This window comes from Suncus etruscus, chromosome 12 (assembly GCF_024139225.1).
Source record: "Suncus etruscus isolate mSunEtr1 chromosome 12, mSunEtr1.pri.cur, whole genome shotgun sequence".
Lineage (NCBI taxonomy): Eukaryota > Metazoa > Chordata > Mammalia > Eulipotyphla > Soricidae > Suncus > Suncus etruscus.
This window is the reverse complement of record NC_064859.1, coordinates 23833152-23973954: the sequence shown is the minus strand read 5'-3', so window position 1 is coordinate 23973954 and position 140803 is coordinate 23833152. Positions and strand designations below refer to the sequence as shown.

Below are 140803 nucleotides of genomic sequence, written 5' to 3'. Positions count from 1 at the left end.
GATGCCCGGGGCTTAATTCTGGAATTGGGGTGCTTACATCATCACCAAGAGGCGAAGCTCTGGGTTTGGGAACACACTGCCAAAGTGGCAGTCAGTGGACAGAAAGCCACTCTTCCTGCAGTTGCCAAACAACCTACCTGAGGCACTTTTCAGAGAACAGCCAACCCCACCCATGGTGCGGGGAAGATGAGCTCTGCCTCATTTCCACACTCACAATCTCACACTAGTGCTTCTGTTCAAGTCATTGCTGACTTCCAGACTTTTGAGTACAAAGATTCTGAGCTTTGGCCTTCCTTCTTCTCCATGGTGGAAAGACACCTGCGCGATGGAAAGGGAGGCAGAGGATTCGGAGATAATCTACAGCATCTTTCACCCCGAGACAGAGAAGCTGCCTCCACTCTGGTGCCGGAACAGGTTTGCTTAAGAAACCTTTCTCCACTCAGTCCCAGTGGCCCCGGGGAGATTAGTTCCTCCTCCCTCGACAGCCATCTTGTGTGCTGACTGACCTCACTATAGGGACCAGCCCATGCCCAGAGATACTTGTTACTCTCCTTAGTTCTGTTACTACAAAGAGCTGCTAAAAATGGTTTGAGTAAGAGAAGTTAAGGAATGGCTTTTTATAATGGAATTAAACTTTCGAAGAGACAAGACTGCCTTGCCCAGAATTTCTATAAATCCCAATCAACCAGTACATTTTAATATTTTGACTTATATTTTCAAAAACATATTTTTCTTCCGTACTATTTCTTGGAGGAGAGGTTGGGCCACACCTGGCAGTGGTAAGATCTTACTCTTAACTCTGTGTGAGGGATCACTCCTGTGCCTGAACCTGGGCCAGCCATGCACGAGGCAGGCGCTTTACTTACTTTGCTATCTCTCCTGCCCACTATTTCTTATTTTATCTCATTATATTCCTGGAAATTGGACTTCATTCCCATCAAAAGAAAAGTGGGGGCCCGGAGAGATAGCACAGCGGCGTTTGCCTTGCAAGCAGCCGATCCAGGACCAAAAGGTGGTTGGTTCGAATCCCGGTGTCCCATATGGTCCCCCGTGCCTGCCAGGAGCTATTTCTGAGCAGACAGCCAGGAGTAACCCCTGAGCATTGCCGGGTGTGGCCCAAAAACCAAAAAAAAAAAAAGAAAAGAAAGAAAAGTGGAGTGACTAAGTCAAGGCCACACTCTGGTCAGTGGCAAAGTCACATCTAGAACTCAGATTAGCTACATCCACTACAGTTCTCTTTCCTCTGATCTATATGCTCTCCTCTCCTTCCTCCCCTTTCTCTCTTCTCTCTATCCTCTCTCTTCTCTCCCTGTCTCTCTTTGTGTGTATATATCTCTCTCACCTAGCCCCCTGCTCCTATTGCCCTCCTAAGCCTCATACTCAGTTCCCTTAAGGTTTTCTCCTCCAAGCCCAGTGAGTTGGGGTTACTACCAGGCTATTCCATAGCAAGGTTACCAAGAGTCAGAAGTGCTTCTCCCCTCAAAGAAGAGAGAAGAGGAAACAACTCTTAACCCTTGGTCTTTATCCCCTAGAAATGACCTGGTAAAAGATTATTTCCTCACATCCTTCTTGTTTGTGTTGTTGTTTCTGCAGCTGTCAGAGTCCAAAACTCATCCAACATTGAACTTCCTCCAAGGAAGTTCAAGGTTTTGTGGACAAGGCCCCCCAAAAGAGTTGAGTCTCCTCAGTTTGAGTGGTAGGTCTTGAGAAAGTTTCTGCCACATAGTCTCAGAGGACCAGAGGAGGCAAGTCGTAAATTCCAGTCTTTTCTTTCCCTCTGAAAAGAGGAGACTACAGTAGAACATTCCTCAGAACTGTCCAGAATAGTCAAGCAGACTATTAGCAATAATAGCTACTGCTTGTCAGGTGGGCTGTGCTAAGCCCATCTTGTGTATTAACTTTTCTAACACATATAAAAGCCTCAAAAGGGCGAGGCCTAAAATTTTTCATAGAAAGAAAATTTAAGAAATTGAAGTTTAAAAACTAGCTTTGCCAGAAAGCTAGTACATGGGTTGCAAGTGGCACACCCCAGATTTAATCCCTGCAGTTCATATGCCCCCCCGACAAATGCCCTTTGAAGCTAGAAAGGAGCAAGGGTGGGCTGTAAGGCAGTCAAGTCACAGAGCTGAGGGATCTAACCATGGGTCTCTCCTTCCTCACAAAACTCTCTATTGCAGGTGAGGGCTCCAATAGCTGGCCTGATTCATGTACCAGACATGACACTTTGCTGTTACTGACAAATTCCAAGTAGAGGCCTGTTTTGAGAACCAACCACACTGAAGTTGCAGTCAGAATGAGAAGAAACTGAGACAGAAGATCTAATTCTGATGGCTCCAGAAAGGAGATGTCAGGAATGGCTTAAAGGGGAGTCTAGGAAGCTAGAATAAAGAATACTGATCAGTCCTTTTTTCCTTTTTTGGTTTTGGGGTCACATTTGGCAAGATTTGCTACTTACTTTGTGCTCAGGGGTTAGTCCTGGCTGTGCTCATAGAATCACAGTGGTACCAAGAATTGACCTTAGACTTGCTGCAAATGCCTGACCCACTGTTCTATCTCCCCAGTTAAGTGCTATTCAGTTCTAAGAAGGGCAGAATTGCAACATAAGCTGAGTTTCGGGAACATTTCAGGACCGAGGGGTAGAGACAGTTTTGAGGTCTACAGCTCCTCTATGAGCATCTACTATGCAAGAAGAACCAAGAACAGTCTTTTCCCCAAAGCCCCAAAAGTCAATCTCTCTGCTGGGCCAACTCACCTGGGCAGCCAGGACTCCTACTCCTCCCTCTTCCACAGTTCTCCCAGGCTCAGCAATTTTCTGTGACAGTAAATACCTGGCATTTACTGGGAAAGTGATATAGCAGGAACAGAACCCAGCCGGTAAGTAGGAGGAGTTCAGAGCTTTGTGTGCTGGGGCACCATTGGTAGCAGCCCCTCCATATTGCCAGTTATGACCTGTGCATCTTTTCCTATAAACTGCTGCTTTCCCCCCAAGTGCTCCTCCGGAAGGATGTCCCATCCTTGAATGAGTCCTTGAATCCTTCCCTGCCCCTAGGAGACCAGATAAGAGGTCATTTCATGTTAGAGTCACAAAGGCTTTACCAGCTGCCCCTTGGTCCCAGGTGAGACTCCAGCCTCTCGGGTTGGGTCCTCATCCCCAGAAAGAAGCACTGGCCCTGGGGAAAAGACAGTGAGCTACCAGCACACCACATGCAGTGGCAGTTTTCTGTCCCCATCCAAGTGACATCTGTTCAGGTCTCCAAGGGCAGAGCAGGCAGGCACTAGGTCACCCCACTGACCACTTCCTCAAAAAATAGCCGAGTTTCTCACTCTGCTGAAATGGCTCCATTCTGTCGGCCATGCTGACTCTCTCAAGGATGTTGCTGTTTCAGAGCCTTCTCTGGTAGAGAATAGGTTGAGCTCTGGCATTAGGGCCAACCCTCAGAGCGAGCTGGAGACAGTTTTCTTAGTGTTGGACCACACTGGTGATTGAACTGAGGATGAGGATAATCAAACCTACCCAAAATGTCAAGTCCCACAGGATTAAACCTCTCCCTATGACTGGGAAGGAGCTGTCACCCCCCACTTCCCTCTCCTCTTTACTTGACTGCCAGCTGCATGAGGATTTTCATCTGTTTGGTTCATTTTGTTGACTCTAAATTCCTAGAAGTTTTTTGTACTCTCTCACAGAGGCATAATAAATATTCCATAAATATGAATAAAAAGTAAAAGTCTTGGACAGTAGAAATAAATTTTAAAGGGCAAGATGTTTGCCTTGCATACAGCGGACCTGATTCAATCCCAGGCATCACATATGGTCCCCAAAACATCCTATGTTTAGGCCACCCCTAAACATAGAGCCAGGAATAAGTCCAAGCACTGCTGGGTATGGCCCCCAAACAGCACCAAAAGTAAAATTTTTCAAGTAGATTTTATAATCATGGATCTTTAGGCATTAAACATTTTAACACTGTTAAAAGATATTAAAAATGTGACAAAATGATCAGCATAGATAAATGAGAAACTTAACAACTTACTTAGAGAAGGTGATATATTAGATAGATAAAATATAAATGGGACTACAGAATATCTGAATAAGGAAATTTACCAGCCTAATTAAATAAGTATACATATAGAACATTTTTGTGTTTTTTAACTTTATTTAAAGAAAATGCATCATATAGTTGACACGGTTGGCCATAAGAAAACAAAGAGACGGGGCCGGCGCAGTGGCGCAAGAGGTAAGGTGTCTGCCTTGCAAGCGCTAGCCAAGGAAGGACCGCGGTTCGATCCCCGGCGTTCCATATGGTCCCCCCAAGCCATGGAGAGGAGGAGGAGGGGTGAGGGAGGAAGGGAGGGAGGGAGGAAGGGAGGGAGGGAGGGAGGGAGGAAGGGAGGGAGGGAGGGAGGGAGGGAGGGAGGGAGGGAGGGAGGAAGGAAGGAAGGAAGGAAGGAAGGAAGGAAGGAAGGAAGGAAGGAAGGAAGGAAGGAAGGAAGGAAGGAAGGAAGGAAGGAAGGAAGGAAGGAAGGAAGGAAGAAAGACAGACTGGGAATATGATTCAGGTGTAAAGCACGTGTTTTGCAAATATACGAATCTTTGGGGAAAAATTGACATAATTATATTCACAGATAAAAGAATGAAGGTGTTTATTGATATTTTGAGATATGCTAAAATGCATTTGATTAAAAACCTAGCATCATTTCCTAGTTTAAAAAATAGCCTCTAGTTATTTGGAATTGAAGGAGATTTTCTTCAATTGATGAAGAACTTATATCAGAAACCAATAGCAAATAAAACAATAAAAAATTGAGTCACATTAGTGTCAAGAACAAGGCATTCAAGCCAGTGTCATTGCTAATAGTTAATTTTGTTTGGGGGAATAACAAAAATAATTCCAAGAAAGTACAGTCACAAGATTGGGAATATGGCAGCCACTGGCACTTCAAAAGAAAATCACAGTGTAAAATCACATGTAAATATTTTTGTTTTTCAAGAAAATTTTATGCAATTAGGTAAAAGAGAATAAAAATTTCAAAAAATACTATAGGGCTGAGCTATAATACAGTTTGTAGGTCATTTGCCTTGTACATGGCTGACCCAACTTTGATCCCTGACACCATATACTGGTCTCAGAACCCTGCCAAGAATGACCCCTGAGTCAGAGCTAGAAATAATTCCTGAGCACTGCTGGATGTGGTCCCTCCCCCCAAAAAGTTATTATATATAACGTCCAGAGAGATAATAATATTTAAGGCATCTCACCTAGAATGCAACTGCATTCATGACCCTGATTCTAATCCTGGAACCACATAATAATCCCCCAAGTACTGTCAAGTGTGGCCCTGAGTACTACAGGATGTGGCCTCCCTTCCCCCAAAAGTTACACATGTAGTTAATAATTAGTAAATACAAAATTTTAAAAATTCAAATATTTTCTTAATATCATAAAACTCAGTCAATATAATAAAGTTCTAGGTAAAAATCTCAAAGCGCATATTCATGTCTGTTTTCTCCAAAATTTAGTATAGGGAATAAAAAATATAGAAAACCAGGGCTGGATTAATAGTACAGCAGGTAGGACATTTGTCTTGCAATCAGCTGACCCAAATTCAATCCCCAGCATCCCATATGGTCCCCAAGCCTGAAAGGAGTAATCTCTGAGCACAGTCAGGAGTAATACATGAACACTGCCGGGTATGGCCCCCAAACATATATATAACCTACAGTGACAAAGAAAATGGCAGATAAAACATCAGCAGAGCAGAAGTTTTAGCAATCTGGCAGTCAATGACAAGTGTCACAGCTAAACTGAGAAACTCGAACTCTACTATAGGAGTGGAGATTGGAGCAAATAAATTAGGACAACCCAGAAAGCTCAGAGCTCCAAAGAAGCAGGAGTACAGGGAGGTCTAAAAATGGGAGAAGTGGTGGGAAGTTATAGAAAGCCAATTCAGAGCTCACCCATCTCCTTATCTACTTTCGTTTTTTTTGGGTTTTTTTGGGGGGGCCACACCTGGCAGTGGTCAGGGGTCACTCCTGGCTGTCTGCTCAGAAATAGCTCCTGGCAGGCACGGGGGACCATATGGGACACTGAGATTGAACCAACCACCTTTGGTCCTGGATCTGCTGCTTGCAAGGCAAATGCCGCTATGCTATCTCTCCGGGTCCCTCCTTATCTACTTTCTATATTCAGGAACCATTCTTAGACACCTTCACAGCAGAGAAAAGTGGATTGCAAAGATCTGCACAGTCAGAATGAAAGCAAAAGAATCCTCTCTGCAACAAACTATGGCACCTAGCTCCTGGCACAGGGGACTATATGGGATGCCGGGATTCGAACCAACCACCTTAGGTCCTGGATCGGCTGCTTGCAAGGCAAATACCGCTGTGCTATCTCTCCGGCCCTGAGTTTCAGTCTTATAATACACCTATGAACATTTCTCCCTACCAGCTTTCCCAGTTTACTTCCCTCCATGCACCCGTGTCTGCCTCTGAGGAAGGCATTTTACTCTTCTCTCTCCCCACCTTTTTTTTTTTTCCTTTCAGACACTGTATTTTGCACTATTGTTAATGAAGAGGTACTGTGCATATCACTTTATCTCTGAACAAAACTATTTTTTTTTTTTGGTTTTTGGTCCACACCCAGGGATGCTCAGGGGTTACTTCTGGCTATGCACTCAGAAATCCTGGCTTGGAGGACCATATGGGACACCGTAGAATAGAACCGCAGTTTGTCCTAGGCTAGCGCACTCAAGGCAGACACCCTACCACTTGTGCCACCGCTCCGGCCCCTGAAGAACGAAACTTTTAAATAAAAATAAACTGTTCTTTTCATCTTGGTTCAGATGAATAGTTTTTAAATGACAAGTTAAATAGTTGGAGAAAAGGTCAAAGAAATATACAACAGGAATAAAAAGATACTTTTATTCAGTCAAAGTTATTCTAAAAACAGAATAGATTTCTATTTTTTAACTTAGTTGAGCTATGTGGTTTAAAATGCTATTAATAATTTTTCATGCACATAAGTCTAACACCAAACCCATTACTAGTCTTCCTACCTCCCTCTCCCAAGGACTCAACACTCATCCATCCCAACTCCAATGCCCACTTAGTTGTGTGGGTCAATTCTCCCATTATGTTGCCTTTGGACCTTTGTTGCTACTTACTGGTATCTTTAAGACCCACATATAACAGAGAAATTCTGTATCAACCCCTTTCCTTTTAACTGGCTTCACTCAGATTTATATGAACACATTTCTATTCTGTGTCTGGCCCTGATAGTCATGAGACCATCCCTTGTACACAAGCAAGCAACCAGAAAACTGAAGTATGTGAAACAATTGTTCCCAGATATTGGACAACAGACTGAGAAAAATTAGGAACCAAGTTCCTGAAAACCAAGTAACTGAGCCCATGACCTCGTAAGTTTCTTCTTGGAGGGAAGAAACACCACAGACAGCACCTCACTATGGCGGGCAGAGAAGCGTAGAAATCAAGTACAGAAAGCGCTAGAGTTTGGGGTAGAATCTGAAGGGGAAGAAATTCTATAAAAAAATGAAGGAGGCTATAAGAAGTCAAAGGCAAGGGCCGGAGAGATAGCATGGAGGTAAGGCGTTTGCCTTTCATGCAGGAGGTCATTGGTTCAAATCCCAGCATTCCATATGGTCCCCCGTTTTTGCCAGGAGCGATTTCTGAGCATGGAGCCAGGAGGAGTAACCCCTGAACTCTGCCGGGTGTGACACCCCCCCAAAAAAAAAGAAGTCAAAGGCATAGATACAGCTGTAAGAATTAATAGACTGGGGGCCGGAGAGATAGCATGGAGGTAAGGCGTTTGCCTCTCATGCAGGAGGTCATCGGTTCGAATCCCGGCGTCCCATATATGGTCCTCCCGTGCCTGCCAGGAGCAATTTCTGAGCCTGGAGCCAGGAATAACCCCTGAGCACTGCCGGGTGTGACCCAAAAACCACAAAAAAAAAAAAAAAAAAAGAATTAATAGACTGAAAAGAACATGAGGGCAGCCTGGAAAGAAACTTATGTGACTAAAAAAAATCCTATCTTCAGTCCCATCTGCAGCTCAGGAAATTGGGGATCACATGGGCTGGCTGTGACTTCCTGGGAGTTTGTATTTCTATTAAGTCACCAAAGTTGGTGTCACAATTCCCCTGCGACAAACCAAGGATTCCTAGATGTTAAGCTCTTCAACAAAGGTGTGTGGGGGCAGAAGGGACATTGAGGAAGGCGAGCCAATCCAGGGAGAAGTGAGCATTAGCATGAAGGACATGCACAAAGAGCCATGCGGTCGATAGGTCTTTATTGATACCCCAGATCTAATAGGTCTGTTGGGGGGCTGAGAGGTTACAGAGGTACAGTGAATCTTGTCTTGAGGAGCCATTGTTAATGCTGGGTTGTGTGAAAGAAACATCTTGCAAGGATTAAACAAAAAGATTTGGGCAGGGAATGCAAAAGGCCCAATAGAAGATCCTGTGAACAAGCTGAGTTAGTCCACAAGTTGACAAAGACCACTTAGGGCCACAGCAAGTGGGCTGTGCCTCTCAGCTGGGGCTTGGCAAAGCAGCTCCAACGGACTTCTTACACACCCACTGGTGGGGCTCGCCACAGTAAAAGTCATTCCATTTCTGTTGCATAGTCACACAGTCTTCAGACCCTCCTTTCCCGTCCTTCCAGTTGTCCGGCTGACCGCTGGCCCAAAACCTGCAGGCCAGAGAACTTTATTCTACAGACGAAGGGAAGACCCTCCCCACACTGAGTGTCCCATCCTCGAATATTGAGCAAGGGACACATCGAACCAGAATAGGTCCAGCCAGATCTGCACCAACACCACCAGGACTCACTTTTTGCTCTGAGCACTACTAAACGAGCTTCCATCTGTCCAGCGCCAGCGGCCCTCTGTGCCCTGGTCCGTGAGCCCAATCCAGTAGACAGAGTTCTCTGTGAACCTGATCAGAAATGCCTGTAGAAAAAAAATGTTGTGTGTTGTATATGAAAGTATTTCCATAAGATTATTCTTTACCTGTGTACCACCTTGACCGTCCAGGTGGGGGCGCTGTTGAGAGCCAAATAAATAGTTTGGGAGCGAGGTGTTGGGGGTCTTTTGCCAGAGTTGGCTGGCTGGCTGGAGGTGTGCTGTGGAGCTAGCAGCAGACTGACAAAGGACTTTCTTCGCCCAACCTTTTACCCCTTAACCCTCCTGTCTGTGTGGATTATTTGCTGCGGATAAATATTACCAAGATCTCCCCCCAAAAGGGGTCATAGGGATGGGAATCAATTTCTCATTGGCCTCCTGCTGAGGGGCACTTGGATAATGGAAGTTAAAATCAAGACCAATAGCTGGAGCAGAGGGTGAAGAAGAGAGGCAAGGAAGGTGTGATGCCAGCACTTGAAGGGTGGTTCTCACTCCTCACCCCAATGCTGACATTAAAGGACCTCTGGTCTGAAGTCTACAACAGGGTTTCTTCCTCTGGGTCAAGATACTCATCAGATCTCAAGAAATATTGGCTCTTTCAGACAGAGGAGGAGACAGAAGTTCTCTGCTACTCTCTTGCTAGGAGAAGACCCACACATCAAATTCCTGAACCCTCCATCACCCTCTCAGCACCATCCATAGCCCAAAGCTCTAACCTGCTCCTCCTGAGAAGTCACTGAAGCCAGGTGAGCTCCCTGGGACACACAGAAATTCTCGGCTTCCTGCCAAGTTTTCTTGTTTTGAGAAAAGTAATACAAGTTCCCATTGAAGGCCTTCCAGTCCTGCAGGAGCAGCCAGAGAACTTGATCTGGAACAAAGGGGAGAGAAAAGTGAGGATGGGGGCTAGCTGTGCATGCCCCAGTGCTGCCTTTATTAAGAGCCCCCTACCCAGACGCTGCACAGTAAGAGTCATAAGTCTATTTAATACTCACATTGCAGGGGCATGGCCTAGAGAGGCTGTCCCCCTCTAGCCCACAAACAAACACTCAGGAGGTAACAGTTCAGAACCCTTGGTCCTATGACTTGGGGGACATTGAACCAGTCATACCACTCAAAATACTCTATAAAGATGTCCTTCTTCCAGGCTACTCTAGCATCCTGCCGGCTCCTCACTCGCATCTGATGGTTCTCTATGCTTCTTTTCCTGTCATCTACCAGGGAGTAAAGCAAGCAGCTTGCACTAACACTATGGCCCAAGGTTCCTCATTTTCTGAAGAATAGCACCCAAGTCAGAGGCCTTCTGCATGTAGCTCAGGAATCTACAGATCTGTCTAACTGTCCAGTCTAGTGTTTTCAGGCTTCAGTCATTAATTCACTAGTAGGTGGATCAAATAACTTTTTTGGGTTTTTTTTTGTTGTTGTTGTTTTTGTTTTTGTTTTTGGTTTTGGTTTTTGGTTTTTGGGCCATACCCGGCGGTGCTCAGGGGTTACTCCTGGCTGTCTGCTCAGAAATAGCTCCTGGCAGGCACGGGGGACCATATGGGACACTGGGATTCGAACCAACCACCTTTGGTTCTGGATCGGCTGCTTGCAAGGCAAACGCCGTTGTGCTATCTCTTCAGGCCCTCAAATAACTTTTTAAGAATAGAAAAAAAAAAAAAGAATAGATCCTTAGGGGTCCAGAGACATAGCACAATGGTTGGGGCATTTGCCTTGCATGTAGCCTACCTGGGTTCAATCCCAGGCATCCATCTAGTCCCTCAAGCCTGCCAGGAGTGATTCCTGAGCACAGAGCCAGGAATAATCCCTAAGCACCACTTGGTGTGGCCCCAAAACCAAAAAAAAAAAAAATCAAAAGAATAGCTACATAGTCCAAGACTTAAGGCACTTGTCTTGCATGTGACTGACTCTGCTTCAATTCCTGTCATTATATATGTTCCCCTGAGCACCATCAGGAGTGGTCCCTAGGTTCAGAACTAGAAAAAACTCTGAGCACTGCTGGAGTTAACACAAAAACAGCAAAAATAAATTATAGGGGCCAGATGGGGTGTCAAGTACAAAGCCCTGATACAAACCCTGGCACCACATAAAGAGACAATAAAAAATGTTAAAAGGGAATAGATTGGGCAGGGCGGTGGCGCTAGAGGTAAGGTGCCTGCCTTGCCTGTGCTAGCCTTGGACGGACCGTGGTTCGATCCCCCGGTGTTCCATATGGTCCCCCAAGCCAGGAGCAACTTCTGAGCGCATAGCCAGGAGGAACCCCTGTGCGTTACTGGGTGTGGCCCAAAAACCAAAAAAAAAAAAAAAGGGAATAGATTCTAAAGGATTGGGAAGAAAGCTCAGAAGGAACTGGCATGGCTACCTGGCATAGAGAGCCCCAAGTACAATCCCAGCACTGAGTTCATGGTCCCCCCCAAGCATCAGTGGGGTGACCCTAATGAGCCCTAGTACTGCTGAACCTCAGAAGTACCAGGAGTGGTCTGTAGGGTCTGCTGAGCACTTAATTGAGAGATGTTTCCCCCCCCCCAATAAAAAGGAACAAAGTCTAAAATAAGAGTAGAGTCGAGAAAGAAAAGCTTTGTTTCTGAACCATGTATGTACACACAATTAAACCAAGTCACAAGTAAACCCAATTTCACTTACTATGGGTCATTTGTCGTGGTTGAAAGCCATCACCCTAGGCCATACCCAATATCCTTTCAGTTCAACAGCCCTCTTCACCCATCTGAAAAGAACAGCCTCTGGGTTTCACAGCTTCTGTTCCTTTGAACCTGCCACTCTTTCAGTATGCTTGGACATGCCTGTTAGCCCTTCAGAACACAGTTCAAAAAAGCCAGCTGTTGTGACTGCAAAACTGTTGTTGTTTGAGGCCCCAGGGGTCAAATCCTGAGCCTCATACACGCAAGGCAAGCACTTCACCGCTTAAGTACACTTCTAGTCACAAGGACCATCTTCTTAGCCAAATACCTTTTGATACCTTCTCAACCACCTTCAGTTTTCTTTCCCGACCCCTCCACCACCCAGCTCCATCAGAGGAGACTTTCTCTGCCCTGCTTTTTCCCCTTCCACAGCAATTCCTAGAGCCACTGCTCAGACAGCCCCTTAGACACTGCCCTCCATGCCATTCATACAAGGCTGCTACTCAGACCTTTGAGCTTCAAAGGATATGCCCTCATCTGCTCATTATTTATACCCCTGACACATACTGAATCTCAAACAATATTGTCTTGTGAATTTTGAGTACTGGGTGAAATGCTCTGTGTGTCCCCTGCAAGTTTCACGGGTTCTCTTTGCAGAAGTAAGTGAACTTAGAAGAAGGAGACTTGATTGAATCACAACACCTGTTTTTGAAATTCAGCTGGCTGGCCCCACGACACATGCTGTTCTCATTGTACACTTTCTCATACAGATGTTTTCAGGTGTCCCTTTTTGGCTTGACAAAGTGACACATGGAAATTGTCCCACTTCCTATACTTTCACCCCCACCTCCCATCACTGCATAATAATACGGAAACTGTTTGGTGGGTTTGGACACCCACAGCCCAATCCTTCCAACAAGAAGGAAGCTGAAGCCAGTGGAAGGTTGGTGGAACAAGAGATCCTGCTTTCTGAGAGCACCCTTCTTTCCCAGCCCTCTCTCTCACTTACTTTGTGTCCGTTGTAGTTGCTCCTGTGAAGATACAGATGTCTGGAGGGTTGCCAGGCTATGTTGCACCTCCTGAATTTTTCTAGATAAAGATTTGGTTTCCTCTAAATTATTTTTCAACCCCTTGATCTCAGCCTGGACCTTCTTTATATTATCCTCTAATACTTGAGTCTTGGCACTATAGGCTGCAGCTTTTTTCATTTCTTGTTTTAGGGTCTGTATCTCTACATTGGCAGTTCTCAACTGACCATTTAATTCCTGCATCTGGGAAGTTAAGGCATTTGTGGCTTGCAATTTTGTCTGCAACACTTGGATCTGAGCTTCTGCCTGCTCTAGATGGCTGGTTGTTCTATGAACCTGGGCAGAGACATTTTCCAACTCTCTCTTTAGCAGGTGTCTCACATCAGCAGTCCTGTCCAAATGACTCCTTAGTAACTGGAGAACAGCCCTGGTGTTAGCTGAGTTGTTTTTCATAGAGGTCTGGGTCTTGGAGTTTAAAGCAATTGTATTTTGTAGACTTTTCTCTACCCTCTGCAGGTCAGCACTGGCTCTTTCCATATGTCTTCTGAACTCCTGATTTTGAGCCCTTAGAACATTGACAACATCCAGATTGCCTTTGAGAACATGGATCCATGCAGTAGCATTCGCTAAACTACTGTTTGCCAACTGAGCCTGGATGTTTGCCATTTCCAGCCCAGCTTTCAACCCTTGAATTTCAGTGTTGGCATTGTCTAAGCCTCTGCCCAACACATGTAGCTCAATACTGGTGTTTTCTGAACTGCTTTGAAAGAAAAGTTGGGTCTGAGCATTCAAAGTATTAGCCTTTTTCAGATCCCCCTTTAGCTTTTGGATCTCAATGTTGGTCCCCTCCAAGGAACTCTTTAGCATCTGGGTCTGAGAATTCAAGGTATTGGTATCTCTTAGACAGCCTTTTACTGTCTGGACTTCAGCACTGGCATTTTCGAGGGAACTGCTGAGTGCCTGAGTTTGAGAAGTGACATTGTTTACTCTGTAAGTCAATACTTGGAGCTCTGCATCCCACATACTGTAATTCTTCATCTGGCCTTGAAGCTTTTGGATAGACTCTTGCAATTCTGCTAACCTGGCCATGCCAAACTGATAATCTGGAAGAAGGAAGTGAGAAAGGTAGGCACAGAAGCACATTATATAGGAAAGTATTCATTGTATAAATCAGCCACTGTGTTCTTCTAATTCAAATGGAAGTGTTTATAGCAAAACCTGAGGGCTCCAAAAATGACCTGTTGGTCACTAAAGCTAGCTAGGCCTTGAGGTGGGCCCCATGAGGAAAAAATACATGAATAAATATCTATTTAGCTATTCCATAAAAACAAAGAATTATAAGGAACCTAAAACACCAGGAGTCCTGCTAAATTTGTCATTATCTTTTAATCAGCACTTGAAAGTACTGATCATATCATTGAGAGACGCTGAGGTTTAATGCTATGAAGATGTCACTACCATAGAGGTCATGATAAAGAAAAAATAGGTATAAATGGTTCAATGCTGTATTTGCACACCAAACAAAGAAGAAACTGTGTTTCTTCACAGTTACGTCTCTAAAATTGTAGACCATACACACAGAAATTAAAAAATCCATAAAGAGAAATAAATAAAAAACAAAACCAGGGGCCGGGCGGTGGCGCTAAAGGTAAGGTGCCTGCCTTGCCTGCGCTAGCCTTGGATGGACCGCGGTTCAATCCCCCGGTGTCCCATATGGTCCCCCAAGCCAGGAGCAACTTCTGAGCGCATAGCCAGGAGAAACCCCTGAGCGTTACCGGGTGTGGCCCAAAAACAAAAAAAAAAACCCAAAACCAAATAGGGGCCTATTAGGAACAAAACCTTATTCGAAGAAGATGGGGCCCAGGGGCCAAATGGTCTCAGGTACATTGGTGGAGAATAAAAGGTCAGAACTAAAAACCCAAGCCAAAGTCAATGGCAATAGAATCAAGAGACCCAAATTATAACAATCTAAACTTAAAATAGATATTTTACACTGGCAGGCCAAGGAGCTAAAGGTGGAAGTATGGGATGCATGCTGGGAATTTTGGTGGAGGGAATGGCCATGATTCACAGTCAATGTATGCCTGAAATCCAACTAAGAAGGCCTTATAATTCGCAATGATCTCAGTAAAAAATAAAAACAAAACAAAACCTTACTCAGTGTAAAGGCTACATGGATGTTAGAGCTGAAATGGCCTTTTAAAGGGCTGATATCTGCCAGAAGGTCGGGTTTTCTATAGAGATGTTTGAGGATATGGGAAGCCTGAATGAAAGGCTTTCCAGCTGAACTCTGCAGTCTCCTTAAATGCATAGTCCTTTCCACCAATCCCACCTACTGCTGCCCCCAGTTTTACTAATACCCTATTGCTCATTGAATTCATTGTTCATGAGCTGGGACAAAATCACAGATTTCATGATCTAAAGACTCTAATTCCTGCTTCCCTTAGAGAATAAGAAGAAAAACCCACATAGGCAAAAAGGTTCTGGAAGAATCCTACTCCTCTCCCTGTCCTCCCCCCTAAGGCACTGTAGGGCTTTGGCAGTAATTGTGTGGAGGTAAGAGCTGGTGGTGACATTTGAGGGATAGGAAATCTATCCAATATTCCACCTTTAAAGATAAATAAGTGGATCAGTGAGATCGGCCAAAGAATTTAAATAGGCCCATGCATCTGTGGACAACTGATTATCAGCAAAGAAACAAAGGCAACTCATGGGGAATCATCTTTTCAACAAAGGATGCTGTAACAATTAGATATTTGTATACAAAAAATAAACTGACTCATCACTTTCACGTGTATACAAAAATTAACTTAAAAGAAACCCATAGACCCAAAAACTTCCAGAAAAAGAACTTTGCAATGTTGTCTGTAAAGTTTCCTCAGATATGAGGCCCAAAACACTCTCCATTAAAAATATCATGATAACCTAGATGTTATTATATGAAAATCTTATTGGGAGAATGACAAGACACACCTTATTGGGCTAAGAGAAAATACTTGCAAATCGTACAACCCTAAAGAACCCCCCAAAAGAGTAAATACTATATTTTTCATTTTGATATGACTCTAGGACTTGACAAACAATTCAGGGAGTAAGGCACTTACCTTGCACATAGCCGACCCTAGTTCTGACCATGGCTCCATCTTCAGTACCACATGGTCATCAAGCACTGCTGGGAATGATTCCTAAGCACAGCCAAGTGTGCCCCACATCCCCAAATCCAAAAAATACCACATAATGCTCTAGAAAAGCCTGAGAATCTATGTTTTAGGCTGTAACTCAGGTTGGGTACAAAAGAATAGGAGGGATGATAGGAAAAGCACACAAGAACTTCAGGGAAAGGCTACTCAATATGTTCTATATCTTAATTGCGATGATGAAATCATAGGTATATACATATGTCAGAAAAGATCAGATTATACATTTGAAAAATGTCTGTTTTATTACAGACTCATACCTCAGTAGAGCAGTTTTTGTTTTGTTTTAATTGTTCCTTTCTATAAGGAGAAGAAACCCATTTCAGGGCTGGGGCTATCGAGGGAGAAGTTCTTTCTAGGTCTGTACATCTGGAAGCCCAACTCCCACCCATGCCCACACCCGACTGTGGCGACTCACTGTCCTCCCCTGTGCTGTTCCCTTCTTGAGAAACTTGCTGGAAGGCCTGGACCTCTGGGGCTTGTCTTCGGTTCTGAAAAGCTGACATCAAATTTCACAGTCAGCCCTGAGCCAGGAAATCAAGCTTTCCCCTACCATCCTTCCACCCTTCAATCAGAGTAGCAAAAGGAGGAAGATGAACCCAAGGACCCCCAGAGACCTTGGTTTAGGAAGCCTCCTGAAGCAGTGGCTTCCTCAGCTCTGAGAAATTTCTGGTTTGGGCTTGGGGCTGGAGGCCAAACCACTGTACCTGGGCCCTGACCCTTCATGCAGGGAGAAGGGGCACATGTCACTGGGTTTGGGGTCAACCTAGAAACTTACCCACAATGCAGAGAGCCACAAGAAAGGAAGCCAGAGCTGCAATCATAAGTACCACAGTGGCCTGAAGCAGCCTCGGGATTTTGAAGGTTCGGGATTCTCCTGGCATGGAGTCCATCCCTGTGTGGAAGAAGTAATATCCAGGAGGAAAAGGAGCCGGCGGGGAAACACCAGCTCCGGATGATGAACTACGGGACTCCGGCTCTGAACTACAGCCCTTGGTGCAAGATACCTTTGCCATGCTTGCTGTGGAGAAGGTTAAGGGAATTTTTTAAAATGTCTCCCACTCTTTGGCACGGAGGGAGGTGTAGGAACTGGCAGTGACCCAGTCATTAAGAAAAGACCAGAGCGGAGAACCTGAGAGCTGAGCTGAGGTCCTGCAGTTGGACCATGGGGCAGAATACAAAAGTATGACCTGGGGTCAGAGCCATAGTATAATAGGCAGTTGTTTTACATGGGGTCTACCCAGGTTCAATCCCTGCCATCCCATATAGTTTCCTATCTGAGTACAGAGCCAGGGATAACCTCTAAGCATTCCCAGCTGTAGCCCAAAAGCCAAAAACAAAGAAACAAAGTTTGTCCTGAATGAGAAGAGAGAAAGGGACAGAGCAGAAGCAGAACCTCAGAGTCTCCAAGCCGGACCTAGGCCCTTTGGCATTGCCTCCCAACCCACTGACATGATGCTATTTGGAAACCTTTTTACCACCATTTGGAAGTCCCTCTAGAGGAGCCAAAAGGGCTGTGTGTGGGAGTCTGGGGGCTTTGTTGGGAATAAAGAGACAATAGGGACATTTACACAAAGGAGAGATGTAGGTCAGAACTATGAGGTCTCAAGACTAGCCCAGTGTGCCATAGGACTTAAAAGCAGGATCCCTCAATCCAAAGGTGACCTCCTAGTCCTTTCAGCTTAACATGTCTACAGAAAAAGGTTTGGGAACACCCGGTGCTGAGATGGGATATGCCCTAAGCTCCCCAGGCCTGACCTGTGCTGTTGATTCTGAAGGCTGGTTTGGCCAGTAACTGAGCCCTGGTCTCAGCCTTAGGCTGCCAAGGAGAGGCTGAGAAAAATGGCAGGGAGGGACCGGAGAGATAGCATGGAGGTAAGGCATGCAGAAGGACGATGGTTCAAATTCCGGCATCCCATATGGTCCCCTGAGCCTGCCAGGAGCGATTTCTGAGCATAGAGCCAGGAGTAACCCCTGAGTGCTGCCGGGTGTGACCCGCCCCCCCCCAAAAAAAAACCAAAAAAAAAAACAAAACAAAAAATGGCAGGGGCTTGGGTACAATAGGACAGCCCCCGAGAATGTAATTTCTCACCATTGGGATGCAGGATGACCCTCTGGGCATCTGTACAGAAGAGGGCCTGCGTGCCCATGTTTTTCCTCCTTGATGTAGCTTCCAGCCACAGAGCCCTAGAAGGCCACCCAGCTTGCCTGGCCCCATCTCAAGAGAGATGCCCCAATTTTATATGCTAGGGATCAAGTTCCAACCCCCTAGAAATTTTGCTTCCCTCCTGCAGAGTGAGCAGAAGCATCCAGAGGGCCCCTCCTCCAGGGTGGGGCTCCCTGGTGTCAGTCAATTCATCTGCCCTGCAAGCCGGGCCCTCTCCTCTTCCTCCTTCTTTTTTTTTTTTTTATTTTTAATTATGAGAACAAGGGTGCAAAGAAAGAGGACAAGGTAAAGTTACAGTGGAAGGACAATCACCCATAACATAATTCTCAGAAGTCCCCTTGCTGATATCTTAACTTTGAAATTTCAGCCAAAGAACATTAAGATAAATAAGACAGAATCCATGTACAATTACTTTGTCCCTCAAGTCCCCAGATTGTAACACATTATAATATTTCTTAACAGTACACAAGGCAATCTAAAGCCATAAAACTTACGTAACTCCTTAAACATTACAGGCATAGTATTTTCTTACATTTCCATATACATGCATATTAGCTTAAGTTAACCTCAAATTTTAAGTGAGTTCTTTTTAAGGATTAGAGTCAAAGGAGCACAGTAAGAATGGTGTTAGAGTGGCAATTGTTGTTTGCATAGGCCCACCAAAATATGAGGGACATGGAAAGAAATAACCTTGGCCTAAGTACAAAGAGACCAGACCCCTGAAGTTTCCTGGCCCAGACCCCTGAAGTTTCCTGGCACAAGACCAAGTCTAGGCTCCAGGCAAGCTAGATCGTCCAATCCAATACATTGTCCGTAGTGCCAACACACTTTTATTTTTCACACAGTCTCTGTTGTTGGTATCATGTTTCTGTATTAAAGATCCTGGAATTTGCATATCTTACATTGAAGTCAGGACATGGAGCATCCTCTCCTTTCACCTCACAATCAAAGGGCAATGCAGGGAGCCCTGTCCTGTAAGTAGGTCGTTGTTGTTGTTAAGTCTTCTCAGTGTTAAGGGAAGTCTCTTTTGAGCAGGTTGAAGTCTGAGCAGTGTAGGTCTTCCGTGGTAGAGGATTGCTTCCAGGTGATGTTATAGACCAGCCTGGATGTTTCGTGGATGGCTTTCCTGGTTCAGGGGAGAATGGAATATGCCCTTTCTTCTGAGGTCTGTGCCAGGTCGTTATGTCAATGTTCAGGGTGTAAGGTCCCTTTGCACTACAAGATTTGTGTGTTCCAATCTCTATTAGATAGGATCTTATTTGTATTTATACTATTTTCCCATTTTAATGTGCCTATGCAAATAAGAAGCAATGCCACATGGTGTTATTGGCGCATATGGGGGCCATAAGAACAATTACAATGATTCCCATGACATGGTTCAATCATAAGCATTAAACTGGGGGACTCTTCCACCAAAATTCCTTGTTAAACAGCTCAAAAAGAGAAGATAAAAAGTGGTTATAATCATCACTGTATAAGACAACATTTAGTAAGAATTATAGCTGTCAGAGAAAAAACACAAAATATTCTAAAGAAATATGTGTCCATTTTATGTATCTTGAAACAGTTTGGGGTTGTCACACACAATGCACAGCTTTGGACTGTGATTACGATTATACACTACTGAAGTTAAAAAGAGTAAACTAGGTTAGTGATGTTTGAGAGGGGTTAGAGAGTTAAGGAGAAAAAAAGAGCTTTGTAGGGGTGTGGGAAAGGGAAGAATACAAAATAAACATTCTGTATACGGAAAACATAACATAAGAATAAGGAATATTCTGAATACATGAAGTACATGAAGTACGCGCAGGGGCATGAGCCCCCGCGTGGTTCTGTAGTTTTTGGATGCCTAGGGAGGAATTTCTCACCCCCTCCCCCCAGGGCCCGATTAACCAGGCGTGGCCCTGAAGACCCGCCTGGTGTGGGGGGAATCATGCTCGCCTGGACTAAGTGGTCAGCCCAGGGGTCCTATGGCTAGCTGTCCTGCCCAGAGCCCCCATCATACCAGTCAAAAGCCCACGAAATCCTGGCATGTGGAGTGTTCTGGGCCCAGCCGAGCCTCTGTAGTTTTAGGATGCCTAGGGAGGAATTTCTCACCCCCTCCCCCCAGGGCCCGATTAACCAGGCGTGGCCCTGAAGACCCGCCTGGTGTGGGGGGAATCTTGTTCCCCTGGACTAAGTGGTCAGCCCAGGGGTCCTATGGCTAGCTGTCCTGCCCAGAGCCCCCAACATACCAGGCAAACACACCAAGAAATCCTGGCATGTGGAGTGTTCTGGGCCCAGCCGAGCCTCTGTCCCTCTTCCTCCTTCTACCCTTCTCCTACCTCTTCCGCTCAGGCTCACACTCCAGCTGAGCCCCCCGCATCAGTCACCAGCTACTTGCTGCCCCTGTCACAAGCACCTTTCCCCCAGTCACAGGAAGAGGTCACACTTTCTTTGCTTTGTCCAGAAAACATCTGTATGACTGTGGTAACTTAATCCTGGCCTCAGGCCCTCTTACATCACAGAAGGCAGGCAAGGTATGGGGCTGGATCAGTGTGGCAGAGTCTGTAGGTCCCAGGAGGGATTTGGGTGACTCATTGACCTCTTTAGGACTTCACAACTGGCAGGACAGAAGTTCTGTGGTAAAATAATCCTACTGGGTCTCCCTTTGGGTTCCTGGCCCCAGCGCTCCGGCAAGCCCTTAGGATTTCCTGTGTGAAAGAACGGGAGTGTCTGCTCTTCAGAGAGGAGTCTGCAGGTGTTTATGTTCCTCTGTGCTGTCGTGAGAAAACTACAGCCATTTCTGCGTTTCTGAACTTCTTGGACTCCAAATGTCACAGGTTGGATCTTCCTGCCCCTCAAAAAAGGTACAGGCCACATTCCTAATCTGCTCCCCAGCCCTCCTTCCTGTTTCATGGCTGCATGCAGGGTAAGCACTTTACCCACTGACTATCTCTCCAGCATGGCAGTCTTCTTTCCTTAAATATCGAGAGAGAGAGACAGAGAGAGACAGAGACAGAGAGAGAGAGAGAGAGAGAGAGAGAGAGAGAGAGAGAGAGAGTGAGTGAGTGTCCAGGACCTTTGTAAAAATGGCTGCCTCTAGAAGTGGAGCAAGAAGTATGTAAGATAATCCTGGCAGACTGGGAACAGAGTTCAGTGGTAAAGCATTGCCTAACGTGTGTAATGCCCTGAGTTTGATCAACATTAATCCCCTCAAAAAAAACTGATAAGACTATTAGTACTTGTAGGAGCAGAAGGTACTGACTGAGGATTCCTCGTTGGTGGTTGTTGTTTTGTCAGTTGTCAGGAAACACTCCACCTTACACTGTCTTAAAAATTTCATCATTCAGCTACCTTCGCATCCCAGGTCTCTGAGCCACTAATAAAGCCTGTCCTTCTCAAATCTTCTTCGAAGATGCTAAGGGACCCTCATTTACTAATTTTGAATTTAATAAGAGAACAGAACACATTATTAGGCATATAACAGTGATACAAGCTAGTGCCATTCTGAAGAGAACCTATACAATCTCTGGGGACCGGAGAGATAGTGCAGCAGTAGGGCGTTTGCCTTTCACGAAGCTAATCCAGGACAGACCTTGGTTGGATCCCAGGCATCCCATATGGTCCCCCAAACCAGGAGCGATTTCTGACCACATAGCCAGGAGTAACCCCTGAGCGTCACAGTTGTGCGCCCTCCCCCCCAAAAAAAAGAACCTATACAATCTCTAGACAACAAGTGTCTGAGACCCTCTCTCTGACACTCCACCCATGCAGGAGTCCATCTTGTCTTTACTTTTGCCTCTTTGAACCTTAAACTTCCTAGTCCAGAAGTCAAGTTTCAGTGAGTTGTGACAAAATTGGACCATACACCACTATTAACACCACAGAGCCTTACGCCTACCCTTACCTTCTCAGCTAAGAGATGCTTTGAAATAAAAATGGAGGTGGGTCCAGAGAGATAGTCCAGTACTTTACATGTAATTGATCTGGGTTTAATCTCTGACACCCCCATATGATCTCCCAAGTCCCACCAGGAGTGATCCCTGAGCTCAGAACCAGGAGCAAAATGATGCAGGTATGTCAAAAGATAGGAGCCATGCTAAAGAGAACTCAACAGCCAAAGCTGGAGCCATTTGAGAAAGGAAACCAACATCAATTTAGATTATGACCCAAAGTATGAAACCATACTGATGCAAAGAAATTTTTGGATCAAAAGGCAGATAAATCCCTCATGCAGAAATTTTCAAATAATTTACGCAGCTCCTCCTGGCAGAGTATGAGGAACATTGGCAGCTTCGGGTGTGGAGCGAGGGATAGGAACAGAGTGGCCTGTGTACGAAACAAGCGCCCTCCTCTGTATAATCTCTCTGGCCCAGTCCTCACATCTTTGAACATCACAGGGTCCCAAAACCCAATTATGAGCTCCGTCCCCCAGCATGTTCTTTTATGGACTCCACCCAATTTTTGACCTAATATGTTCCACTAACTCCTCCAGTCTGGGAAACTATTCAAACAAGCAGGAACCAGAAGACCCTGTCCTCTCGTTACTCAAGCCGCTCCCACATCCTTTACTATTGAGGTGCAATGGCCCTTGTGCAAGCCTCCCAGAAGATGGCACTTTCCCTGAGGGAACAGAAAGTGATCAAGCCACCCTGCTCAGCTCAATTTGCACCACACAGCTCTTTGGGCTATCCCTCTTGCCTTTTCCTCCTGGTGAGACCTGCGCACAATTCTCAGCCGCTGAAGCAGGACTGGGGCCAGAGGTGGTGAGCCCCCTATGTGAAGAGCAGGGCATCTGGCTTATCTCCTTCACAGAAGGGAAGCCAGAGGAAAGCAAACTGGCCAGACAGCCTTCCTACAGAAAGGATCCCAGAGGTGAGGCCACCTGCTGAGTTGCATCTCAATGTAAGTGCCATGTCATTTCTAGGGCTGGAAATTCTCTATTCCATGTTCCTTTTGAACCCCTAACTGAGGATACCTCAAAACTTCCTGTGCACCAAAGCATGTGGCTTTTGGGGTCAGCTCAACTGTACATGAAGTATAAACGTGAACACAGATGGAAGCCTTTGCCCAAGTAGCATTTTATTTGTGCAAACCTGAATGTGAACTCTAAGGTCAAAGGCCACTCAGCCTTCACAGAGCCTAGGAAGAGGCAATGCAGGAGAATGAAGAGACAGGAAGCAGTACAGAGGAGTTGGGGGGAGGAAAGTGGACATAGCTGGGCTGGCAGAATGGGAGGCACACAGGAGCAGGTCAGCAGGAGACACTTAGAGATCAGTCCCAAAGTGGAACCACTGAGCCCAAACCAGTGCATTGATGAAGGACATGACTGAAGAAGGTGATGAGAACTTGGCATGAACATGATGACCAAAGCCCTTTCTGCTGTACTCCCAACACACCTGACAGCCACCAGCATCCAAGATGGCAACTCAAATTCAAGGTATCAACAGAAAAACTTGGAGGCTCTATATCAGAACTATTGCAGTGGCACAAAGCTGAGGCTTTTCTGGAGGGAACAGAAAGCCCAGGAGGTTTCTCTGGGTTTTCTTATGAAGCAGTCTAAACTTCCAGAAATTCTGTGTGCTCCTTTCCCATATTAATCCTGGTCTCCTTCCCATTCTGGCTTCCTTACTGGGTGCAATAATTCCCAGCCCAAGATGATGAACTCCTCTGTGTCTTTGGGATGTTGTAAAGCAAGGAAAACTTAAGATATAGTACACAGTTAGCCCAGGTTCAAGCCTGAGCAGTACATACGGTCTCCTGAGTAAACTCTGAGCATGGCTAGATCTGGTACAAAAATAAAGTAAGGCCAGAGTCCTCTGAAAGATGAAGGAGAGAATGGAATTTCCTGACTTGGACAAGATTTGAAGTCGGAAGTGCCAATTTGAGGCCAGTTCTATTAGGTATCAGATGGGATGTAGGGTCGTTTACAGATGAAACGAAATGGGAAGTCACAGGAGGCATCATTCCACGACCTGAGGGAAGTTGTCTTTAGAGTGACACAGTGTTCGTTGTTCCCCATATTGTTGGGTTCCCCTGGAACCCAGTATCTACCAAGAGAGAAAAAAAAAAGAAGAAATAAATAAGTGACTTCTATCCCACCCCTGGTCCTAAATGAGACTTAGCAGGACTCTCGGGCCTGAAGAGAAGGGGTTTGATAAATCAACAACCTCTAAGCCTGCAATTGTGCCCAATTTAATACCACAGCACTCTCAAGACCCTCAGGAAACCAGGCATGGGGCAGGTTGGAAGACCACACTCCAAACCGAGACTTCGTACAGGACCTGGACTTGCTCCCATTTATTTCCACAGTCAGTGGTGGAGGGGAACTGGACCTCAATTCAAGGGTTGGGCTTTGTAGTCATAGTAAAAACCCACTCCCCGTTGCCCATCCCCCCTGAATGTCAGGCTCAGCAGAGACCTTTGAGGGTTTACCTGGAACTCTGCACCTTGCTGAATGGTGTGTCATCCACCCAGGTCCAGAGTCCCTGAGCCCCCGCTTTGCTCAGGCCAATCCAGTGTGGCTCCCCACCTGCGGTCTTACACAGAAACTCCTGGAAAGGAGACAAATAAATGGCATTATTCCTGAAACTCAGGACAGGAGCATCTCGAGGTGCTCTTGACTCATCCTCATTGACAGACTTAGAACCCCAAGAACCTTTTTACCCACTGGCCTCAAGCCTCTTTTTATTTCACCCAGAGCTCTGAACCATCTTCCGGATGCCAGCTTGTCTTTGTCTGAAAACTGACACACTCAACATCCATGCTCTTTTGACCCTGGGGAAGCAGATGCTAAATTAGTCTGAGGAAGACTTAGCTACACTCCAGAGCAGGAGCCCTTGGGGAATGGTCCTGTTGACAGCAGCTAAATCTAGAAACAACAATGAGGTACCATCTCAAGCTACAGAGACTGGCACATATCACAAAGAATGAGATCAGTGCTGGTGGGGATGTAGGGAGAAAGAAACTCTCATTCATTGCTGGTAGGAATGCCATCTAGTCCAGCCTTTATGGAAACAATATGGAGATTTAAAAAAAAAAAAACTGGGGGCCCAGAGAGAGAGCACAGCGGTGCTTGCCTTGCAAGCAGTCTATCCAGAACCTAAGGTGGTTGGTTCGAATCCTGATGTTCCATATGGTCCCCTGTGCCTGCCAGGAGCTATTTCTGAGCAGACAGCCAGGAGTAACCCCTGAGCACCGCCGGGTGTGACCCAAAAACCTAAATAAATAAATAAATAAATAAATAAATAAATAAATAAATAAATAAATAAATAAATAAATAAATAAATAAATAAAATAAAAATTAATAAAAACTGGAAATGAGCCACTAATATCATTCCTAGGGATATACCCTAGGACCACAAAAACACAATACAATAATGCCCTTTGCATGTCTATGTTCATTGCAGCTCTATTTACAATAGCCAGAATCTGGAAACTACCCAGATGCTGGACAACAGATGTGTGGCTAAAGAAACTATGGTACATACTGTATACACAATGGAATACTATGCCGCTGTCAGGAAAAATTAAGTCATGAAATTTTTCTGTACATGGATAGACATGGAAACTATTATTCTGAGTGAGTCAGAGGGAGAGAGATAGATACAGAATAGTCTCACTTATCTGTGGGATTTAAAAGACAGTATGGCAATAATATGCAGAGACAATAAAGATGAGGTCTGGAAGGACCAGCCCATGATATGGAGCTTACCACAAAGATTGGTGAGTGCAGTTAGAGAAATAACTAACAATAATCATGACAATGGTAGTAAGTGAGAGAAATAGAATGCCTGCCTTGAAGATAGGCAGGGGGTGGGGAGAATAAAGATGGGGAAAATTGGTGGAGGGAAGGTTGCACTGGTAAAGAGAAGTATACTTGTTATATAACTGAAATCCAACTAAAACATGTTTGTAACCATTGTGTCTAAATAAAAATATTAAAATAGGGGCCGGAGAGATAGCACAGCAGTGTTTGCCTTGCAAGCAGCCGGTCCAGGACCTAAGGTGGTTAGTTCGAATCCCGGCGTCCCATATGGCCCCCCGTACCTGCCAGGAGCTATTTCTGAGCAGACAGCTAGGAGTAACCCCTGAGAGCCATCAGGTGTGGCCCAAAAACCAAAATAAATAAATAAATATAAATTAAAAAATTAAAAAACAAAACTAGAGAGTGCCCAATCTGCACAGAACACCAGGATATAAAAACTCTTTTTAAATATATACATATACACATATATACATATATATATATATATATATATTCTCTGAGGCAGGTATCATTAGCATTAAGTCCAACAGACTTAAATGAATTTATCATTGGGCCCGGACAGATAGCACAGTGGCATTTGCCTTGCAAGCAGCCGATCCAGGACCAAAGGTGATTGGTTCGAAACCCGGTGTCCCACATGGTCCCCCGTGCCTGCCAGGAGCTATTTCTGAGCAGACAGCCAGGAGCAACCCCTGAGCACCGCCGGGTGTGACCCAAAAACCAAAAAAAAAAGAATTTATCATTTTTTCAAGGATCAAAAATGAGGTAAACGGGGACCATGGACACTGATCAAAGAGTCTGTACTCTTAGCTGTGCCACTGCTCCACCTCCCAGATTGGAGGAGATGGTTCAACATTCTGCCTTACCAGATAGGACAATTTTTGGAATATTTGCAAATATGCTTGTTTTCTGGACACCAAGAGGGAATGCATCCTCACCTTCTTTGGAGCTGGGAGTACTATCTAATTTGCTTTGGTCAATCAAAGTGAGCAGAAGTGATACCTGTTATTTCTCAGCATAAGTTTTCAAAGCCAATACACAACTATCCATGTCCTTTTTTTCGACTCAGTTGTTGTAGGCATATATATTGAGATGGAAAGTTTGGCATAGGTTATTGTGTGGTCACAGTCACAGAACCAGAACCCCTACCAGCTCTTGTGAAATGTGTTGTGCTAATTAGTCACCCTCTAGACAACTAAGCTTTGGGGATTGTCATTACTGCAATGGAATCTTGTTCATCCTGCCTGACACACTCATGTGTCACACTCTCCTAGAATCCAGGGGTACAGCACTCACCTGTTCATCATCTGAGGTCACTGAAGTCAGTTTTGAATCCCTGGAAAGACAGAACTGCTCAGCACTATACCAGGTTTTGGAGATCCTTGAAAAATAATAGAAGTTCCCCTCAAAATACTTCCAGTCTTGAGAAACCATCTGTAGAATATCGTCTGAGAACATAGGTAAAGGAAAAACGTGAATGTTCCTATGTGTGCTGGATATTAGATCAATAAAAGGACTGGTGTGGAACCCCTAAGACCTCAACTGTCAGTGGGTGAGCTTTAAGATCACTGGATCCTTGTGGATGGGAGTAAAGAAACTCTCCAATCCTTTAAGTCTGAGTAAAATTGGCAGTCACAGATCTCATAGACTGGAGAATGAAGGAGGAGGATGAGAGTTCTTTACCATGAGAGAGGAGCAATTCTCTATTGATTTTTACAAGTGATTGTGCCCCTGGGCTTTGATAAAGACAAGATTGGGCACGTTCAGAGTGAGTATGGCTGTAGACTGGGCTCTGACTAAAGAATGTAATGAAAAGTGGTTTATTTGGGCTAGGACAGTCTCCTAATGTTTCTATATACTGTGCCTTGGTGCAGGAGGCTCTTCTCTCTTAATAGCTCTCAAGTCCTCCCCAACCCCAGTATTACATCTCTTCTTCTTAATCTTCCATTCTTGTCTATCCTTATTCTTTCCCCCTCCTTCCACACACACACCAGCCGTGACCCCACTGCCCAAGACTAAGTTCCATAACCTCTGATCTCCATTCTTTTCCAAGTTACTTACTTTGATGTTTGATCTTCTTGTCAATATTTTCCAGATTTTTCTGGAGTCCAAGAATCTTTACATTCAAAGCATTGGCTTTCTCCAGATTTTTTCTTAACTCTGGGATCTGGGAATTTAAAGTATTGACTTCCTCCCAACTGGCTGTTAACATCTGGACCGATGCACTTGCTTGCATCATTCTGATCTCCAATTTTTGGATCTTGGAAAGCACTTGATTCAAGCTGGTGTTTACTGTTCGAACCTGAAAGTCAGTTGTCTTCATACCACCTCTGTTTCTCTTAATTTCAGAATCCAAGGTGCTGATATTGCTCACCACATTATTCAGCAACTGAGTATTGGTCTTTACAGTTGATATTTTGCCCTGAAGCCAGGAATCTAAATTTGAAAAAAATCAGTGGGTCAACTGATTTTCATTTCCAGGGATAGATAGGAGAGAGGGTGTTCAGAGAATTAAAGGAAAGAAAGGAGTAGGAGTAGACTTTCTTTCTTTCTTTCTTTCTTTCTTTCTTTCTTTCTTTCTTTCTTTCTTTCTTTCTTTCTTTCTTTCTTTCTTTCTTTCTTTCTTTCTTTCTTTCTTTCTTTCTTTCTTTCTTTCTTTCTTTCTTTCTTTCTTTCTTTCTTTCTTTCTTTCTTTCTTTCTTTCTTTCTTTTTGTTTTTGAATTATACCCGGCAGCACTCAGGGGTTACTCCTGGTTTTATGCTCAGAAATCGCTCCTGGCAAACTCGGGGGACCATATGGGATGCCGGGATTTGAACCACCATCCTTCTGCATGCAAGGCAAATGCCCTACCTCCATGCTATCTTTCCAGCCCAGAATAGATTTTCTTTAAAGGGCTCAGCCCACCCTCCATTCATTCAGAATGTCTTAAGTCAACAAACATGCAGAGGGTACCAGCCATGTTCCAGGAACTCTGACAGATGCAAACACTACAATGACAGGTAAAGAAAATATAAGAAATTGCATACAACCCTGGCTAATTTTTCTTCAGATACCAAGGATATAGTTAGAAAAGACATAGCTTTAATACTGCCTACTTCCTCCCTACTTCTCTGTGGGCTCCATCATTCTAGCTCTTTCCTTTTAAAGAACTCACGTGAAAGGGAATTATGAAACCATTTCTCCCCTTCCTTGCCCCATTTGCTGTTACTCACTGCTCAGATCACAGTCTTGGATGCCAGGAAGGAAATCACAAATATACCTAAAGCACTCAAAGTAGAAAGAGCTCCAAATCTGGGTCCCAACACCTTGAAGAGAGAGGTGAGACCTTCCCTCCCTCTGCTTTCTGAAGCTCTGATATGAGAGAAGATTTCACTGGAAGCAGAGGCCAGGAGGTCTGGCAAAGGCAGGAAAGAATATTAAGTCACACATAGAAGGGGTCATCTCTATGGGAATGAGAATGAAGGATGCCCTGGGAAGGGATGAGCCACAGATACTGGTCAGTTCATAAGCCAGTTCTCTGTCCAGTCAGTTAAGACAAGAGATACAAGGCAAGAGACATGAGGAGGACTTCAATTATTGGGAGTCAAGATGGGGGAAAACAATTCTTTTTGGTTACTAAAGAGCTAAATCAGACCAGCATATACATGTGTCTCCAATCAGGAAAATGTACTCAGCATTCAGAAGAGCAAAGTTCATCTTACTAAGGGTGGGGGTTAGAAAGCATCATGCTTGGGGGCCAGAGCCATCCCAGAGCATGGAACCTGCACACTTACAGAGAGCGGCCTGCATAACCACCGAGGCAACCAGGACCAGCGCCAGGCAAATCACTGCAGCACACAATGTGGGGCGTCTACTCAGAACCAGAGATGGACTTGCCTTGGGAGGAGGCTCTGCAGAAAGAAGAGAGTTTGTTGAAGGACCTGCTAAGGATGAACTTGGTCACGGAGCACAAATTCTTTTCTGAGTGTGACTAGAACTTGCCTCGGGGCCAGAGAGAAATATTCTGCTTCTCTACAGAGAAGTGCACATCATGCACCTCACTCTCACCCGCCTTCATCGTGAATCTCCCCTTTAAACACAGTCTTCCAGCTCACCTTATATTCCCTAGGAGACTTTTATCTAGGAGAAACAAGAAGTAAATCCCACAGGTGGGCATTGTGTCACCACAAAGTTCCCTATTCCTAGTTACCACCTTGCCTAGACCTGGCTACAGTCCAGGCTCTCCTCAATGGCATGACGACTTCTCTGGTCAGTTACACAGATATGTTGGTCCAAGGCTAGCCTATCATTAGCCTTATAAAATCCCCCTCATCTATTCTCCAGCCATTCATCCCACAAATCCATACTGAGTGCCTTTGTGGTAACAGGCACTATCTTATGACTAAGCAAGAAAGAGCAAATAAGTCACAGGAGGAGACAAGAATGACTTGGGTGAGAAAATTACAATAAAGTTTATAAGCTATATTGGAAGAGTATGCACAGTTCATACACTGAAAACATATACCCATTTTAAAGGAACCAAAAAATTGAATAATGGTTTAAAAAAGTAAACAAATTATCATACTCAGAAACATGGGGTGATGGGACAGCATGGGGTGCAAGGCTACTGGTGGGGTTGAAGGGTAAAATATGTGACAGGAGTTGGGGGGCTGTTAAACAGGCATCCAGGATCAATGACAAAGTTCCTTTAGCTTGCGTGGAGCCAGTAAAGGACTTGAAGCAGAAAAGGATTAAGGATAGGACACTGAAAAAAGCATTCTGATCATAGTGGGCTGTAGTTTAGGGTGAGCATCTGGAAGCAGTAAGGATTATCATTGCAGTAAAATCTACGTTGCATCTTGGATAATTCCTTTATAAAAACAGGAATTGGAGGGGCCAAAGTGATAGCTCAGTGTTTGCTTTGCATGTGGCTGACCCAGGGTGTCCCATATGGTCCCCCGAGCCAGGAGCAATTTCTGAGCACATAGCCAGGAGTAACCCCTGAGCATTACTGGGTGTGGCCCAAAGACAAAAACAAAAACAAAACAAAACAAAGTAAAAAAAAAAAAACAGATTGGAGATTCAGAAGGTAAATTCAAGATCTTCATTCTCTCCCCTTGAATATATGTACTTCTCAAGGTGGGAAGAATCAGCAACATTAGACTAGAAACTCTGCTTTCATACTTGAGAGATGACCAGCAGATAGAAAAGCTAATTGGGAGTTTAGTGAAGCATTTTCTCTAGGCAGAACAGTATTTCAGGAAGAGACAGAAGATGAAGGGGAGAAAAAAATGAACAAAGAAGTTCAAATAAGAGGATGGAATAATGGAAGATAGATGGATGGGTGGATAGACGGATAAGTCTTTAGGTAGATAATGACTGGATTATAAAAAGATAGTTTAAAAATTAAAGGAATAATTGATGGCTGATCTACCAGAGCTATTATCTCTACCAGTTCCCATTCATTTCTTTTTTTTTTGGGGGGGGGGCACACCCGGCGATGCTCAAGGGTTACTCCTGGCTGTCTGCTCAGAAATAGCTCCTGGCAGGCACAGGGGACCATATGGGACACCGGGATTCGAACCAACCACCTTTGGTCCTGGATCGGCTGCTTGCAAGGCAAACGCCGCTGTGCTATCTCTCCGGGCCCTCCCATTTATTTCTATAGCAGAACATGAAAGAATGATTTATGGGGGTGGGGATAAAAAAAAAAGAAAGAAAGAACTATTTATTTCTATCCTAAACATTCACCTAAAAATCTTGATTATAGGACTAGACAGCTGGTTTAACCTCGTGTATCCAAGTCAGTGCTGGAAGAAAAACTGTCAGGACTAGAGAGGAGGCTAAGCAAGGAAGGCCAGCCCTATGCTTGCAGGAGCATTTTCTGTCTTTGTGATTCAGAATGACCCACCACCCTGCTTAGTCTCAGCCCTTTAGAATAATACAGTGCACTTGCAGATCTTTTACTGCTCTCTCCAGTGGGAGTTCCTTTGACTAGAAGTGATGCCAGTGCACACTTCCACAGTGCAGGGAAGGAAGCTAGGTCACAAGATGATGTCCATGAACCTGTGTATACCTCCCAGGCCTGTCATCTATTCTAACCTTTGACATCAGCTAGTCACAAAAACTGAAGGTCTCACTAAAGCCTGTCTCTGAATACTGGTGACTATTTCCACTCTGTTCATTTAATTACAGAGCATTGATTTCATCAAGGTCTCAGAAGGGATTAGAATGTTCTGTCCTGCTGGGCACAGTCCAACAGCAGGTCACCTGAGCCCTTCTCCTCTTTAATCCCAGCTTCAGATCTCTGTCATGGTCCAGGGTTCTCGTGGTGGGCAGGATGTGGGTTATGGAACTGTGATGATTTGGTTTCATGGCTGCTCAAGGGCCAACGAAGAGACATGAGGGCAGGTCAAGAAAGAGCTTCACTTGCTTTGAGCTGGTAGTTTGAAAGATGGTGGACTCATGTCCTCCTTGTAACCACATTGTTGATCTTTAAACAGGAAGAAAGTTTTATAGAGACAGAGAACTAGGAAGTTGTTAGAAAAGATGATGGTGGACTTATGTCCTCCTTGTAACCACTTTGTTGATCTTTAAACAAGAAGAAGTTTTATAGAGAAAGAGAACTAGGAAGTTGTTAGAAAGGATGGGTGGCAGAAAGAAACATAAAATCAGCTATTCTAGACTGTGGAAAAGGAATTCAGAAATCCTGGTCTCCTGGGGCATGTGGAAAGAGAAGCTGCCAGACACACAACTTCACACTGGCTTCATCCCTCTCTGTCTAAAGCTGACTTGCCCCAGCCTCTGCTGTTGTGTAGCATGAGTTACCGAAGCGGTGGCTGAAGCCAATGATCCCAGGAAAAGATCTGGAAATCTCACAAGCAGGGCCCACTGTGTAAGAACAGAAAAGTCTAGAGCATTTACTCCAAATGCGGGAGGTGGGAAGAGGCAGGAGATATTCTGCTGATAGCTGGACAAGTGATAATCTAACAGGCGGAAGCTGAGCAAGGAAAAACCAGATCTTGGGCTGTGGCCCTCTGGGTCAGAGTTGGCGGGTGTAAAAGTCCCAGTAAAGGGAGTTTCGTTTCTGACTTTGTAGGAAGGTACTGAGTCCTTCTCCTCCAACCACTTCCTGGAACCAGGATCCCCAGCAGGGATTCCCTGAGCACTTGTCTGCAGGATTTGTGGGCACCTCTAGAGGAGAAAAAGCAGAGTGGGGGAGCAGGCAATTGGGCCTCACTGTCCAGCCAAGAATGTGCTGACTTGTCTAGGACTCCAATTCTGGCACTGCTACATCAAAAGGAAACTGGGGCCTGAAGAGAGGCCTGAAATCACAGCTGTCCTGTGGAAAGGAGAGACCCAACATGTGTCTTCCTGTCCCCAAGTCCAGATGCTCCTGAACTTCTAGAACCTTCTGGCACTGGAGTGGCAGAAGGGCACTGTGGGGCAACCTTCCTCCCTAGTGTGCTGGGGACCATGTAATCTCTAAGGCAGACTGAGGACACCAATCTACGGGAGAGAAAATGATAGCGGTTATAAGAAATATCCCCCACTTTACCACGGGTCCTCCAAGAAGCAATCAGGATGCAAAGGAAATCAGACCTGCCTGCCTGAGGGGTTAGAAACATGGTGCCGGGACCGGAGAGAAAGGCGTTTGCTTTGCATGCGGAAGGAAGGTCGGTGGTTCGAATCCCGGCATCCCATATGGTCTCCCGAGCCTACCAGGAGCAACTTCTGAGTGTAGAGCCAAGAGTAACCCCTGAGTGCTGCAGGGTATGACCTCCCCAAAAAGAAAGAAACATGATGCCTAAGAAAGCCTCAACCAGCATGTGGACTTTATGCTTTATTTTTATATTTAAATCAACAAGGTTCACAATGGTTTTTTTTCTCCTTCTGTGCCTTCCTTTGCTCCTCTGTCTCTGCCTAGACTCTCTTCTAGTGGGGGCCCTTTTCAGCACAATTATCTCTTCCTTTCAATCAGTTATCAATAGCTTCCCTGTGAGGGAGAGCCCAAGCCTGACCTGTCAACATATACCCTTTCTCTAGGTTGTGGGGTGCCATAGATTGTACTCTTGCAGCACAGGGAATGCCAGGTAGTAGTCTCAGATTTAACTCAGAAGTGTGGGGCCAGGAGTTCAACTCAGAGTGGCAGGACTGCAAAGTGATAGGTTCTACCACTGAGCCATACCCCCAGGGCCCCAATTGTGCAGTTTTCCCCTGGGACCTCTAACTTTCATGACATAAATTTGCTCTTCTAAGGCCATAGCTCAGAGCCCAAGACTTGGATAGAATAGAGCACAGAGATCCACACCTGGTATCAGGGTTATAACTCATAGTTGTGGTACATTTCATACTGTGATGGTGCCAGAGGTCACAAAGAGCTAAGATCAATGGACATTCAGGATGTTGGTAGGGATCAAACTCATACCCTCATGTATGAAATGAAGGTATTCTACTGCTGAACCATATCCCTCTAGCCTTAAGTTTGCTGCCTAAAAAAAGTACAGCTCATTCAGTAAACTATCTTACAGGAGCCCCTTGAGCACTGGGACCAACCGTAAAGTCAACAAAAGATGAGGATCACAGTGTCTCTCCAACCTGCACATAGAGATTTTCTCAGGATCTCACAGAGCTTCAGATCCAACAGAGAACTGACCATGAAGAATGGCCTGATGCAGAGGAAAAGAATCAAGGTGAAAATAGCATAGCTTCGACCTCTACAGTGAAAAGACGCTGGGAAATCCCCCAGAAGATACCCAGAATTGAAATCTTCACCTTCCTGGTGGTCAGTGAGCATGAGCTGCTTACCAAGGAGGAAGTGAGTCACAAGAAGGCATAGTGTATGTTTATCATTCATTCATTCCCAGTCAGGGTTCCTTCCCCAAGAGGAGGAGATGAAATAAGAGCTGATCTTTCACTCCACAAAGGATGATTAAATAACTTGCATCTTGATCTTAGTCTTTGACCATCTTGCTTGCTGAGAAGTCAAACAGCCAGTGCCCAAGATAAGGAAAGTCAAGCCAGGGAATCCTTCTGACTTGGTAATTTTTTATGTAGCATATGCTGCCCAAACCTGTGCCCAAACATACAAAAGAGCAAGTTCTTTGAAAACACAAAGTCCCACAATAATATCTCCAAAAATCACAATAAATTACAAAACCCCAGCATACACCTACACTGGATTGAGTTGTTGGCTGTTGACTTCAGACACCAGGACTACAACTGGTTCTCTCCAACTTCCTTTTTATTGTTATTACATTTCTCTTTCCAAAAATTTCCATGTAGCCTTTTCTTAATATAATAAGGAAACTGCTTCAGCTGCACTTTCACACTTTAAGTTTCTTTTCTCATTTTTCTAAAGCCACAAACTTTCTTCCGCCACTGAGCTTTCACTATCTGATAGCTTTAGCTATCAGTCTCCCTAGACAGAAGCTTAGTCCTTTGCCTTTGTTGGCCTCCTGTCCCTGGAACTACTGAATCAATACAGAATCCTTAAAATAAATGTCCTCGGGAGTTGAAAGGATAGTACAGTGAATAAGGTGCTTGCCCTGCAAGCAGCCAGCCCAAGTTAAATCCCTGGAACCCCATATATTTACCTGAACTCTATCAGGAGTGGTCCCTGAATACAGAGCCAGGAGTAAGTTCTGGCTTGCTTACATACATACCTCATAAGGTATGTCTGTACATACATAACTTACTTACATACTTGGTGAGAACCATCAGGTTTGACTCAAAATGCAAGATAAATAAACAAGTGTCCTTCATATCTCTACAGAGACTATCCCTGCAGAAATAGATGATGCTGTTGCCCCCTCCCTGAACCTGTTGATTTATTCATGCAGCAGAATGATGTATCAAATGCACACCCTGTACCAAATTATTTGCTAGATGCTGAGGATTCAGCCTTGAGAAGAACAGCAGAATTCTATCCTGCAGTAAATAGAGTAGTTTTCTCTAGATAAACCATGGTCATTTTTGTCTTACAAGAAAATAAATTATCCATACTTTAGCAGGAGTCCTCAAACTTTTTAAACAGGGGGCCAGTTCACTGTCCCTCAGACCATTGGAGGGTCTGACTATAGTAAAAACAAAACTTATGAACGAATTCTTATGCACACTGCATATATCTTATTTTGCAATGAAGAAACAAAACAGATACAAATACAATATGTGGCCCGCGGGCCATAGTTTGAGGACCACTGCTTAGAGTAACCCTAAAGCGACAACAAAAATCTTGTATCTCAAAGTGGTGTAACAGAGACAGGAGATGGCCCAAACAGGACTGGAGTGCATGCTTTTGCATGTGGCAGCCTGGGATTTGAGACACATCATCTCTGTTATTCTCCAAGCACTGTCACCAGAGTAGCTCCCAAGCACAACCAGGTGAAGCCCATAGAGAGGTACCTCTAACATCTCACCTTTGTGATAATGGTGCTGGATTCGAGAACCACTGGGGGGAAAAAGTACATGTATTCCTACTTTTCCTTTACACATGCTCAAATGTCAGTTCCAGGGTGTCTTCCTATTGATAAAAACAGACTCGTACATGTGCTCTTCTATTGAGTAAATCCCCAGCATAAGAATCATTTTTTGGCAGAGAAAAAGTCATTCCTGCAAAAGTGAGGCTCTACAACTGGATGCTGAAAAGGAATAAAGTGAAATAAATAGTACCCCTTTATTAACAATAGTGTAAATAGTGTCAAAAAGAAAAAAGAAAAAAAAAAAAAAAAAAAAAAAAAGAGAGAGAGAAGTAAAATGCCAGTCCCAGAGGTAAGTGGGAGGTGAGTGGGAGGAAAGCTGGGGACACACTGGCAGGAAATGTGCACTGGTGAAAAGTAGTATACATTTTATGGCTAGAATTAAATCATGAACAATTTTGTACCAATGGTGCTTAAATAAAGTACTTGTTTTTTTTGTTTTTTTGGTTTTTTTTTTTTTTGGTTTTTGGGTCACACCCGGTGGTGCTCAGGGGTACTCCTGGCTGTCTGCTCAGAAATAGCTCCTGGCAGGCACGGGGGGACCATATGGGACACCGGGATTCGAACCAACCACCTTTGGTCCTGGATCGGCTGCTCACAAGGCAAATGCCACTGTGCTATCTCTCCGGGCCCTAAATAAAGTATTTGTAATAAAATAAATAAACACCCTGATACCAACTTGCTCCAGAGTGGGTTCATATGCCATCCTGATGACATGGAAACAGCAACAACTTGCTTTTAGGGCAGAGTTCTCTACATTGCAACCTAAAAGTGAGATGAAACCAGAAGACACTCTGTGACACCCTGACATAGGATCTGTGCAAAAACCAGGATCTCTAACTACAGAAACTTGACTATAACAACTGGGATTGAGAAGAACTTTCACTGAGATCACAAATTTCTTTTGGGGTTAGATAACTTAGTATGCCTGGAGCCTCTACTTGGTCATATGGCAAGATGCTTCATGGGTAGAGACTCCTTGTTCTTAGGCCAAAGGTTTTTTTTATTTATTTTCCCCAACTTTTGCTGCTGTGCCTATGCAAAAAAAAAAAATTGCCACACACACACCTTTTTTTAAATTTTTTTTTTTTTGGTTTTTGGGCCACACCCAGCAGTGCTCAGGGGTTACTCCTGGCTGTCTGCTCAGAAATAGCTCCTGGCAGGCACGGGGGACCATATGGGACACCGGGATTCGAACCAACCACGTTTTGGTCCTGGATCGGCTGCTTGCAAGGCAAACGCCGCTGTGCTATCTCTCCGGGCCCAAATTTTTTTTCTTTTAAATAGGGGCTCCCACCTTTTTCATAGAGCTTTGTTTTACCACATATTTCTGCATTTTCCTATAAAACTAAGAAGAAAGGGAAAAAGAAAGGCTGGGGGGCTAGGGGCTAGTGGTCTCAGATGCATTCATGGAGAAAAAAAATATAAACAGAACTAAATATTCAAGTCAAAGACAATGACAATAGTATCAAGAGCCCTAACCTTTAACAATCTAAACTTAAATGAGCCTGTTATACTGACAGACCAGGGGGCAAAGGGTAGTGGTATAGAATGCACTCTGGGTTCATTGGTGGAGGAAGGCCAACACTAGTGGTTGGAATGGCTCTGATTCACTGTATATCTGAAATTCAACTATGAATGACTTTGTAGATCACAATGGTTTCAAGAAAGAGAAAATAATAAACAACCAGTACTACTACACCCAAAAAACTCAGATCCCTTTCAAACAAAGATTGGAGTTTTATGGGGGAGTGGCACATTGGAAGAAAGAAGGAAGAAAGAGGGGGTACAGCATGGTACTTTAAAGCAAAGGTTCTGGAAGCCTGAAAACATGGTACAGTGAATAAGGTACTTCTCTGGCATGCTACCAACCTAATTCGATCCCTGGACCTGCATACGGCCCCATGAACACTGCCAAGAGTGATCTCTGAGCACAGAGCCAGGATTAAACCATGAGTACTGCCAAGTCATGGCCCCAAAACAGAACAACTTTTTAAAAAATGCTGAGTTATGTACATACCTTTCCTATTAAGTCTGATCCAGTTTTCCCAAAGTAAGTGGCATGGAACATCAGTCCAAAAATATTCTATCCAAAGTGAGCTCAAGATTAAACAAATTTTCTATACTATATGCCTTTCTTGAACATTCATAGTACATGAGCATAAGGTTCTGGTGGATGGAGACTGAGGGACAATGAATGACAATGAGACTAGCAGTGACATGAAGACAGTGGGGATGGGCTTTATACATCAATATCACAAGTGCTAACCTTATTGCAGCCATATTGCCTAAAGTATGATTTAATATTCCAAAAATAGAGAAGAGAATATTATTCACTGATACTTCCCAGGTAGTCCTGTTGGGGTTGATATCACTGTGGCATTCTCAGAAAGGAGGGGGAAGATTCCCTTTCTGCATGAATTAGAGAAGCCCAGTCCTGACCATCTGACAGAAAGGAGCCAGGTCTGCAACTTAACCTTATCAAACTTCCAAACCAACGAATTTGTTTTAGATCTATAAATCCTAGAACTGCGATAAATAAATCCATTGATGTGTTAATGTAAATATTCCCATTTTCCTTTAATGTCTACTTCAAGCAGGACACTGATGCTGAAGAGTGTTGACCTAACAACAAAAAAGGCAGATTCACAGAGGGATAGAGGCTGCCTCTGATTTTTCCAAGTTGCAATTGCACTGGTTTGGCACTTCCCTCCTGAGTCACACAAAGAATGGCACCCTTCCAAGACCCTCAGCGCCATCCTGTTGAGTAATCAATCTCCTCCTTCACTTCAATTGCTTCCTTCTACAATAATAGAGTGTGTTTTCCTGGCGTCTATTAAAGGTCATTATTTTGTTTCAGTTGTCTTAGAATTGTTTTCATATTACCAAACACAGCAGACAGAATGCTTACCTTGCACACAGCCAACTCGGATTCAGTTCCTGGCATCCCGAATGTCTCTCTAGCACTACCAGGAGCGATCCCTGTGCACTGATAGATACGACAAAAAATATACACACACAGGGGCCAGAGAGATAGCATGGAGGTAAGGCGTTTGCCTTTCATGCAGGAGGTCATCGGTTTGAATCCTGGCGTCCCATATGGTCCCCCGTGCCTGCCAGGAGCAATTTCTGAGCCTGGAGCCAGGAATAACCTCTGAGCACTGCCGGGTGTGACCCAAAAACCAAAAAAAAAAAAAAATATATATATATATATATATATATATATATACACACACACACACACAAAACCAAACTCAAACTTGCGGGCCTTCTACACAATGGAATATTATGCTGCTTTTAGGAAAAATGAAACCATAACATTTTCCTAGACATAGATGGACATGGAGACTATTAAGGCGAGTGAAATGAGCCAGGGGGAGAGAGATAAATATAGAATCATCTCACTCAGCTGCAGGATATAAGAAAAATAAAAGACAGTATGATACTGGGGATTCAAATAGGAGTCATCTGCATGCAAGACAAGTGTCTTACTTCTATATTCTTTCTCCAGCTCCTTTCCCCCATAGGCACTATAATACTGTGTCCCTAATTCTCAGAGCTTGGCTGTCACCAGGGCCATACCTTGTAATGTTCAGGTGGCCTAGCCTTGTAGATTGAATTTGGGATTGAACTTGGGCCTTGCACATGCAAAGCATATGCTCTACCACCTGAGCTATCTCCTCAACCCTAAAATAATTTAAAAAGAAATATAGGCTGGAGAGAAAGCTCAACAGGCTGAAGCACATGCTTAGCATGCTGGAGGTCTGAGGTTTCTTCCTTAGTACCACATGATCCTCTGAGTACTGCCAGATATGAGCCAAATTAAAACAAAAGTTGAGGGGAAACCAATTACTATTATAGAAATGTGCATTCATAATTGAGTTTCAGCCATAGAATGTACATTACCCTTCACCAGTATGATTTTCTTTTTCTGTTTTTGGGTCATACCCAGCAGCACTCAAGGGTTACTCCTGGGCTCTACACTCAGAAATCGTTCCTGGCAGGCTCGGGGGACCATATGGGATGCTGGGATTCGAACCACCGACCTTCTGCATGCAAGGCAAACACCTTACCTCCATGCTATCTCTCCGGCCCCAATCAGTGTGATTTTCTTGCGACCAATGTCTTCCATTTCCTTCCCTCACTCAACCCCTTGCCTCTCTCTCTCACTAACATTGTCATGGTAGTTGTTATTGCAGTTAGTGTTCTAACTACACTCACTACTTACCCTTTGTAGTAAGCTTCATATCTTGGATTGGTTCTCCTGGAGCTCATTTCTATGGTCTCTGTATAATATTTCCATACCGTCCTGGGTTGGCTGCATGCAAGGCAAATGCTCTACCACTGTGCTATCTCTCCGGCCTGTTAATCATTCTTTTTTTTCTTTTTTTTGTTTTGTTTTTTTTTTTTGGGGGGGTCACACCCAGCAGCGCTCAGGGGTTACTCCTGGCTCTACCCTCAGAAATCACTCCTGGTAGGCTCAGGGGACCGTATGGGATGCAGGATTCAAACCACCGACCTTCTGCATGCAAGGCAAATGCCTTATCTTCATGCTTACGTCCAGCCCCTTAATCATTCTTTTTAAATAACATTTTAATTCAATCACTTGTTGTTCAATCAGTTGTTATCATACAAAGTCCAAAACCCATCCCTTCACCAGTGCACATTTCCTGCCATCAACATCATCACTTTCCCTACCACCCCCAACCCCAGGCTTAACCATTTTTAACTTTTTCTTTCAATTTACCTATTGACAAATTACAAAGTTATATTGAGATTTAAAGAAAATTTTAATTATAGTCAATTTAGTAGTTTTGTAAAGTTATAAAATAATTAGGAAAATTTTATGTCCTTAAAGTAGTTTTTAAGTCTAATGTGTGTGGAGTCCTTTTCCCTGTCAGTCTCAATATTTTTTTTTAGATATCTTCATATAAGTTCCAACCTTTGTTTTTGAAAAGAATACAGAGAATGACACCCCTTTTTCTTTCTCTTTCCAGAACACTTTTTAGGCAAGTTGCTTTTATTTGCAATGTCAACATTTAATAGGTCACTGAAGCCAATTAGACATTTATTATTAATTGTAGGTGTAATTTTTACCTGTGAATCTGAAAAAAAAAGAAACATCCAGAATAGTCATTTAAATTTATAAGAGAGGGGCAAGAGAGATAGTACAGCAGGTCAAGCATTTGCCTTGCCTGTAGCCAATCCTCGGTCTCTCTCAGCACTCAATCTGGTCTCCAAGCCTGCCAGGAATGTTCCCTAAGCAGAGTCAAGAGTAAGCCCTGAGCCAGAGAGATAGCACAAGTAGAGAGCATTTGCCTTGCATGTGGCCAAACCTGGGACGGACCCTGGTTCCATCCCCAGCATCCCATATTGTCCGCTGAGCTTTCCTGGAGTGATTTCTGAGCACAGAGTCAAGAACCCCTGAGCATATCTGGGACTGGCCCCCAAACAATAAATAAGTAAGAGAGTTCCATAAATATAGGAATAAAACTATCATATAAACAATGCTTTAATATGCCAAAAACAAGCCATTAAAATTATGGGTGGGCAGAGAAATTAGAATTAGGCACATGATGAGCAGGACTTGGTAATGGGTTTGGAGCAGCAGGTAATGCTAGTGGTGGCTGTGTCGACAGCATTATTCAAAATTTGAGGTGGCCCTCTTTTGCTCCACTATCATGCTTTAAGAAAAGATCTGTGTTGAATAATGCAATCTCATTTTATTCTGGAGTCCAAATATTTGCCTCTAAATGATGTCTCAAAGTCCTTAGCCTATTGGTTTCAGTTCTGCTGCTATGGTTCTGCTAATTTGGTTTTCATTTCAATCAGACAGAAGTGGGTTTAATTAGCTCACTAGTACCTACCCCACAGTATTCTCAGAAATCTGCCTGTCAGGTTCTTTGTGACTAGTTTCCCCTTATCCTTTCCTGGTTGTTTGATGAACAAGGGAGACCAGGCACGGAAATGACAAAAAGCAGCTGCTGAAGTTCCACTGAAGAAATAAAAATATTAAAGAGATAGAATCATGTAGAAATGGAAAAGGAAACTTTCCAAAGACAAAAAAAGACACAGATAGGTGCCCTGACATATTCTATTGGCTTCAAAATTTTCAATGGTGCTCATTATTAAGTACCCCACCAGACACAGAGACACTGATGAAGAAAGTAGCGAACTGCCCTTTTCTATTCTTGTAAGTGAGGGCATCAGAAAACAACAGAAAAACGAAAATATTACCAGGATGTCAAATTATTGCATGACCACCAGTCAGAATTCTGAACTTTTATGAGTTTCATCTTACCCTTCACTGTAAACAGGGCACCAGAAGCCTCCTTATTTGTATGAAACAGAATAGGATTATACCCTTTCATTTTTTTGTTTTGTTTTTGTTTTGTTTTGTTTTTGGGTCACACCTGGCAGCGCTCAGGGGTTACTCCTGGCTCTATGCTCAAAAATCACTCCTGGCAGGCTCAGGGAACCATATGGGATGCGGGATTTGAACTACCGACCTTCTGTATGCAAGGCAAATGCTTTACCTCCATGCTATCTCTCTGGCCCTGGATTATACCCTTTCAGTGTTCCCACTAGGCCCTCTAGACATTATGCTCTCTGAGAAGATTCTCTATTCACTTTTCATCAGAACTCACTTTAATCAAGTTTTCTTTCCCATAGTTTGTAAGAGGGAATATTTTCTCCTTGTGCTTCCAAAGTCTTTTCTCTGAGCTCCAGATTCAGTGTTAAGCCTATTCTCAAAGTCCATTGATACAGGAGGAAAAAAATCCTGAGAAACTTCAATATATAAGGAGAAAAGAAAAGAAAAGAAAGGAATTTTAAATAGAAGCACTGGTATGTTCATAGATGTGTAACTACTGGCCCTCTCGTTTCAACAAGGAAACCCTGGTTTGTGATATTTGTCAATATGACTACATAAGTCTGCCCACGATGGCCAATTACCAACACAATACTTGATGCAGAGCTGAGATTTGCACAAATTACACTGCTCCAGCTGAGCCCACTATGGGGCAAGTAGTATTTTCTTCCCATGACCCCAATCTACCTACCTATGCTGTGTGGCTTTTTTTTTTTCCAACCATGTACTCAAGAAATCAGTAAAGGGGTGTTTGGGAGCTGGAGAGATAACTCAGCGGACTAGATTACATACTTTGTGTGCAAGAATCCCAGGTGTGACCCCCAATATTGTATGATCTCCTGAGCACCAAGTGCGGGGTGGCCCCTGAGCACTCCCTAAGCACACCAGTGTTCTAGCTATGGTGCAAAAGCCAAAATAAAAAATATGAGGAATCAGAGCAATAGTATACCAGGTAGGTAGATGCTTTATATACCACTGACCTGTTTAATCCCTGGTAACCCATATGGTCCTTCTAGTCTGGCAGGAGTAATTCCTGAGTACAGAGCCAGAAATAACTCCTGCACACTGACTAGTGTGGCCCAACACACACACACACACACACACACACACACACACACACACACACAAAGAGTGAGAAGAGAATTCAGCTGCAGGTTTGGAATAGCAGGACAGAGATACAGGGAGTATGACACTGCTAAGTGCTGTCAGGAAGGTCTGGAGACATAGTACAGTAGGTAAGGCCTTGCTAGTTCAACTGCTAGCATTACATATGGTCTCCCAAACTCTGTAAGGAGCCATCTCTGAGTACAGAGCCAAGAATAAGCCCTGAGTATAGGCAGGTGTGGTCTCAAACAATGTTTGTATTGGGGCCGGAGAGATAGCCTGGAGGTAAGGCATCTGACTTCCAGGCAGAAAGATGGTGGTTCGAATCTCGGCATCCCATATGGTCCACCATGCCTGCCAGGGGCGATTTCTGAGCGTAAAACCAGGAGTGACCCCTGAGAGCTGCCAGTGTGACCCAAAAAAAACAAACAAAAAATGTTTTTATTAAGTTCAAATGCTCTCAGAGAGTTCCAGAGTAAAGGATAAATGCACAAGCCAGATCAGACAGAAGAAATGAGCCCTGTCTTCTTACAGCATCTCTGTACTGAGAATGTATTTGTTCTTTCCACAAATGTCCACCAGCTATGTGCTGTTGCTTCCTTTTAGTACTCTCTGATGAATCCAGAATGCACCATCCTTGTCCCTAGTCACCGGAGGTGTGGCTGCACTGCCCACAGCCCCCTAACCCCAGTCACCACTTTCTGATGTAAGAATGCTCCACTGTTGTGGGTGTGACTGATAGTCACCTGCTTAGTGATGACTTGGCAGGAAATGCCCCAGTTCCTCAATACTTTCCCCAGAGCTAACACCATCAGGACCACAAAGATCTCATGTTTTCCACACACACAAAAAAAAAAAAAAAAAAAAAAAACCCTGCCCATGGGTGTGGTGACTCCAGAGGCCTGAGACACTTGCCTGGGTATATGAAAAAATAAGAAGCATAATAACTTCTTTTTTGTTTTTGGACCACACCCAGCAATGTTCAGGGCTTGCTTCTGACTCTGTACCCCAGGGATCACTTTTGGCAGAGCTTGGGGGACTGACTATACAGGGTCCCAGAGATTAAACCCAGGTTGTCTGCACACAAGGCAAGCTCCCTGCCCACTGTACTATCTCTCTGGTCCCATAATGTGATTTTAAAAGTTAAGTCTAGTCCTGCCAGTCCCTTCTTCAAAGGATTATCTTTGCCTTAAGATAAAATTTAAAACTATCATTTATCATTTTAACCAAATCCCCAATGTCTGCCACTTGTCTTGGCTCTTCACATATCTCATCCTCACTTACTCCACTTCTTTTTTTTTTTTTTTTTTTTTTTTTTTTGGTTTTTGGGTCACACCCGGTAGCAATCAGGCGTTACTCCTGGCTCTACACTCAGAAATCGCTCCTGGCAGACTCGGGGACCATGTGGACTGCCAGGATTCAAACCACCATCCTTCTGCATGCAAGGCAAACACCCTATCTCCATGCTATTTCTCTGGCCCCACCCCACTTCTTTTATGTTTGAAATATGTCAATTCTATTTCTTCTCCAGGCCCTATACACTCATAAAGGTATATATGTAAATATATTTTCCCTATTCTAGTTTGCATGTATATCTGTTACAGACTTATTTTTGCTAAACCAACAAAAATAAATGGCAGCATTGTAGCCTATATAATATGTAATCATTCACAATATGTATTATTTGATATTTCAACATCCATCCCCTACAAACAAGGACATTCTCTTTATAATCCTAATACCATCCTCACATCCAAGGAACTTGTTGACACAATGTCAAAATTTCCACAAATGTTTATACAAGGAAATTCCTTGTATATTCCTTGTAAATTCCTGTGTATTTCTGATTGAGATCTAGCTAAAGTGCTCGCTGCATTCTATCACTTCTGTCATCCCACCAGCCACCAACAGACTCCCACATACCATCCCTCACACACACCTCCTTTTCTCTTTCATGTCACTGATATTTTGGAGTGTTTTGAAATATTGTTTGACTGTCCCCAATCTCGAATTTGTATAATTGATTTCTCAGAATCATATTCAGAACACATTCCCTAAAAACCAACAATCAGCTGTCAAGGTAGCTAACAGTCCCACACAGTAATGGTGGGAAGTAGAACAGCAATGGGAACCTGAAAGTGTGCATGAGCTAGCCTGCCTGTAGGTATTCCCCCATCTCCCATCTTCAGAGCCCTGAGGTCACTCATATGCTAAGTAATTTCTGGTCTAAATTATAGAGAATTTTCTGGGCCTAGCAAGAACTGACTTGGAACCATGATCTCAGTGCTCTCTGATACTTGATCATCTGGAGCAAAGATGTCATCAAAAGGACATAGATAGGAGGATTATTATAGAGACACCTGAGACACTACTAATGCACCCTGCTAGGCAGAGAATTTCCTCCAGGAATGTCATTAGGTGCATGTCCTTGTTTCTACTGGGAAACCACAGGACCAGACTTCTCACCCTCACCTGTAATACCAACCACACTCAGGTGGGTAAGGAGCAATGCCTTTAGCAGTACACTATGAGAGCAGTGACTGGTTCAGGTCAGCCATAACACTATCCATGCCATGGCCTCTTCAAAGCCAGCCAGGAATCTTCCCTGGCCTAATTGAGAACTAAAGTGGTCAAAAGAGGACTTCTGGCCAAGATGGAGATACAGAGACACTATCACTTCATTTATTCATCATATTTATTCATGACTTGGGTGGGGATATTTGGAGGACAACATTTAGGAAACAGTGGACTTTAAGATTTCAATCCGGGCCTGGAGAGATAGCACAGCGGCGTTTGCCTTGCAAGCAGCCGACCCAGGACCAAAGGTGGTTGGTTCGAATCCCAGTGTCCCATATGGTCTCCCGTGCCTGCCAGGAGCTATTTCTGAGCAGATAGCCAGGAGTAACCCCTGAGCACCGCTGGGTGTGACCCAAAAACTAAAAAAAAAAAAAAAAAAAAAAAAAAAAAAAAGATTTCAATCCTTGGGCCCAGAGAGATAGCACAGCGGCGTTTGCCTTCTTGCAAGCAGCAGATCCAGGACCAAAGGTGGTTGGTTTGAATCCCGGTGTCCCATATGGTCCCCCGTGCCTGCCAGGAGCTATTTCAGAGCAGACAGCCAGGAGTAACCCCTGAGCACCGCCAGGTGTGGCCCAAAAACCAAAAAAAAAAAAAAAAAAAGATTTCAATCCTTGTCACCCCAGCACCCTTCCACCTCCTTCCTCCAGAACTCCAGGGCTACCCCTGGGCCACACACCCAGGGAGCCAGAGAGGTGGGTCCCAACAAGGAGCTTACAGGGTACCCCAGGCTTTCCCCATTTCCCACCAGGCTCTGGAGGGAGGGTTTGGGCGGGGACTTTGAACTTTCGGGCTTCCAGCTCTTGAAGGATCTCTTTCTTTCCTGGGAGCCAGGATTTTTTGCCAACGTGGGGAATGGCAGCACAAGAAGTGCTGGCTTCAGGAAGTCGCAGGCAACTTTCCTTACTACTCCTATCCATTGTGAAACTGCGTGGGGGCACTAGCCCCCGTGCAGAACATATAGACAAATATTTGGATATCATTGAGTTTAATCTGTTTGTCATATTCAGGACCCCACCCAGAAGCTCATTTTATTTCTTTACTCCCTCACTCCCACCTCCTATTACTCCACATTTTTTAACCATTTTTACCCTCAGTTCTTGGCTTCCCATAAAGCACATTTTTATCCCCACCCATGCTAGCTGCCAACCAGCTACCAAAATGAGAAAATAGAGTCTCAGGCTGAGAAGAAACCAGTACTCTGTTCCTACTTATTTACTCTCAGTAGCCTCCTGTCCTCCTTTCTTCATTGTGTAACTGTGGTTGCTACCATACTAGGTTTCTGATTAGTTCCCACTCAAAGGTATTTCCCGATATGGAACTGCTGGGAGTCATTTTGCAGACTTGAGAAGGCCAAATCACAGACCTAAGTGACGTCTAGGATTCAGCACCCTCCTCCCCACTATCTCTAATGACATAAAAAGGGACATGCATATCTCCTTTGAATATCCTAGATGTATTCTCTTACCGCTATAACTTTTATTGAATATCCCCTTAAACAGTGACAATTGTGCCCACTGTTTTATGTTTGTTTTTCTTTCTTTGTGATCTGTTCAACAAGTAATTCTGGTAGAAGAGTCTTTTGCTTTAGAATTCATGTTAGAACCAAGTTAAAGAGATTATTGGACTTGTTTCCTCACCCCCCCCAGAGGCACCAATAATACATTGTGCCACTGTTTCTCTTTTGCATAGGTGATTAAAGTAGGAAAATACAATATATGCAAACAAGTTATTATCTAATAGAGATAGGAACACAAATTTTGTAATGCAGTTAGGCCTTATACCCTGAACACTGGCATAATGAATTGGCTCAGACTTCTGAATGGGCATTGCCCATACACCCCTGAACCATTGACCAGCTACAGAAACAACCACAATTGTCTACAACATCACCAGGGGGCAAAGGTCTACCAGGGGAGACCCTGCCGCTACCCTGGCACTGACTTTACTCCAGGGAGTGTTCACTTGACACCCAGATGACTCAGTGACAGCAGCAACTTGCTTGCAGGGCAGGACGCTCCACATCTGATGGTGAAGTGAAACTGGAGGACACTCCACATCTTGACACCACACAGAAACCAGAATCCTTCTGGCACAGAAACCAGAATCTTCAACAACAGTAACCGGATAACAACAACAGCTAATATGTGAAAAAAAAATTTGCTGTGACCACAGAGAATGTATCAGGGGTTGGACAACCTAGTATGCCTGGAGCCCAGAGCCAGAGAACTTCCAGGATAAGGTCTCTTTGTATTTAAGACAAGGCTTTTTTTTTTTTTCATTTTACCCATATTTTGCTGGGCCTATGCAAACAACAACAATTGCCACTCTCACACTGTTATTGCTGTATTTTTTTTAACTCTTACACTTTTTTTAAAAATAGAGTTTACTAAACTTTCTGCTGGTGCTTCAATGAATTCATTGTGAGTCAATAGTTTTCAAAAATATTCTTTCCTTTCTCTTCCATCTCTTTAGTTTTTCTCTTTCAATTTTCTATTTTTTAAAAACAACATGTTGCTTTTGGTCTTCCTAAAAATGTATATTTATCAGTTATGTCAACTATGTAATGCTTTTTCTTTAAATAAATTAATTTAAAAAAAATTTCAGTCCTTGGGCCCAGAGAGATAGCATGGAGGGTGTTTGCCTTGCATGCAAAAGAACAGTGGTTCGAATCCTGGCATCCCATATGGTCCCTCAAGCCTGCCATTTCTGAGCGTAGAGCCAGGAGTAATCCCCGAGCGCTACTGGGTGTGACCCAAGTACCAAAAAAAAAAAAAAATTCAGTCCTCAAAGTTGTCCAATGAGTGAGGTGCTTGCTTTGCACACAGCCTACCCAGGTTTGATCCCTGGCACCCCATATGGCCCCCAAGCACTGCCAAAAGTGGTTCCTAAGTACAGAGCCATCATCAGGTGTGACCCCCTCACAAAAATTTCAGACCTCAGAGGATGTGTTCTCGGAAGTGCAGGGCTTGTCCTACTTTAGAGTTTGAGCATTTCCAGGGGGACAGGGAGAAAGAATAAGCGGACTCTGACTAGGGGAGACAAGAACTGAGAGTGGGAAGACTGAAGCATCTAGGGCAGAGCTCCCCAAGCACTGGACCAATACAATACACAAGGCGTCCAGCCAACTCACTAGCAAAAGAGAAACAAGTCCGATGCCAGAGACCTAAGTTCAACTCTTGGCTTCAATAATGCCTGCCTCCCAAGGTTGTAAAAATCAAACAGTCTTTAAATGACTAGCAGTATCTGTCACAATAAAAAGTCACTGAATCTTCGGCCGGAGAGATAGCACAACGATAGGGCGTTTACCTTGCGTGTGGCAGACCCAGAACAGACGTGGGTTCGATTCCTGACGTCCCATATGGTCCCCCCCAACCTGCCAGGAGCGATTTCTGAGCATAGAGTCAGAAGTAATCCCTGAGCACCGTTGGGTGTGGCCCCCCCAAAAAAAAGTCACCAAATGTTGATTAAAAAGCTCTAAAGTACACATATGGTAGACGATGGTGCAGTGTCCAGGGCACTGATGCTGACCTGGATTCAATTCCCAACACTAGACGGTCCCCCAAGCAATGCTGGATGCAGCCCTGGAAACCCCAGTCACTTGGATAGGTCAGATAATGCGAAGCACCAAATCCTCCGGTCCTCACAAGGACCACCTGTTGGGCCCCTGAGCACCCTGAGCACCGATTGGAATTAAAAAAAAAAAAAAAATAGGGCCGGGACCAGAGCGATAGTACAGCGGTAACGTTTGCCTTGCATGCGGCCAACACAGGAGAGAGCCCGGTTCGAATCCTAGCATTCATTATGGTCCCCTGAGCCTGCCAGGAGCGACTTCTGAGCGCAGAGCCAGGAGTAAATCTTGAGCACCCGGTGTGACACAAAAACAAAAACAAAAAAAGTGGGGAGGGGGGTGCGGAGAGCTGGCGCAGTCATTAGGGCGTTTGCTAAGACTGACCACGGTTCGATCCCCGGATTGGTTCCCAAGCCAGGAGCGATTTCTGTGCGCATAGCCAGAAATAACCCCTAAGGGTATGACCGCCCCCCCAAAAAAGAAAAACAGGACCGGAGTGATAACGCAGCGGTAAGGTGTTTGCTTTGCACGTGGCTGACCCAGGACAGACTCGGTTCAATCCCCAGCATCCTATATGGTCCCCCGAGCCAGGAGCAATTTCTGAGCACGTAGCCAGGAGTAACCCCTGAGTGTCACCGTTACTGAGTGTGGCCCAAAATCCTAAAAAATGGGGGAAACATGGGGCCCAGGAAATGGCTCAATGAATTAAAGTGCAGGCTTTACAAGCAGAAATCTGGGGTTCAAATCCCAACCACTACTGGAAGCAGTGGCCAAGCTGGGAGTAGCCTCTAAGCACTTCTAGGTGTGTCCCAAAAACAAAGAGACAGAGAATGAACATGGGAACCAGTGGAGGAGGCCCCCCAGACACCTCTTCTCTCCTGGGAGTTCTGGTCTTCATAGTTCCTGAGTTTTCAAACCCTGGGGCTCCCCAAGCCTCCTTCTCCTGTGATGCTCCCAGGGAAGAAGGGAGGTAGGGGAGGGGGGCAGACACCAGAATGTCTCCCTGCTCCTCCTCGTCTCATATTACACTCTTAGGTTTCCATCTGCATTTGATGGCATCCAACCCTAAATTATGGCCCCATCTCTCCCCACTCCCTTTTTCATAGGTGGAAAGGAAGTGCTAGCATCCCTCTGTGAAGCAGATGGACCTTACGAGCTTGTCTTTCCCCCTGGCACTCAGCCTCCAAGATTGATCCAGCCAATGTGGCTTCTGTGGCTTGAAAATATCTAATCATCCCACCAAGATGTAACCCTGGAGTTGGCTTTTTAATAATCAGCAGAGCATGGGCCTTCGGGCCAGAACACCCTGTCACTGGGGTCCCTGTTCTCACAGTTCCACCTGCTCTCTCCCTCGGCGGCCCCTAGGTGGCACCATTACCCTTGGCTGGACACAGCGGCTGCTTGCCTTGAAATTTCCTAGAACTCCAAATCAGGTTAGTCATACACCCCCTCCATGACAGTCTTCTGCACCCACTCCCATTCCCTCTGTCTGTGCGTGCCTTTCTTGAGGATAGACCCCAAATCTCTCTATCATAAGACCTCTTTACCCAGAACCTAGAACCAACCAACACTCAACAAGCACTATTGTACACTCAGGGGCAGCCTGACTCACATCTCACCTCACACCAGCCTTCAGGACACTTCCTTAGTATTCCTAGTGCTTAGCTGGAAACTGATATGTCAGTAAGCATATAACTTACCAAAGGCACCAAGCAAACACATACACAACACAGGCGGCCTTAACAGAGTCTACTCGGGCCTTGGTTCTTACTGAAAATAATGATTTAGTCCATTTGTTTATGTAAAATGGAGTCACTAAAATTCAAAGAAATTAGCTGATTTTTTTCAAGCTCCCTTCATGAGATCAAATCATGACTTTTAGGCCATGACTTGCTTTGAATCCACCAGAAAAGAGTCAGGAAGCAAGCACAGGGGGCAGGTACAAGATGCCAGGAGAGAAAAAGGGGCTCTCTTGGCCAACCTGCCCTGAGTCATGATTCTAATCAGGAAAGGAACCTTCCACCATAAAAAATTAATTCTAGGTTTCACCACCACCCTTTCCACACTGGGGAGGAACCAGGGCTAGGGAAAGTGCATGGACTTGGCACCAAGTGCAGACAGGGAACCCCAAAAAAATGGGACCCTCAGTTACTTCCTCTGGTCTCTGGGAAAATACTACTCCCCTCTCCTGTGACAAAAGGCCCAGGGCCTGAGAGAGCATAGCTGAGAGGGTGTTTGCCTAGCACGGAGCCAACTGGGGTTCATCTTCGGCTTCCCATATGGTCCCCGGAGCCTACCAGGAATGATTTCTGAGCTCAGAGCCAGGAGTAACCCCTGAGCACCAGCGAAATGTGGCCCAAAAACCAAATAGAAAAAAAATAATAAAACGGCCCTGGGCAGGAATGAGGCTCAGGGAGCAGAAAGTGCGGACATTCATGGCCCAGAGCTCACGCTTTGGACAGTCTGCGCTGAGCAAAGCCCCTTGTCACTTCGAGACCTCGACCAACAGAGGGCAGCATGAGGTCACCTTCTTGTTCTCTATGTGCTTGATGCTACTTGTATCTGTCATAGAGGCTGTTAATTTCTTGAAAGAAAGGACATCTTGAAAGACGACATCTCTTTCTTATTGCTTTCTCCACTGCCAAAAGTCAGTATATAATCAATCACTCTTCTTCAACTCTCATGCAGAGAAAGCCATTTGGATGCTCTGCTAGCAGTTTCCAGTTCGAAGCCTAAGCAACTCCCCTGTTTTCCTACATAGCCCCTTTAGGGAGTACCTACCTACCCAACCCAAAGGCAAAGGGTGGAATCTCAGCACAGCTCCTGGGCCACTCCCTGTGAGGAAGTGCCTTTAACTAGAGCAAATGGAATCTCAGGCAGGTTCTGGAAGTTTGTGTCCTTTACTCCTGGTGACTGCTCTGTGCTCAGCCCTGTCTCCACCTCGCTCTACCTTCAATGCTTCTTCATATTTTTTTGTTTGTTTTTGGACCACACTTGGTAACACTCAGGGATTATGCGCTCAGAAACTGCTCCTAGCTTGGGGGACCATATGGGAAGCCAGGGGATGGAACTGCCGTCCGTCCTCGGCTAGCGGGTACAAGACAGATTCCTTACTGCTTGTGCCACTGCTCCGCCCCGTTTCTTCGTATTTTTAAAGCAGTGCAGGCTTCTCGGGGACAAACGCAGGTAATTCTTCAAAAACCCCTGCCTCAGGTCTCTAATACTGTCTCAAGAGTGCCACATGACTAAATACATTTTCATCAAACATGCATTTTTCCCTAAAGAACTCCTACCCTACACAACCCTCCTGTGTGTTCAGGAGTGGTTATGAAAGTATTTGGGCTCAAAGTTAGTCCTTGTAAGTTATTCCATGTGGTATGAATTGAACCCAGCCTAAAATGAGCCTCATCCCTAGTCCTGAGCAGCTATTCTGGATAGCAGTGTGTAGGGATATTAGACACTTCATGCTGTGTGACTCAGAAATCTAGGTCAAGATCCCCCAAGACATATCCTCTCCTACTCCCATTTAAAGAAGCTTGTACAAGGGTATGTTGTATATCATTTTTAGAGGCATGTTGGTGTCACCTGCATACATCTTTTCCCTAAAAGAGCATACAGGTTTTATATATATATATATATATATATATATATATATATATATATATATATAACATACAGAACAAGTACACCTCCAAGAGTTACACTTCAATCTGAAACAATATGTTAGCTCAGAATAACCAGGGTGGGTTTTAAAAACAGTTTCAATCTTTCCTTCCAGAAAATTCTACCCCAAAGTTCCTAGGTGGGATCCAGAAAGGTAAGCATCTAAATAAGGGAAAGAGGGCTGGAGAGATAGCATGGAGGTAAGGCGTTTGCCTTGCATGCAGAAGAACAGTGGTTCAAATCCTGGCATCCCACATGGTTTCCCAAACCTGCCAGAAACAATTTCTGAGCATAGAGCCAGGAGTAACCCTTGAGCACTGTCGGGTGTGACCCAAAAACTCCCAAAAAATTTAAATAAGGGAAAGATTGCCACAGAGCTCAAGTGTGGGTATCTGATTCCAGGCAGGGAGACCTAATGGCTCTGCACCACATAATCAACAGAGAAGGCTCCCACATTGGGGTAAGGTCAAGGAGACAAAGTTACAACCACAGATTGCTTACACACTGGAAGAGTGACTAAGTATTGTGCAACATTTTAGAGGCAAAAAGAGAGAAAAACCAAAAGATAGCCTGTGATATAAGATTGGATTTGGAGTTAACAGTATGAACCCTATAGTCTCAGGAAGTGTAAGTATGTGTTAGCGATACAAGTATTCCCAGGCTCTGATCATTTACAGTTAACATAGCTAGCAGCATGGCCATAGCTAAGAACCCAATCTTGGTTTCTACATAATATTATTTACTAAAGGAATCAGAACTCCTTGCAGAAAATGCCTGCTTCAAGGGCTAGAATATGAGCAGATACAAAGTGAAATTGAAGCACCTTGTGCTAGAAAACAAAGGAATGATTGGACATGAAAATAAGAAATGGATTGTTTTGTTATATTTGTTAATAAGGGAGCCAGGACAACTATATGTTGTCATCGTTTCAAAAATTGGTGTTGATAAATGCAAGCAAGGTAATGACTCCCCTATAAGATAAACCAAAATTAACTAAAAATGTGTAGGAGGTAAATAACTAAAAACTATGTAACTCAAAAAGTATATGAGCTGGAAATCATAATCTTCTTAGAAAAAGAAAAGTATTTAGACCTGGTACCTGCCACCTATTATTACAGACCTTAGTAAAAGTAATCTTATAAACACATCAGAAGAGAAAATGATAATGCAAAAAGAAATAAGAATAATAAATAAGCATTAAGATATAGCACGTTGGGGACAAAAAAGAGATGGTACTGTAGGTAAAATACTTGTCTTGCACGCAAAAGACCTTGGCTTGATCCTCAGCATCTCCTTCCCCAACTCCCCAGGAATGATCCCTGAGCTCAGAGCCTGGAATAATCTTTGAGCACTGACTCCCCCCCCCAAATAATAAGATTAAGGAGAGGAATGTATGTACACTTCAGACTGATAATTCTTACAATGAATTTGTACTAATTTACCATTTTAATCATGTAATGTATGCATATATTCTCAATGGGAAAGGGCAAATAATTTACTTATGTATTGCTTTTATGATTTAATTTTTATATATTGCCTTGTGAAGAGAAGAAATTGTTTCTTAAATTACAATTAATATTTTGAGTGAGGACATTTAACTTATTTTCCAAATTAAAGCAATGATGATTAGGTGAAAATTAATATGGCAACTATTTTAAATAGTGTGAATGAAATTGGGACTTTAATGATAGTTGCCATGGTCATGCCTTGCTTGGATGAGGTCTGGAGTCTGACCCCCACCAAGAAAGCATAAAAGAAACTCAAGTGCCCCCATGGTCAAGATTCCAGTTCCCTTGGCTCAGTGGTGAAAGTCTCACCTTCCAACACAAGTGCTAAGTGCTTCTCCAAAGCCGGCAGCTTCCATCCTGCTACCCAAAATGAGCCGCCAAGGTCTCTGCGCCCCATAGCCCATTTTTTTCCAGAAAGACTCCTGCCTCACTCTCACTGCAAAATCTCCCCAAGGGACTTCTAGCCTGGAAAAAGGGGTTCCAGCCAGCCCCAAAGATCGCAAAGCCTCATCTTCCCTCTGCCTAGAGGACTCCTTACTTAGCCTGTCTACCTTGTCCTAGGGACCAGTCTGCAGAGAGAGGGAGAGACAGACAGACAGACAGACAGACAGACAGACAGACAGACAGACAGACAGAGACAGAGACAAGACAGAGACAGAGACAGACAGAGACAGACAGAGAGAGAGAGAGAGAGAGAGAGAGAGAGAGAGAGAGAGAGCCTGGGAGTGTGGGGAGTGTGGCTAGAAATTTACTTCTAACAATTGACTTCTAGTATCACATACTGTAATACAGTGGCTCTCAAATAGTGGGGCGCGCCCCCCAAGGAAGGCGCGAGACTCCGTAAAGGGGGCGCGTTTGACCTCGGCAAACACTACCATAACAAGCTAAGCCCCATGTTTATGTCTCTGTATGTCTCTGGAGCTGAGAGTCGCTTTGTCCTGCTTCAAACCCCGCTTCGAAAAGCTATGCATGTGGCAAAACGTGCTCATTGTAGCCATTAATCCAGACATCATCTCTGATTTAAAAATCAGCTCAAATTATTTTATATATTTTTGTTTTGCAGGTTAAAGTTTTTTTTTTTTAAATAAAGATACTATTTACTGGGCCCGGAGAGATAGCACAGCGGTGTTTGCCTTGCAAGCAGCCGATCCAGGACCAAAGGTGGTTGGTTCGAATCCCGGTGTCCCATATGGTCCCCTGAGCCTGCCAGGAGCTATTTCTGAGCAGACAGCCAGGAGTAACCCCTGAGCACTACCGGGTGTGGCCCAAAAAAAAAAAAAAAAAAAGATACTATTTACTGTCGCGCTGGGGGAGCGAAAAATATTTTCTTCTTCCTAGGGGGACATAACAGAAAATAATTGAGAAGAACTGCTGTAATGACTGGGAAATAAATACATGTGCAAATCATACTGGAAAGAGCTCCTCAATAGATAAGGCGTAAAAATGTTTTGAGCCTACTAAAAAAATTAACTCAGCAAGGATCCTGAAGAAATAAACCTCTCTAAAGGAGAGAGTCGGATATTGAACGATTCTGATTTGAGCATTATTCTAATACCGAAAACCTTTACAGCAAGAACATCTAACGGGCACACACGAAAATTACACAGAGAACAGAATATTATTGTGTCGCTAACGAGGAGTTAACCGAGTACCTAGCAAATATTTCAATGAGACTCAAGCCAGGGTAACTGAATACCAATACCGCTTTCCTTGTAATTAAAGGACAATTCAGTACGCAGTGTGACAGAGATAAGGATTTTGTTTTGTTTGTTTAGGCGGGGGGGGGGGGATCAAATTTAGAGTCAGGGTTTAGAATATTTGCCTTCTTTCAGACCTGCTTTTATTGCTCTGGCCAATTGACCATTGTCGCAGAGGTTGGTCACTATGGCGTTTAATGCCCATTTTCAACGGTTTAAAAACAGATATGAACTCTTCATACAGAATTTGCTTCTGATTAAATGGTTCCAGCGCCCAGGCCTGCGCGAGGAGACTAGAGCTCCGGAGAGGATTCTCAGGGTCTTGCTGAACAAAGCCACAGCCCGGGAACAGAGGGAGCACCGAGGAAAGCACCCCCACCCCCGCACGCGCCCCGGGGACCGGCCCCGAACGCTCAACCCTTCGGAGCTGCTTCACCCTTGGAGCCTGCAGGTTCCAACCAGGGGCTGCGGCCTCCACCCAAACAGGAGGGCACCAAGAAAATGAGGGGAAAACGGACCTCCCTCTGCACAGACACAGAGACGCTTTATTGGGACCCCGGGGACCCTTTGCCGCCTCTCCTATTCTCCGGAGCCCCAAAGCTCTCCCTTCCTGGCTAATGCATGCCTTAACTTTCCTCCCCGCTCTTTCTTCCCAGCCTCCCTCTCCCCAGCCGCTTGTCCCTGCGACCCCTAGACGTCCTTTTACTGTACCCCCAGAACCGCCTTACACTGCCCAGGACTTCCAAAGGGGCAAACTTGGTCCCTGAAAAAAAAAATTTTTTTTTTTTTTGTGGTTTTTGGGTCACACCCGGCAGTGCTCAGGGGTTATTCCTGGCTCCATGCTCAGAAATTGCTCCTGGCAGGCATGGGGGACCTTATGGGACGCCGGGATTTGAACTGATGACCTTCTGCATGAAAGGCAAACGCCTTACCTCCATGCTATCTCTCCGGCCCCCCTGAAAAAAAATTTAAAGTTTTGTTGTTGTTGTTGTTGTTGTTGTTGAAAAAGCTGCAGGACCCAACAACTCTGAGGTGCCTGATTTGACCCAGAGGGAAAGGAAAGAGGGATGTGGAGAGAGACGGCCAAACCTGGAGACCACAGAGAGAGTGAACGGGGGTGGGATCATCTGAACCCAGAGACTCTGCTGCAAGCGATCTCAGTCCGTCTGCACCATTCCCTCTGTCCCTCTGTCTGTCAGTACATCTGTTCACTGGGGTTTGAGATTGTCTACTGACGTCATGGCTTCAGAACTGAGTGCCCACTCGGTGGTGACCTCAACTTTGTTCTCCAGCAGTAAATGGGAGACAGATAAGTAGTAACATGGAAATGTTTGTTCCATTCTCATTTTCTTAAAAAAAAAAGTGTGTATATGTATATCTATATATAGATATACATATATAGATATATGTATATTGTTTTTTGAGTCACACCCGGCAGCGCTCAGGGGTTACTCCTGGCTCTACACTCAGAAATCGCTCCTGGCAGGCTCGGGGGAACCATATGGGATGCCAGGGTTCGAAACACCGTCCTTCTGCATGCAAGGCAAAGGCCTTACCTCCATGCTATCTCTCCGGTCCCCCAAAATTATATTTTAATGGGGCTGGAGAAATAGTACAGCGCGGAAGGCACTTGCCTTGCACACTGCAGCCCCAAATTCTATCCCAGGCATCCCATATTGTCCTCTGAGCCCTGCTAGGAGTGATGCCTGAGGGCAGAGCCTGGAGTAACTAACTCTGGAGCACTGCTGGTATGTCCTGAAAACTAGCAACAAAAAAAAAAAAATCAATCCATAGGGGGCCGGAGCAGTAGCACCACTGTACAGGCGTTTGGCTTGCCCCGTGCTAGCCTAGGACGGACCTGACCGTGGTTCGATCCCCTGGCGTCCCATATGGTCCCCCGAGCCAGGAGCAATTTCTGAGCACATAGCCAGGAGTAACCCCTGAGTGTCATCGGGTGTGGCCCAAAAACAAAGTCAACCCAGAGATTCACAAAAGCTCGACCTCCCAAGCATCACTGTCCTGTGCTCCCTCCTCAGTGCTCACTGTCTTACACAGCAGAGCTCTCCATCTGTGCCCCGTGGGTCAGGATGGTTTTTACACAAATGCTTGACATTTTTCTGTTGGAGATTCGTTTGGGCTAGAATCTCTTTGCACACTCTGCTGCACAATTCAGTGTAGGGTTTGTTTGCCTAGGTCCTACCTAGGAAATGCCCTACCATCTCAGAAAGTAAAACAAAAAAGAACACAAAAAGATAATGGTATTAAAGTAGTAAAGCAAAAAAAAAAAAAATCATAAACAGCAGGCCATAGGGAGAGTGTGAAGGTTCTAGGCATTTGCCATGCACCAGGCGACCCGGGTTAGATCCCACACACATGTGGTCCTCTGAGGGCCAGTGATCCCCGAGGAAGGAAGGAAGGGAGGGAGGGAGGAAGGAAGGAAGGAAGGAAGGAAGGAAGGAAGGAAGGAAGGAAGGAAGGAAGGAAGGAAGGAAGGAAGGAAGGAAGGAAGGAAGGAAGGAAGGAAGGAAAGAAGATTGGTGGAAGGAAGGGTGGAAGGAGGGAGGGAGGGAGGGAAGTTGGCTGGTTTGGGCAACAGAAGACCCGAAACATTTGTATTTTACTGCATTTTAAGGGAACCATCAGCACTTGATCCCCATCTTCCCCGTGGCTGAGACCCAGAATCCAGGATCGACGCGGTCCCAGTCTCCCCGGAGGACCCCCCGGGGACTTGCCGACCGTCTCGGGGAGCTCGGAAGCCGGGTTCCGCGACCCTACCTCCCCTTGCCCAGGATGCCCACGTCTGAGCCAGCAGCCCCCGGGGTCCCGGACCTCGCCGCTCCCGCTCCGTTGAGCTCTCCCTGACCTGCTTCTGAACCCGCTAATCCCGCCCGAACTCTCGCCCTTCAGGGATCCCTCGTCCCGCGGCTAATTCCCCCCACCCACACACCCACACACACACCCGGTCGCCGGCCGCTGCTGCGCTCGGCTTCTCCAGCCCCGCCAAGGCGTGCGAGCAGAGGCGGCGGAGGTGCGAGCTGCGGCCGGCGCAGAGCCCGGAGCCCGCTGCATCGCCTCTGCCCGGCTCCAAGGCCCTAAAAGCCAAAACACGCTCCTACTGCTGTTCTCTTGTCCTCCTAATCCTCTTTAGTGTAATTTGTTTCATAAAAAGAAAAAAAAAAAAGAGTAACCTGAATATAAGAAAGAAAGAAGGAAGGAAGGAAGGAAGGAAGGAAGGAAGGAAGGAAGGAAGGAAGGAAGGAAGGAAGGAAGGAAGGAAGGAAGGAAGGAAGGAAGGAAGGAAGGAAGGAAGGAAGGAAGGAAGGAAGGAAGGAAGGAAGGAAGGAAAGGAGAGGGAGGAAGAGAAAAAAAGGAAAAATGTATCTACTAACTAAGATAAAATTCTTCAGTAACACACCCTAGCTAAAAGGAACCTCGCCTGAAATTGCCAAGCTCTGGGGCATAGAAAACGGGGTGGGCATGCTCCTTGCCTGTCCAGGAAGACAAAGAATGGGAAAGGGAAAAGCAGAAGAGGGAGACTGAAGACAGTTTGATTTTATTTCTATTTTTAGAATAAGAAATGAGGTCTAAGTCAGTGGGCAAGTCGTTGCATTTTTGCTGGTGAGGCTTAAGAGTCTGGAGACAACATGGCATTTTATAATCAAGTCTTTGTGCTACGATGTTTACTCTCCTTTTTTTTTTTATTAATATCAGAAACAGAACAACAGAATAGCATATAGGACATTTGCCTTGCACACAGACAACCTGAGTTTGATTACTGACATCCCATATAGCCCTGAGGCCCTCAAGAAATGATCCCTTCTGCTCCTGGCAGATCCCCCCAAAAAAGTTATTACAGAGTCAAGGCTGAAGCATATGAAGGTTGGATCAGGCACTCCATTGCCACCCAGCACTAAGCAGTGAGTACCCCTACCAGGATGACATGGTGTGGCCCTAAAACCAAAACCCACACTTAAATCTGGATCTGCAAGTTCATTGCAGAGTTTGGTGAAGTTTTGTTTGTCTTGTCAATATCTATCCCAATGCAAGGTGACAAGTTCCTCTTCCTAGTTGGCCCTTCTTTAATTACAGGCACCCACTTGCTACCCTAGGGTTAGATCTCCAGGCTTGACCACACAGATCCCTCGGTAACCCCCTCTTAGTCTGGGTTTGTGGTGGGAAAAGTGTGTGGGAGGGGCTCTGGGCCATCCTTATTCCCAACCTGAAGCACTTCTTTAGCAGGGAGTCACAACTCAGTCTGTCCCCACCCCACTGTCACAGCCCTCAGCTTCTTCTCTGGCTCACTGAGTCCTTCAGGATGGTAGAAGGTTCCCCCAGAATCCTACACTGGAGGGAAGATTCCTGTAGTGTCTGTACATCCCCAAAACTTGGCAACAATGCTCAGTTCTACCACCTGTGAGGATTGAAAAGTCAGAAGAAATCAGATTAGCTAGGTTTTGTAGCCAAATACTCTTCTCTTGTGCCCATCCCCACTCAGATTGAGGCAGGAGAGATTGGAAGTGGAAATCTGGGCCAACACCAAGGGCCAAACCCCTTCCTTCCCTCTCCCTTCCGGGACTGGGTGCTCCTTTCCACCCAGGAAGAGGGCAACTAGCCAGTGCAGCCCAGTGCACTCTGGCTTTAAGTCTTAAAGAAGCAATGTTTTCATTTTTCTTCCAGCACCCACTAAATTCCAGGAACTGGGTGAAATGCAAGTGTGCTACTCTGCTCAACCTACATGTTCTCATAGTAACTCTAGGAGTATGATATTATCCCCACTTAATGGCTGAGTACACTGAGTCACAGAGTGATTTATGCAACCTCTTTAGCAAGAGTTTAATCCAGGGCCAGAGAGATAGCACAAAAAATGGTAGAGCATTTGCCTTGCACATAGCTAATCCAGAACCCAGGTTTCATTCTTGGCATCTGATTGATAGTTCCCCTGAGTCTGTCAGAACTAATTTCTGAGCGCAGAACCATGAATAACTGCTGAGTGTCACCCTATGTGGCCTAAAAACAAAAACAAACAACAACAACAAAAAGAGTCTAATCCAACCTAGCCTAAGAACCAACACTGAATCTTTAATTCAAATCAGCGGCTGGATTTCTCACAGTCCCAGCTCTCCGTCCCCTTTTCGGAGGACAAAAGGACAAAAGGAAAAAGGAACTTTCTGGAATATGATCTAACCTGTGAGCACTCAGCTGGTAGAAAGTCCTTTGAGTCTTTCCAGATTTAAGAGCACCCACATTTTCACACATAGAGAGTAGAAACAACCCAATATCTCTCTGTAAAGAATAAATACATAAATACAGGGTAAACATATAATGTCATTATTCAGCCACGAAAAGGAATGTGGTTGTAAAAGAAGGGACAACATAAATGAATTTTGAAATATGATGCCAAGTGGAAGAAAGCAGACATGTCACATATATCATTCCATTTATCTGAAATATCCAAAATGTCAAAAAAATATCCAGGTAATTCCATAGGAACAGAATATAGATTGGTGGTTGCTTAGGGCTAAGGAGTGACAGGAAATTGGGGTGAGTTAAAGGGAAATAATTTTGATTCTTAGATGATGATATGCTCTACAATTTATAATTACACTGGTTTATCGTATATTTATAAATAAACTCTAGATTTTATTACATCTGTAAAATTACTAAGAACATTACAGAGACCCAAGAGAAAGAAAACTCTGAGCACGTGCTTAGCTAGCTGCAGAAGGCTGAAGTTCAATCTATTGGTACCATATGTACTCACAGGAAGTGACCCTTGGATATCAAGAGACCCCTGAATAAATAACCTTTATGCATAGTCAGATCTAGTCCCCTTAAAATTAATTAAAAACATTACAGTAGGATGGGGTCGGAGAGATATGCCTTGTATGCAGAAGGACCAGAAGGACGCTGGTTCGAATCCCAGAATCCTAACATCCTATATTATCCCCCCTCCAGCCTGCCAGGAGTGATTTCTGAGTGTAGAGACAGGAGTAACCCCTGAGCGCTTCTGGGTGTGACCCAAAAACCAAGCCACCCCCCCAAAAAAAAAAAAACATTACAGTAGGTCCTGAGGGTGTGGATTAGCAGTGTCCGTGTGACTCATGTTGTTCTTACTTGTGTGAATACCTAGATTCAATTCCTGATAAGAGTAAGAAAGGATGAATGACAGCCCATACTGTGTGTAAGTTATATGTAAACTATACCCCAATAAATATGTCACCAAATCCACAAAGCAGCACTTACTTCCTTATATGACTGGAGTTGGTGAGGCCATCTTCAGCCACAGTAAACCCAGGCTCTGAGCAGATCCTCCTCATACCTTCCCCACTTATTCCAGCTCCCTTGAAGATGCCAAGTCTCTCCATCTAAAAGCTCTTCTCCAGCACCCCCATACCCTCAAGTCTCCTTTCTATTCTGAAAGTGGGTCAGGCTGGTGAACTCAGGAGGAAGCCCAGATTCAGAGGGAAGGGAAAGGTCTTCACTCTTCAGTCTGAATCCACCTAAAGCAATTTCAGTGACTAGGTCTGAAGCCATTTAATCCAGGTTCAGTGACTGCACCTGAATTTAGTCCAGTCAGACTGTTTCTTCCTCTGCGATGTGCACCCATTGAGTGCCCCCAGAAGGTGAAACAAGCCTGCCATGAAAACAGAAGTCTGGCTCAAGCACTTAGCCCAGCAGTCCTGCTACAAAACTAATAAAGGGCAGATTGATTTAGAGGGTGATCTAGAAAAAAATCAGAGTGTCAAGGATTTAGAGAAGGCTCCAGGAGTTGAGCACTTGCTTTCCGTGTTGGAAGCCAGCCTGGGTTAAAGCCTGGTGCAGGCAAGATCCATAGGTGCTGATTGTTAAAGAGTAATTTGAGCACCAAGCATAAAGTTGGAGTAGCCCTCAACACCTCATCTGTACTCTTGAAGCTAATAACAACAAAACCAGTATGTGTGGAGGAATTCAGATGTTCAAGAAAAAAAGACTTTCTCTTACTTGGTTGTTTGGGTTTTGTTTGGCTTTGTGATGGAGTTTTTGTGTGTTTTTGTTTGGGGTCCACAACTGGTGATGCTCAGGATTACTCCCGGCTCTACACTGAGTAATTACTCCTAGAAGTATTCTGGGAACCCTATGGAGTACAGGGGATCAAACCTAGGTCACTCATCTGCAAGGCAAGCACCCTACCTGCTCTGCTATTAGTTCAGCCTCTCTTAATTGATTTAGACTCTTAGCCTGCATGTTATCTTTACTTCCCAAAAATGGATAAACAAGAGGCTGCTCCAGACCTAGCAGGGAGAGAATTGACAAGAGGGGAACCAAGGACTTGAGGAAGGGGATAAGGAGAAAGAGAAGATAGGGAGGGAGTAGAGAAAAACTGCCTTGGAGAGCAGAAGTCCAAGAGCCTGGAAGGGAGACCTACCAAGACGGGGAAGGAACAGCACTAAAAAGTGGATGATGGGTAAGAAGTGGGCACCTGAAGATGGAAGTGGATGAAGCAGTCTTCAGAAGGGGAGGATTGTGATTCTCCAGGAACTGGGGGTTGGAGGGGCAGGAGGTCTGGGAAGGAAAGAAAAATCAAAAACTCAAGAAGCAAGAACCTGGGGACCCCCATCCTATCCCTGGTGTCTAACTGCACCTCCGGCCCTGCCCCTCCATCCCTGTGCTGAGAGAACTGGGTGCAGGACTCCTTCATCCCTTGGGTTACACTGCAGGGCCCAGAGGTAATGCTACATCTCCTTTCTCTGGCGCTGAGCACCGCAGCTATCAGAACTGAACTTTCTCAGCTGCCACCTCGAGGCACTTCGTTTTTGTTTGTTTGTTTGTTTTGTTTTGTTTTTTGTTTGTTTTGCATGCCGCTGAAGCAACCTCCCCGCATCTCTCCCCATTCTTAGTTTTTCCCTTCCATCCCACTTCTATATCTCCTCCCTTTACCTGTGGCCGCAGCGTGCCTGGAAACACGCTAGCTAGGCCTCTCCTATAAAACCCATCAGCTCCTGCCACTTTGTCTTAGGCCTGTATCCTGAGACTGGACACTGACACTCGGGGGACAGGCAAATGGAGCACAATTAGGCATCTGCACACAAGTGCACTCACCCAGTTACAGCGCGCTGGGGGCAGCAACAGCCCCTACAGGCATCTGACTGGCCCTTGGGCTTTTTGCTACCCAGCCCCAGCCCAATACCTACACCAGCCCTGCTTTCACCCCAGGCCAAAAATGTAGTCAGAGTCTGCGCAGGGGCCAGAGAGATAGCATGGAGGTAGGGCATTTGCCTTGCATGCAGAAGGATGGTGGTTCGAAGCCCGGCATCCCACATGGTCCCCCGAGCCTGCCAGGAGCGATTTCTGAGCGTAGAGCCAGGAGTAACCCCTGAGCGCTGCCGGGGTATGACCCAAAAGCCAAAAGCCAAAAGTCAAAAAAAAAAAAAAAGCTTACGGGCCAGAGTGATAGATAGCACAGCGATAGGGCGTTTGCCTGGCACGCAGACTATCCAGGATCAACCCGGGTTCAATCCCAGCATCCCATATAGTCCCACAAGCCTGAACGCAGAGCCAGGAGTAACCCCTGAGCTACGCCATGTGTGGATCAAACCTCCCAACCCCCAGAAAACTAGCCCTGGGTATCTTGGAGCGGAGTGGGGTCATCTCTGACCTAGGTATTCGGGCTGTCGGTCCAGTTGCCCAGAGAATGGCTCCCCAATCGAGCCGCCTGCCAGCGGCGCCCACCGCCGGGTTTTACTGCTCCGCAGCGCAGCGAGGCAAGGTGGACTGGAGACACGCGCTGAGCTCCGCGGAGATGCGCTGGGTGCGAGGAAAGGCCCACCGGCCGCCTCTGCCTGGGGTGCTATCCCTTATGTGTGTGTGGGGGGGGGGGGGGGGAAGGATCTCCACCATCTATCCTCCCTCTCGCCTGGCCTGGGACTCTAGTCTGTGCGCCCGTCCGATTGCTCTCCAGGTACCTGTTTCCATGCACCGCTCTCTCCTGGAGCGCTCCTGATCCCTCTCGGCCTTGCTGCCCAGGGTATCGCCAGGGGGGACCCTCCGGTCCGCGTTCAGGTGTGTGGGTGTTGGTAAGATTGGAGAAGAGGGGCGCAAAGCGCTGGACCCCGTCCTGGCCTCCAATCCCCCATCCGGAGCAAAGCCAACCTCTGATTCTCTGCTCCGTGTCCCCGAGGACGCAGGAGTCGAGGATGGGGAGGGACAGCCTGGAAGTCAGAGTTGATCGACTTTCAGGGGGGACGTTGCAGCGTCCTGGGGCCGCCCCATCTGAATCTCTTGAGCTAGAACGAGGGTGGCAGAGAGGGAGGAGCCCCGTGGCGTGGCGGGTCGAGGCGGGGCTTGGGGAGGAGCCGGACCCGGGGCCCGCTGGCCGGGTAGCCCCGGCGAGTCGCGCGGTGGCCGTCATGGGCGATGGAGACACCGAGCACGACCACGGCCACGGCCACGGCGGGCCCCGTGGCACGCACCTTGGAGGAGCGGGTGGCCGCGAGGAGAGCGACTTTGCCGGGACGTCGGCCTCCAGCCCCGCTGGCTCCGGGGAGCCCCGGCTGCAGGAGACCGACAACTGCCGCCGCATCTTGGTTCGAGGTAAGAGGGAGCCTCCGGGGTCGGAGCGGTGGTGCAAGCGGCAAGGCGTCTGTCTTGCGCGCGCTAGCCTAGGACGGACCATGGTTCGATCCCCTTGTGTCTCTGTATAGTCCCCCCCAAGCCAGGAGCGTTTTCTGAGCGCAGGGCCAAGAGGAACCCCTGAGCGTCGCCGGGTGTGGCCCAAAAACCCAAACAAACAAACAAACAAACAAAAACAAAAAAGAGGGAGCCACCAGCGGGCCCCCAACGCTCGGTCTCCTACAGCCTCCCCTAACAAACTCGGGTTCAACCATCAACTCCGTGCTTCGTTCCTGCTTGCTTATTGCCAGGGTCCATTGTACGCTGGACAACACCGAGCGGTCACTGCGAGTGGCGAGAGGCGCATTTCTCTACCTCGCGCTACACAGTCTTTCATTTATTTTAGCCCATCAAGGAGGGTCAACTGCGGCGGGGACAGGCCTGGGAGCGCGGAATCCGGGGCGCAGGAGACCCTCCAAGCCTTTGCGCTTGGAGCGAACAGGGTGGAGAGACGAGTCGGGCGCTCGGCCTGGCCGGCCCATGGAGCCTTGGGGTGGAAACCAGGGTTTGCAAGGCTGTCTAGGCAACCCCTGTGCGCCCGTACAACTCCCTCCAGGTCCTCTTTGGCTGCCCTCGCTCGTTCGCCCGGGTCCCACCCCGGCCCGCGCCTCCCTCTCGCAGCGCGGCCTTCTGCCGGCCTGGCCTTCCACGCCTGATCCTTAGCCCTCCGCTTCTCTCCCGGCCACTTCCCCCGCCTCCGTGGCCTGGGCCCCGGCTTAGCCTAGCGGAAAGAGTCCCGTGTCCCCAACTCTCTCATCCAGAGACACCCAGACAGAATGGAAACCCTGGCCGTGCCTTCAGCGGGCTCCTAAACCTGAGCTGTGTTATCTTCACCATCCTGAAGGCCGGTCAGCCACCCGAGACCCAGCATGGGCATCCTCCCAGGGTCTATACCCCGCAGCTCCTACTTCAACCGCGCCCGACAGAAAGGACCCTGTGGGCCTCTCTCCTGGGAACTAGAGCCACCAGGTTCCAGCTGTTTGGGAGATCCCAGGGTGGATGGGAGATGGGGCTCCATCCAGGGGCTGCTGGATGTGGAGGAGGGAACAGGCCAGAGTGAAGGTCTCCATGACTGTTGATGGGGGAGTTGTGGGGCCCTGGCGTGCAGGCCTAGGGTCCTGGTGATGGACAGTTCAGTTCCAGTGAGGGCATGGGAGCCTCCAGCAGAATTCCCACCTGGAAAGAGACACCTGAAAGTAAATCAAACACACCCATACTTAGACTGTGGGTGTCCTGTGTGCCAGGCATTATTAGCAAACAGTTTGGAATTCAGGAAGGGAAATGGTAGGGCTCCCAGAAAAGGAGAGATTAGACCCCTAAGCCTGCAAACTCCCTGATTAAAGGACCCCAAAACCCTGCTTCTGGCATTCAACACCTGACATCCCTTCTATGGGTGCACAAGATGAGTTCTCTGCCCATCTACCATTGCCTGCACTTTCTATCGCTCTTCACTAAGACACATATGCTCGGGATGTGGGTTAAAATGCACAGGGGTCGCCTCCTAGGAAATAAATCAAATTTGATCCTACACCAGATGGGATGGAGACCCTTTCCACCAGCAACAAGCAATTCACAGCCCGGGAGAGATGGACTCCAACCCTATGTGAGGGACTTCAGGAGGTATATTTGGAAATATGGGGTGGACCACATCTGTGTAGTCCTCAGAGGCTACTCCTGGCTTTGTGTTCAGGGATCATTCCCAATGGGGGACCCTATGAGATTTCAGCTGCATGTAAAGCACACGTGTCCTGCCCTCTGTACTTCGGTCCTGAGAGGTGTATTATTATTAGTATTAGTATTAGTATTATTTTATAAATGCAGGCCTGAGAGATGGTACAGCAGGTAAGGTGCTTGCCTGAAGGAAACTGATCAGGGTTCAATCCTTGCCATGCCATATGGCTCCAAGCACCAGGAGGACTGATCCTTGAATGCAGTCAGAAGTAACCCCTGAACACTACCAGATATGCTGGCAGGAAAGGAAAGGAAGGAAGGGAGGGAGGGAGGGAGGGAGGGAGGGAGGGAGGGAGGGAGGGAGGGAGGGAAAGTGGGAGGGAGGGAGAAGGAAGAAAGAAAGGAGGAAAGAAAGGAAGAAGGAAGGAGGGAAGGAAGGAGAATGCAACATGGTTCTCTTTGTATTACATAATTAGAAAGATTGATAATTAAGCATAGGAAATGTGCACCCAAAAGTAAAGGAGGAGAGAGGGGAGAGTCTTCAGTCCCTCTGCCCATTCTATTTCAAGTTTGGCAAATTACAGGCTGAAAAACCTAGTGTGTAATTCTCCCAGAATTCCTCCTGCTCTGGTTCACCCATGTCTCTTCCAGGTCACAATGAGGGGTGGGGATGGAACTGACAAATGGAAGATCCTGTGCTGAGGAGAGGCACTGGCATCTTGGTTGGTCCCCTGATAACTGTCTCTCCAGATCGCCTCAGCCATTTTACCCTTGGCCTCTGAGGATATTTTTTCCCAAAGATTCTTAGGAGGAAAAAAATACAAAGGGGTCATTTGCCCTCACCTCAGGCTGCTGGTGGCAGAAGATTCTGAAGGAAAGGCCTGCCCCATTCTTTCTGCCTCTTTCCATGTGGCACTTGCTTCTCAAGGGCAAATCCCTAGGATCACAAATGCTAGCAAAGAATAAGAGGAAAATGTGAGTTCTGGAATTAAGCAAAGTTTGAAGAGAGACTCAAGCCCTCTTTCCTCCCCATGTTTCAGTTTCCTCAGGTATATACATGAATCCACAGGACTCTCTTTACAGAGTTGTGCTGAGAGGCAGAGAAGATGTCTATGTCTATAAAGTACAGACATGGGCACAGAGAGATAGTACCCGTGTAAGGCCTTGGAATCCACTGACCCAGATTCAATTCCCTGTTCCACCTAGCGTGATCCCTGAGCATTGTGAAGTGTCTTCCAACCTAACACCTCAACACCCCACTAAAATCCTACAACATACAACAGGGCCTCCATGAAGTATCTTTGGACTGAACAGGAGGCACTGGTAGGTCTTGTGCTTTCTTCCTTCCCAAACTCACTGTCCCCTTATCCCAAGGACCCCTTTTTGCCTCCACCCTGAGCCTCTGGGGCCTGGAACTGGTGGATGAAAGAAAGGTCAGCAATCTCCCAATCCTCTTCCAATAACCATCTCTCCGCCAATCCCCCAAACTTCCTGCTGCTGCTGGGACGGTAGGCACAGAGCCAGGGAGTTAGAAACCTAAAGTTTGCATGGCTCAAAATGGAGGCTGCCTGTTACTGCACACAGAACAGACAAACTCACCCAAACCCCCAATCCCGTGGGTGCCAGGAGCTTGCGAAACATACATGCTACCCCACTCAGAGGGCGCTGCTCAAGCCTTTCCCCAGACAAAAAAAGTCACACCCCTGCCTTGTCCTACAGGTGGGCCGGTTGGCTGACTCCTACCCACTAGCTACTCTGCAGGGGAGCTAAGACAGCACTCAGCTTCTCTGTGGAGCCAGGGAGTCAATCCCTCAGTAGAAGTGGGACAACTCTCACCCCAAACATTGAGTAACCCCACACTTGCTGCTTGCACAGGCGCTTTCAGCGATTGGCGTCTGCAAGCATCCCAGTATACTTCATAGTCTCTATGGCCCTGAATGGCTAAAAGAAGCATTGAGGGTCTCAAAGTCCCATTCAGGGCCCACCCACTGCCCCGAACTCCTGGTGCGAGCTGAGTCACACTAGCAGGGACCCTAATTTTTTACCCATACCTGTCCTTGGTCCTGAGCTAGGGAACAGGATGTCTGCAAGATGTATTGGCCAAGGAGTTGCTTGTCCACAGTGCCTCTGGTATTATTGGGAAGGTGAATGCAGGCCAGGAGAGAGAAAAGAGGGACGATATTGAGAATAGATCAATGGGGGTAGACAATTTGCACTGTTAGTATAGATGAAGTTAGCTGTGAATTTAGTGAGACTCAGAGCTTCCAAGATCTTGGGGGCAGACTGGGCCTGCCTCCAAACACAAACAATGTAAATCCAGAAAAGCATTAGGGCCTGTGACCCAATAAGGCTGGACTCCAGCCTAGGGCTCCTGGGCCAGAGCTGAAAATCTACATCAACTCAGTCCTCGCTCCAGATCTCAAAGCTCGATTTAGGGTTTCCAGCAGCTACTGAACTTCGGTTATTTACCCCCAAACTAGCCCCTCAGACTTTGCTCCAAGATCGAGGTAGAGACAGACTGGAATGGTTTGAGCTGAGCCAGAAGAGTGTCCTCACTAAGCAGAGTACTGTATGGAAATGAACTCTGGATTGTGAGTCTGGGCATGAGGGCCCTTGGCTGACCATAGAATATATAGCTTCTAGTTCCAAATCTGTAGAGGCAATAATCCAGGACCAGCCTTCCAAGCAACAGTTGAAAGATTTTTGCTCTGCCACTCCTTGTGGAGCTGAGTAATCACTCCTGGCAGGACTCTGGGAGACATTTTGGGGTGCCAAGGATCGAACCCAAATTGGCAGCAATCAAAGCAAGTGGTTTTTCTGTCTTGCAGGCACAAGTTCTTGATCTGATTCACCTTTGTGGCTGATCCTAAGTGGGAAGGCCCAACCATGCAGACTGAGGCCAAAGAAAGCCCATATCCAGAGACCCAGTGTTTTATTTGAATCATTTTATTCACTGTGATTTACAGTGCAGTTTAATCAAAGGATTTCATTTCTACAATGTTCCAACACCACACCGTGCACCACCACCATCCCAATTTACCCCATTCCCTCTGTCCACATCCATTAAGAGCCAAGATTCTTTTGTTTTGGTTTCGTTTTCAGGCCACACCTAGCTGTGCTCAAGGCTTACTGCTGGCTCTGCTTTCAGGAAAATTTCCTAGCAGGGTTCCTTCCTTATGGGGTTCTGGATATCAAACCTAGGTAGGGCCCTTACAAGGCAAACACCATATCATTGTACTATCACTTGGATCCCCAAGATCCAGATTCTTTTTACCCTGAAAGCCAAGAAAAAGCCAAATCTGCACCATCTCCCAGTTTAGTAAACTGCAGACACTTATTAAATATTGACTGAATGAAAGGCACAAAATCATCAATATTGGGGACCTTTTACTATGGAGGGGTCTATAGTGCTCTCAATCCACAAAAAGGTCCTTCCTTTCATGTGACCATCCTTTGTTGTTGTTGTTGTTTCAGTGTCTTTTTTTTTTTTTTTTTTTTGGTTTTTGGGTCACACCCGGCAGTGCTCAGGGGTTATTCCTGGCTCCAGGCTCAGAAATTGCTCCTGGCAGGCACGGGAGGACCATATATGGGACGCCGGGATTCGAACCGATGACCTCCTGCATGAGAGGCAAACGCCTTACCTCCATGCTATCTCTCCGGCCCCCTCAGTGTCTTTTTTTAATGTGAACTAGTGATGGTTGCAGAAAACCGTAAACTAAGCCTGGTTTCTGGACCAACATTCTCAGAGTGAGGCCAGAGCTCCTAGCCCAGTACCTCTAGCTCCAAAACTAGGAACAAAGCAAACAGCCGAATGATTGCTAAAATGCAACGCTGACTGTATCGTACACGGTTATGAATTTTGTGCAATCCACAACGTTGGGGACCCCTGAAATATATAACATCGCCCGAGAAACCTCCGAAGAAACCTCTGATAAGGTGCTTGAATAGGAGCCCACCCTGCAACACGGTCTGTTTACAGATAGCTGGAGCCTCGCAGGCCGGGAAGGGGGTGCGCACGGCTGGACCGAGAACCTTGCGTCCGCTTCTGGGCGCATAGTGGCGTGAGCTGGGGAGGGAAAAGGAAAAACAAACAAACACAAAAAAACCAGATAAATCTTCAGCCTCCCTTATTCGGCCAGCTCACGCTCCACTCCCTGCTGCAGCCGAAATAACTCGGCCGCCAACTAAGCCCCTCTTCTTTGTTCGGGGTTCTGCCTCCTGCGCCCACCGCTCGCCCGCATCCCCCACTCAGCTGCACGCAACTAGGGTCTAACGGGCTTGAAGACCCACTGGAGGAGTAAACGAGTAGTTGAAGGTTTAAATTCAAAAATAAGTACGAGCTCCAGATGAAAACAAAGAAGCAAGCTAAGAAGCAAACAAACTCTAAAGGCCCAAGGAGCCCAGAAATAGTGGCGAGCTCGTTCCGGAAAGTCTTCCTGGAGATTCACTCACCCACACGCTGTACAAACTACACCTACTATATAATATATATATATATATATATATATATATATATATATATATATATATATATATATATACACACACACACATATATACACATGGGTATATTATATGTATACACATACGTTATGCCCATAAAGGAGCAGCTCTCCCTGGCCCTGCGGCCCATGTGTCTTTTCTGAAAAGGGAGTCCGCAATGCTCACTTTCAGCTCCATCATTTCGCTTTGGTCAGGAAAACCCAATTCCTCTTGGTCCCGCTTGGTTTTCTCTAGTGCAGTTTCTGACAACTGAGCCACACCCCACCTCCAGCAGGTCTTTCGTACTTGTGCGGTGTTTCCGTGGGGATAAATTCCTAGCGGCAGGATTATTTGCTTCTAAGGGTTAATGCACTTTTTTTTTTTTAATAAAGAAGTTTAATTCTGAATGTCATGAAAAATGACTCATAAAAGCGTTACAGCTCTTTTAGAATTTGTCTAGCAGGCTTTCTGGGTTTCTACTGGAAGCCCCCCTCAAAAATAATAACTCATAAAGATAGTCTTAGCAGTAATCGTTTTAAATACAAGTGAATATTTTTTCATCCTATCCCCAGTCGGTCTGCTCGCTCCCTCTCAAAAGCAAGCATTTTTTTTTTTTGGTCGTTTTTCTAGAATTTTCAGCATGTTGTTTTATGTAATTTTTATGCTATGCAAGTCAGTACAGCTGACTTTTTTTTTTTCTTTTGTTTTTTATTTTTATTTTTTTTTTTTTTTTTTTTTTTTTTTTTGGTTTTTGGGTCACACCTGGCAGTGCTCTGGGGTTATTCCTGGCTCCAGGCTCAGAAATTGCTCCTGGCAGGCACAGGGGACCATATGGGGCGCCGGGATTCGAACCGATGACCTCCTGCATGAAAGGCAAACGCCTTACCTCCATGCTATCTCTCCGGCCCCTTGTTTTTTATTTTTAATTAATGCAGAGACATTTTTACATTTGTCTATACCTAGCAGTTTTCACTTATCAATATATCTACAATAGGGCCCGGAGAGATAGCACAGCGGCGTTTGCCTTGCAAGCAGCTGATCCAGGACAAAGGTGGTTGGTTCGAATTCCGGTGTCCCATATGGTCCCCCGTGCCTGCCAGGAGCTATTTCTGAGCAGATAGCCAGAAGTAACCCCTGAGCAATGCTGGGTGTGGCCCAAAAACAAAAACAAAACAAAAAAAATCTACAATAATAAAGAACTTCCTAGGGCGACAGCCAGGCTTGGAGGACAGATGGACCCCTGAGCACTGCTTGGAAGATTCCCCAACTCCAATCCTAGGGGGGGAAAAGGTTCTCGGTTGTTTTTGTTTGTTTTGTTGCTGCTGTTTTTGAGCTGAAAACAGCGGTGCTCAGGGCTTACTCCCGGCTTTGTGCTCAGGGAATCCCGGGGTGCGGGGGGGGGGGGTGGCTCCCTAGAGGACTGTATGGGGTGCTGGATTGGCTCAGGGGATGTAAGTCTTGGGGACTCCCCCTACCCTCTCTACACCACTGCTCTGCTCCAGAATGGCTCAGCTTTTAGTTTTGTTTAACAATACATAATGTCTCGCTAGTATATATTGGATAGACCATCATTTATATTATTTAAGTCATAGCTTTTTGGTCAGTGCTTAACTTTTTTTTTCTCACACATTGTCCTTATATTTAGGGTTTCAATAGCTTTTCTTTGATCTTTCCACCTGAATAGATACATCTGTCAGAAAAGTTCTGAAGAGATAGCATAGAGGTAAGGCGTTTGCCTTTCATGCAGATGGCCGGTGGTTCGAATCCCGGCATCCCATATGGTCCCCTGTGCCTGCCAAGGGCAATTCCTGAGCATAGAGCCAGAAGTAATCCCTGAGCGCTGCTGGCTGTGACCCAAAAACAACAACAACAACAACAAAAATCAAGTTCTGAAGAGTGGATTAGCGGGTCAAAGAGTATTTGTTTTTAACTAAGTGCCTCTGTTCCATGGCACCTACCAAAAACAAAACAAAATTAAAAAAAAAAAAAAACAACTCTGACAGTGCCTGTTTGTCTAGTTCTCCAAATTTTGCCTTCATAGTTGATCAATATTATCAAATTATTCTTTAGGGGATTTGGGGGGGTCTTTAATAACTTATGCCCTTTCTCCACATTTGCTACTGTGTGTCTCTTTTACTATAGCCAATCCTGTAGGTAATAAGTGGGACATCTTTGGCTATTGTTTTTTGTTTTGTTTTGTTTTGTTTTGTTTTGGACCATGCCTGGCTGTACTCAGGACTTACTCCTAACTCTGTGCTCAGGGATCACTCCTTGTGGGGCTCCAGAGACCATATAGGTAGGGTGCTGGGAACTGAACGAGGCAGTGTCAGCTGCTCAGAAGGCAATCACCCTACCTGCTGCACTATACTATTTTATCTTTGGCAATTATTAGTGGAGTTAAACAAATATTCATGCTTACTGGCCGGTTGTATTCTGCTCTCTTTTATGAATTTTATTGGACGTTGTTAAGATTGCTAATATTCAGCCCGGAGAGATAGCACAGTGGTGTTTGCCTTGCAAGTAGCCGATCCAGGACCAAAGGTGGTTGGTTCGAATCCCGGTGTCCCATATGGTCCCCTGTGCTTGCCAGGAGCTATTTCTGAGCAGACAGCCAGGAGTAACCCCTGAGCAATGCCGGGTGTGGCCCAAAAACCAAAAAAAAAAAAAAAAAAAAAAAAAAAAAAAAAAAAAAAAAAAGATTGCTAATATTCCTTTCCTTTTTGATTTGTAAAAATTCTATTATGCATATTAACCCACTATTTCTTTTTTTTGTTTTTATGTTTTGTTTTTGGGCCACACCTGGTGGCGGCGCTCAGAGGTCACTCTTGGCTCTCTGCTCAGAAATCACTCCTGGCAGGCACGGGGGGTGGGGGGGGGGACCATAGGGGATGCCAGGATTCGGGATTCGAACCAACATTGGTTCTGTGTCAGCTGTTTGCAATGCAAACGCTCTACCACTGTGCTATCTTTTAGGCCCCTTAACCCACTATTTTTAGTAGGTGTTGCCACCTTTGAGTTTACAACTTGTCATTTTGTTTTTGTTTTGAGTCCACTTAAGTGGTGTTTAGGGGCTTGTCTTGGCTCTGCACTCAGTAATACTTCTGGCAGTGCTCAGAGAATGCTGAGGACCAAACCTTGGTGTGTCTCATACAAGGCAAGTTCCCTACTCACTATACTATGGCTCCAGCCCCAATAATAAATGGACTCTTAAAAGCTAAATGGGAACTGGATAATATGTTATTAATAGATATTGAACATCTATTAATGTTTTTTCAATATTACTGAGATAAATGATTACCGGGTGCTATTTGAACTCACATGATCCCGATTACTCACAACTGTGCTCCTCTTTGCACATGTTCACTGCCCATTGCCTCTCTTTTTCTGTGAATGACAGATTAATTGATCATTTTTTCTTTTTTTTTTTTTTTTTTTTTTTTGTTTTTGGGCCACACCCGTTTGACGCTCAGGGGTTACTCCTGGCTATGAGCTCAGAAATCGCCCCTGGCTTGGGGAGATCATATGGGACGACGGGGGATCGAACCGCGGTCCGTCCTACGCTAGCGCTAGCGCTTGTAAGGCAGACACCTTAGCTCTAGCGCCACCTTCCCGGCCCCTGATCATTTTTTCTATGAGCTTATTTCCTTTCTTTAAATAGAATTTTATAGATTTTAGATATTTGACTTTTTTTTTTGGTTTTTGGGCCATACCCGGTGACGCTCAGGGGTTACTCCTGGCTATGCGCTCAGAAGTCGCTCCTGGCTTGGGGAACCATATGGGATGCCAGGGGATCGAACCATGGTCCATCCTAGGCTAGCTCTGGCAAGGCAGACACCCTACTTCTAGTGCCACCACACCAGCCCCATAGATATTTGACTTTTAAAAAGTACTTTCTTCTATTCTGTTTTTAGAGCCTTTATCTTTTTGTTTCGCTTTGTTTTTGTTTTTGGTTTTATGGTTTTTTGGTTTTTTTGGGTCACACCCGGCAGTGCTCGGGGATTCCTGGCTCTACACTCAGAGATCACAGGCTCAGAGGACCATATGGGATGCCGGGACTCGAACCACTGTACTTCTGCATGCAAGGCAAACTCCTTACCACCATGCCCAGAGCCTTTATCTTAATTTGGGTCCTTTCGTTGTACAAAAGTGTTTAGTTTTAATGTAGTCAAATATTTCCTTTGTTATTCTTTTATGGCCCTAGTTTTGTATCTTGTTTAGAAAATGCTTCCCAAACATAAAACTATAAATATATATTTTTAGATTTTTTTTTTGGTTTTTTTTTTGTTTTTGGGCCACACCCATTTGACGCTCAGGGGTTACTCCTGGCTATGTGCTCAGAAATCGCCCCTGGCTTGGGGGGACCATATGGGACGCCGGGGGATCGAACCGCGATCCTTCCTTGGCTAGCGCTTGCAAGGCAGGCACCTTACCTCCAGCGCCACCTACCCGGCCCCAGATTTTTTTCTTTTAACTTTATTATTTTGTAGTCTATGATTTGCCTTCTCTTCAATGTATGTGAGATAGTAATTTGTGGTATGAGATGGCAAGCTAAGCTAGTTTTATTTCAAACAAATAATCTCTGGTCACCTGTCTATCTAGCTCCACTTATTAACTAGATCTAGTTTTCCCTTTTTGGAATGTTTTATCATAAATTTGATTGCTATACATATATCAGATTGTTTAGTCTTTATTCCACTGTTTCCTAATTTTTCATCATGTCTTATGTTTATGATCCATTCGTTTGTTTAATATTTACTTAAGATTTTACCACAATACATTTTAAATTAAATATCTACTTAAGCCTCATTCTAAGCATGTGAAATCAGATTTAATGTCTCTCTAGTAGATTAAAATATATGCATAATATTTGAAATGACAAATATTTATTAATGTACCATTTGAAAATCATCTTATAGGGGACATAGTAATAAAGAACAGTGAGTAAGGCGCCTGCTTTACAGAGCTGACTCAAGTTCAATCCTCCTAGTTTGGAGATATGTTCTCTCTTTTAAATCCATATTTTCCTTGAACCCATTTTTCTCTTTGTACATTATTCTATGGAATATTATCATATTTTCAGATCTATCTAATCACCACCACTATTAAGATGCAGGACTGGGCCCAGAGAGATAGCACAGCAGCATCTGCCTTGAAAACAGCCGATCCAAAGGTGGTTGGTTCAAATCCCAGTGTCCCATATGGTCCCCTGTGCCTGCCAGGAGCTATTTCTGAGCAGACAGCCAGGAGTAACCCCTGAGCACTGCTGGGTGTGGCTCAAAAACCAAAAAAAAAAAAAAAAAAAGATGCAGGACTATTCTATCATCAAGGAACTTCCTTTGGTCACACTTTTCCTTACCTAACCTCTGGCAACCATGGATCTTTCCTTTACCTCTATACCTTACTCATATTGACAATATCATACAAGAGAGTCTTATGGTCATAAGAACACATTAAGCAGAACATAGAGCTAGAATGATATTGGTGTGGGATGTCTGCACTTGGTACAATCCCTTGGACATTGTCATGTGACTTGCCGTGTCAATCAACAATCATTCCTTTCTATTGCTAGGTAGTATCCCCATAGCTGTACCACATTTGGTATAACCATTCAATTATAGAAAGATGTCAAGACTTTTTTCCATTTGGGGAAGTGTTTTCTTACACATAAAACTGTCTTGAGTGCTCATGTAAAGGTTTTGATGGGAACCTTGGATCAAATAAGGAAAGTACTAAAGAGTATGGTCACAAAAAATACATGTTTTAATTTTTAAAGAAACTGCCAAAGGGCCATAGAGATAGTTCAAAGATTAAAGTGCTTGCTTTGCACACAGGCTGATCTGGATTTGATACCTGGCACATATATGGTCTCCTAAGCATTGCCAGGAATGATTACTGAACACAAAACCAGGAGCAAGCCCTAAGCACCTCTTGAGTGTAACCCAAAAATCCAAAATGAAAAATGAAAAGTAACAACCAAACTGGTTTCCAAAATGATATAATTTCTTTACATTCACATTGGCCTTAGTCATTTGCAGTTAATTTTGTTTTGTATTTTCCCCCTACTGTACTTGAGGGCATTTCTTATGGTTTGAATGTGCCATTCTGTTGTGCCTCTAAGGTGCATTTTGCTATCTGACAGGTAACCCTGATGTCATCGGCTTTTTGTGTGTGTGTGGAAACAGTGGAATCATACTCTGCTGTGCTCTTTTGCAAAAAAAAATAAATAAATAAAATGGGGTACATGACTTTATCTCAGAGATGAGCACAGACTCAGAACTTAAGGTGACTCCTAGAAATTCTCTGCAAGAGGGTGCTGTGACCCTCACTCACATCCACCACCTCCTTCTTCATCCCGTCGTCCCAGGCACTTAATAGCACATGCGTGTGTATTGCAAGGAAGTTCTAAGACTGGTGGCTGGTGGTATTTCAACTGAACAATTGAAGTGTGAGATTTGGATCAAAATTGTCAATATTCATAGAGCCACAAGTCCTATCCTGCCACTGGGAAATGCAGAAAGAATTGGAGGAGAACACTTGTCACCAAGGCCTGTGGTTGACACCAACAACACTCCAGGCGCAAATCCCACAACCATGTGGCTTTTTCTGCCCAGCACCCTCCCTGGTGGTGGAGGGAGAGCCCCCTCTAAGTAGTATATATGCCCATTTACTCTTAGAGTCACCTTTCAGGTGGAAGATTGACCTGGATCCAGGATAAAGGATTTAAGTGCCAGGCGCCTCGGAGGGGCTCGAGTGCACCCTGTAGGCCTGAATGTGAACTGTTCCTAGCAGAAGCCAGGACACAGGGTTTCAAATCTGAGCAAGCAGGGCATGAACAGGTCTCTCATATGTAAGTCCTTACATCCTTACATTCTGATAAAGAGAAATGCATCATCTGATGGAATGTTTGGAAGGCAAGTCTCAGGTTCATCCTCTAGAGCAGGAATTCCAAATGTAGGCTCTTAGGTCCTGTGCCTCACAAGAAGTCTGCAGGCATGTAGTATGTCCCAAGTCTGTTCCATTTCTGTTTCCCGAGGTCCACTGGATGGTGGACCAGCCAGAAGAGTCTGTTCTACCCATGACCAAGACCTTTTTTATTATAACCTATCAATCATGATAGGAAGAGGGACATAAAGAGAGTTTTGAGAAAGCAGGCAGGGTAAAGGAATCTCTAGCGTTTATTGAGCACAGTCTGACTTCCAATACGTTACTTAAAATTCTCAGGTGCATTGATGGTGTTAAGGAAGGACAGAACTAAATATCCAAGCCTCAGAGTCAACAACAATGGAATCATGAGACTCAAACTTTAACAACCAAAATTTAAAACAAGCCTATTATTTAAAACAAAATTTAAAACAAGCTGGCAGATTATGACAAGGGGGTGGGGTGTGCTGGGGGCATGGGATGGATTCTGGGAACATTGGTAGAGGGAGGCTGACACTGACACTGGTAGTGGGGTTGATGCTGGAACATTGTCAAAAACTTTTGCAAATCACAATGCTTCAAATAAAAATATCTCAGTCTGGGGGCCAGAGAGATAGCAGGGAGGCAAGGTGTTTGCATTGCATGCAGAAGGACAATGGTTCGAATTTTAACGGAATAACAAGTTCAAAGTTTGACAGATTTTTTTTTTGTGGTTTTTGGGTCACACCCGGCAGTGCTCAGGGGTTTTTCCTGGCTCTGTGCTCAGAAACTGCTCCTGGCAGGCACGGGGGACCATATGGGACGCCAGGATTTGAACCGATGACCTTCTGCATGAAAGGTAAACGCCTTACCTCCATGCCATCTCTCCGGCCCCAAAGTTTGACAGATTTTTTAAATGGATGAAAGTATATGACAACAACTGGTCAAGACTTTCCTATTTAATTGTAAATAAGGATGACCCTCAGTACGAGGTGGTGAAGAAAGTGGACATTAGGAAAAAACATGGTCTCCAAATATGGAAAATATAGTAGCATTCTGGATACTCTAAAAAATTTCTGGATTCTTGGGGCCGGAGAGATAGCATGGAGGTAAAAGCGTTTGCCTTGCATGCAGATGGATGGTGGTTCAAATTCCGGTACCCCACACGGTCCCTCGAGCCTGGCAGGGGCCATTTCTGAGCATAGAGCCAGGAGTAACCCCTGAGTGCTGCCGGGTGTGACCCCAAAACCAAAAAAAAAATCTCAGTCTGTAAAGTGGGCATGATGGCTCCAACATTATCAAGACATTGGGAGGATTAAGGTACCTAAAACTGTGCTGGTCTGGAGCAAGCCCTGCAAAGGGCTCAGCTATTACACCTCAAAAGTGAGTGGCCCCAGGCACCATCCTCCTGGCCTTGTTGCCTGCTCCAGAAGTGCACGCCTGCTGGAGACTATAGGGAACTGCACTGCAGAAGGCACTTGAGCAGGGCACTTGGGTGGGGCTGCCCCATCCCCACCCCATCCCAGGGATAGGATTCATGGATACTGTTCTTCCAGTAGTGCTAAATTTGTGTTCTTTTTGCTTCACTGTTAACTGATAAACACACTGGTTTGGTAAGTAGTACAGTGTGCTATGCTGCATATTTTATGTTCTAATGTTTGACATAAAGCAATCTTGTCATTGATTACAAGTCTCAGCATGTGTGAATGAAACAAGGATCATCTCTCATTAGCTAGAGATGATATATGGTGTGGGGGGTGTGGGGGGTGTGGTGTGTTGTGGGACTGGACCCAGGGTGTCACACATGCAAGGCAAGTACTCTTTCTGAGCCACATCTACAGCCAGGATGATTTGATGTAGTCTTGAACAGTTTGTTGCTATTACTGACTACTTGAAGTGGAACTCTCTAGTGCTGAAAATCAAACTCAGGCCCTCATGCATGCAAGGCAAGTGCTCTGCTGCTGTTCTACATCCCCAGCCCATCAATCTCTCTTGAGTTGGCTAAACAATATTGAAGTTGGCCCATGGAGAGCATTGATTCAGATCCTAGGATTGTGACCCTGCAGTCCAGAACTAAGGGGAGTGACAGAAACTCTTCATTGGGAGGTCCCCAGGATCTTTATGTAGTGGCAGTCAACTCTTTAGACTAGCCTGTGAAGCAGGAGGATCTGTGTGTAGTATTGGTCCATGCATGAATGAGCAAGCATCACACACACACACACACACACACACACACACACACACACACACACACACACCATCGGATGATTAATGAAAGTGAGCTGAGAGGATGAGCAGCTTGTCAGAAGTCACACAGCCAGCTAGACCCAGACCCCAGGCTTTCCTGTAGCTCACAGTGCCTCCCATGAAGATGCTCACTGGTTATCTGACTCAACCCATGAGCTAACTAACCCTTTTCCTTTCATGATCCCTGCAGATGCCAAAGGGACCATTCGGGAAATTGTCCTGCCCAAAGGCCTGGACCTGGACCGCCCTAAGCGCACCCGCACCTCCTTCACTGCTGAGCAGTTGTACCGCCTGGAGCTAGAGTTCCAGCGCTGCCAGTATGTGGTGGGCCGTGAGCGCACGGAACTCGCCCGCCAGCTGAACCTCTCTGAGACCCAGGTGAGCATGCAAGACACTGGGATTCCAGGAGTGTGCAGACCAACTTTGGAGAATTTAGCCAGGCACTGGGGAAAGGGTTTAAGTGGAAAGTGAACTAGAACACAGCAGTATGGAATTGAGCAGACACTGGGCAAGTTTCAAAGCAGGGAGAAACAGGAGAAAGGGGTTCTCAAGATGCAGAAATTGGTGTGGGCACAGCTTGCTGGAAGGAGTGCAGAGAGGCTGGCTTGCTGGGAACAGACATTCAGAGAGGGAGAGATACCAATTGGGTAAGGATCTCACACACCCCATTGTGGGATGTTTTTACCCCTATAACCTCTTCTTCCAGTATACCTCAAACCAGAGAGGGGTCAGAGCACCCTTTTACCTAGGAGGATTTGACCTTTTCACAATAGTTTGCATCACCCCAGTAAAGCTTTGCTCAACTCAGCACTAACACTGGTGAAGGGATAGCAGGGAACTGAGGTAGCCAAGGGGGAAATGCCATTAGAACTAACCTGAGCTCAGCCCTATTCTACATGTTTCACACTTGTTACCTTGACAATTCTTACCAGCAACCTTGGCAGGAGCTTGCAGTATCCCCCCCCTTTTTTTTTATTTTTGGGTCACACCCGGCACCACTCAGGGGTTACTCCTGGCTCTATGCTCAGAAATTGCTCCTGGCAAGCTCCAGGGACCATACAGGATGCTGGGATTTGAACCACTGTCCATCTGCATGCAAGGCAAATGCCTTGCCTCCATGCTATTTCTCCGGCCCCATGTTTTCCCATTTTATAAGGAAAAGTTATACCCAAAGTCACTCAGTGAGTTCCAGAAGTAGGATCTGAACTAGTCTAGCAGACTACAACCCTGGATCTGGTCAAGGATAGCTCAGACCCTTAGTGAGGTACAGTTTGGCCTGGGGTCTTCTTTAGACTAGTGGGTACCCTACAAACAATGGTCCCTCTGCTGAAGGGCAGAGGATAGAAGGACATGACAGTGAGTAAACAATGATGTGGGAAAGAGCACCCCGTAAAGGGGGCCCGCTTCCTTCCCTGGGTGCCCCACCGCAGAATTCAATCTCTTACTGTCCTGTAGGCATGAGCTAACTTCTAAGGGTCATTTCCCTCTGTCTCTTGAAGAGCCCAAACAACCCAGCTTATGGCCCCCAGCAGCTGGGCCTTGGTCTAGCCTTGGTAGGGGAAACAGGTGTTCAGTGAGGGCTGCAGTGTCAGGTGATGCCCTCCAACCCTGAACTCTAGGCATTGAGTCATGACTGAACTAGCTGTCCTCTGTGTTCAACAACTCATCCTAGAGTATTTCTCCCAGGGCCTTAGTCTCTGCCTCTTTGTTGGTGGCCTGGATTAAAGTGTAGATTTCGTTGTTATTGTTTTTTTGGATTTTGTTTTGTTTTGATTTTGAGGGTTGGTCCACACTCAGCAGCACTCCAGACTGTACTCAGAAATCGCTCCTGCCAGGACACCATATGGGATGCCAGGGATCGAATCTGGTTCCTATCACATCAGCTCCATGCAAGGCAAATGCCCTGCCACTGTGCTATTCCTCCAGCCTCTCAACATCATGTTGAGTCCTGCCTTTAAGCTATGGCCTTGGGAAGTTTCCTCAACCTCTGACGAGTCCTCTTAGGCTTGGTCTGGCAAGAAGTGTGGCCTCAGGCACAGATGGTCATTTTGGACTTTTTTGTTTGTTTGTTTTTGGGCCACACGCAGCAGCACTCAGGGGTTACTCCTGGCTATCTGCTCAAAAATAGTCCCTGGCAGGCAAGGGGGGGGGGAGAGACCATATGGGACGCCAGGATTTGAACCAATGACCTTTTGCATGAAAGGCAAACACCTTACCTCCATGCTATCTCTCTGGCCCCACAGATGGTCATTTCAACAGGACACTGGGCAGACTACTGAGAGGACTCCCCTTCAACATAGTGTGGGACTAGATAAGAGAGCAGGCTGCTGGGTAGGGGAGGTTAATTAATGACAAGTGATGACACTTGCTCTTCCCCCTCACTCCACCCATTCTCCCCTGCCTCCCACTCCCCTTTCTCCCACATGCTTCCCCTCCCTCTATCCTCTCCTGTCCCCCCCATTGGCACTCCCTGGCCCCTCTCACCTCCTGACCCCTCACTGCACAGGTGAAGGTGTGGTTCCAGAATCGACGCACCAAGCAGAAGAAAGACCAGAGCCGGGACCTGGAGAAGCGAGCATCGTTCTCGGCCACCAAGGCCTTCGCCACGTCCAGTATCCTGCGGCTGCTGGAGCCCAGGCAACTGCTGTGTATGCCCAGAGTCCCCAGCCTGCTGGCACTGATTCCTGGCCCACATGGCTTGTCCTCAGGCCACAGGGGCACCCCTGGGGGTGACCCCCAAAATTCCTCCCTGTGCCTCACCCCCCTGCCCTCCGCCAAGGCATCCCCTCCGCTGCCACCGCTCCCATCCACCCTCTGCCTGGCGGCTGCCCCGCTTCTAGACCTACCTGGCAGCTGCGGACTGGGCTCCTCTGCCTTCGAGCCCTACAGCCGGCTGGAATGGAAAGAAGGCAGCCCTGGGGGCGGCAGAAAAGCCCGAGCTTAAGTCCACCCTCCCTCCCATGACACCAGGTCCCCAGCACACATCCTATTCCCTTTCCTGTTCCCTGAGCAAGCCCCAAGGAGAGGCTTGTCTTCCTTGTTTCCTGTCTTCGCTCAGAGACTTGCATGTTAGAGCAGGTGGCTTCCTGGGCCACTTGGAAATAAAAGGAAACGGTGACAAGAAGGAAAATGGAAACAACTCTGCAACCCTCCGTCTTGCCCTCACCCTCTGGGAAAGGCTACTGGTTAGGTTAGGGGCCAGAAACTGGCTCCTAGTTAGGGTGTGAGTTTGGGCAGACTCCTGGCTCCCCCTTATTGGAGCTGAAAATCAACACTGTTCTTGACCCCGGTTGGGGCCCCCTGAAGACTTGTCTCCAACCTGAAAACACCTGAGCAGGAATATTTTGTCTCCCCAGAGGGTAGAAGGTGAGAATGGACTCCAGTTAGGAGGGAGGGCTTCCAGCATCAAGGGGGATCAGATGACACCCCCCCCCCATATTTTAGAGAGGAGCCATTCCAGCACTGCCCACAAAGTACGTGTAAAAGGTATTTGGCTCCAGCTAGAAAGTTATTTAACTTTGTATCCTGCCATCATTGCTGATTGTAAATTGCTGCCGGAGGGAGAGACAGAACAGGGGTTCAGGCACTTGCCTTGCATCCCTCCAGCTCAGTTCAAATCCCCGGCACCACATGTGGGTCACCAGCACTGTGTGCAAACCAGGAGTAGCCCTGAGCACAGTTGGAGCCTCACCCCTCTCCAGAAATGGAATAAAAAATAATGAAAATAAAACAGGAAGTTGCTGCTGAGCAAGTCCAGAGATTTCCTTGTAGCCACACACCCCCACCCCCCAGGTAGTGCCTGTGCCATGAAGACCGGCCCCTGCAGAGGGGCTGGGTGATGCTCCAATCATCTGATCTCTTAGAGAAATGAGTAGAACCCCTACCAGGACAGAACTGGGGGTAAGTCCGGTTCTGAGACTATGCCTGCTCTGTGTTCCCCAGATGTGAGGCCCTTGGAGCTGAAGAGAGGGAGGGTGGGAAAGCTTAAGAGGCTGGAACTCAAACTGCTGCGTAACCCTGAATTCCAGTCTTAGCACCAGATGCACCAAACCGCACCAGGGATAGAGCATGGAAGCTGGTCCCTGTAGTGACTGAGGGACATGGGAGCAGCCCCTGACACCCCCAGGGTAAATGGGACTCCCCAGGCCTAATCTGCAGGGCAAGATTCCTCTCTGTGGGGAGAAGAGGTGTGGGAGAAGCATATCCAGTTTCAAACTGGCTGTCCTGCTTGGGAAACAGATCTGGTTTCAAACTGGCTGCTCTGAGAAGTGTCTCAGCTTCTGGGGACGTCCTTGTTTCTCTCTCTTTATCTCTGCTCAGACCAGAAAGCGTGGAGCTATGCTGGGAAGGAGATATGGGTGGGAAGCACCAGGTCTGAGCCCCACTCCTCACCCCCCCACCCCGCTTCCTGAGTCTCCTAAAAGGACTAGCCTAGAAATTCAGGGGTGCTATGTCTCAGGATATCCAAGTAGACAAAAATGAGAAATGAGGCACGGGCCCCAGAAATAGTACAACAGGTAGGACATTTGCCTTGCAAGAAGCCAACCTGGGTTCAATCCCTGATACCCCATATCATCCCCAAACCCACCAGCAGTAAATCCTGAACACTGCTAAATGTGGCCTAATACCTCCCACCCCAAGTAAAAAAGGAACCTGAGACAGGCAGAGAAACAGCAGCACAGGATCTCAGCACAATGTCAACAGGACAGGCGGATGATAGTCAGTGGAATCCAAGTTTAGTGGAGGGAACAGAGACTCAGTCAACTCCCGAAGGCCACACCTGAGTAGCCTCGACAAAGGCAAACTCTCCAGAAGGGCCTGACAAAGGAAAGAGGACAAATAGTGAATGATGGGGAATGCAGGAGGCTGGAGGGTTCCAGGAGGGCTTTTGGGATCACTGGCCTAAAGTGAGCCTAAGAATGATCAAAACCAGATGATGATGAAATTATATAGGGAAAGAATGGTCCTGGCAAGGGGCACAGGGGGAGTGAGAGCAGGCTAGGAGCACAATGAGGAGACCTGGGGAGAAGGGCCTGCCAAAAACCCAGAGAGAGAGAGAGAGACCAAAAGAGAAGGAGGAAGGAAGGTTGAAAGCTGAAGCAGCTGGGACTGCGGGGGAGGCCCCAGTTTGAGGTGTGTTGGCAGGGGTGCAGGAAAGATCCATAAGAACACTGAGAATCAGCCTCACCTATTTTCCCTCCTCCCAGCCTGTCCCCACCTCCCGCCCAGGCTGGGTGCTCTCCAGAGCCCCAAGTTTCCCTGTTTGCGTCAATTCAGCCCAAACCCACAGCAAAGGAGGGAGGGCAAGGCGGCTCCTGCCAGCTCCAGCCAGGTTTGAGGTGCTACTGCCACCAGCCCTCTCCTGGGCTGTCCACCTGTCCCGCTGTGTGACCATGGCCGCCAAGGTAGACAGCAGACCTGGGGTGCTCCCCGAAGGCCACCTGGGTGCTGCCCGGGAGCACGTGCAGGCAGTCACCCGCAACTACATCACCCACCCTCATGTCAGTAAGTATGGCTTTGGGGGCAGGCTCTGCTCCCCAGCCTCTGGGACCACCCAGCAAGCAGAGTGGGCTGCCTGGACTCAGCGTAGTATCCAGTCACACCAGGATACTCCATGAGTGAGGATCAAGTGTTTGGGGGCGGGGAGGGGGCAATGCACAGTAGACTAGTAGGGAAAAGGTGTACCTGGGTCCTGTTAGTTGTGGCGTTTGTGCCTTCTGGGGTGAGGAAGTGTGAGTGTGTGGGTGGGTGTGTTTCTGTGAGGGAATGTCCCTCACAGTGAGAGTGTGTCTGTGGGAGAGTGTACGTGAGGGTGAGCACACATCTGTGTGTAAGACAATGTTTGTCAGAATGTGTACCTGACCGTATGTGTCTACATGCTCATGAGGAGAGACTGAGTGATGTCACCCGGCTGTGGGAACCTTTGGGTGAGGGTGACAATAGAAGTTCTGTGCTGGCGCTGGCGTGTACACTAAGGGACATACTAGGGGGGGGGTATCATGGGGTGCTAGGGTGCCTGGCAATGAGGAAGGTGAGGTTCAGACAGGGGTGGGCCCCTCCCCCGTCTCCTTGCCCAAGGACAGGGGAATTCCAGGTTCTCAGGTTCCCTCCCCCTGGCCCAGCTCACTAGAATAAACCGGCCAGGCCAGCCCTGCTCCACCAAGTCCTGCAACAGAGGGTGAGGTGGGAGGGGGCACCTCCAGGGGCCCAGCAGGCAGGGGTGGTGCATATTTCTGCCCTGCCCTGAGGAGGCTGTCTCTGCCCCTCCAAAGCTGGGCTCACCAGGCCCAGAAAAGCAGGAAATGATCCCCTGGTTAGTGCAGCCCAGAGTGGAGACCTGTGTACAGGTGTCTTATCCAGGAGAGCAGCTGTGGGAGTGCTGAGGGGGCCAGATCTGAGGAGTGGGGGTGTTGCGGTATTGGGGGTCTGAGGAGTGGGGATGCTGAGGGCTGTGGGGGCATCTGAGGCTGCACTTCCTTCCTCTCCCTGGAATGCGCCTCCTAGCAAACCTGTGGCAGCCTCCCAGGGGCCCCTGTTTATAGTCAACAAGCACTAGGGAGGGTTTGGAGCTGGTCAGCACTGGCAGATGTAACCAAGGCTGTGCAAGTCTGCCCTCACCCCAAATCCCCCTTGATTTATAGCCACCACTGGAGAGGGGGGAGCACTTCTACCTTTGCTTTGGGACACACACCTGGGCCAGCACAACCATGCCCTCCCTCTCCCCCGCAGTGGCAGGCAGGATTCTTCCCGCCCAGCTTCCTTACAGGCACCTGGTAGTTCTCCCTGGGCCCGGCAGGACAGGGCAGGTGGCCACTGGAGCCCCATGTCCCTCCCTGTCCCAGCAGCTTCCTCCCAGATCAGCAGAGCTTAGTGCAGAGACTAAAAAGTGAGACCGGAAAGTGGGGGTGAGGCAGAGCTTAGGCCACGGGCTCCCTGGCCCTGGGTTTTGTTCTCTGGGTGGTGGGTGGGGTGAACCCAGGGGAGGTGAACAAAGCAGATTTCGAGGAGGGTGGCAGAGAAGGAGGAAGAGGAGATGGGATGTGGGGTCTTATGACTGGGGAGGAGGGCTTGGAGCAGGAGGGTTTTTTTTTCTTATTTTTTAATTGATTAACATAGCACACCACATTAATAAAAGGGAAGATAAGAACTGCATGATTGGGCCGGAGAGATAGCATGGAGGTAAGGCACTTGTCTTGCATGCAGAAGGACGGTGGTTAAAATCCGGCATCCCATATGGTCCCCCAAGTCTGCCAGGAAGGATTTCTGACTGTAGAGCCAGAGGTAACCCTTGAGCGCCGCTGGGTGTGACCCAAAAACCAAACAAACAAACAAAAAAAGAACTGTGTGATTATATATCAACACAGAGAAAGCTTTTGATAAGATCTAACATGTAATCATGATATTAAAAAAATAGGGGTGAAAGAAACTTTGCTCAAGATAGTCCATCAGCAATATTATTCTTTTTTTTTTTTTTTTTTAGGGGGAAGGGTTTGGGTCACACCCGGCAGCACTCAGGAGTTACTCCTGACTCTATGCTCAGAAATCTCTCCTGGCAGGCTGCCGGGATTTGAACCATTGTCCTTCTGCATGCAAGGCAAACACCCTACCTCCATGCTATCTCTCTAGCCCCTATCATTCTTTTTTTAAATAATTATTTAAGTACCATGGTTACAAAAATGTTCTGTAGGAGGCTCTTTTCAGGTGTCAGGGGCTACTCTGAGCAGTTCCAGGGGGCAGTGGCCCATGTCTCCTGCCCTCCTACACTAATCCCTGTGGTCCCTCAGCAGGAGGTGGGAGGAGGTGCCCCAGCTTGCCCCCATCCGGCCTCCCCTCCACCTCCCCTACCATCCCCACCCCTGCCCCCTCTCAGCACTGCAGGTGTGGCCTGTGGGGCTCTAATTAGTGGGCCGCCTGAGCCCCTGCTGTGACTTAGACAGCCAAGGCGGCCAGGGGCTCATCCGGCCTGCCCAAGAGCAACCTAAAGTGTCAGCTCAGACAATGGAGCCCCCAGACTGGAGAGTCTGCAAAGCCTCCGGAAGGCTATTAGGGACCACCTGCTCCCCTCACCCCTCACCCTTCACCCCTCCAAGCTTCAGCTGTGTTCCAGGGCAGTCCTGAGTGACCTTGATTCTTGGGATACCAGCCTGACTTGCAAGGAGCTAGGAGGTACTAGTTAGGCCTTCATTTGCCACTCTGGGCCAGCGGCACTCCCACAAAAGCTCTGGTTTCCTCTAGGACACTTTGGAAGGTCAGGCACCATCTTGACTTGTCCAAGACAGGGGCTCTAAAACACATCTAGTGAGGCAGGTTCAAATCCCAGGCACTACAGAGGGTCCCCTGAGCAGCCAGAGTCATTCCTGGACAGAGCAATTTAAGCCCCTGAGTATTGCTAGATTTTCTGCACCCCATCCTGACCCCACCCCAAAATCAAGCTAAAAATAATACAACTCAAAAAAAAAAAAAATAACCCAGAGCCAGAGAAATAGCATGGAGGTAAGGCATTTGCCTTTCATGCAGAAGGACGGTGGTTCGAATCCTGGCATCCCATATGGTCCCCTGTGCCTGCCAGGGGCGATTTCTGAGCATAGAGCCAGGAGTAATCCCTGAGCGCTGCTGGGTGTGACCCAAAAACCAAAAAATAAATAAATAAGTAACCCAGCTCAAATGGCAGGGCACATGCTTTGCTAGGATGAGGCCCTGGGTTAAGTCCCAGCACCTCAGAACCTCCCACTTGTGCCCCCACTCCCGATTCACCCCAGCACCTCTGGCTGTGGCCCAGACAAAGAAGAAAGAGCATATGGTGGACTCCCAACCGCAGTCAGGTGTAGAGGCACATCCTTGAGGGACGAAAACAGCCAGTGCAGAGGGTCACATGCAGGCCAGTCCTTTCAGGACGCTCTAAGCTAGGAGCCACTATAAATGTGTTTGTCCAAAGATTCCTTAAGAAGTCCCCTGAGCCCGGTCCAGAGCCAGGATGAGGCGGCAACTAAAGCCTTACTCTGCCCTACTCTGAGCCCTGGCTGAGGCCTAGAGTTTCCTGGCCTGTCCTCCTTTTGGAAGAAGGGGCCAGTGGACATACTCCTCCTTCAGGCCCATCCTAGCCTCACTTCCCGACTCAGGGACCCCCATAAGGCAGAGTGGTTGTTTGGTAACTGAATTTCCAGGAATAGGGGTGGGGGACACCAGCTGTGAACCTGCAGAAGCTGGAAGACAGGTTTCTGGAGGGCTGCTGCACCCACAGCCTTCCCCACCCCTAAGAAGCCGGCTGCCTCTTCCCTCCACAGCCCCTCAGCCCATTTTGTTCTCTTTGCTCTGCTTTCTATTCTCAATCCATTCCTGCTCCTGGCAGTTCCGCAACCATGGGGCAGGCCTGTGTGCTTGCTCCACTGCTTTCCTTGTGACAGAACAGTCTCTGCCCTCCCTCTTTAGTCCAGTCTCTCCACCTGATCCCCTTCCTCTAGGAATGCTTTCTCCCTCCTGTCTTCGCAGAGAGCTGGAGCCCCATAGGGCCAGCCCTTGGTCAGCGCTCACTCTGTTTGAGGCTGAGAAAGTAGAGTCCAAGGAGGGACCACAAGCCAGCTTAGACAAGGGCAGAGTGGAGCTAGGAGCCAGGCCACCCTGGGCCTAATTTATGCACAGTAGTCTTACCTCCTAGCTTCAGCCTAGCTCTCAACCCCCAGCAGTGTGGCCTTGGCTGTAGTAGCCGCTCTTTGTCCCTGAGCCCCAGTACTGGCATACCTTCTAAGAGCAGGAGGTGGCTAGAGATAAGAGGTGACATGCTCAGCCTCATGGTGACAGGTTCTGGGAAGTAAGTGGCGAACAGATGTACAGCTCAGGGGAGGACAGGGGCCAGAGGAGAGACTTGGCAAGGAGAAGAGAAGAGCCGGTCAAGCCACTGCCAGGTCCCAGTAGTTAAAGATGCTCCTCTGCAGCTAGGAGAAGCCAGTAAGCTGAGGGAGCACCCCAAGGGGCTTCCCCAGAGCTGCTGGGGCACAGGAGGCATGGCCAGGTTCTGATGTGCTGTGCAGGAACCCTTGGATTAGGCCTTCTTGGAGCTAGAGGGCATGTCAGGGATGGAGAAGGGGCTGACAGCACAGATCTGTGGGTGAGGGAGGTACAGACTGGGAAGGGGCTAGGGCTGAGCAGCAGGTTGGGGGCAGCACACTCAGAGGAGCTCAGGAGTATCTGGCTCTGCACTCAGAAGACCAGACTTGTTACCTAGGACTTGAATCAGAATTACTGCATACAAGGCAAGGCAAGCACCTGTCTCTCTGTCTTTATCTCTATTTCCGTTTCTGTCTATCTCTCTATTTCTGTCCCTCTGTCCTGTCTCTCTTTGTCTCTACCTACCTACCTACCTACCTACCTACCTACCTACCTACCTATCTATCTATCTATCTATCTATCTATCTATCTATCTATCTATCTATCTATCTATCTCCCCTGAGCATAAACCCAAGGCCTCACACTTTCACTGAGCCATATCCCTGACCCTATACAGTATTCTTGGTGTCTGGCTTTGTCCTTCCCTCTGAGCTGAGTTCAGTTTTCTTTTTTTTTTTTTTTTTTTTTTTTTTGGTTTTTGGGCCACACCCTGTGACGCTCAGGGGTTACTCCTGGCTATGCGCTCAGAAGTTGCTCCTGGCTTCTTGGGGGACCATATGGGACGCCGGGGGATCGAACCGCGGTCCGTCCTAGGCTAGCGCAGGCAAGGCAGGCACCTTACCTCCAGCGCCACCGCCCGGCCCCTGAGTTCAGTTTTCTATTTGTGGGTCTCTCCAGCCACCTGTATCTTCTTTGTTGGTCATTCTGTGTCTTACTTGTGACTCCCCAACCCCCAGCATATAGGCAGAGTAGAGCATGATGGGATCAGGGTCTGGGTTTCCCCCTAAGTGTCTGCTTCCCTGCCCCTCACAACCGTGTTCAGTCCTATGGGATGGGGATCAGAGTATGGCTGGAGAGGGCAGTTCTGGCCATAATTTGGGCCCAGGAACTTTTGGGAAAAGTCAGCAGCAGCAGATGTTAGCCATAGAACTTGAAATTCCTGGGCTATGTGACACCTCCAAATTTTTCAATGCTGACAATCCAGTAGGAAAACACCAAATTAGATGTCAATGTAACCTAGAAGTCACTGAAGGTTAACAAACAAAACCGATAACAGAACGATCAGGGTTAGAGCAGTGGCACAAGTGGTAGGGTGTTTGCCTTGCACGCGATAACCTCTAGGAAAGACCTTAGTTTGATCCCTCATATGGTCCCCCAAGCCAGGAACGATTTCTGAGCGCATAGCCAGGAGTATCATCGGGTGTGGCCCAAAAACAAAACATAAAAAAAAAATAACAGAATGATCAACTAGGAGCAAACAGCTTAGTCAATCTTCAGACAAGACTTAATGATCCCATTGCTAGTTATAATAATTTGTTTTGGGGATGGGCACACCTGGCAGTGCTCAGGAGTTACTCCTGGCAGGCTCAGGGGACCATATGAGATGCCGGGATTCGAACCACCATCCTTCTCTTCTGTATGCAAGGCAAACGCCCTACCTTCATGCTATCTCTCGGGCACTAGATATAATAATTTTCACAAATTTTCTTTTGCTGAATTTTTTTCTAATAATTTCATTACTACTTATTTGTAGACAAGAAATATAAATTATTTCATACTTACCAAGGGGCAAGCTTGAGAGTGGGTGACAATCTGAAGACAATTGTGGAGAAAATGTTACACTGGTGGTAGGATTGGTGTTAGAATGTAGAATGCCAAAAACCAATGTATTATGAGCGACCATGTAAACCGCAGGGTTTAAATAAAATAGAAAAAAAAATTTTAGGGCCCGGAGAGATAGCACAGCGGCATTTGTCTTGCAAGCAGCCGATCCAGGACCAAAGGTGGTTGGTTCGAATCCCGGTGTCCCATATGGTCCCCCGTGCCTGCCAGGAGCTATTTCTGAGCAGACAGCCAGGAGTAACTTCTGAGCACCGCCGGGTGTGGCCCAAAAACAAAAAAAAAAAAAAAAAAAGAAAAAAAAATTTAAATGTTAGTGTCAGGAGCAGGCACATAAGGTGGGGGCTGAGGCCCAGTGGGAAGCAGCTTCAGGGGTTAGGGGCCCTGAGGGGGTCTCTGCCCTCCCTTGTTGCCCCAAGCCAGCTGCAGGTGTCCGAGGTACAGGGGACCCCATGGGCAGGGGCATGACCCTTACAGCAATGGTGGCCGGCCCTGTCACTGCTAATGATTCTGATGGGCCAGACTGGGAGGGGGTGGGGTAGTGTGTAGAGGGAGGAAAGACAGAGGATGCCTGGATTTGCCAAGTGTTTCTGTGTGTGTACGTGTGCATCTGTGCTGCATATATGCATATATTTTTTGTGCATGTATGTGCATGCTTGTTATCGTGTCTTTGTGTGAGCATGCTGAAATGTCGGTGTGTGTACATATATGCCCGGGTGAGTGTGAGCCCTCACTGGCCCCTCTTCCAGCCTACAGGACTGTGTGCAGTGTCAATGGGCCTCTGGTGGTGCTGGATCAGGTCAAGGTAAGACTCGCCCCACTCTCAGAGCTCCCATCCATTGCATGGGATCCTATTTCTCCCCAAATTGGGCTCTTCTAGGCCCCCTTGGGGCCTCTAAAATGCCTGGCCCCACCCCTTGCTGCCATCTTTGTGGCCCCCTTAGGAACCAGCTTCCCCCTTTCTCCCACAGAGTCTTTAGGATGGCTCTCTCAGCAGCCTCCCCTGACATTCCTTCAAGGGACTCCTGAAGAAAACAGAAGGGCTGAAATGCCCAGAACTGAAACACTCTAAGGCCTTTGGAAAGGCCCCACTGGGGACAGCATGGGTAGGAAGTGCTGGGTGTATCCCCACTCTGGACTGTATGGGACCAACAGAGTGAGACTCACAGTTTCTGGCAAAATCCCAAGACTTAAAGACTTTGCACAGTGGGGCTGGAGAGATAGCATGGAGGTAGGGCATTTGCCTTGCATGCAGGACCGTGGTTCGAATTCTGGCATCCCATATGGTCCCCTGTGCCTGCCAGGGGTGATTTCTGAGCGTTGAGCTCAGTAACCCCTGAGCACTGCCGGGTATGACCCAAAAACAAACAAACAAACAAACAAAAAAGACTTTGCACGATCTGTCACCCCGTATCCCCCTTTCCCATCAGTGTCATTCCAGTCTTCCCCACCCCCATTGTACAAGCTGAAAGCAGGATGCTCCCCAACTTCTTTTCCTGCACCCCAATCTGTCACTGCCTCTTCTCTCTCAGCAATCTTCATACCCTCTCCCTATTGGAACCACTGGGCCCCAGCTTGGCGCTCTCCTCTCCTCTGCCTCCCTGAAATCTCGAAGGCCTGAGCGGGGTGCACTTTTCCTGTCTCTCACTGTCTCCTCACTCACCTCCAGTCCCCTGAGACAGCTGTCCTCTCTCTGCTGGCTTCTCTCTCCCTATCCTCGTGCTTCACTCAGCCCCTGCTGGTCTGTGCTCCTCTGTTTTGTGTATTGTCCTACTGGTAAGGACTATGGAGGCATCTGATCACCCACCCCGACCACATCTCCTTTCTGCCCTCTCACACCCACCACTCTTGGGAAGAGGCAGTTTAATGAAGCCTGACCTCCAGGAGATCACAGCCTATAGTAAGTGATGGATTTGTTAAAAAGCAAGTGAATGGGTGCAGGTGTATCCGTCAGAAACCAAGCCAGGGTTAGAAAGAGGACTTGTAGTCTGAGCACATGCTTTGCATGGAGGAGCCTGGGCCTCATGCCTAGGACTGCCTTGTCCCCCCAGGTGTGCCTCTTGAGTCAGCAACATGAAAAAAAAATCTTTGCAGAAAACAGAGTTCAAGCTTATTAGGACAACGCTGTTTGGTGGTAGCAGTAGTGGGCTACACCCACAGTAATCAGGGAACCATATGTAGTGCTGACTAGCAGCTAACCATTATCAAAACTGTCAGCCGGGGTGGTGAAGACACTAATTCCAGTATCAGTCAGGATTTCTGCTTCAAACTCAGTTCATCCCATTCTGTCTCATCAATCTTAGATCCCAAAATGGGAAGTTGGGAGAAAAAGAGATTCCTGGGCTCTCTCCAGACTGGGAGACTCATTCTCCCGGGAGCTGGGTTCCCAAAAGCCTATTTTTATAAGCTCTCTGTGGAACATCACAAATTTGAGATCTAGTGTTATAAATTCAAGTTTCATATCTATTAAATGAGAATCTAGTAGGTGAGCACAATATCTTAAAGAAATGAAAAAAATCTGCAGCAAACAGATTTCACGGTACTCTTCATACCCCCTACCCCCCCGGAGAACAGTGGGTGCAGTTTTGCCTGGGCTGTGGAAATGCCAAAGAACAGCCTGGTGAGAAGCTGGGCTGTATGTACCTCCACCACACTCTTTACTGGACCCACCAACTGGAGTTTACTGGTGTCTGGCCATTTGGTGCCCTTGTAGACATCCTTTTCCTGACTGTTCGAAGGGTGGCGCTAAATGGTCATGGACATCAGACCTGAGGGTCTGTGGCTATTGACAGTCACAACTATCTGTCCAGTGCAAGGGAAAACTAATGGGTGACATCAGAGCACCGTGGGCTTAGAGAGAGAAAATCAGTAATGTATGGTTTTATACCCTGATAAACTGTGCCTTCTCTATGACTTCTCTCCTGCTCCTCCTGCCTCTTTCCTTGAGCTGGTTTCTTATCTAAACTACAGGAAAAGTCCAAACTACAACGCCACCTGCTGTATTGAATGACAATGAAATCTTCCATCCTTAAATGCAACTACTATCAATGATAGATGGACGAATCTTGTGTAGATCACTGGCGTTTAGTTCAGGAATAATACACTTGAAATTGTACGTGGATCTGTGCCTGGAGAGAATGGGTCAGAGAGCTTGAGCACATGCTTTGTATACAGAAGCCCCAGAGGCAAAATCACTTTGTGTACCACAAAAAAAAAATTTTTTTTTTGTTTTTGGGTCACACCCGGCAATGCTCAGGGGTCACCCCTGGCTCTACGCTCAGAAATCAGTCCTCGCAGGCTCAGGGGACCATATGGGATGCCGGGATTCAAACCACCATCCTTCAGCATGCAAGGCAAATGCCTTACCTCCATGTTATTTCTCCGGCTCCCCACAAAACGTTTTTAAGAAAAACTTTTGTGTTTATTTTGAGTCCACCCCTGACAGTTTTCAAGGCTTACCCTTGACTCTACACTCAAGGGGCACTTCTGGTGGTTCTTGGGAAACCATATATAGCGTTTGGTATCAAATCTAAGTTGGCCGAGAAAAGAGTAAATGTCCACTGTACTATTGCTCTAGCCCCTACTTCTGGATGTTTGTTAGTTTGTTTTTGGTCACACCCAGCAAAGCTCAGGGGTTGCTCCTGATTGCACAATTCTGGAGGGATTGTGGAACAGTACGGGATGCTGGGAGTTGAACCTAGGTCAGCCATGTGCAATGCAAGTTCCCTACCCAATGCATCATCTCTCCGGCCCCTGCTTCTGGATTATTATTATTATTATATTTTTATTGAATTTTGAGTCATACCTGGCAGTGCTCAGGGGCTCCTCCTGGCCCTAGGCTTGGAAATCACTCCTGACTGGCTCGGGGGACCCACCATCCTTCTGCATCTAAGGCAAATGTCCTACCTCCATGCTATCTCTCCGGCCCCTCCTTCTGGATTCTTGGTAAAAACTGAGACACTTGTCTGGCCACCACAATGCTCATTCAGATCCACATATGGTCTTCCGAGCACTGCCAGAAGTGAACCCTGAACACAGAGCCAGATGTAGCCCCTGAGCACTGCCAATTATGGCCCAAAAAAACTAACATCAAAAAAACAATTAAAGAAACATGTATGCATGGGTCTAAAGACAGTGTTGAGAGACTCCAAACTTCCCTGGCCTTGTCAGCAGGCGTCTCAGGAGCCACCGAACCCCTTTAAGTCCTACCCAGCTAGCTAGGATTCAAATCCCCCTTTCCCAGAGAAAGTACCCACATCCTCACAGAATCTGCTATTCTCTCTAAAGGATTTCAGGTGGCAGCTTCTGGCCTGGGCTTTCCTCTCTGACTATAATCTCTGCTCTTTAAAGATTATGTGAAGGGAACCAAGGAAATAGTGGAGGAGGTAAGAAGGCTCTTCTTGCCTTGCCACAGTAGCTGGTTCAAGTCATGGCACAGCATATGATTCTTTGACCATCACCAGGTGTCTTTGAGCAATGTCAGGAATAGAGACAGGAAGGAAGGAAGGAAGGAAGGAAGGAAGGAAGGAAGGAAGGAAGGAAGGAAGGAAGGAAGGAAGGAAGGAAGGAAGGAAGGAAGGAAGGAAGGAAGGAAGGAAGGAAGGGAGGGAGGGAGGGAGGGAGGGAAGGAGGGAGGAAAATTATTGGAAATGGAGGGCCTGAGCATCTGAGCCATGCACAAGGACCCTGTTAGAGTCCCCAGCACTGTTTGCCAGTCTCACTAGTAGGGTGTAGCATTGATGGGTTGAAGCATTGAACCCTGAGGCCCCATCTGCTGAGAACTGCAGGGCCCTTCCCCAGTATATTGTTTGCACTCCCGTGCTTCCTCTCTCGGGGACTCTGAGCCCCTCCTTTCACTGCCTCCCCTGCTCCAGCACCCAAGTAACTCCACCTGGACAGAGTGCTTTTTATCACTTGCCACCTGTCTTCTTAGGAGATTTCTTTGCAGAGTGGTCCCCAGTGGAGAAGCTCGGTTGATCCCATGGTGCTCCGAGCTCTTGCAGACATACTTTTCTGCTCTGTCTCCAGATCCTCATTGGCCCATTGAATGATTTGAGGGTGGGAACTCATCTGCTCTGCACTTAGCAGTTCCCACTGAGACTGCTAGCAGTCCTGCCCCTCCCTCCTCCCTCCAGTTCTTCAGGCTTGCTCTGGGGCTCCCTCTTGTGGCCAAGAAGTCGAGGTCGGCTGGACCAGAGACTGCCACAGAGCGTTGACCTAGGGCAGTGCTTCTGAAATAGTGGGGGTAAAAGGGGGTGCGTTTGACCTTGGCAAACACTGTCATAACAAGCTAAGCCCCCATGTTTATGTCTCTGTATGTCTCTGGAGCTGAGAGTCACTGTGTCCTGCTTCAAACCCCGCTTCGAAAAGCTATGCATTGCAAAACGTGCTCATTGTAGCCATTAATCCAGACATCGCCTCTGATTAAAAAATCAGCTCAAATTATTTTTATATATTTTTGTTTTGCAGGTTAAAGTCTTTTTAATAAAGATACTATTTACAGTCGCGCGGGGGGCGCGAAAAATGTTTTCTTCTTCCTTGGGGGCCATGACAGACAATAATTGAGAAGCACTGACCTAGGGGTTCCTTTATCCCCCCGACTGAGGTTGAGGGTGAGGCCTCCTGGCATCCCTATTCCAGGGAATAGAGACTCAATGACAGTGGTGATATGGGCTTCCTCTGCACCTTGAAACTATCACAATATATGATTTTTCACATAAGGCAGATAAAGCGAGAGGCTAACTTTGATGTTAGCCCCTTAAAACCATCCATAGCCCCTCTGTGTCCTAGACTCACATTCCATTAACTATCGTCCACCACTACAGGGCTGTTCTGTGATTTATGGGTCACTCCACCATGACACACATACACCCAGGTTTTCTTATTATACACAGAATGATGACACTGATCTCTGTTACAATGCTGCCTTTATTGCTATAGAATAGATCCCCCCCAAAAGGGATTGCAGGTTCAAAAGTTTCATGGTTTGAGTTTTTTGTTTTGTTTTGTTTTGTTTTTGGGTCACACCCAGTGGCACTCAGGGTTACTCCTGGCTCTGCACTCAGAAATTGCTCCTGGCAGGCTCGGGGGACATATGGGATGCCAGATTCAAACTGGGGTCCATCCTTTGTTGGCCACATGCAAGGGAAACACCCTATCACTGTGCAATTGCTCTGGCCCAGGTTCATGTTTGTTGCTTTTGCCTTTTTTTTTTTTTTTTTTTTTTTTTGGTTTCTGGGTCACACCCATCAGCGCTCAGGGGCTACTCCTGGCTCTATGCTCAGAAATCATTCCTGGTAGGCACGGAGAACCATATGAGATGCTGGGATTCGAATCACCATCCTTCTGCATACAAGGCAAATGCCCCACCTCCATGCTATCTCTCCGGCTCCATGATTCATGTATTTTTTTTTTTTTTTGGTTTTTGGGCCACATCCAGTGGTGCTCAGGGGTTACTCCTGCTGTCTGCTCAGAAATAGCTCCTGGCAGGCACGGGGGACCATATGGGACACCGGGATTCGAACCACCACCTTGGGTCCTGGATCGGCTGCTTGCAAGGCAAACGCCGCTATGCTATCTCTCTGGGCCCTGATTCATGTATTTTTAAACCAGTTTTAAATTGATATATTTTGTAGAAAAATATTTGCTGTGGTTATCTGTAGGGTTGCCTGGCTTCTGGAGAGAGAGAGAGAGGGAGAGAGAGAGAGAGAGAGAGAGAGAGAGAGAGAGAGAGAGAGAGAGAGAGAGAGAGAGAGAGAGAGAGAGAGAGAGAGAGAGAGAGAGAGAGAGAGAGAGAGAGAGAGAGAGAGAGAGAGAGAGAGAGAGAGAGATTTACCAACCAGAGGTGGCAGGGGTAGGCCAGGTTCAAGTAAGAAAGAGGGGAATAGTAGGCCACATCTCACCAATGCTTTATCTTGGGCTCCCTGTGATCCGGCAGGTGCTGCTCTGGTCACTATTCTGCCTCCACCCCCAGATCAAAGGTTTTCCTTTTATACCCAGCATGATAAGGGGGCATGTCCAAGGGGTGTGTCCAAATACCACTGCTATACATCAACAGATACTGATTGGTGGCAAGATTGCTTGCCCAGAAAGATTGTGACCATTTCTCTTTCAACCAGTCACATGAAAGGCAGGACCAGCCTTTCAATCTTCCTCTGCCCTGAGCATGTTCTCTCTCTTGACTTTACCTCTTTCAGAGATGCAAACCTCAATAGATTTTTTTTTATTTGCATTTCCCTGATGTAGGGGAAGTTGAGTCTCATTATCACTTCTATGGAGATTGAGATCACACTTTCTCCTCCAGGAAGCCTTTGCACCCTGACAATCGGTGGCTTTATTCATCTTTATTTATTTATTTATTTTTTTGGTTTTTGGGCCACACCCGGCAGTGCTCAGGGGTTACTCCTGGCTGTCTGCTCAGAAATAGCTCCTGGCAGGCACGGGGGACCATATGGGACACCGGGATTCGAACCAACCAGCTTTGGTCCTGGATGGGCTGCTTGCAAGGCAAACGCCGCTGTGCTATCTCTCCGGGCCCTTATTCATCTTTATTATGATACCTATAGAGTATAGAAAATCCAAATATTTCTGTAATCTGATATTATGATTTTTTTATATGTGGCCTCTGAAATTCTTGTCTAACTCTTCTCTGGCTTTCAATTAAGAAAGGCAAGAAGTAAAGTTCTAACATTTTTGTTTTGTTTTGTTTTGTTTTTGGGCCACACCCGGCGGTGCTCAGGGGTTACTCCTGGCTGTCTGCTCAGAAATAGCTCCTGGCAGGCACGGGGGACCATATGGGACACCGGGATTCGAACCAACCACCTTGGGTCCTGGATCGGCTGCTTTCAAGGCAAATGCCGCTGTGCTATCTCTCCGGGCCCAAGTTCTAACATTTTTGTCTGCTTGCTTTAGCTTTCTATTTAAATGTCTTCTTGCCTGGGACGGTTTTGTTTTGTTTTTGGTTTTGGTTTTTGGGCCACACCAGTGACGCTCAGGAGTTACTCTTGGCTATGCGCTCAGAAATCGTTCCTGGCTTGGGGGAACATATGGGACTTCGTGGGTCAAACCAGGTCCATCCTAGATCGGCTGCATGCAAGGCAAATGCCTTATTGCTGTACTATCACTCTGGTCAATCGGGAGTGATATCAAATCATAAGCCCAGTGTTGTGTTGTGCTGAAGACAGATGACTAAGGGGACAAGATAGTGTGCCCAGAAACAGATCGGGACTTAAAGAACTATGATAGAAGAAATGTACTACACTAGTTCACATTGGGTGGAAAGAATTTATTGAACAAACAGTAGCCAAACTGGGTACCTGCTTAGAAGACACCCACATCACAAACAGAAATACGTCCTGGAGGACGTATACAATACAATCACCTGATTGTTAACATTTTATCCCACTGGGACTATTATTTGATTAACAGGTTTGGTTTTGTTGTTTTTTTTTGTTCTGGGGCCACACCAGTGGTTCTCAGAATTTACTCCTGGCTCTGCACTCAGAGATCACTCCTGGGGACTCAGGAAACTATATGGGGTGCCAGGAGTCTGCCACATTCAAGACAAATGCCTTCTCCACTGCACTTTCACTCCAGTTCTTCAGAATTTTTAAAATAAAGGCCTGGGGCCAGTGAGGTGGCGCTAGAGGTAAGATGTCTGCCTTGCAAGTGCTAGCCAAGGAAGGACCGCGGTTCGATCCCCCGGTGCCCCACATGGTCTCCCCAAGCCAGGGGCAATTTCTGAGCGCTTAGTATCAAATGGGTGTGGCCAAAAATAAATAAATAAATAAATAAATAAAATTAAGGTCTGTTTTTAGATCACATCCAGTGGTGCTCAGGGAACCACGAAGTTCAGGGTTCATACCCAGGGTTCCCACATGCAACACATGTATTCCAGCCCTTTGAGATACCCTTTAGAGTTTCAAGTTTCTATTTTTAAACTTTATTAAATACCATGGTTTACAAAGTTGTTCATATACAATTGTTTCAGGCATTCAATGTTCCAAAACCAATCTGCCACCAGTGTGACTCTCCCTCCATCATAGTTCATAGTTTCCCATCCACCCCCAAACCTGCCTCCTTAGCAGGCACAAAATAATTTATTTTCTATTACTCGTTATAACAAAATGGTTAATGAAATTATTGAATTATTGAAAAGCACTTCAGGAAAAGAAGATTTGTGAAAATTGTTATAGCTTATGATGGGGTCATTAAGTCATCGTCTGAGGGTTTACTGAGTTGCTTGCTGCTAAATGAGTTATCTAAATGTATGCTTTTGTTTATGGAGCTTACTTGACTTCAATGCTACTTTCCCATCTAAGTAAGGGTGTTCCTGCTGAATTTTGGAGCTCATGTTCTTGTGCTTTTAAGGCACCTTTTAGTGCGTCTTTCCCTCCAAGCCATACCCAAAGTTCTAGTCCATCTTAAAAGTTCCATTTAACATTTTTTTTTGTTTCCGTGTTTGGATCACACCCAGCAGCGCTCAGGGTTTGCTCCTGGCTCTGTGCTCAGAAATCACTACTACAGACTCAGGGAACATATGGGATACTGGGAATGGAACCGAGGTCCATTCTGAGTTGGCCACATACATGCAAGGCAAACGCTTCATCGCTGTGCTATCACTCTGGCTTCAAAAGTTCCTTTTTTTTTCTCAAAAGTTCCATTTTAAGATAAAGAGAATAAGGTTTGGGAGCTGGAGAGATAGCATGGGGGTAGGGCGTTTGCCTTGCATACAGAAGGATGGTGGTTCGAATCCTGGCAGCATCCCATATGGTCCCCGGAGCCTGCCAGGAGCGATTTCTGAGCATAGAGCCAGGAGTAGCCCCTGAATGCTGCTGGGTGTGACCCAAAAACTCAAAAACAACAAAACAAAACAAACAAAAGGAAAAAAAGAGAATAAGGTTCAGAGATATTCAGTAACTTCCAAGATGTCACACAGCTTCTAAGAGACAAACAGAAATCTGGTTGTTTTAAACCTGAATCTCCTAGGCTAGAGTGAGTTCTCCTAGGGCAGGAGAGTTAGGGCAGCAGGGAGGGCTCTTGCCTTACATACAGCTGACTTGGGTTCAATCTCTGTCATCCCATATGATCCCCTGTGCAAAACCAGAAGTAATTCCTGAGTGCAGAGGCAGAAGTAACCCCTGAGCACTATCAGGTTGATCCAAAAATTTCAAATTAAAGAAATAAAGTGGGCATACCTACCTGCTCCATAAAGTGGCCTCCCAATAGAACACAAATTACCCTTTTCCAGTCCCCAAGCTCATTTCCAAGACTGTTTGGGCATGAAAGGAAGTAGAAACTCGAGGCTGGATCTAGGAAAGGAGGGATATGGCTAGGACAGGGGCATCACCCATGGTCTAATGGTCACCCTGGGGCTCTCCTGCCAGTTTGCCCAGTATGCTGAGATCGTCAACTTTACCCTCCCAGATGGGACTCAGAGGAGTGGGCAAGTGCTGGAGGTGGCTGGGACCAAGGCAATTGTCCAGGTAAGCCAGCAAGGTTCTGACCCACGAATGAATGAACCCCCAGAGTCCTGTGAGCCAAGCAGCCCTGCTGGCAGGGAAGGTCCTATTTCCCTGGAAGCACCCTGCCAGAGTTCAGCACCAAGGCACCTTGGACGGGCACCCCATTCTCCCCCACCTGCTCCGTGAGGGGAATTATCCTCCTGTGCCCACAGGTGTTTGAAGGGACTTCTGGAATCGATGCGCAAAAGACCACTTGCGAGTTCACCGGGGACATCCTGCGGACCCCCGTGTCAGAGGACATGCTGGGTGAGGAAGACGTGAATCCATCCTGACTTTCATGCCCCTTACCTGCCTGCTCTCTGAGGTCAGAGAGCCCCAAAACCACATCTAGGATCAATCCTACACAGGGGCCCCATGATCAGAGAAAGCAGGTTCCATGTAGTGGGGCCCTAGGGTCAGGCTGAACTACACTGAGGTCCCCTTGTTCTCCTCCCAAGATGGTCCTAAAGCCCCACATTTAGAGTCATGGGCCAAGATGTAATTTATGAAAGTATCCAGAAAGAGGGAATTGGCCCCACTGCTTAATAAGTAAGTAGCTGATGGGGCCGGAGAGATAACATGGAGGTAAGGTGTTTGCCTTTCATGCAGGAGGTTGTTGGTTCGAATCCCGGTGTCCATATAGTTCCCTGTGCCTGCCAGGAGCAATTTCTGAGCCTGGAGCCAGGAATAACCCCTGAGCACTGCCAGGTGTGACCCAAAACCCCCAAAATAAATAAATAAATAAATAAATAAGTAAGTAAGTAGCTGAGGTCGGTTCTGAGGGGTCATGGGTAGGGTATGGAATTGCAGCAGCAGTGAGACCAAGTGCAGGGCCCTCACAATCTCCCACACCCTCTGCACCCCCAGGTCGGGTGTTCAATGGCTCTGGCAAGCCCATCGACAAGGGGCCTGCGGTCATGGCCGAGGACTTTCTGGATATCAATGGTGAGTGGCCAGAGGAGCCCAGCCTCCTTCTCCAGCCCAGTCAGCACCCCTGAAATTGTGCCCAGACATAGGTACTTGGAATGCTTGGGGATCATTTCCAGGATAGGTCCATGTAAGGAAGGAACTAAGGTGCTGCATTCCTTATTCTGCCGCAGAACCTGGCACAGGCACTAGCAATGCAATTTCAGTTCCTGTGTGATGCCCTCACGGCTGGGCAGAATTTCACACAGAGCCCCGGGGTACCCAGTCCCATCTGAGATGCAGCACAGGGCTGTACCAGGGGAGCTTAAGCCACTGTACAGAGAACACAGTCATGAGAATGGTTGGCCTGAGACCAGCCCAGCCCCTGCAAGTACAGACGTGGGGTTCAACCTGGGTCAACTGCCTGCCCATCATTTCCAACACCCCAAGGAAGCCCCAGCCAATGATTACTGATTCATTTTTGGTTTGGAGGCAACACACAGTAGTACTGGTGATGGAACTGAGGTCAGCCACATGTAAGACAAGACCCTTAACCCTTGACCCTATTTAAATAGTTTCACATGGAGATATTTGGGGATGCCAGGCCAGCAAAGGGTAAGGGAGGGCAGAAAAGGACCTGAACCCTGGATCCCACCATCTCCCTATCCAGGTCAGCCCATCAACCCCCACAACCGAATATACCCCGAGGAGATGATTCAGACGGGCATCTCACCCATCGACATCATGAACAGCATCGCCCGTGGCCAGAAGATCCCCATTTTCTCAGCAGCTGGGCTCCCCCACAATGAGGTGAGGGCAACAGGGACAGGGAAGAGGTTGGGCAATGGGTTGACTAGGAAGGCCCCTAAGAGGTGGAGAAGTGGGGTCTCACCTCCCAGCTCCCCAGCACCCAGCCTGACAGCTCACCAGCCCAGTGGTCCAATACCTCTGCCCCTCTCTGCCACCTTCTCCCCTCTTCCTTCACCCTCTCCCCTCTTTCCTCTACCATCCTCTCCTCCTCCTCTTCTTCCTCCTCTCTTCCCTTTTTTCTCTTCTCCAGAGGCTCTTGGGAGCTATCATTGGACCCTGTTCCTCTGGCAGCCATAGTCCAGGGTGACCAGTAACCTGAGAAAAACAGGGTGGGGGACCCACTTACACCCTTCCCCTCCAACTCTTTCCTCCACTCTCAGATTGCTGCCCAGATCTGCCGCCAGGCAGGGCTAGTGAAGAAATCTAAGGCTGTGCTGGATTATCATGACGACAACTTTGCCATTGTCTTTGCAGCCATGGGGGTAAGAAGGGCAGAGCAATCAGCATCCCCAGAAGCTGGGGACACCAGGGCACTTGAGGCCCAACCCCGTCTGATCTGATGGGGGAGGTACCATTGTTCTTGAAAAGAGCAGAGCCCCAGACATCTGATATAGGGGACTGACAAGGTGTGGATAGGCACCACATTGGGACAAGGTGACCCTCTTGTGTCCCACAGGCCACGGCAGCTCTAAGAGGAGCCCAGTGTGGCCTGGTGTAGGGGAGCAGCCAGTGACTCTGGAGAGCAGGACAGCTCTGGGAAGCCAGAGTTAGAGCTGAAGCCCAGCACTGTAGATGTTAGGCCTCTCTCTCTGGAGACCAAGCAGCCAAGCCAGCTCCAGCCTGCAGCACAATCCCTGCTTCTCCCATGAGTGAGGGCCAGAGGCTTCACTGGGAAAGGCGGGAAGGGAAGGATGAGGAGCCTCAGCAGGTACAGGACTGGTCCAAACCCTCTACGCGTGTGCACAGGTGAACATGGAGACCGCCAGGTTCTTCAAGTCTGACTTTGAGCAGAATGGCACCATGGGGAACGTCTGCCTCTTCCTGAACTTGGCCAACGACCCCACGTGAGCCCCCTGCAGCCCCCACTCCCAAGGGGAGCTCTGTCCCTACCAGTCTCAGCTGGAGAAGGACAGGAACTCCTTGTGGTGCCCTTGTGGGGAAACTGAGGCTGGTTGGGGTGAGAGAAAGAAACCAACCTTAGGGCCGGAGAGATAGCATGGAGATAGGACATTTGCCTTGCATGCAGAAGGACGGTGGTTCGAATCCCGGCACCCCATATGGTCTCCCGAGCCAGCCAGGAGAGATTTCTGAGCGTAGAGCCAGGAGGAATCCCTGAGCGCTTCCCAGTGTGACCCTCCCACACACACAAAAAAAAGAAACCAACCTTGACCCTGCCTGCTGCCCACTGCCCACAGACCCCTGCCCCCACCATCTTCATCAGCACTCCCTAGAGATGTTCTAAAAACTGCTATCTGGGGGCCAGCGAGGTGGCGCTAGAGGTAAGGTGTCTGCTTTGCAAGCGCTGGCCAAGGAAGGATCACGACAGAGGTTCAATCCCCCGGTGTCCCATATGTCCCCCCAAGCCAGGGGCAATTTCTGAGCGCTTAGCCAGGAGTAACCCCTGCGCATCAAACGGGTGTGGCCTGAAAAACAAAACAAAACAAAACCCTGCTATCTGGCAAAAATGCTATTGAAAAAGTTTCCAAATCTGAGGTCATTGGGGTGAAAACCAAATTCTATTGGACTGTCCCAGGGAATGAGGGAATGAGGGTCCTCCAGGGACAAAATGACAGTGGAGGGGGCATTGATGTCCTCAAAGGAAAGAGCCTCCAAGACATAGAGTCTCAGGGTGCAGAGCAGTGAAGCAGAGACACTGCCCAGGACCCTGGGTGCAATGAAAGGGTGTCAGCTGGCTTGAGGGGGTGCTGGGACACAGGAGTAGACACAGGAGCCTGGGCTCAACTCATCAGCTTTGCAGCTGCGTCATCACAGGCACACCTGACACCCCCGGACCCCCTACTGCCCAGCTCTGTCCCATCATCCCAGAACACAGGCAGGCTGGCATGGCTGAGTACCTGGCCCCTGGGAGGCCTGACAGCACTGGAGCCAGCCCAATATTTTCCTGGAGTGTATAGAATCCCCTGTCCAGGGAGTGGAGAGCAAGCACAGTGGTAGGGCATTTGCCTTGCATGCAGCCGATCCAGGACAGACAATGGTTTGAATCCCGGCATCCCATATGTTCACCTGTGCTTGCTGGAGTGATTTCTGAGCACAGAGCCAGGAATAACCCCTGAGTGCCTCTGGGTGTGACCCCCAAAAAACAAGCCAGAAAAAAAAAGAACCCCCTGCCCAGTGTAGATCTCAGGTCCAGGGACCACAGGCTACCTCCTAGCTCTAACCCTCAGCCACTCTCCAGCATCGAGCGGATCATCACCCCTCGCCTGGCGCTCACCACTGCCGAGTTCCTGGCCTACCAGTGCGAGAAGCATGTGCTGGTCATTCTCACCGACATGAGCTCCTATGCAGAGGCCTTGCGGGAGGTGAGGGGTCTTGCCAGGGGGCAGGTATCTCATCAGCTCTCCCTATCCCAATTTCCAGAGCTCACTCACCCCACAGCCCTGTGGCCAATCCTCTCTCCTACCTTTCCCTACTTCTCACTTAGGCTCTGTACTCTCCCATGTCCACCTGGTGTCAATCTTACCCCCTTTCCATCCCATCCCCTTGGTTATTGCAGGTCTCAGCGGCCAGAGAGGAAGTGCCTGGACGTCGAGGCTTCCCCGGGTACATGTACACTGATCTGGCCACCATCTACGAGCGGGCAGGGCGTGTGGAAGGTCGCGGGGGCTCCATCACGCAGATCCCAATCCTCACCATGCCCAACGATGGTCAGCAACCACTGCCCAGCCCAGTCCCTGCACCCCTGCCCTGCCCACACACACTAAGGGCCCCTGCTACTAACCCAGATGTGAAGTAACTTCTGCACATCCTTCTGCATCTATATGACCTTTCCTTGCCCCACATTCTTTGGAAGGGGATGGAGCCCAAAAGTACCACTTGGGGAAGGAGAGGACACCTGGTCTCCACCCACCCTGAGGCCTGGCATTCTTTGGTAGATATCACTCACCCCATCCCAGACCTGACGGGCTTTATCACAGAAGGACAGATCTACGTGGACAGACAGCTACATAACAGACAGGTATCTCCCTGCCTACATCCCTGCATCTTGCCCCATGCTTGCTTCCTCTTGGTAGATTCCACATGGCAGCTGAGCTTCCAGGATGCAGTGTGGGACATAGACAAGAGACAGGTGGCGTTGACTCCTGCCTTCTGCTTTCGGAGGAGTCATTTTCTCCTGAGTTTCTTTTTGTACAAAATGTAACAACATTAAAAAATAATGTAAGGGGCTGGAGAGATAGTATGGAGGTAGGACATTTGCCTTGCATGCAGAAGAATGGTGGTTTGAATCCTGGCATCCATATGGTCCCCCGAGCGTGCCAGGAGCGATTTCTGAGCGTTGCTGGGTGTGACTCAAAAACTAAAAAAAAAAAAAAAAAAAAAAAAAAGTAATAGCATTAATGGTACAGTCACAGGCTTGGGGTCAAACAAGGTGAATTGAAGAATTGGTCTATGGGGGCCCGGAGAGATAGCACAGCGGTGTTTGCCTTGCAAGCAGCCGATCCAGGACCTAAGGTGGTTGGTTCGAATCCCGGTGTCCCATATGGTCCCCCGTGCCTGCCAGGAGCTATTTCTGAGCAGACAGCCAGGAGTAACCCCTGAGCACCGCTGGGTGTGGCCCAAAAAACAAAAACCAAAAAAAAAAAAAAAAAAAAAAAAGAATTGGTCTATGGAACACAGCATAAGGGGTGATGTTGAGGAGGGGCAATGGCTGAGGGAAGTAGATTCTGGTAGAGGGTTAGTGAAGAATATTGTATGCATGAAACCTATATGAACAATGTGCCTTGAATAAAAATAATTTGGGGGGTTTATTGGGGGGTCACACTCAGCAACACTCAAGGGTTGCTCCTGGCTCTACGCTCAGAAATCGTTCCTAGCAGGCTCAGGGGACCATATGGGATGCCAGAATTCGAACCACCATCCTTCTACATGCAAGGCAAATGCCCTACCTCCGTACTATCTCTTCTGCCCTGAATAAAAATAATTTTAAATAAAGAAGGTGGTTAAAGAGAAAGGTAGAGTGGGTAAGGAGAGCATTTGCTTGCACTTGGCCAGGTTGAGTTCAATTCCCATTATCTTCCATATAATCCCCCAAATTTCCAGGAGTGATTCCTGAGCACAGAGCCAAAAGTAAGCCAAGAGTAAGCCAGATGTGACCTCAAAACCAAAACCAGGGTCCAAAGAGATAGCACAATGGTACGGCGTTTGCCTTGCAAGCGGCTAACCCAGGAAGGATGGTGGTTCAAATCCCAGCATCCCATATGGTCCCCTGAACCTGCCAGGGTTTTTTTTGGAGGGGGGATTGGGTCACACCCGTCAGCGTTCAGGGGTTACTTCTGGCTCTAAGGTCAGAAATCGCTCCTGGCAGGCAGGGGGGATGGGGCCTTATGGGATGCCTGGATTCGAACCACCATTCTTCTGCATGCAAGGCAAATGCCCTACCTCCATGCTATCTCTCCAGCCCCTGTCAGAGGCAATTTCTAAGTGTAGAGTCAGGAGTAACCCCTGAGCATCACCAGATGTTACCCCAAAAACCAAAAAAAAAAAAAAAGCCAAAACTAAAACCAAACAAAAAACTCAGGTGGCTGATAAAAAGCAGAGAGTCCATAGCAAATAAATTTGCCTCCCCTTCTAGTCATCTGCTTTGAACAGGAAACACAGGTGGTGGCCCTGGTAAGGGGCTGGGAGGTGAGGGCACATGTGATTTTTGGCCCCACATTGTCCCCTGACCATCACCAGGTGCATCCAGTCAGACTCCACGAGGTATGGCTTGGAGGCCCCAGCACTGCCTGGGAATCCCTGGAAATCCTCAGCATTACAGGACCTGAGCAGCAACATAAGCTCAGGTCTTAGCAAAGAACCCCAGCAATTAGCTGAGAATAATTTGTAGGGCTCCTGAGCATCACTTGAAAACCCCTCACCCGCCCCCCAAAATGTGTGCAGGTGTTAACTAAAGAGGCGTGCAGTTCCTGTCCCAGCCACCGAGCCACACAGCCACTGAGACTTTCCCCATGCTCACAGGTTCTTTCTCTGCAGTATCTGACTCTGAAACCCCAGCCTGGCCACAGTCCAGGATCACTTGTCCAGAACCAGTCCTCCATGAACTAATACCACATTCCCCTCCACTGTTGAGGCCTGGGCACACCCATGGCTTGGAATGTGGCGGAGACCTGGGAGGGGGCCTGGGGCTTGGCAGGAAACAAGTAGGTGTGGAAAAGCAAAGGAAATGGGGGTCCTGATGTCTGCTACTTCCCTTTTCCTTCTGTAGGTCTATCCCCCCATCAACGTGCTCCCTTCCCTGTCGCGGCTGATGAAGTCGGCCATTGGGGAAGGCATGACCAGAAAGGACCACGGGGACGTCTCCAACCAGCTGGTGAGGAGGGAATCGGGGGCTGGGCTAGTTGCAGCCGCTAGACAGACGGTTGCCTACAGAGAGGTGGAATCCTTCCCCATCTCAAGGTGTCTCCCAGTCACCGCAGGGGCCCAGGCTCCCTTGATGATGTCATGAACCCCCTGTCCTTCTGTATTCCCCCCAGTATGCCTGCTATGCCATTGGGAAGGACGTGCAGGCCATGAAGGCGGTGGTGGGAGAGGAGGCGCTCACCTCGGAGGACCTGCTCTACCTGGAATTCCTACAGAAGTTCGAGAAGAACTTCATCAACCAGGGTGAGACCCTGGGTGCTGGGGGGCGTTCAAAAGCGCCCTCCTTACTCACATGAGCACATGCTCCCTAACACTGCGGCTCCATCCTTTAGGGCCCTATGAGAACCGCTCGGTGTTTGAGTCCCTGGACCTGGGCTGGAAGCTCCTGCGCATCTTCCCCAAGGAGATGCTGAAGCGCATCCCGCAGAGCGTAATCGAGGAGTTCTACTCCCGAGAAGGGGCGCTGCAGGACCCCGGCTCGGACACCGCGCTCTAGCAGCTCCAGCAGCTCCATCCAGCACCAAGGCCCGGGAAGCCCGGCCTCTGTCTATGCTCCCTCCTTCCTCACACCAACATCCCAGCCCAACTCAATCGAACCTTTCTATGCCCAACCTCAGTCTTCCGCTGGTCCTTGCTCCATCTCCCTCCCCGACTTTTGATTCCAGCGCTAGTTTGGATAGTTGGACGCATTTGGCAAGAGCGAGGCTGTATCCAGTCATGCAGAAGCAGGAGCATTTGCATTTTTATTGCTAAAGGTCCCAAGGATGGGGCTTGTAACTCAGCGATGGAGCATATGTTTTGCGTAGGTGAGGCCCCAGCGAACACATCCAGAACCCTTAAAATAAAAACAAGATAAATTATTTCTTTTTGTGAAAGCAGAAATTGTCAGAACATTGATATTGTTGAGGCTGGAGTGATGAGCAGATGAAATTTATTATTAAATATTCATCCACTTAGGGAAAAAATGTCTTTACTATTTAGCAGCTGACCAGAGAAGTGTTTTTAGGGAGATGTTTATCTTTGTTAAGAAAGACCTTGAGGGCTGGAGAGATGGTATAGCAGATAAGATGCTTGCTTTGCATGTGACTGACCCATGTTTGATTCGTGAAACCAGTACCTGGGGTGGAACTAGGGTGGGCCAAAGTACCTTAACCACTATATTACCTCCATCCCAGGCACTGGATATGCTCTCTGGAGCACAGAGCAGGGAGTAGACTGCAGATATGGCAGGGAGGAAGGAGAGAAGGAAGGAAGGAGGGAAGAAAGGAGGGAGGATAGGAAGGGAGGGAGGGAGGGAAGAAGGGAGGGAAGAAGGAAGGAAGGAAGGAAGGAAGGAAGGAAGGAAGGAAGGAAGGAAGGAAGGAAGGAAGGAAGGAAGGAAGGAAGGAAGGAGGGAGGGAGGGAGGGAGGGAAGAAAGGAGGGAGGCTAGGAAGGGAGGGAGGGAGGGAAGAAGGGAGGGAAGAAGGAAGGAAGGAAGGAAGGAAGGAAGGAAGGAAGGAAGGAAGGAAGGAAGGAAGGAAGGAAGGAAGGAGGGAGGGAGGGAGGGAGGGAAGAAAGGAGGGAGGCTAGGAAGGGAGGGAGGGAGGGAAGAAGGGAGGGAAGAAGGAAGGAAGGAAGGAAGGAAGGAAGGAAGGAAGGAAGGAAGGAAGGAAGGAAGGAAGGAAGGGAGGGAGGGAGGGAGGGAGGGAGGTGGGAGGAAGGGAGGGAGGGAAGAAGGAAGGAAGGAAGAGAGGGAAGAAGGAAAGAAGGGAAGAAGGAAAGAAGGGAGGGAGGGATGGAGGAAGGGAGGAAGGGAGGGAAGAAGGGAGGGAGGGAGGAAGGGAGGGAGGAAGGGAGGGAAGAAGGGAGGGAGGGAGGAAGGGAGGGAGGGAGGGAGGAAGAGAGGGAGGAAGGGAGGGAGGGAGGAAGAGAGGGAGGGAGGGAGGAAGGGAGGGAGGGAGGAAGAGAGGGAGGGAGGGAGGAAGGGAGGGAGGGAGGGAGGAAGGGAGGGAGGGAGGGAGGGAGCGAGTAAGGGAGGGAGGAAGGGAGGGAGGGAGGGAAGGAGGGAGGGAGGGAGGAAGGGAGGGAGGGAAGAAGGGAGGGAGGGAAGGAGGGAGGGAGGGAGGAAGGAAGGGAGGGAGGGCGGAAGGGAGGGAGGAAGGAAGGGAGGGAGGAAGAAGGACAGAAAGGCCAGTTAGTAACTGCTGTATTGAAAACTGCCTGACCCCATACCTGCAGCTCTCACTGACTGCTGCCTAATCCTGGCAGCCATGCACATTCTCAGAGGGAGGGGATCTGGGAGCTAGAACATCAGTGGAGAGTTAAAGTGTGGGGAACTTAGACCATTCCTGCTTCATGGACTGCCATCAAAGGAAGCCTTAAAGAATCCCCACTCTTGAGAAACTTCACAGCTATGTGGGGGGAAAGTTCTGTGTATAAGAAGGACACAGTGCAGGGGTTGTTTTCATTTGATAGAAACAAACGTATTGATGTAATTTACCTCCTATAACATTCAGATCAACTGTTGGATATTTTCATTGGCCCAGAAAGGGGCCCCAAACACAGCACATGGCTGAGGGGTAATAATGCCTAGCTAGCAAGCAAGAGGCTGGGAGGTGGGTGCCTAATACTGCCTACTTGCTGGTGCTAGCCCTCTCCAGTCACTACCACCCAGAGCATGTGAGTCTCCAGCTGAAAATGTGGGACCCCCAAATCCAAAAGGAAAAGGAAGACAAAAGACCCCTGAGCCACTACCTCTCCCCAAATTATGCTGTCCCTTCCTCAAGGTAACCTGAATCTACTTTGTCTCTAGAAAAATGCCTTTCCCAGATCCCATAAACGAAATATTATAAAATCTGGTCTTTTGTCTGGCTATGTCACCACTATTTATCATGACATTTTCCAGGTTCATCCACATTGTGCTCTGAATCAACACTTTGTTTCTCTTTAGTGTCACATGATATTTCACAGTATGGATATCCCAGATGGCCTATTTGGCCATCAGTTTATGGGCCTGTGTTTCTACTCTTTGAAGGCTCTGAAGGTTGCTGTGAACATGGCCTTGTGCAGGCCTTCTGTGCAGGTAGATGCAATCATCTCAGATTGCTGAGGGACTATTAGACTACAAGGATACTTCCACAGTGCTAGAACCTGTGTTATATTCTTTTTTTTTTGTTTGTTTTTGTTTTTGTTTTTTTGGGCCACACCCGGTAATGCTCAGGGGTTACTCCTGGCTATACACTCAAGTTGCTCCTGGCTTGGGGGACCATATGGGACACCGGGGGATCGAACCGCGGTCCGTCCAAGGCTAGCGCAGGCAAGGCAGGCGCACCTTACCTTTAGCGCCACCGCCTGGCCCCCTGTGTTATATTCTTACAGTGTAGCAGTTCCAGGCACTTCCAGGTATAGACTCCCCAGGAAGAGGATTGAGGCAGAAATGCTGAAAGTTGTCCCAAACCTGCTTGCAAACCTCTGGTCCTGAAACTCTTATGTACTCTGGGAGATTCTAAGGCACAGCTGGAGCTGTGGACATACAGAGAGATAGCGGATATCCTGGTAAAGAGGATACCGCTGAGCTGAAGAGGTCCTGAGAGGTGAAGAGGGGCACCCCCTCCTGCCCTAACACAAACTCTTGTCATGTCAGAATCCCCATACCTCAGAGACAGTGTCCTCAGAAGCTGCAGGAAAGCCCCTCATGCACTGTCCCTAAGTGTTGCAAATCAGCCCCTGAAGAGGTTGACTGATGGAGGGATGGAGGATGAGGCCTTTCTCCTCCAGCTCGGATCACACTTCTGTTACCCTGTTCAGTCTGCGGTTCTGAGGTGAATGTGGCAGGAAAAAAGCCAACAGGCAGTCAGGCTTCCGAAGAAAACAGCTCTTTATTCCATGAAGAGGCCGAAGCCAAAAGGCCTAAGAATAGGCCACAGGAAAAAAGCCTCTCGCCTTCCACAGACCCTTGCTTTTATGTCCCAGAATCAGGTACCACCCAATGGTGGGAGCAGAATCAGGTATCACCCTAGGTGGGAGCAGAATACCAGGTCACATCCTAGGGTAGGGCAAAATCCCTATCAGGATAGGGTCAGTAACATAATAATCCCATTAAAATGTTTACATACACAACACCTAAGCAGTGCTGTCACTAGATCCTAATTCTAGCTAGTCAACAGGCCCCACCTGGACACAGAGATGGTTGGGTTGACCCAGCAGGGCACCGGCTCCTGGACTTTGGGAGAAAAGTGGACTCCCAAAAGTTCCCCTGGAGGGAGAAAGAATCTGCATTCAGTCCTAGGGGACCCCCTTTCATTCTAGATTTCCCAGAGAACATGCCCAATTGTTGGGGCACAGCTGCTGTTTGACTGGAGTTGATTCTGGGACATCAGTGGGCTTGAGTCAAATGGAAGGCCAAGGGGAAGAACGCTAAGGGTCTAGCACACAGTGCACTACACTGAGACCAGTATCATTAACTCTAGGCTGCCGCATGTTGTAAAGGGGCAAAAGACATATTGAAGGGAATGCTGATGATGAAGGTAATTTACAAATCAGTGTAATTACAAAACACAATAAGACTTTCAAAGAACGTGAATAAAGGGGGAACTCAAGAAATCCACTGTGGTTAAGGTTGCTTTGGGTTTAACCCATACCACATAGGAGCACCTCCAGGGATGATACCTGAGCATAAAGCCAGGAATAAGCTCTGAGCACTGCATGGTATGGAGGAGGAGGAGAACCAATGATAATCAATTCTTGTAAAAAAAAAAAAAAACTTTAAAAGAAGCAATGGTATAGTGGGTAAAGCACTTGCATTGCACGTGGCAGACTCAGGTTCAATCCCCAGCAGCCCACATGATATCCCAAGCATTGCCAGGAATAATTTCTGACTTGCAGAGCCAGTAATAACCCCTGATCACCACCGGAAACCCAAAACTAAAACAAATGAAATAAACAAACAAAAACAAATCAATTTCCACTTCCAATTCAGCACAGGCCCATTTAAAATTTTAAGATCAAGGCTCACATTGGCTCTGATAGTTAGCCCATAGGGGAACCAGTCCCCTCCCTGGCCCCAGGGACTGAATCCCAATGCATCCTTGGAGCCTTGCCATGGTTACCCAACCACCCAGGCTGCCTCTTGCTGCCTGGATCCTGCCCCTTCATCGAAGAAGGAACTACTAGAACTATGATCCCTACTTTGCTGATGCAAAAACTAGACAGAGTCCCCTGCCCACAGGGAGGCCTGTATGTGGGAAAAGCAACTCTGGGGAGAGTATTTTTTGGGGGGGAAAAAGCATCCAAAACGGAAATAACCCTATTCCATTTCCCAGGGGAATTCTCCCAGAAAGGCATGTCGAGTCGAGTAGAGTCATATTGTTTCCCACAGCCCTTGGGGTCTATTATGACGCCGCACAATGCCTGGGGCCAGGTGGAAGGTGCTAGAAGAGCAGTGATTGCATCAAAGGCTAAAGCCCAAAACTTGCGCAGCCTGCAAGCCCCGTCCATCTCGATTCGCCCTTCTTCCAGTATTGTTTTCCTTTTCCAAAGCGGCATCTTTGGGCGTGCGGCCGCATCCATGCAGAGAACCCGTAGACCCGGTGGGCACCTTGACCGTGAGGCCAGCGCCATGAAGGCCAGCGAACCGCGCGGCGGGGCCATCTGGATGGACTCGGGCCAGGCGCAGGCAGAGGACGAGAAGAGGGAACCGCCGACGTCCCTGCGCCCCAGTTGCAGCAGCAGCAGCAGCGAGACTCTCGGGTCCCAGAAGCCCAGGTGGGTGGGGGATCCCTGACAGCGGGGCTGGAGGGGCTGCACCCTGGTGACCGCCGTAGGGACGAGCCTTCTCGCATCTCTGCTCCCTCCCTTCGCCCCAGCCTCTTGGGCCTCCAGTTCCAGAGTGAGCTGGACCTCTGGGACTTGGGTGGCAACTCGGAGCTGTTTGCAGCGGCCCTGGGCAACCTGGAGTGGCTGCGTTTCTGTCTCAACTGCAGCCGCAGCGGGATTGTCACCGACAGCAAGGTCAGAGGGAGGCATGGTCGGTCACCCAGTACTGGGGACTTGAAGGTGTGGCCCTTCCTAGGGCAGAGTCCACACATACCATGGTGTGTGTGTGTGTGTGTGTGTGTGTGTGTGTGTGTGTGTGTGTGTGTGTGTGTGTGTGTGTGTGTGTGTGTGTGTGTGTGTGTGTGTGTGTGTGTTAGTGCACTCTTCCCAGGACTATTCTCTGGACCTGCAGGGTTTCTCAGCGCTGCACTTTGCCGCCAAGACCTGCAAACTCGACTGTATGCAGGTCTTGATAGAGGAGTACGGGTTCCCCGTGGACCTACGCACCAACAAGGGCCAGACCCCTCTGCACCTAGTCATCCACAGGGACAACAACCTCACAGCCCTCCCCTGCATTTATTATCTGCTCGGAAACGGGGCCATGCTCAACTGGTGAGTCTGCCCTGCACCAGGCTGCACAGATGCACAGATGAGAACCCCATTTATAGAAAGGCAGACTCATGCCCCCAAGGGGAGGGTCTGTGAGTGACAGGGACTAGCCCCACAGACACCTTTGAGTGCACTGGCAGAGAAGTGCTCTGGGAGAAGACTGCCACGTCACACCCTAGCCTGCCACTCCTAGCAAACAACAAGGCTGCAGGCAAGTGACTTAGCCTGAAAGCCTCAGTTGTAACTTCTTCCATCTGACACCACCCAGGCACTGTCTGGGAGCCTCAGAAGCACCAGTGCCAGGGTTCTACCCCAGGGATTGCCACTCTGGTACTGTGGGGGTGAGACCTGCGTTTTGAGGCATAACAGAAGTGCAATCAGGTGATCCCATTTGCAGAGGAACCTGGGAACAATTGCTTTAGTGTGTCTTCACATTCAGTTGAAATTTGGGGAGCTGCCAAGGCCTGTCCCATGAGACTCTTTCGATTCTGGGGAAATTCCTGGGAAGTGCAGGAAGACATTTATTCAGGGTTTGCTGCACATTGTGGTAGCCAAAGCTGAATCGAGAGCATCCCACACATACCAGGTCTGAGAGCACTAAACCCAGAGTCTGGCAGGGAAGGAGCTGGCTGATAGCTGTGAAGGCATGAGTGCTCCTGCAGGGCTGGCCAGGACAATGAGATTGGGAGCAAAGGGGCAAGGGCCAGTTGTTATCACTAAGGAGGTGACCTTGATGGGCTGGAGACAGAGTACAATGGATGAAGCACTTATCTTGCATGTAGACGACCACCTGGGTTCAATCCTTGGCATCCCATATGGTCCCAAGCATAAAGGTGATCTTTGATGCTCCCAGTAATCCCTGAGCTCAGATCCAAGAGTAAGCCCTGAACACTGCCAGGTATGGCCCCAAAACAAAACAAAGAAGGAAGTGACCTTGAGACTTCAAGGTGGAAGTTTGGGTGGGTGGGGGGGCTCAGCAGGCTTGAGTGTGTGCATCGCCCCTGCAGTTACAAACTGGAGAGGAATGTGACAGTCCTTGGGCTGATCACTGCAAGGGGATGGATGAACTGCCATCTGCAAAATGAGAGTGAGTCATCATGGTGTCAGAAGACACAGAAAAGGTCATTCCAGGCAGAGGGACATCGTGTTCATGGACCATGTGTTGGACATGCAGGACTAGTGGGCCATGCAGGAGGGGAGAGGATGGGAGAGAAGGTAGGTCCAGTAGTGGATGCTGTTCAGCTGGGGACAGAACTCTGCCATGGGTTTTGTGTGTCTTGTGTCTAGGCCCTGACTCCTTTCTAGGCACAGAGAGGGAGATAGAGGGAAGGAAGGGAGGAGGAAGGGAGGTGGCCTCTGAGCTCCTCTCAACAGATCTTTTTTTTTTTTTTTTTGGTGTTTGGGTCACACCCAGCAGCACTCAGAAGTTATTCCTGTCTCTACACTCAGAAATTGCTCCTGGCAGGCTCAGGGGACCATATGGGATGTCGGGATTCGAACCACAGTCCTTCTGCATGCAAGGGAAACACCCTACCTCCATGCTATCTCTCTGGTCCCTCTCAGCAGATCTTAAATGTCATGTACACCCCTGAAATAGGACTCTTTACTGTCCATTTAGTCCAAGTCCATCTACTTGGACTTGGGGAGGAAATAGGCACAGAGAGAGGAGCAGGTTACTGGGTGCACCTCTGTGGGGATCACAACTGGGTTCTGGGTACCTCCAGAACCTGTGTGGCCTCCTGTGTCTGATGGACACGTATCCTTGGTGCTTCCTCTCTGCCCTCTTCCTACTGCTGGGGTCCCCCAAAGCCAGACGAGCAACGGCTCAACGCCCCTGCACTTGGCAGCCCGAGAGGGTCTGATGAATATAGTGGAAGTCCTGGTCATGAATGGTGCCAACGTCCATGCTCGGGACACCAGGGGCTACAAGGCAATCGACTACTGCAAAATATGGAATGACCGTCCCTGTGCCCGGTGAGGGTGAGGACCAGCCACGACCTGTCATCTCTTCTCCTCACTCTTCCCCTAGGGAACCATCCAGAGGTGAAATGGGGGGGGGAAGCTCCCAGGGTCTTCTTTGCAGGCCTTTTGCAAGGCCCAGCCCCCTTAGGTTTAGCATTGTCTTTGAAGGTCGGGAATGGGAGAGTCACTTTCCTCAAATACCTCAAAGGTCCTGGGGTCTAGGACAGACTGGCTCTTCTCAGCTCTGGCTGAGAGCATCTCCCCACACCCAGCATCCAAGTATCAATTTACTGATACTAAGGGGCTCCCGGCCCCTTACTTTTACTAAGGGGTGACATGATGAACCTCAGGGTCAATTTCTCTTAGGGTGGGGGAGAGAAGGGACACAACAGGCCATGCTCTATGCTTGGCAGTGACCTCTAGCATTGCCTTAGAGATGCTATGTGGTGCCAGGGTAGAATCCTGGTAAGCTGTGCAAGGCAGGTGCCCTCACTGCTGTCCTGTCGGTGCCAGGTTCTTGAAGGATGCCATGTGGAGGCAGGACAAGGAGAATGTTTCCCGAGAGATGGTCAAACTGAAGCGGCTTAAGGACCAGCTGACCCTCATGGAACAGAACTTCCTGATTGAGTATGAGGTAAGGGAGGTCCCAGCAGGGGGCAGTGGGACATTCACACCCACTCCCCCAGGAGTGAAGTGAACAGTGCTGGAGGACCAGCCAGCAGCAAGAACTTCTCCCCTCCTCAGACCAAACCCCACACTCAAGTCATGTCTTGAGTCGGGCAGCAAATCTAGCTGCAATGAGCAGGTGCTGAAGGAGCTGGTCCTGGGGCTGCCTCACAAGTAGGGAGACCCAGATGTGAAAGACTTACCTTCCCACCCTCAGCATGCACTGTGCCGCATCTGCTGCCACACCTGAGCCCAACAGACCAGTGAGCTGAGGGTCCTTCTTTAGGAGTATCACCTTCCCAGAGGGCACAAGGGGTCCAGGAAAGTGTGGGGGATCATGCTGCCAGAGGAGTCTTTGAAGAAGGGCAGCTGTTGTGCATATGAAGGTGAACAAGAGAGAAACCAGATAGGCCTGTGGCCCATAGTGGCCCACGGGGCAGGAACTCAGCACAGTGTCAGGGAAGCACTAGAAATAGACAGGACCGAGGAACAACAAATAGCCTAAACTAGTCCCAGCTAAGGGATCAGAACACCAGTCAATCATAGTGTGCTTGAGCCAGAAAATGTAGAAAGGTGCTAGGAACTTGCAGAGGTCACTTATAAGGCACAGCCAGTACTCCAGGGTTGCTGCAGCTCCTCCTCTCCACACTTCTTCAGTCCACAGTCACCAAGTGTCTAAAGGATGCAAAATTCAGCTGTTCCAGTTTAGCAGTGCATCCCCCCCCCCATCCCCCAGATGCTCCATGTAGATCTGCCCTTCGTCTTATGAACCATATACCAATGGACAGAGGTCTGGGGCAAGGCTGACAGAATTTTCTCGATTGGCTACTCAGCACCAACCTCTGTGCTGGGGCAATCCCTAAGCCTCTCCATTGCTTCTCAATCCTCTGGGCAAATGAGACACTGAGACAAAGGGGACTGGAGCGAGACTCTAAGATGAGTTGAAAGTCCAATTCTAGTGGCAGAAAGTACCAAGAGCTAGACCTAGTTTTCACCACCCAGTCTAGAGAGCCAGTCAGTTGTCTCCCTAGCAAAGACCATACAACAGCCACCACTCCCAAGAAAGCTATCCAGATTTGCTCCACCCAGTCCCATGCCTTCCAAGGCTTGCTGCTTTCTCCTTGGGTCAAGGGTGCAGTTTGCATCTCTAACCTGCCTTTCCCACCTGTTGAACCAGAGACTCTTAGGCAGACTGACTCGACTGTCAGCCCAGGGACTCCTTTAGCACAGAGGCAGTCTGTCACCCCAGTTACAACGAGAGGTTTTCTGGAAGCAGAGGCAGCATCTTTGCATCCAGTATCCTCTTGGTGGCTTAGCAAATTGGAGGGTTCCCCCAACACTATCCCGGGCAGCACTTGTCTCATGTAAGTCAGGGGGTTGTCCCATCACTGGGCAGTATTCAGACCAGAGCTGCCCTTGCACAAAGTGGGGAGCAGCTGCTTCACACACCCTGACCTCGGATTGTTGCAGAAATCACATCAGATGTGGATCGAGGAAGATTTCAAGACATGGCTTCGTCTCAAGCTGCAGCGACCTGAGCCTGCTCCAGCACCCAGGGTCCCCAACTTGGCCTGGCACACCTTGGACCATGTCAGGATATTGCCTCCCCTGAGCACCCACTGCTCCAGAAGGGCGCAGCGGCTGCTGGCTCAGCTAGAGCCACGGAGGGAGGCCAGCAAGCACTGCCTCAGCCAGCCCCGGTTCCCAGGGCTGAGGGCGTGGGACCCCAGCACCAACCCCGCCAGGAGCCCCGTCACCCAGATCGGCCGCCCGCAGGACATTCGCCTGGGCGTGCAGCCCGACCCGGACCCAGAGCGAGACCTCAGCTGCTTCCTTGAGGTCATCACCGGCCAGCCAGGAGAGGAGCGGCTGCTGACAAGAACCGGACACAAGGTGGCACACCTGCCCCAGCTGCCTTTCCGCGTGATCCTTGGTGCCCTGTGCCCATCCCAGCAGCCCAGCAGGATGAAGGTGCCCCAGGGTCTCCGTGCCACCAGCCTGAGTCTCATACCCAGGAAGCGGCACCGGGCAGACGCCTTCTGCACTGACACGCTGGCCATGACCCTGCGCGAGACATTTGAGGATGCCTTTGTGGCTGCTCTGCGTGCCCATCAGGGGTCCCCCACTCTGACCTCCCCCCAGGAACCCTCATAAACATGCTCTAGGAGCCTTGTGCTGAGGCAGCCCAGGAAGGTGAGGTGATTCATTTTGCAGATAGGGGATGTGGGGAGGGTTCAGGGCCCACCCCAAACCCAAAAAAGGGGATCAGCCCCTACAGTTCAAACCCGGAGTCTAGATTTCCCTTGTCAACCCCAGACACACACAGACACACACACACACACACACACACACACACACACACAAAATGTACGCCCACCCTGACCCCCCACTCTACAAAATAGTCCAATTAGCTCAGAGGCCAAGGCTCAGAATGGGTGAGCACTGAAACAGTGACAACTTGGGTGTCCCCGCTGCCTTCCTCCAGCCCCCAACAATGCACCAGGGATGAGGCTTTAGGATAGAGGGATTCTGGTAGTTAACTAGTCTGATCAAGAACCCCCTTGCTGGGGCCGGAGAGATAGCATAGAGGTAAGGTGTTTGCCTTGCATGCAGAAGGTTGGTGGTTCGAATCCTGGCATCCCATATGGTTCCCCGAGCTTGCCAGGAGAGATATCTGAGCCTAGAGCCAGGAGTAACCCCTGAGCGCTGCTGGGTGTGACCCAAAATCCAAATACAAAAAAAAAAGAACCCCCTTGCTGCTGGCCTCGAGCCTCCCTCCTCATTTGCTCAAGGAGGGGCTAGAAGACAAGTGCACGGGGAAGGTGGCATGTTGGGATGCGAGGGATGGCCCATGGCTTCACAAAGCCCTCGCAGGCAGAAGTCATTAGACATTTATTGAGTGCTTGCTATGTGCCAGGTACTGAGCCAGACACTGGATACAAAAACTGAAGTGTGGTCTGTGCCCTCAAGTGAAGTCTAGTCGGGAGACTGGAACAATGGGTAGCACCCATGGCCAACCAGGTGGGGTACTGGAAGGACAATGGACAGTCAGACCCTCATAGAAGAAGAATCAAAGTGAAGAAGTGAAGGAGAAAAAAAGGAACAAAATGACATCTCTAGGTATGAGCAGATGGCTGGGACCCAGAGCACAAAATCAAGGTCTGACATGATGAGGCCAGACATAATCAGGACCCCAGAACTGAGTTGCACAGAGGGGTCTGGGCTTTATATCAAGGGTGTTGGGGAGCTGGGGGTGGGGGGGGTGGCTGTAGAACCGGAAGTGATTTAACCAACTGCATTTTCATAGTTCTGGGACAGAGAAGCAGGAGACATTGTCACAATCATCAGGAAGTAGTTGATACTGGGGTGGTGCAAGTCAAGGAGGTATTCAGGGGCCAGAGTGATAGCACAGTGGGGGAGAGCACTCATCTTGTACATGGCTAACCTGGATTGGATCCCTGGCATCCCATATGGTCCCGAGCCCACCAGGAGTGTTTCCTATGTGCAGAGCCAGGCGTAAGCCCTGAGCACCACCAGGTGTAGCCCAAAATTCAAAAAAATAAAAAAATGTGTTCAAAAGGCAGCTGAAATAGTTCTGATGAAGAGGAGAGAGCATAAGGTGTCATCTGGTGCCTGGGCCAGCAGGAGCAGCATAAAAGCAGGCCTGCCAGGGATGGAAACAAGGGCCCCTGGGTTATAAGAGAGTCTGCAGAGCCACAAGGCAGCAGGGCTGTGGTCCAACACACTGGGTGGGGGGCTGGGGGGTGTCATGGGGACTGAAACACTCGATTCCTTGGCAAAGTCTGTGCAACTCCACAGGCAGCTCCACGGAGTGGGAAACTTGAGAAACCCCAGCAGGCTATAGTGAATGGGGAAACCTGGTAGGAGGCAAACGAAGCTGCTTAGGGCAGAGGATGCTGAGCCCTGAGCCCCACCTGTGCTGAGAAACACAAGTCCAGCAGCTTTTCACCACCTTTGGGCTGCTGAGCTACAGGAAGATGGGAAAATGGGGCTCTAGACTGGACACAAACACTCAATGACACCCCTGAGGCAACCCTAGCCCTGTGGGGAGGGTGACCATATCCTCAGAGGCCTTTCCCTTGTCATTTCCTCTGCACAGGACAAAGGGCCTGGCAATATTGCTCCCAGAGACACCCCAGGGGCTACTCTGGCCAGGAGGGGAAAGGCGGGTGCTAAACCTGCAGGAAATGGCAGCCACACTGGGACTGGAGGCAGGAGGGGCTGAGTTCCACTCAGTCTTCCCTGTGACCTCAAGGTACAGCCACGTCCAGTTCATCTTTGAGTGCCAGCACCCCCCCAAAAAAAGTTGAGTCCAATGCCAAGCAAGTGCCTCTTTTCTCCTCCCAACCTGGTAGTGTGTGTCCCAGGACAAGACAAGAGGATGAAAAGTGTGGGTGCAAGGAAAGGCCACTTCTCCCACCAGCCCTCAGTCCCTCTCAACTGCTCATCCTCCCTCCACTCCCAAGTGTGGTCCTTTATGTGAGCTGACACGGTCCAGGGCAGAAGAGCAGCAGGAAGAAAACCAGATGGACTGCAGGGCATTAAGGCAATTAGTGTCATCTAGAATCTTTATTCAAATGGGCATCAGCACTTGGCCAGATATCACAGTTCAACTTCAAAAGCTTCTCTTCAGAGTGGCAGGCCACGGCGGCCCTTCCACAGCCATCTTCCCAGAGATCTATCGCTGTTTGCTCTTGAGCCCCACGGCCCGTGCCCAGTCAGTTCTGGCTAAGCCCAAACCCCTGGCCCACAGGGACAAGGGCACGATGGGCAGACTGAGCTTAGCCACTGTACAGCCAGGGGGTCCAGGATTTCCTGACAAAGCAAACTCTGCCCCTGTTCCCCAGTGTCCTTTGAGGTCATGGCCTAAAGTGGCATCAGATCCAAGTCCAGATCAGCTCGCCCTGAGGAAGGTGGGGACGGGGCTGCAGAAAGAGTCCAGGAAAGGGCTAGGGCCGGGGCATTCCAGCCTCGGGGCCCCATCTGGCCCTCCAGATCTCACGCCACATCCCCTGGCCAGGGGAGTCAGTACATCTTCTGACGGCTGGGCAGGATGGCCTCTTTGATGAAGGAGAAGACAACCAAGATTCCTAGGCGCTTGCCCCGCTTGCCTTTGGTGAAGTAATTGGAGACCACATCGTCTGTGGAGATAGGCAGGGCTGAGTTCTCGGGCCGTGGACCGGCTCCCACCCCCAGTGCAAGTGCCGCGGTCACGGCCCTCGACTCGCTCCTGGCGGCCCCTCTCACCTCCGGGCTGCATGGTGGATGGCAGAATATTCTCCCCCGCCGACAAGGACACGAAGAACGCAAATGGGATTATCCACAAACAAAATATGAAATAGGCCAGGACCTGGACGCAAGAGACACTGAGAAGACGGTGCCCCCGAGGAAGCCAGGCAGACAAGCATGGGTACCGCAATCTGAGAGGAGGCAAGCCTGCATAAAGGCTCAGAATGGGCTCCGAAGGGGTCAGAGCCCAGAAAACAGGCAGGATGTCTTTCCATGGCTGGGATCAGGTTCCCCACAGGAACCTCCTTCTTCCCAACAAGAGGACGAGAATGTGGGAAAACCCTCAGAGAAGTCTTGGCATTTGGGATTTAGGGCTGTAGTCCTTCTGGCCCCTAAGGTCTATCACAAGGCCACCCCATATTCTACCCTGGCTTCTGAGAGTTGCACTGTGAAACCCCACCCCAAGGTGACCCACACTGGTCTGCCCAGAGAAGTGGCTCCAGGAAAGAACAGTGTCTCCTTACTGGCCCTGGCCCTGCCCCATGTCTTCCATAATAGACCCTCTGCTTACCTCTGAAAAAGGGTAATATTCCTCTGCAAAATACTGCAATGCCAGGTAATGGTTCACCACCACTAGCCCTAAAAATGAGGAAACTGGGTCAGTGTGGGCAGAATGTCAACACACTGGGCTTTTCACCCATCAAAGGCCCCTGGGAGCAGAGCAGGAGGCCTGCAACCCAGCCCGACTTGTGCTGCCTTAGAGGACAGCTCTGGGCCGAGCACACTAACTCTCCAGAGCTGTTTCCTCCCTGACTCAAGGGAGAAACAGTACTGGACCCATCTGCTGCAGAGGACACAGGGGAGGGAGACTGGACAGTAGAGGTAAGGATGGCTATCCCATCACCAGCACCACAGTGGCCCCAGAGCAATACCAGGAGTGGTCCAAGACTTGAACCCAGAGCTAAGACAGTCCTCAAGCACTGCCAGGTAAGGACAGTAACCTCAGGAGGAGTCTTCAAGGTTGCACAAACTGAAGGCCAAAGTAGCCGCCTGGTTATGTGTGATGCAACTTCCAACTAGAGCGTCCCCTGGTGGTAGGAGACCACAGTGAGCAGAGCCCTAACTGGAGAGCTGCTCTGTCAGCCTGCTGGGCTTTAATTAAGGGAAGGACCCTCCACATTTCAGTGTGAGCAGAATTCACAGATGGTGGGTGAGACAGAATCCTGCTTCTTCCCGTTGAGGGAGAGTGGGCACCAACACCAAACAGCCACTGGACACTCATGGCCATCGTGGAGATCACATCTATTCTCCAGCCTTGCCTCTCCCTTAAAGACAAAGACCATAGCTCTGCCTGGGGCTAGGAGACACCAGGGGACAGGAAGGCCTCTCTACCCACCCAATCCTTCAGGAAAATTTTGAGGCCAGGGAGCAGGGAGAGTGAAGGGTCTGGGTGGATTGTGGCAGTGAGTTTTCAGCTGCTGGAGAGGTTGGGGTTTTCTCAGCAGGGAAGAGGGTGGAGAGACAGAGTTCCCCAGAGCAACCACTGGTGCTATCACAACAAGACAGTGGGGAGGCAGCAGCCCTTGCTCGCACACCACAACCTGAAGGCCGAGTGTCTCTGCGCAGGGTCTCTCACGAAAACGGGAGAGCAGCTCTGACGTTAGACCCCCTGCACCCCACAGCCTGAAGAAAAAGGTGATCACAGGAAACCAGACAAATCTTGGTGGCTAAATAAATACCGTCAAGGGGCCGGAAAGATAGCACAGCGGTAAGGCATTTGCCTTAGACGCAGAAGGGCGGTGGTTCAAATCCTGGCATCCCATCTGGTCCCCCAAGCCTGCCAGGAGCGATTTCTGAGCGTAGAGTCAGGACTAACCCCTGAGCGCTGCCGGGTGTGACCCAAAAACCAAAAACCAAAAAAAAAAAAAAAAAAAAAAGAAGTTATGGCTCAAAGAAAGGATACCTAGACCTTTGATATTGAACCTATGGCACGTGTGCCATCAGTGGCACACGAAGGCCTTGCAGCTGGCACATGGGAAGGTCTTCAATTGAAATATGCAGTGTGGCGGGAGGCGAGGTGCTGGTGTCTGCTTTGCAGCTCATCTGGCAACAGGACCAGACTGGTCCTGGGCATTGTGCGGCAGTTTGGGCACTCAGGCTCAATAAGGTTAGCTATCACTGCGGCCTAGACCAAAGCCTAGACCAAAGGCTGTCACTGGGTTGGGTACGTGGCTCAGCAGAAAAGCTCAAACCTCACATGATGAGACCCAGCTTCATCCTGGAAGCCTGTTACAGTGGTGGCAGGGCAAAGCCCGAAGCCAGGTCCCTCTGCTCACATTTTCAGACCCCAAGCAGCTGCCTGTATGTCACGTCCCATGAAGCTCTGCTTTTTCTTTTGGGGCTGGGGGATGTTGGTTCACATCGAGCGGTCCTCAGGGCTTACTCCTAGCTGTGTGCCCAGAGATTATTCCTAGTGTGCTCAGGGGAACCATATGGAACGCCAGGGATCAAACCCCTGAACCCATGTTAAGTGCGTACAATGCAAGCGCATAATCTGCTATCAGAGCCTCTGGTCTTAACCAGCTTTGGCCTGGAGGTCGAGTGGTTTTTCTTGCCTGAATATCTCAGCCAGCCTGTCTTCTCTCTTCCAGCTGTTCTTCAAATTTACCTCCAAGACAAGCCTCTGGGTCTGAGGCCCCCTACCCAACCTCTCCTCGCTGCTCCCACCACATTCTAGTTACCAAAACCAAGGAGATCTCTGGCTCCTTAAATGAGAGAACGCAACCAACCATCCTGGCCTCCTAGAAGACCACAATAGTCTGCTGCTTTTACTAGCACCCTCTGCCTGGAATAGGGCATATCCAACCACCTTAGCTGCCTCCCAGCTCTGGCCCCTCTCACCGCACGACAGGATGAAATTAGGCGAAGTCAGCATGATGAACGGGAAGGTCTGAAGAAGGCCAAAGTAGACGAGATTGGTGAAGAGGCCCACACCAATCATGAAGGTAGGGAAGCGCTCGAAAATGTAGAGGCCAGTCAGCACAGCTGTGGAGAACTGAAACAACCAGAGACAGTGCAGGGAGCCCCTTCCAGGTAGTCTTCCTGGATTCACTAAACCCTTGCCCACCCAGGGCCATCCCATGTTCATGTCTTCTCTCCATTTTACAGTTAAAGTAAAATAACCATATTTTCTGGCATATAAGATGACCCCCTAATTTTAGACTTCCTCTCTGACTCTGGCCAATCTGAGCAGGCTTTTTACAGTGTAGATTCGGGTACAGAACATTGTCTAATTTGCATGCATCAAAAGCCTGCTTGGATTGGCTGAGTTAGAGAGGCGGTCCGAGAAGCCTTGCAGTGATTGGTGCAGGATGAAGTTGGAAAATTCGTTTGGTGGCAATATCCAGAAGATTTTTGTTTAGCGGCATATCAAAATGTTTTTCAGGATATACTCGGCATATAAGATGACCCCCGATTTTCCATTGACTTTTTTTCGTTTCAAAAGTTGTCTTATATGCCGGAAAATACAGTAGCTCTCAACTCCTGAAGAGCAGGCATTCTTAGTGCCATTTGATATGGGGCCTGGGGCCCAATTCAATAGCAGAACACACACCTTTATGCATTTGATGCCCAGTTCCACCAACAAAAAAAAAAGAATGGGACAAAGAGATATTACGGGAGGTAAGACCTCTTGCATGCAGACCCAATTCGATCCTGGGCATTGCAAATGCCACCCAAAGCTAAATAGCCAGAGCACCCCGGCTCTGTGCTTTCTGATCTCATGGTTGCTCCTCGTTAAGCTAGGGTCAGGCACACACAAGGCATATTTGCTTTGCCCACTTATACTATCTCTCAGGCTTTCTAAGTTCATATTTGAATTCAAGGCTTCTCTGTTCCTTTTTTTTTTCCAATAAAACTGTGCCCTCACTGACAAACAGCACCTACAGTCTGAAAACACTAAGGGTCATCAGCCTTTCCCAAGTGGGAACTGGTCGTGTGAGGATCTTAGCTCCTGGGCCTCTGAACCTCTGAGAGCAAAGGGCTTGTCTCCACCACTCACTCAATCCCCTCAGCTACCCACCACTCACTCACTCCCCTCAGCTTGACAGTGGACTTAACCTGACCACGTGTAACCCATGCCCAGCCCTGGCCCTTCCTGCAAGTGGTAGAAAACTACCCACGAGCAGTCACTCCTGTGGCTGGCAAGAGGACTGTGTCCTCAGGAGGAGCCGCCTCCCAGGAGCCCTGTAAACAGAAAAAGAGGACAGCCAGAACAGAAGGAAGTTCCAAGGGCTATGAGCACATCAAGGGCCATGGGGCTAGAGCCCGTGGGAGTGAGCCAAGGCAAGGCAAAGCTGGGATCCTCTCCACAAAAAGCAAGCACTCGGCTGTCCCCTGTAGGGAGCCAAGAAAGGGTCTGCAGTGGCATGATGCCACATGGGCGAAGAGAGCAGGGAAGACCTGGGCCCACGAGAGCAGCCCCAGGGAACAACATCCAGGGCAGGGGAGGATCTTGTGAACAGGAGACAGCAGCCAGGCTCTCAGGAGCAGTTTCCTCTAGAGTCAGTAACTTCCAGCCCACCCAGCCAGGGCCCGTGGCCTGCACAGGGCTGAGGCAATAGCTGACTCCAGTGCAATGTGGCATCACATATGGTCCCTTGAACAGAGCCAGGGAGGGGTGAGCACAGCTGGATGTGTCCAGCACCTCCAGTCCCCAACCCATCCAAAGGAAAAAAATTAAAAATGGGGGGTCGGGGAAAACCTTGGGGGAAAATTGCCACTTACCCAGATCATGTATTTGATGATCCTGCTGGTGACTACCGTGTATTCTTCTATCAGTTCTGCTAAGTAATAGAGGGCAGCAGCTGGGGGGACAGGAGGAGGGGGACCCCGTCAGCTTCATACGCCATCCTGGCTGGCATGGCACCCACTTGCGGTGGGGTGCTCACCTGTCCTGGATGGGTGCTGCTGGGTGGGGTGGCGGGGTACTCTCCAAAGTCATAAAAAATTGATTCTTGTCCTGACAGCTAGATCTCAGAGAAGTGAAGGGAAACCGGTCTGACACTCGAGGAGTGTCAGTCTAACCTAACCTTTGGCCCAGGAACTAAGTGCAGGGTAGGTAGGTACTGCAGGGGCAGGTGCTGGGCTGAGTACAGAGCTTGCATGCAGCAGGACCTGGCAGGGGTGGGGTGAGGGGTCTCTTCCAGGTCCTGGGGTGCTGGGGCCGCCCTGGGCTTAAGGGGAGGACCATCCGAGGCTCCGGGCTCGACTTGAACAACTTTGGGGAAGGTCCCCGCCCCCAGGGGCAGCCAGCTGGGACTCCCAATGGGCTTCCAGTAAGTCCAGGAAGGCTTCCCGGAGGAGCTGACCCCCGCCAGAAAGGAGCAGGGCCAGGAGAGCGAGAGGAAGTGGGAGCAACCAGAGGGGAGGAAGGGCAGTGGGTTTGCAAAGTGGGGGGCGCCCGGTGCATGCACCCCGGGAGTGGCCGGGCCGGGCCCGGGCGGGGACCCGCACTCTCACCGACGGCCAGCGTGATGAAGGCCACTTGCACGAAGAGCGAGAGCCAGCTCAGCGCGTACAGGAACCACATGGCGACCCCCGCGCCGGGACGGGCCTGAGCGCTTCGCCCCGGCGATACGGAGCCGCCGCCGCCGCCGCCGCCGCCGCCGCCGCCCCGCCCCGCCGCGCCGCCGAGAGGAGTCCGGCCAGAGCGTCGCCTCGCCCGGCTGCGGACGAGCGCCCCCCGATGGCGCGGAGGACCAACCGCCGTTCCCCGCGCTCGCTGTCCTCCCAGCCCCAGCTGCTCCGGCTCCGGCGGAAGAGGGAGGGACGGAGGGACGGAGGGGAGGAGGACCGTCCCGGGGGGTGGCGCGGCGCAGTAAGGAATCGCGGGGTGCTGTCCTGCTGCTGCAGTGCCGGCTATCGGGCCCTCTCCGTCCGCGCCAGCTGTGGGGTGGGGATGGATTGGGGTGTGCTTCTCAGGACGGACTGGACAAGATGGGATAGGACAAGACTGGGTTGGACAGGATGGGACAGGACGGGACAGGACTGGCCAGGACAGGATGGGACAGGACGGGACGGGACTGGATGGGACTAGACTGGACAGGACGGGACAGGACGGGACTGGATGGGACTAGACTGGACAGGACGGGACAGGACTAGACAGGATGGGACAGGATTGGACAGGAGTAGACAGGATGGGAAAGGACGAGACAGGACTGGACAGGTTGAGACAGGACTGGACAGGACTAGACTGGACGGGACAGGACTGGACAGAATGGGTCTGGACAGGATGGGACAGGACGGGGCAGGACGAGACAGGACTGGACAGGTTGGGACAGGACTGAACAGGACTAGACTGGACTAGACTAGACTAGACTAGACTGGATGGGACAGGACTGGACAGGTTGGGACAGGACTGGACAGGACTAGACTGGACGGGACAGGACTGGACAGAATGGGTCTGGACAGGATGGACAGGACGAGACAGGACTGGACAGGTTGGGACAGGACTAGACTGGACTAGACTAGACTAGACTGGATGGGGCAGGACTGGACAAAATGGGTTCTGGACAGGATGGGACAGGACGGGTCAGGACGGGACAGAATGGGACTTACAGGACAGGACTGGAGAGGATGGGACAGGACGGGAAAGGATGAGACTGGACTAGACAGGACAGGATTGGATTGGAAAGGACGAGACAAGACTGGACAGGATGGGACAGGACTGGACAGGACGGGCACAGAGATGAGACTTCCTGCGGGACTTCCTCCTGCCCCGCAACGTCTGCACAAAGCCTCCACACAGGTTGCTGAAGGGCTCTCTGCAAGCAACAGGGACAGATGTGTTCAGTATTGTTCACACACTCTGCTAAAAAAGACTAGGCCTGATCCTCTGCTGGAACTGCCCCAAGGGCCTAGCTCTTCTTATGAATGGGGAGGATGGGATCAAGGAAGGCAGGGATACCACCACCATCATTCCCACCCACCACTTTTCCACCACCACCATCACCACCACCAGAAGAAAAGAAAAAATAAAGGCAGGGATGGTGGCTTCAGGCTGACATAGCAAATAGGACACAGAAGCATTAGTGATTAGTTAGCTTCAGGTCCAATGCTCCATCTAGGACGGAATTCTCGGGGTGTATTCTGCACCTTCATTTCCCAAGCAGCTCCGCCAACTCTGGGGCTGGATACTTTTACCACGGAAGAATTACTGAGAATCAAAAGTGTGAGGATGGTAGTCATCATTAAGGAGTCTACCATCCAGTGGTCAAGTCTACCATCCACTTACTTTCTAGTAAGTATAAACAGCATCTGGTGTGCTAGTCATAGAATAGTTTTTCGTTCATAAAAATAAATAACATATTCCTTAGTTAAACAGAGAATTACGATAGGAGTTAGCAATTCCACTGCAGGGTGTATACCTAAAAGTACTGAAAGGGGACCAGAGAGATAGCACAGCAGTAGGACGTTTGCCTTGCACGCAACCGATCCAGGACCAAAGGTGGTTCGAATTCCGGCATCCCATATGGTCCCCTGTGCCTGCGAGGAGCGATTTCTGAGCACAGAGCCAGGAGTAACCCCTGAGCGCCGCCAGGTGAGACCCCAAAACAAACAAACACAAACAAAATAGAAAAGCAATCACCCAAATTGCTATTTGTACACCGGTGTGCACAGGTGTGGATGTTGTATTATTCACAATAGCCAGTAGATGGCAGCAGTAGAAATGGCCAACAGGTGGATGTAGCAACAAAACGGTCTACGTGTGCGATGGGATAGTCAGCACTCAGCATGAAAACAACGCGAGGGTCTGATACATGCTAAACATGGTTGAAGGAATTATCATTAGCAGACGCACAAAGACAAGTATTGTTTGATACCACTACTTTGAGTCCTCCAGAGCTGTGCAACTCAGCAATTAAACTCAGAAAGTAGAGTGATGGTGATTAATGGAAAACAATGGGGAGTGCCTTTTTGTTTGTTTTTGTTTGGGGACTATTCCCAGTGATGCTCAGGGGTTACTCCTGGCTCTGCAATCAAAATTTACTGCTGGCAGGCTCAGGGACACCATATGGGATGCCAGGGATCAAACTTGGGTTGGCTGCATCAAAGGCAGATGTGCTATCTCCACAGTCCAATGGCAGTAAAGTTTTAATTTGGAAATATCAAAAAGTTTGGAACTGAGTAATGGTAATGGTTGCACATGTTGTGGTTATATATAGAGCCAGTGAACTTAAAATAGAAAAATGGGTGGGGCCGGAGAGATACCATAGAGGTAAGGCGTCTGCCTTGCGTGCAGAAGGATGGTGGTTCGAATCTTGACATCCCATATGGTTCCCCTGAGTCTGCCAGGAGTGGTTTATGAGCATAAAGTCAGGAGTAACCCCTGAGCGCTGTCAGGTGTCACCCAAAAAGCAAAATGGAGCTGGAGAGATAATATACTGGGTAATACATCTACCTTGCATGTACAGGTGACCCTAATTTGATCCCTGGCTCTACATATGGTCCCTTAAGCGCCACCAGGATGATCTCTGAGCACAGTCAGGAGCTAAGCCCTGTTAATATATATGAATAATCTATAATGTATTATAAATATATTATATATAATTACATATAAATATATAATAATATATATGTTAAATATATCTGGACTATCCCCCCAAAATCAATAAAAGTAAGATCTGAATTGGTATTACTTTTTCAAATGTATCTCCAAGAAGAAAGTAAAATATAAAACTCTTTCTTACTTTTTTTTTTGGTTTTGTTTTTCAGGCCACACCCGTTTGATGCTCAGGGATTACTCCTGGCTAAGCGCTCAGAAATTGCCCCTGGCTTAGGGGGACCATATGGGACGCTGGGGGATTGAACAGTGGTCTTCCTTGGCTAGCACTTGCAAGGCAGACACCTTACCTCTAGCGCCACCTCACCAGCCCCAAAATATAAAACTCTTTATCTACTCCTCCCAAAAATGGCACCCAGGACTGAGCGATAGTATAGTGGAGAGAGTGCTTGCCTTGCATGCAGCCCCCTGGATTGGGTTTCCAGCATCCCATATGGTCCCCTGAGCCCCGCCAGGAGAGATCCCTGAGTGCAGAGCCAAAACCAGTAACACTGCCTGAGCACTGCCAGGTGTGGCCCCAAACTCAGCACTTTCTCTTATGATGCACAGAACCAGGAGAATAACTTCAAGTCCGTGGCTCTCGTTTCTCCAGTTTTAAAGCTCAAATTTGCCCAGAAACTCTAGGTGAGGTCTGAAAATCTCTCAGACAGTGGCTTGGGTCCTGAGAGAGCTGACAGCAGTTTCAAGGCATAGGCTTTTACCTTTCTTTTTTTTTTTTTTTTTTTTGCTTTCTGGGTCACACCCGGCAGTGCTCAGGAGTTATTCCTGGCTCCAGGCTCAGAAATTGCTCCTGGCAGGCACGGGGGACCATATGGGGCGCCGGGATTCAAACCGATGACCTCCTGTATGAAGGGCAAATGCCTTACCTCCATGCTATCTCTTCGGCCCCGGCTTTTACCTTTCTGCCTGGCCCACTAGTGCCAGAAGAGCTCGGGGAGTGTGGGCTTCTGGGTACCAAGCCTAGACAGCAGGAGGCTGGTGGGAAGGGAAACTCATCTTCCTAGGAAAGAGCTGTGCAGGAGCTGGAGCTTCCCCCACGAAGTCAACTCCGGAGACTCAAGAGTGAACGTGTCTAAATCAGAGGCGACTGGTTCACATACTCACTGGCCTAGGCGCTGCATACGGATGCCTGTGACAGCAAATGCTCCTTTATTTTAGCTTTTCCTCATTCACACACTCACATATTACCAACTAATGCCAGGAGTGCGGCTGGTCCCCTATTTCTCCTGAGGATGTTCTAGGACCCAGAATCTAGATGAAAATAGGTGCAAATTGCTTGTTAGGCATCACGGCAATCTCTCTGTAGGAAACCAAGCTTTTGCACTGTGAGTGTTCTCATTTCATGCCAGGCGCTGTTGTCAGGGGCCTCAGACACACTGAACACACTCTGCAAGCACCTGTGATGGTGGTACTCACAGCTTCACAGTGAGAAACCTAAGTGCAGAGAGATCCAGTTTCTCTTGCAAAGCCACACGTCTGGCGCAGAGTCCAGGCTGGCATCTAGCTTCAGAGCTACCTGGTTCCTCTGGGCTCATCCAGTCCCCTGCCTTTGCTGCTTGGGTGATTCCGCCCATCTGGGCAGCTTGTGCCATTTGGTCTAGAGCCGGGTCCTGCTTTTTTTTTTCCCCTTGCAGGCCTGTCTCCAGGCTCCCCCTCTTCTCCCTGACACACCTTCATCCTTATGAGGCTAAAGAAAGCACCTGACAGGGAGTTTACTAAGCAACCTTGTAATACACTTGCAGACCAGGCACTTAATGAACCCAAGTGGCCCATATGTGAGGCTTCTGGGCATCTTGATGGCTGGGAAGGGAAGGGCAGTGTGGATGGGAAGGCAGGGACTGGCAGGGATAATGGCACATGAAAGGAGCCTCTGTCTTCCAGTGATGAGGGATGACCTGAAACCTATTCACATGTGGGGAAGGAGTCCTGAGACCTGGGTGGGCAGGGGGCACTGCCAGTCTCCCTCTGAGGGCCAGATGAGCCGTCCCCCAACCCAGGCATGCACATCAGCTCTGCTCCCCCTGCCAGGCCTGGCTACAAATGCAGGTGGTTGTGTGAGAAGATGGAGCAAGGCTGTGCTGAACACAGAAGGGCAGAGACACTGGCCCCTCCCTCCTCTCCTCTGCCTGTTGTTCCACCCTAATGGCAAAAGAACAGTGTCTGGGGATCAGGAGCAATAGCAGAGCAGTTAGGCATTTACCTTGCATGTGGCCAACCCGGGTTCGATCCTCAGCATCCCATATGGTCCCCCAAGTCTGCCAGGAGTAATTTTTGAGCACTGCTGGGTGTGGTCTTAAAACAAATAGAAAGAACAGTGTCTTGGGTTCATGTCCCCCCACCCTTCCCCTGCAGCCTCACACACATAATGTTCCTACATAGTATCCCCTACAGAAGTCCCTGTGGGGAATCCTGGACAACAGGTTCAATGGGGGGCATCTCCTCTCTCACATGAGCTCATGTCTACTGCTGATGAGCTGCTGGAGCAAAATTTCAGTCAGAGACAAACCACAGTCCACACCCATGCAAAGTAACAACCACTGCCAGGCTCACCTCCTCTAGATGTTTGCATCCTTGATGCTAACCGTGTTTCCCCACCATGTGTCTGTCCCTGCCCTAGCAGTGGTGGTCCCACTGTTCCTGGACATGCCCCTTTAACCTCTGTCCATGTCACATGCTGAGGGCCTCAGCTCAGGTGGCTGAATGAAGGTATTGAATTAAGGGACTCTTTTTTCTTTCATTGCTTTCACATTGTTTCAGTTAAACTGCTAGGCCTGAAAGGAGCCATTTGCAGAGTGAGGGTGAGGTGATGAGCACAGCTGAGGAATGACTGGACGGCACAAGGCAAGGAGATCCAAAGTCTGTGTGTATACCTGGAAAGTTTGGCAGATTCCATTCTCTCTGTCTCTCTGTCTCTGTCTCTCTCTTTCTCGCTCTCTCTCAGACACATCCACGCACAGAGAGGCACACTCACATGCGCAGAAGAGTCCCAGTTGATGGAGTCCCAGCCCAAGATTATTCATATTTATTTCTGTGTTTATAACACGAACCATTGGAATTATCATAAGGCTGATCTCTGAAATGTCTCTGTATTCAAGAATGGGTTGTTACCTGTGGACTGGCCTGCATCTGTCTGTAGATCTGAAATAAGATAACTACTGATATATAAGATAACTTGTATAACTGCTGTTATATAAGATAACAACTAATATTGGTTGTTTTTGTGCCGGGCACTGAGCTATGTCTTGTTACAAACCCACTTAATTCTCAGACACATTCTATAAAGCAGCTATTGCTTGCTAGAGGAGGAACCCAGGGCTCCTCAGAAAAGCTGAGTTACTTGATCAAGGCCACATGAATCACAGTTGGGAGATTTTTAGGGATTTTGCCAAAACAAACCTCACAGGATAAGTTTTGTGGGGATGAGAGATGAGTCCTGTTCTCAGTCCTCTAGCACTAGCTCCGCGTTTAGGCACCCAAATATTGATTCACAACACTACCACCCCAGCCTTAGTAACCAGCGCAAAGGCAATGCCAGCAAGCAGAGATGAAACCCAAAGATGAATTCCAGGGGCCGGAGAGATAGCTGGGGGTAAGTCCAACTCCAGTGCCTTTCTGTGGCCCACAAGACATGAGGTTTGGGGGAAATCTCAGGCAGAGGACAGAGGCTCTAAGCTTCCTAAGCCTAATACTGGTTGCTGCACCTTGTGATGTTTCCCAAAGGAAAATCTGAGCTTCAAGAGTCTGGTCTAGGGGCTGGAGTGATAGCACAGCAGTAGGGAATTTGTCTTGCATGCAGCCAACCTGGGACAGACTCAGGTTCTATTCCTGGCATCCCATAAGGCCCCACAAGCCTGCCAGAGACAATTTCTGAGCACAGAGCCAGGAGTAACTTCTGAATATCAGTGTGTGGGGCCCAAAAACCAAACTCCAAAAAAAAAAAAAATCTGGTCTAGGTATAAGGTGCCAACCTGCCAACCAGATATTAACCTAAAACAAAGGTGTTGCCCTATCTATCTCTATCCTTTAAACCTCTCCTTTGATATGTATAAGCCCACCTGGATCACTCTTCTCTGCTCCACCTGGTGAATTTGGTTCTGGGAGAATAAAGAAGAGTAGTTTGGTTTTGAAGAGCTCAGATGTACCACTAGGCAAGAAGCAAATTGACGCCATGATTCTTTCCTGACTGGCTTGGTTTAGTAATCCTTCATGGCTACTCTACCTTTATCAGACCTGTTTCCCTGTAAAAATAAGTATGTGAATGATTTCACAATGTGTGGGGATTTATTTTGCATCTAGACTTCCCAGGGTTCCCCTGTAGCTGGTCAGCAGCCCCACCTCACAATCTGCAGCCTCTGGTGGCCGAGATGTAATTTCAAGGCCATGGAGCCTCCCTTGCTACGGGCCACCCTGTGGATGAGGTCGGATGGGTGGAGTGGAGCGTGCCTACTGGGTTCTGGGCATGCAGAGGAAGCTTCAGGATGGTACAAGGTGGGAACAGACTTGAAAGCAGGTCAGAGGGTACTCCTCAGAGCTGGGCAAGATTGCTCTTGTTAGAGGCTGTGCCACTTCTCCCAACCATCTTTTTCCTCTAGTGCTCCCCACCCCATAAGCAGCAGGTAGCAGGACAAAGTCTCCCCCTCTGCCCTCCCCTCCTCCTCCTTAGAGATTCAGGAGCCAATTACCTTCCAGAAGGAGCCCCCAGTTCTAAACCAGCAACCCTCTTCCCTCTCCCCACCACAAACACATCAGCACCCAGCTGGTTCTTTGTTTCTTTTTTTTTTTTTTAATTTTTTTTTTAATTATGAGAACAAAGATGCAAAGAAAGAGGACAAGATAAAGTTACAGGGGAAGGACAATCACCCATAACATAATTCTCAGAAGAAGTCCCTTTGCTGATATCTTAACTTTGAACTTTCAGCCAAAGAACATTAAGATAAATATGGGGCCGGGCGGTGGCGCTGGAGGTAAGGTGCCTGCCTTGCCTGCGCTAGCCTAGGACGGACCGCGGTTCGATCCCCCGGCGTCCCATATGGTCCCCCAAGAAGCCAGGAGCAACTTCTGAGCGCATAGCCAGGAGTAACCCCTGAGTGTCACAGGGTGTGGCCCAAAAACCAAAAAAAAAAAAAAAAAAGATAAATAAAACAGAATACATGTACAATTACTTTGTCCCTCAAGTCCGCAGATTGTAACACATTATAATATTTCTTAATAGCACACAAGGCAATCTAAAGTCATAAAACTTACGTAACTCCTTAAATATTAGAGGCATAGTATTTTTTACATTTCCATGTACATGCATATTAGCTTAAGTTAACCTCAAATTTTAAGTGTTTGTTTTTTTTTTTAAGGATTAGAGTCAAAAGAGCACAGTAAAAACGGTGTTAGAGTGGCAATTGTTGTTTGCATAGGCCCACCAAAATATGAGGGGCATGGAAAGGAATAACCTTGGCCTAAATACAAAGAGACCCTAACCCTGAAGTTTCCTGGCATAATACCAACTCTAGGCTCCAGGCAAGCTAGATCGTCCAATCCAAGACATTGTCTGTAGTGCCATCACACTTTTATTTTTCACACAGTCTCTGTTGTTGGTATCATGTTTCTGTATTAAAGATCCTGAAATCTGCATATCCTACATTGATGTCAGGATGTGGAGCGTCCTCTCGTTTCACCTCACCATTGGTTCTTTGTTTCTTTCCTTCTCACCCACTACAAGGGAATTGCCTCCATGGCAGGGACTTTGGGTTTCCTCAGCCCAAACTGTCAGCACACAAGCAGGTGAAGGCTTGACCACAAGGGCAGGTATGCTCACTGTGTCTTCAGTAAGCAACATGGACATAAACACAAGACTCCACACATGTATATGCCTGACCTCCACACGTACAAACCAGACCCCACAAACGTAGATGCCTGACTTCACACACATACATACCTGATCCCACACACATATACACCAGACCCTAGACATGCACACACCCCACCCGTGTTAACAGGAGAGGCATGTGTGTCTCCTATGGTCTCCCTTGACCCAGTTCTCCAGAGCCCAGGGGAGTGTTGTCACTCTGTTGCCCCTCCATCCAGGCAGCCTCTAGCCAGACTCCACTCAGCCCTCCTGGTGCTAACTTAGCCTGACACCCCACATACACGTGGCATTTCCCATGGAGGCTCAGGGCAGCACCGAGGTGGTGGTGGCTGCTCACTGGCTCTGTGCTGGGCCTTGAGTCACCGCTCGGTCAGCCGTGCCTGATACCCTCTTCCCACTGGTCACAGGAAAGATGCTGCTGTCCACTCTGCTTAGGCCTTGGCTGCCCACTGAACCGCACATGCCTGGCCTTTGGGACCTCGTGGTGAGGCCCATGAACCACTCTAAAGCTCCCACCCCACACACACTCTGGAGAGAGCAATGGTAACTCAGCAAATAGGACTGGACTTAGGGTAGGGGGTTGCCCAGGGATGCAGGAAGATAACAATGGTCTGAGGAAGGCTCAGCCCAAATATTTATGCATGACTTCTTACAGTGGCCGTGCTGGAGAGCACCAGGTCTCTAGTCTCTAGGTCCATCTTGATTTTCTCTCTCATTCTCTCTCTCCCTCCCTTCTACTCTCTTCTCTCACTCTTTCCCTCCCTCTCTCTCCTCTGCCTCTCTCTCTCCCTTTCTTTCTCCCCTCTCCATCTCTTTGTCTCTACCCATCTCTCACTCCCTCCTCTCTCACTACACACAGTGATGTTCAGACGCTGCTCCAGCTCTATGTTTAGGGGTCTCTCCTGACCA

The 140803-nt window shown here is 48.0% G+C and overlaps 6 protein-coding genes and 1 non-coding gene across 7 annotated transcripts; 4 read left to right on the top strand and 3 right to left on the bottom strand.

The window, feature by feature from the left end:
* Nucleotides 1–8289: 8289 nt before the first annotated feature.
* Nucleotides 8290–16814, bottom strand: CLEC4F (C-type lectin domain family 4 member F). Its single transcript, XM_049784572.1, has 6 exons — nucleotides 16561–16814; nucleotides 16150–16281; nucleotides 12567–13688; nucleotides 9635–9786; nucleotides 8848–8966; nucleotides 8290–8707 (listed from the first exon to the last, which is right to left on the bottom strand). The coding sequence occupies exons 1-6, from the start codon at nucleotides 16796–16798 to the stop codon at nucleotides 8548–8550; spliced, it is 1923 nt and encodes a 640-aa protein (XP_049640529.1). The 5' UTR covers nucleotides 16799–16814; the 3' UTR covers nucleotides 8290–8547.
* Nucleotides 16815–23827: 7013 nt separating this feature from the next.
* On the bottom strand, nucleotides 23828–29755 carry CD207 (CD207 molecule). The gene is made up of 6 exons (XM_049784571.1): nucleotides 29680–29755; nucleotides 29472–29588; nucleotides 27758–28132; nucleotides 26993–27144; nucleotides 24364–24482; nucleotides 23828–23978 (listed from the first exon to the last, which is right to left on the bottom strand). Exons 1-6 carry the CDS (start codon nucleotides 29753–29755, stop codon nucleotides 23828–23830), a joined length of 990 nt encoding a protein of 329 aa, XP_049640528.1.
* A 36273-nt stretch (nucleotides 29756–66028) lies between these two features.
* On the top strand, nucleotides 66029–84534 carry VAX2 (ventral anterior homeobox 2). The gene is made up of 3 exons (XM_049784570.1): nucleotides 66029–66212; nucleotides 81781–81968; nucleotides 84097–84534. Exons 1-3 carry the CDS (start codon nucleotides 66029–66031, stop codon nucleotides 84532–84534), a joined length of 810 nt encoding a protein of 269 aa, XP_049640527.1.
* Nucleotides 72873–72934, top strand: LOC126025349 (U7 small nuclear RNA). Its single transcript, XR_007501360.1, has one exon. It is a non-coding gene; the product is annotated as a U7 small nuclear RNA (small nuclear RNA).
* Nucleotides 84535–86983: 2449 nt separating the features above from the next.
* Nucleotides 86984–111626, top strand: ATP6V1B1 (ATPase H+ transporting V1 subunit B1). Its single transcript, XM_049785063.1, has 14 exons — nucleotides 86984–87095; nucleotides 94064–94119; nucleotides 103700–103798; nucleotides 103990–104083; nucleotides 104684–104761; nucleotides 105393–105532; nucleotides 105913–106014; nucleotides 106499–106596; nucleotides 107949–108072; nucleotides 108267–108417; nucleotides 108646–108728; nucleotides 110976–111080; nucleotides 111244–111373; nucleotides 111463–111626. The coding sequence occupies exons 1-14, from the start codon at nucleotides 86984–86986 to the stop codon at nucleotides 111624–111626; spliced, it is 1536 nt and encodes a 511-aa protein (XP_049641020.1).
* A 2455-nt stretch (nucleotides 111627–114081) lies between these two features.
* Nucleotides 114082–122315, top strand: ANKRD53 (ankyrin repeat domain 53). Its single transcript, XM_049784569.1, has 7 exons — nucleotides 114082–114192; nucleotides 116683–116873; nucleotides 116975–117119; nucleotides 117337–117536; nucleotides 119343–119507; nucleotides 120009–120129; nucleotides 121632–122315. The coding sequence occupies exons 1-7, from the start codon at nucleotides 114082–114084 to the stop codon at nucleotides 122313–122315; spliced, it is 1617 nt and encodes a 538-aa protein (XP_049640526.1).
* Nucleotides 122316–124736: 2421 nt separating this feature from the next.
* On the bottom strand, nucleotides 124737–131078 carry TEX261 (testis expressed 261). The gene is made up of 6 exons (XM_049785111.1): nucleotides 130932–131078; nucleotides 130197–130276; nucleotides 128313–128466; nucleotides 125983–126050; nucleotides 125430–125532; nucleotides 124737–125323 (listed from the first exon to the last, which is right to left on the bottom strand). Exons 1-6 carry the CDS (start codon nucleotides 130999–131001, stop codon nucleotides 125208–125210), a joined length of 591 nt encoding a protein of 196 aa, XP_049641068.1. The 5' UTR covers nucleotides 131002–131078; the 3' UTR covers nucleotides 124737–125207.
* Between the last annotated feature and the right edge of the window lie 9725 nt (nucleotides 131079–140803).

What these genes read in the sequence shown, in the direction of transcription:
- ATP6V1B1 (XM_049785063.1), top strand. Translation starts at nt 86,984, where the DNA reads ATGGCCGCCAAGGTAGACAGCAGACCTGGGGTGCTCCCCGAAGGCCAC. An exon ending in GGACCAAGGCAATTGTCCAG is followed by an intron (nt 103,799 to 103,989) that starts GTAAGCCAGCAA and finishes CTGTGCCCACAG; the next exon opens with GTGTTTGAAGGGACTTCTGG. An exon ending in CGTGTCAGAGGACATGCTGG is followed by an intron (nt 104,084 to 104,683) that starts GTGAGGAAGACG and finishes CTGCACCCCCAG; the next exon opens with GTCGGGTGTTCAATGGCTCT.
- TEX261 (XM_049785111.1), bottom strand. Translation starts at nt 131,001, where the DNA reads ATGTGGTTCCTGTACGCGCTGAGCTGGCTCTCGCTCTTCGTGCAAGTG. An exon ending in AATATTACCCTTTTTCAGAG is followed by an intron (nt 125,533 to 125,982) that starts GTAAGCAGAGGG and finishes TCTTGCGTCCAG; the next exon opens with GTCCTGGCCTATTTCATATT. An exon ending in ATCCACCATGCAGCCCGGAG is followed by an intron (nt 125,324 to 125,429) that starts GTGAGAGGGGCC and finishes CTATCTCCACAG; the next exon opens with ACGATGTGGTCTCCAATTAC.
- ANKRD53 (XM_049784569.1), top strand. Translation starts at nt 114,082, where the DNA reads ATGGATATCCCAGATGGCCTATTTGGCCATCAGTTTATGGGCCTGTGT. An exon ending in CTCGGGTCCCAGAAGCCCAG is followed by an intron (nt 116,874 to 116,974) that starts GTGGGTGGGGGA and finishes CCTTCGCCCCAG; the next exon opens with CCTCTTGGGCCTCCAGTTCC. An exon ending in ACTTCCTGATTGAGTATGAG is followed by an intron (nt 120,130 to 121,631) that starts GTAAGGGAGGTC and finishes GGATTGTTGCAG; the next exon opens with AAATCACATCAGATGTGGAT.
- VAX2 (XM_049784570.1), top strand. Translation starts at nt 66,029, where the DNA reads ATGGGCGATGGAGACACCGAGCACGACCACGGCCACGGCCACGGCGGG. An exon ending in CCGCCGCATCTTGGTTCGAG is followed by an intron (nt 66,213 to 81,780) that starts GTAAGAGGGAGC and finishes TGATCCCTGCAG; the next exon opens with ATGCCAAAGGGACCATTCGG. An exon ending in TGAACCTCTCTGAGACCCAG is followed by an intron (nt 81,969 to 84,096) that starts GTGAGCATGCAA and finishes CTCACTGCACAG; the next exon opens with GTGAAGGTGTGGTTCCAGAA.
- CLEC4F (XM_049784572.1), bottom strand. Translation starts at nt 16,798, where the DNA reads ATGGCAAAGGTATCTTGCACCAAGGGCTGTAGTTCAGAGCCGGAGTCC. An exon ending in TGGGAGTTGGGCTTCCAGAT is followed by an intron (nt 13,689 to 16,149) that starts GTACAGACCTAG and finishes TCCTTCTTCCAG; the next exon opens with ATTATCAGTTTGGCATGGCC. An exon ending in TGACTTCTCAGGAGGAGCAG is followed by an intron (nt 8,967 to 9,634) that starts GTTAGAGCTTTG and finishes TTTTTTCTACAG; the next exon opens with GCATTTCTGATCAGGTTCAC.
- CD207 (XM_049784571.1), bottom strand. Translation starts at nt 29,755, where the DNA reads ATGAAGGCGGGTGAGAGTGAGGTGCATGATGTGCACTTCTCTGTAGAG. An exon ending in GGTTATGCAGGCCGCTCTCT is followed by an intron (nt 28,133 to 29,471) that starts GTAAGTGTGCAG and finishes TTTCAAATTTAG; the next exon opens with ATTCCTGGCTTCAGGGCAAA. An exon ending in CAAGAAGATCAAACATCAAA is followed by an intron (nt 27,145 to 27,757) that starts GTAAGTAACTTG and finishes CTATGTTCTCAG; the next exon opens with ACGATATTCTACAGATGGTT.